The sequence below is a fragment of the Gadus macrocephalus genome, chromosome 16, assembly GCF_031168955.1.
Source record: "Gadus macrocephalus chromosome 16, ASM3116895v1".
NCBI classification, from domain to species: domain Eukaryota; kingdom Metazoa; phylum Chordata; class Actinopteri; order Gadiformes; family Gadidae; genus Gadus; species Gadus macrocephalus.
The window spans coordinates 25,391,286-25,535,464 of record NC_082397.1 but is presented as its reverse complement, the minus strand read 5'-3'; the positions used below and the strand labels follow the sequence as shown (position 1 = coordinate 25,535,464).

Sequence of the window (144,179 nt, the reverse complement as noted above, 5' to 3'; positions counted from 1 at the left end):
ACAGTATGGGATGTGTTGATCGACCCGCATGGTGAGGACATAGAGGTGATGACACACTGTCTGACGGAGTACCTCAACTTCTGCGCAGACGTGGTCTCCCCTGTCAGGACTGTCCGCTGCTACCCTAATAACAAGCCATGGGTAACGCGGGAAGTCAAGGCTGTCCTCAACAAGAAGAAGGCTGCCTTCAGGAGCAGGGACAGGGAGGCCATGAAGGCAGCACAGAAGGAGGTGAAACACTGTGTGAGGGAAGCTAAGGACAGCTATAGGAGAAAGGTGGAGCAGAAGCTGAGGGAGAACAACATGAGGGAGGTCTGGGAAGGTGTGAGGACCATCACAGGTCACAACACAAAGACCAGAGCTACAGGGGGGACAATGCAGACAACGGAGAGGGCGAACGAGCTGAATGACTTCTTCAACAGGTTCAACCAGCCCTCCCCCCCCCACCACCACCACCATCACCACCACCCCCACCCTCACCACAGCCATCTCTCCTTCTTCCCTCTACACACCTCCCCCCAGACACCACAACATCCCCCTCCTCCCCCCCCACCTCAACACAATCCCCGCCTCACATCACCATAGACCAGGTCAGAGGACAGCTGAGGAAGCTCCAGCCCAGGAAAGCAGCAGGACCAGACAAAGTGTGTCCGAGACTGCTGAAGACCTGCGCTGCAGAACTGGGAGAGCCGCTACAACGGATCTTCAACCTTAGCCTGCGGCTAGGGAGAGTGCCCACGATCTGGAAGACATCCTGCATCGTTCCGGTTCCGAAGAAGAACAGGACCAGCGAGCTGAATGACTTTCGACCGGTGGCACTCACTTCACACCTGATGAAGACGTTGGAGCGGCTCATCCTCAACCTCCTCAGACCCCAGGTACAACACGCCCAGGACCGCCTGCAGTTCGCGTACCAGCCAGATGTTGGTGTGGAGGATGCCATCCTCTACATGCTACACCGAGTCCACTCCCATCTGGATAAGGGAAGCGGCACAGTGAGGATTCTCTTCTTGGACTTCTCCAGTGCCTTTAACACCATCCAGCCCCCTATGCTTCACGACAAACTGAACAGGATGGGAGTGGAACCCTATCTGGTGAACTGGATTGATGATTACCTCACTGACAGGCCACAATACGTCAGGCTGAAGGACATCACGTCTGACACTGTGGTCAGCAGCACTGGAGCCCCCCAGGGTACAGTGCTGGCCCCTCTTCTCTTCACCCTGTACACCTCAGACTTTTGCTACAACTCTGAGCTGTGTCATCTACAGAAGTACGCCGATGACACAGCCATCGTTGGGTGTATTAGGGGTGACAGAGAGGAGGAGTATCGGAGTCTGGTGGGGGACTTTGCTCTCTGGTGCCACACTAACCGGCTACAGCTCAACACCTCTAAGACAAAAGAGCTGGTCATTGACTTTGGAAGATCCAGACCAAGTCCGAGACCCGTCCTGCTAGACGGAGCTGAGGTGGAGGCTGTGAATTCCTACAAATACCTCGGGGTCTGGCTGGATAACAAACTGGACTGGAAAACACACACCAGCTACCTGTATGGGAAGACACAAAGCAGGTTGTACTTCCTGAGGAGATTGCGGTCATTCAACATCTGCAGCAAATTGCTGTGGATGTTTTATCAGTCTGTGGTTGCCAGCGTCCTCTTCTACACTGTGGTGTGCTGGGGAGGCAGCATAAACTAGAGGGACACCTCCAGACTGGATAAACTCATCAGGCGGGCTGGCTCTGTGGTCGGCATGAAGCTGGAACCACTGGTGACGGTGGCAGAGAGGAGGACACTGGACAAACTGCTGGACATTATTGACAATGCCAGCCACCCCTTGCACACTGTCATCAGCAACCAGAGGAGCCTGTTCAGTGGAAGGCTGCTCCTTCCCAAAGTTAGGACCAATAGACTAAAGAACTCCTTTGTCCCTCATGCCATCACACTATACAACTCCTCACTCGGAGGGAAGTAGGAGGAAATAGAATAGTAGTAATAGAGTAAAGAGGAGAGATATAACCTATTCCACTGCTTAATTTGAACTGCTAATTTATTTAATTTAATTTAACTGTCAGCCACCCCTTGCTCACCGTCATTTCATATATGATATGATATTTATCCACAATGCCGAATGTGTATGTGTGTATGTATGTATATATATGTGTATGTATATATGTATATGTATATGTGTATATATGTATATGTGTGTGCATGTGTATATGTATATATATATATACCTTGGGTGTCTTGAAAGGTGCCTCTAAATTAAATTAAATGTATTATTATTATTATATATATGTTTACATTTATTTATTTATATATATTTATTTATTTATATTAATCCTCTATACAGTTCTCTACATTTATCTTTTATTTTACTTGAATCCTGTTTTACTTATATTATTATCTCTACTTTCTATATTAGCTAAGAGTTTATTGTTTACTGTTTACTGTTTTTTGTTTACTTTTTATAGTTAGGTAGTTAGTTAAGAGTTTATTGTTTATCTTATATTATTATTATAATTATTGTTTACTGTTTACTTTTTATAGTTATCTAAGAGTGTATTGTTTATCTTAAATTGTATATAATTTAATATTGTGTTTCTTTCTGTAAACTACTGGACAATCAATTTCCTTGAGGGAGTCATCCCAAAAGGATCAATAAAGCCTAATCTAATCTAATCTAATCTAGTTCACAACCCCATAGTGATACCCAAGAAGTTTCAGGATATTCTGATGTGTAGTTTTAAATTAATTACTTAATTAGTTTCAAAATAAAAGCCCACTAGATATTGAAATATGAGAATTATTACATATAGTTTGAAACTACACATCAGAATATCCTGAAACTTCTTGGGTGACACTATGGGGTCGTAAACTGTGACCCTGAAGTGGAATGAGTCTGGAATAACAGGGCGTTTCCTTCTAATGTCTCAATAGACATTAAAAGGACCGACAGATATCTAGTGGGCTTTTAATTTAAAACTACACATCAGAATATCCTGAAACTTCTTGGGTGACACTTTGGGGTCTTAAACTGTGACCCTGACGTGGAATGAGTCTGGAATAACAGGGAGTTTCCTTTTAAATTTAATCCAAATTCACATCTAAATCATATCTAATGTCTCATATTTCAATATCTAGTGGACTTTTAATTTGAAACAACACATCTGAATGTCCTGAAACTGTTTGGGAGACACTATGGGGTCGTGAACTATGCCCCTCAAGTGGAATGAGTCTGGAATAACAGGGCGTTTCCTTTTAAATGTAATCCAAAATAATATGTAATATGTCTCATATTTCAATATCTAGTGGGCTTTTAGTTTGAAACTAAACATCAGAATATCCTGAAACCTCTTGGGAGACACTATGGGGTCGTGAACTATGACCCTCAAGTGGAATGAGTCTGGAATAACAGGGCGTTTCATCTTAAATTTAATCCAAATTCATATGTAATAAGTCTCATATTTCAATTTCCAGTGGGCTTTTAATTTGAAATTACGCATCAGAATATCCTGAAACTTCTTGGGTGACACTATGGGGTCGTGAACTATGACCCTGATGTGGAATGAGTCTGGAATAACAGGGCGTTTCCTTTTAAATTTAATCCAAAATCATATCTAATATGTCTCATATTTCAATATCTAGTGGGCTTTTAATTTGAAACTACACATCAGAATGTCCTGAAACTGTTTGGGAGACACTATGGGGTCGTGAACTATGACCCTCAAGTGGAATGAGTCTGGAATAACAGGGCGTTTCCTTTTAAATGTAATCCAAAATAATATGTAATATGTCTCATATTTCAATTTCTAGTGGGCTTTTAATTTGAAATTATACATCAGAATATCCTGAAACTTCTTGGGTGACACTATGGGGTCGTGACCTATGACCCTGACGTGGAATGAGTCTGGGATAACAGGGAGTTTCCTTTTAAATCTCCAATAAACTATTGGTATAAGCTTACATTTGTCAATTAGTTGGGCTTTTATTTTGCAAGTAAATATCACAACGTCCGTACATTTCCTTTGATAGTATTTGCTTTTAATGACTGTCTTTCGGTATGTACCAGACAAATGCTTTCATTTTGAAACTAGTTCTGACGCGCTGAGGCGCTATTACCGTAATGGCTGTTACGTATTTTAAGAACCTGAGCTACCCACACATGCCCCTTTCACACCGCCGCAAAATCGGAGCCGGTTCCAGGCCAGTTCGGAGCTAGGGCCAGTGTTTTGGTTTCACACCGCCAAAGAACCGGCTCTGGCCCCTAAAAACCGGTTCAACTCCAGCCCCACTTTTGAGCTGGGCTAGAACTAGAACCGCTTTTACGCCGGGGGCAGGGTGCAGAGTTTTCCGTACCTTCATAAACAGGAAGACCAACGAAGACCAGCATTTTTTAAAACACCGTAGTAAACAATGGACGTGAATCCGTGTATGGTTCGTTCTTTGAATATTCCGATTTAAAACAGTCCTTTTTTGTTTTTTCTGATTTTGTTTTAAATCGGAATATTCAAAGAACGAACCATACACGGATTGAATCGAAGACGAAATTGTTGTTGTTGTGTTTGAAACTGGCGCGAGGGTTCTTCTTCTAATGGCACGGCCACACCAACCGCGTTAGTTAGATTTCGCGTTGGATAATGCGAGTAACGAGCCTAACCTGACGCTTGATCATTGTGTGGTGGTTCAACGCGTCAACGCGCCAACGCAGCTAGATGAGTCCATGTCCATGCAAGTGAACGGAGCGTTCCCTCTTCGTCATAACTATTAAACCAAACATCCTTCACATTCACAGAGCGAACATTATGAAAGTCAAATGCACATTTCTCGCTAAAAATGTTTCCATAAACGCATTTAATGGCGTAACTATGTTACTATTTTTCCACCCAGAATAAAGAAAGATGTCGGCAGTATGCTTCTGTCCAAGCTCACTACTAAAGCGGAGACGTTTGCAGTGACGTCATGACGTTGCTCACGCCGGCTCCATGGCTGGCTCTGGCCGGTGTGAAACCAACTGGTTCTTAACTGGGATAAGGTTGGAACCTGTTTGGAACTGGCTCTAGCACCAGCCCGGAACTGGCTCTTGGTTCTTTTTGGTGTGAAAGCAGCAACATAGACCCTAGGAAGCAGGACCAAACATATAAGCCGTAAATACTATACATAGCCACAAGGGGAGCATGACCTTACTGAAGGCTGCAATAGCTGCTCCATCCACAGAAGGCAGCACCACAGACAAGTGAGGAAGCCGAGGGTAATACGTCACACCGGCTCCTCCCACTCCTTCCAGGCCATGCGGATCCTACCATAACAGACGGTTTGAGCCAGAGCTCGTCAGAATCTTCTCGGCAGCTTACAGACATAGGGTTAATGTTTATGATCAGCTAGGAGACGCTCAGCACGTGCAAGACACGATAACTTCCACCTCCTTTTGCTCCGTAGTTTACCATACCGAAATACTTTATAACAAATAAAGTCTCTTAAAAGCTATCCTGGATTGGAACACTTTCTTGGAAGAACTCAGCAAATTTGGTGACCCTGACGTTCTTGGGAAGTTCCGGGACCGAGACTCGAAGCACGCGGCCATCGGGACGCAATTCAAGCTATTTGCAGGCGCCACTGAAAGGTAAACAGAACCTGTTGTCAATGACTAAACTCTGTAATAGTTAGAATAGAAACATTTAGGTGAATAGCTTGTACTGCCTCCGTCTGGTTGCGGAGCTCCGTGGTCTAGGCCCTCGGATAGAAATTGATAACAGCCGGTTAGTTGGACGGCCTCGGATACGCTAACAGATTAAATTAAATAATTATATTCAAGGAGCAAAGGGCTAGGAGTGTGTTTTTATGGGTTTGTAGATAGATTGTATCCACTCCCGTCTAGATCTAATGTTTGTACCGCGTGGGAGACGTATTACCTGCGGTTTAATTGTTAAATGGTGAATGTACTGAAGTTAAGCCGGTACACACCATAGGTATTATTTATAACCGACCACATACGTTTAAACCGTCACAGAGCGGGGAGGAAAGGTCAGGTATTAACGTTAATCTATCTTAGTTGCATATTATACCGGTGGCTTGGCCTTTGTTTGCCCTGGAGTTCGAATGGGATTGGTTCCTCCCGGCACGGTTCATGTGAAAATCACAGTGTGCAATTTTGTATAGTATAAGACGCATCCGTAGAGGCAAACTTGCGCAGTTTTAACCCAACTGCTTTGCATGCTTCGCTAACCTCATTCTTCTTACAGAGATCCAATACAGTGCGTTTGACCAATACTATCTGGGTCAAATTGCGACGCACATGCTTGTTCCGCGGATATTGGGTGAGACACGTGGTGTGGGGTTTAAAGAGACGGCGCGTCTTGATGACGTGGGTTTCTTTTGGGTTTCTCTCTCTCTCTCTCTCTCTCTCTGAAAAGGTGATAGACGCATTTAGTTATTCCCTTTTGTTCATCCCACCGGTTCCATCTTGTGGTTTGATTTCCTCTGATTCTACTCTGCTAGTCGGTAGAGGCCATCTTGTCTTTTGTTAAGACTGCATGGTCTCTGACCTGGGACAATAGCAACATCTCTCTCTCTCTTGTGGCCTGGGTGCGCAGTCCGGTAGGGCGGTAGTAGCCAGTTTTTTATCTGGAACAACTGCAACAAGATACCTAAAGCGGGTGTTGCTCTTTCTCTCCCACCCCCTAAAAAAAAAAACTCCTTTGTTATCCCCACCCTTTTGTCCCTGTCTCCACGGATCCGGTCGTAAAACTCCCCCCTCCCCAACCTTTTGTCCCTGTCTCCACAGATCCGGTCGTAAACCCCCCCCCCCACCCTTTCGTCCCTGTCTCCACAGATCCTGTCGTAAACCCCCCCTCCCCACCCTTTTCATCTCTCTCCGCAGGCCCTGGCGTGCGACCCCCCCCCCCCCCCCCCTTGACCCTTCGCCACCTTATCTCCTCCCTCTCCGCAGGTCCTGTCGCGGAACCCCGTCCCCATCCCATTAAGTACTTGTTTATTGACGGATACACTCGCAGCGTGGCGTGCGGATAGTGTGTACTTTGTCATTTAAGTGTTGGCCATAGGTAATAGGTTATCACAGCTTTCTGTCATACAGATAGAACTCGAGGAGTTTATTTATCGATAGATAAGTTTGTGAATTCCAAAACCGTCATATTCTGAGTACTTCGCAGCCCCTGTGCCGCGACCCCCTCCCCCACATCAAAGCCTCCCCCTGCAGGCCAACCCCAGTACCTGCCTCAACGCTCCCCCTGCTGGCCAACCCCGATCTACCTCTACGCCTCCCCCTGCTGGCCAACCCCGATCTACCTCTACGCCTCCCCCTGCTGGCCAACGCCGGCATCTACCTCAACGCCTCCCCCTGCTGGCCAACGACGGCGCCCATCCCAGTCTACCTCGACACACCCCCCCTGCTGGTTTGCAGCGACGCCTATCCCGATCTACCTCAACGCCTCCCCCTGCTGGCCGAAACAACGCCTGCCTCACTCCTGCCGCAACACCTCGTACCTACTCTCCAGACAGCGGCCCCCAACTGCTCACCCACGCCTAGCCCCAGCAGACGCACCTTTCCAGACGTCATGGCCTCGCTGGATGTGCAACCTCGCCTAACGGAGGCGAGACCTGATCCAGACACCCCGGCCCAGATGAGGGCGGCAGTAGCCAGGTATTTGGCAGCCAACGCCCTGAAAGACAAGGCGTTGTCCACTGAACAACAACGAGTATGGGCTGCGCGAGAGGAGAAATACAGAAAGGAGTGGGAACAGGTTGGAGTTTGGGCTGTTGGGGTAAAGGTCACCACCGGCCTTACCACAGCGGCCTGGGAGTACACCCTGAAGGAGAGCGAGTGGGCTGCGACGAGACACGCAAACGCGAAGAAGGTACGGGAAAAGGATTCAGTCGACTACAGGAAGAAGAGGGAGAAGTACACCTACGCTCTACTCAACGCCTACAATGTGGCAATCAACATGGAAGCAGGGAAGAGGGAAGGGCGACCAGCCGATCTTTCCCGCCAAGAAAAAACAATATTGAGAGGGCTGTCTGCACCACCTCACGTCGAGGAGCGTGCGGCCCCACTCACCCTGGACGGAGCGGACGTTGAGGGCAAAGGGATGTGGAGGGGAAAACACCAGCCTCCGCAACAACACCTACCCCAGCCTCGAAGAAAACCCGCCTTTCCCAAACATTACAAGGGCTCCACCACCATACGGCTGCTATGACCATCCGGCGCCTCGAAAATCAAAGGACCCCACCCTCCAATTCCCAATACTCCACATAGAAAAGGGGCCTGTAGATATCTCGTACGACGATCAACCCCCGACGTCGTTCGCAGGAGGACGTCAGGATTACGGTGGCGTTGAGTACGACTCGACGAAGGGGCCGATGGACGGGACCGACCGCGTGATAAAAGGGAGGAGCGGCCCGGGTGCCATAATTGGTCGAGAAGCGGACCACCCTCTGGGCGCAACGAACGTCGACAACTGCAACCCGAACCAGCAGTCCTACCAAGGAGCCACTCAACCCTATCCGACTCAACAGCAACAGCTACAACCAAACCCCCAGCTCTACTCAGCCCAGCAGCAGCAGCAGCTACTACCGAACCCCCAACCCTACTCAACCCAGCAACAACAACAAGGCATCCCCCAACCCTACTCAACGCAGCAGCAGCTCCTACCGAACCCCCAGCTCTACTCAGCCCAGCAGCAGCAGCAGCAGCAGCAGCTGCAGCTACAACCCAAACCCCAACCCTACTCAACGCAGCAGCAGCGGCAGCAGCTACTACCGAACCCCCAGCTCTACTCAGCGCAGCAGCAGCAGCAGCTACTACCGAATCCCCAACTCTACTCAGCCCAGCAGCAGCAACTGCAACACAACCCTCAACCCGACTCAACCCAGCAGCAGCAGCAGCTACAACCCAACCCCCAACCCTACTCAGCCCAGCAGCAGCAGCTACAACCCAACCCCCAACCCTTCTCAGCCCAGCAGCAGCAGCAACTACAACACAACCCTCAACCTGACTCAACCCAGCAACAACAGCAGCAGCAGCTACAACCCAACCCCCAACCCTACTCAGCCCAGCAGCAGCAGCTACAACCCAACCCCCAACCCTACTCAGCTCAGCAGCAGCAACTACAACACAACCCTCAACCCGACTCAACCCAGCAGCAGCAGCAGCTACAACCCAACCCCCAACCCTACTCAGCCCAGCAGCAGCAGCTACAACCCAACCCCCAACCCTACTCAGCTCAGCAGCAGCAGCAGCTACAACCCAACCCCCAACTCTACTCAGCCCAGCAGCAGCAGCAGCTACAACACAACCCCCAACCCGACTCAACCCCGCTCTACGCTCCCCAACAGCAGCTACAATACAATCCACAACAACCGCAACACCAGGGAATTCATCAACCCATCCAGCATCTACAAGGAAATCAAACCTGTTCCAACCAAGGACAACACGGACAAGGACACCAGGGGAACCCGAACTCCCCTAACATTCAAGGACAAGGGCTAGACAACAGTGAAAACCCACAGTACGTGCAAGGGAACCCTGTAAAGAATGATACAAGTACGGGGGCCATACAGAAGACGCACGGCACTCCCACGGGAGCCACCAAATCGGGATCAAGGCAAGAGCAACAAACATCAGCCTCCCAACCCGGACCCAGCCAAAGCCGCAGCAGAGACCGCACGACCAAGACGGAACGCCACACTATGAAGACCAGGACGAAGGAACCCAATCCGAACCGGTCCGGCGACGAATGCTCGGACGACGACGGCGCCAACTTGCAAGCACCCCTGATGACGGACGCATGGGAGAGAGAAATATATTCACCATGGGGACACCGAGAAAGGATGGCCCTGGGCTACTGCTTGCCTTTGATCACGGCGGGAGCTGCGGCCTGGATCAGGACGTTCGAGGAGGAGACATTAGGTGATGTCCTGGCCATAGGAGATATAAGGGCCATCATCGGCAGGGCCCACGGCTCCGACAAAACTATAGAACTGGAAAGGATGACCCGTACTACTCAACTGCCTGACAAAACACCCTTCGACAGATACCGGAATACCTTCAAAAAACAATACCCACCAGACATCAGTGCAGTGGGAATCGAAGGCCTGACCAACAAACCCGAAGAGTCCGTCTATGCTTACGTGAGAAGAGCCGAAATACTCTGGGCGGACAAAAATGACTGCCACCCGTACGAAACCAACCTGGCAAACAACACCTTCCGAAAGGCGGTCTTGAGTGGGCTACCGCCCGTGCCCCAGAAGGGGCTGAAGGCGGTGGTTGGACTGTGCGTCAAACCGAAGGCAGAGTGGATGGAACACCTCATTCACCACTTCAATCTTAGCAAGGAGAAGAAAGCACTCAACGAAGAAGGGCTTGAGGATTTATTGAAACAGATGTTGAGGGTAAACATAAAGAAGGACGTGGAGGAGACCCGGCTGCTCAAGAGAGCCGAAGAACCCGGATCCCATGGCCATGATGTCCCTAATGCCACATCAACAAGAAACATTCCCTCAGGTGACCCCACTACCCGAGTGGCTACGACAGGGCGGCCACCCCACCGCATACGCTGCATACGTGGCCGCCGCCATGCAAAAATCAGGTCAACAGAGACAGAACCATCCATTCAGAGGAGGAGGACCAGGAAGAGGAAAAGAAAGGCTGATACGTCAGTTTCCATGCATGCATTGCAACCAAATGGGACACTGGATCAAGGACTGCCCCAATTACCACTCCGACGTGGCCCAATCTAGGTTCCTGTCACAACAACAAAATCAGCAGAGTGGCCTCAAGGATCTGCCCGCAGCAGGCAACTCCATGTTAGCCTTACAACAATAGGGATGCCCAGAGGACGAGCGGGCGAGAACGGAACTAGGCCTCGGGCTACCTACTGTGGACGCATACGTAGGTGGACACAGATGCACGTTTCTAGTGGACTCGGGAGCATCCGTATCAACAATCGGAAGTCTCGCGGGAAAAACATCCCCACTCTCTCGCCGCTCTCTAAAAACCATGGGATTCTCTGGGAAACCCATGGAACGACCGTTCACAACCCTACTCGACTTCGACATACTAGAACAGAAAGGATTTCATTCATTCCTATGCGCCCCAAAATGCCCTGTCAATCTATTAGGAAGGGACCTAATGGGTTCCCTACAAATCACTCTTGCCTGCAACTTGGGAGGCATCACCCTGTACCACCCCGCCAAACCTGCCCCAGATGAAGCACACATGTTCATGTTAATAGACGACCCAAAGCCAGAAGCTCATGACGACACCACCATCTACTGGCAGGAACTGACGGGAACAGCACAGACAACTCCAGGACTGGAAAGCACATATCGGGATTGGGAAATGTGGATCCAGGAAATCGGGGAGTACAATGAACTGTTGGACCCATTACACTGCACGCTCAACATCACACACGAGCAGGACCTGACCTACGATGAACCATGGTACAACCAGAAGGATGGACAGCTGGAGGACCTACGATGTGGAGATATATACCTGGGACCCGAAGGAGTGGCGGCAGGAGTCGACCTCACGGAAGAACAACTATCTTGGTCCCAGCTGGAACCAGAGAGTGTCCCTCATGTCTCCCTCTTGGTCAGCGCGGACCACCAACCCAAACAACTCGGACCAATGGTAAAAAAGAGCACAGGCGGTCCGTGAATGGCAATCCACAGACAACAAATATCTGTCTAGGAGCCCGGATGCAGAATTCTGGAGAATATCCTCGCGAACCACAAACAAGGCGATCGGCCGAAGAGTGGACGGACATCGGATGGTGATCGACGACGACAACACCAGGAGCGACGACCCAGAAGACCCAGAAGTGACCACCATGCTTTCACGCATTAAGGAGACGGTGTAGGCAAATGGACCGTATGATGTGGGACACACCCCGCAGCACGACATTGTGGTGAACGTGAAGAACCCTCATCGCCCAGATTGGCGACATCAATACAGGATAAAGCCAGAGGCGGAGGAGGGAATCAACGACACCATAACGGGCCTGCTGGAAGCAGGTGTGCTGGAGAAGACCACCTCAGAATGGAACACACCGATACTGCCAGTGGGAAAAGCCGATGGGCTGACCTGGAGGATGGTGCATGACCTGTGGGCCATCAACATTCGGACCATAGCCCCCCCGGAGAAGGTCCCTAACCCATACGTGGCCCTAAATCCTGTGAGCTCTGAACATCGATGGTTCACGGTGGTGGATCTCGCCAATGCATTCTTCTGCATCCCTTTGGCCACTGAGTCAAGACAATTCTTCGCTTTCACATATAGAGGACAACAATACACGTACACAAGGATGCCACAAGGTTTCCGAAGCACCCCCACCATCTTCAACACCTGCCTCAAGGAGGACCTTGCAGGACTGGATCTCCCTTCAGGCACGGTCCTGATACAATACGTGGACGACCTCCTCGTGGCAGCTGAGACAAAGGAAGCTTGCCTACAGGCGACTGAAAACTTGCTGCAAACAATAGCACAAAAAGGATACAAACTCAAGAAAACAAAACTACAACTGGTGAAAGAAGAGATTACTTTCTTGGGGAAAGTAATAGGAGGGAATAGAAGAGAGATCGGCAAAGGACACAGAAGCGCGATCAGAACCTATCCAAAGCCAATCACAGTCCGACAAATGCTAGCATTCCTAGGACTGACAGGATATAGCCGGACCTACATCCCTGATTACACCGGCGAAACAACTACACTGCGACATCTCATCACCAAAGCAGGACACAGGAATCTGAAAGCCCCATTGGAATGTACCCCTGAAGCAGAAGAAGCATTCACCAGGCTAAAACAAAGCATGTATCGTTCCGCGGCCCTGGCCGCCCCAGACTACAAAGAACCCTTTCACCTGGATGTGTCAGTAAGAGACTGTGTGGTCAACGGAATCCTATGGCAGAAACAACGAGGACAACGGAAAGTCCTAGCCTACCACAGCTCTGCTCTGGAACCTCCAGAAAAAGGACTCACTGAGTGTGGAAAAGCTATATGCGCCATCGCCAAAAGCCTGGACAAGACGGCCTACATAGTAATGACACACCCAGTTGTGGTCCACACTATCCATACCTATACCTGGATAGTTCAGACTACACAATCACCACAGCAACCAGGAACGCAAAACTCCAGAGAATATTGGGGAAACCCATGGTCACCTTCACCACCCAAGGAGCCAACATGACGGACACCATGCCTGGACCCAACGATGGAGAACCTCACATATGCTCAGAAGAAATAAAGAAGGCAGTGAAGATTCGACCAGGACTGAGAGCGGAACCCCTTCAGCCAGTGGACGTGACCTTGTACACCGATGGATGCTGCTACAGAGCCGCCAATGGAGAAAACCTGGCCTCATGGGCTGTAGTGGAACAAACCAAACAAGGAATATGCAGCACTCTGGCTAGTGGCATATTAGAACAGCCCGCTTCAGCACAAAGAGCCGAACTGTATGCTATGTGTGAAGGTCTACAGATAGCCAAGGGGCGAACACTAAATCTCTACACCGATTCCAATTATGCATACGAGCTAGCCCAACTAAACGGACAACAAATGATAAACAGACAGATGATCACCAGTGCTAATACCAAAGCAAAACACACAGACCTAATCTTGCTGTTAGCCAAAACAGCCCAACTACCTCGAGAAGTAGCCATCATGCACTGCCGAGGACATCAGAAAACACAAACAGCGGAGGCAAGGGGAAACCACGCGGCGGATGAAGCAGCTAAGAAGGCAGGCGGATACGTCCCAGTAGAACATCTAAAGGAAGGAGGATACACCCCGGTGGTACACCAGATGATGGTCAATGAAGAAACAGCCCTGGACCCAGATGAACAGATGGTCAAAGAAATGCAAGGAGGAGCAGGACCTTATGAGAAATCGGCGTGGAGAGGAAAACGGGTCAGGGAGAGCCCGGATGGAATATACTACTCCTCCAATGGAAAGCCGGTTGTCTCCTCCAAGGCCCTGCTGTTCCTCCAACACCAGGTCATGTCTCGTTAAAGTACTGTCGAGGGGTAGAAAGTATCTTTGAGCTAGATTTTTGTCAGATACTGCCCTGTGGGACCAGGACGGACCGGGTCTACTTGGCAGAAAAGTACATGTGCGTAGGTACCAGACCAGACGGAAGCTACCAAAGAGGTTATGCCTGCCAGGCGTGGTCTCAGGCGTCGTGGCTTACCCATCCTGGGTACAAGGAGGGCTATTATTCCCTGACGTCCAGCTACAAGGTACTCCAAAAGGGTATCTCCCTTACCAGAAGAACATATGGATATAAGGAAATCTGGACCAGTGATGGTCTAGCAGTCAAGGGAGAGTCGATATTCATAACGTTAAGGGCAGATTTAATCGTTCCCGAAAACAGATCGCATAAGACTGTTAAGTATTTTAAGAAGCTGCATTAACCTCACATAGCCACAAGGGGAGCAAGACCTTATTGAAGGCTGCTCCCTCCACAGAAGGCAGCACCTTTAGATAGGTGAAGAAGCCGAAGCAATTACGTCACCCCGGCCACGCCCACTGCATAGGCCACGCCCACTTGACGTCCTCTATCGGAGGACGTCAAGTGAACAGGCCGGAGATCAATAGGTAGACGGCGGAGAGCCACCGGGCCTAAGCCCGGGGGCTTGAAGTAGATCACGGTATTTTCCTCTCCACGCGTTAGATACAATTCCCTCCCATTGCTTCATAGTCTCAGTTACCATACCGAAACATGCCTACTTTATATCAAATAAAGTGAGTTAAAAGCAACCCGGGATTGGACAACTTTCTTCAAGAATATGCAATATTTTGGTGACCCGCGACGTCCCGGCGGGCGCGACGCTTAAACAACTTCAACAGGCCACACACGTCTGAGGTAAATAGAACTCATTGTCTTAAAGATTAAATCTGAAATAGGATTGGTTATAAGAACATTTAGGTGTAAGTTTGTTTTAGCCACCGTCCGATCGTGCTGCTCCGGAGGCCTAGCATAACAACACGTGTAGATCAACGGTTACAAGGAACTCTGAAGGCCCTCCCTCTCCCCTTCTTTACACTTGAGTTGTTTTGAGTGCTTGTCGTTAACAATCGTTCTTGGTACTGGTTGAGAGGTAAACCTCCACTATCGGTCTCTGTATAGATCGGGCCAAAATAGTATATTAACAATAGTTATCTTTCACTTCTCCGCTGAGGCCGGCACGGTCTGTGTTCCTAAGCAGTAGCTCCATAGCGGACGTTCGGAGTGAATACTATATTATCTGCCGATCCGCTAAATGCCACCCTAAACTGCATGCTTACATTTTACATTCAAGTCTGTTGGTATTTTGTTATTAAAGACAATGAATTATTAAGGTAAAAGACCCCCTGACCCCCTACACTCGTGAAGTCCCCACCGCCCCCCCTCCAGGCCCCCTATACACGAGTACCCCCCCCACCCCACCCCTCTAACGCCTCCCTCCCCTTGAAACCTTTTCATCTCCCTCTTAAGATCCCATCCAACACCCCCCTCTCCCCTCCCTCCGATCCCCCCCACCACTGCCATCCCCCCATCCAGCTCAAGAATCCCCTTAATTGTCTGCCCCCACCAGGCGAGACCAAGCTTGCCTTGCAACAATAGGGTAACCCATTGAACAGCCGTTCAAAACCCCTCTTAACTTTAACATTCGTACTGGAACAGAGGGATCTCATACATTTCTATGCACCCCCCACGCCACATCAACTTGATAGACAAAGACCTATTGATTTCCCTGCAGATCACACAGAACTGCAACTTAAAGAGGACACACCTAGTCTGTACCTTCAAACGCTCTCTTCCCCTCACTTCCTTATTCATATTGCTGTAAGAAGAAGGCCACTCGCCTTTCTATTGTTAGTTAAATTGAAGTTATTTTCTTATTGTTCTTTCTTCCCCTTGCTCCCTCAACCCTAGACACCTGGTCATGTGTTGAAACCAGAATGTAAATTTAGTATATGTGTTTGTATATTTGGGGGTCTGTGTGTCTGGGTGCTGAAATACAGGGAGCCAGTCCCTAGTTGATATCGGCAAAACACGCAAATGTTGATTGGTGCATAGGAATCAAGGTGGTGCAGGATAAGAATGTTTTTATAATCTTAAATGTATACACTCCATATGAATGTCACAAAAATGAAGATGAGTACTTGAATAAGCTTGCTTTTATTGGGTCTTATATAAGGGAAAGTGAGTATACATCCATATTTGTCTTGGGGAGCAGACTATGAGGGCGAACTCTATGGCGAAAAAGTTACAAATGAATAATGTATATGAGTTCTGGAAGGAGGTGAAGGTGGTAAACAACAGCAAGATGCCACTGCCTTCTAGCATTGATGGCATTACTGAACCTGAAAACATTGCAGAGCTATGGAGGAGACACTATGAGAACATTTTTAACTGTGTGAAGAGTGATGTGTTTAACATAGGTGAAATACCTCACAGTGATGGTGTAGTCATCAGGCCAGATGAAGTATCTTATGCTATTGAGAAACTTAAAATAAACAAAGCCTGTGGGCAGGATAAAATAACAGCAGAACATCTGAAATACTCTAGCCAAAGTATTTCAGTGTTACTTGCTCTATGCTTTTCTGGGTTAATGAAGCATGGCATACTCCCAGGATCCATGTTATCTGTCTTGTTGATACCTGTAGTTAAAAATAAGACTGGTCAATTAACTAGTATTGATAACTATAGGCCTATTGCACTTGCAAGTATACTGTCCAAGGTACTAGAAGGGATCCTTATGGATAGGCTTGCAGATTATATAGCATCAACAGATAACCAGTTTGGCTTTAAGAGTAAGCATGGAACTGATCTGTGTATTTATGCACTTAAAGAAATTGTCCATAGGTACAGATCACGAAATAGCACAGTCTTTATGTGTTTCCTGGATGCGTCAAAAGCCTTTGACCGTATCAATCATGGGAAACTGTTTGCTAAACTACTTGAGCGAGGGGTCCCCTCTTATATAATTAGGATACTGCAGTTCTGGTACTCTCACCAAACTATGCAAGTTAGGTGGGGGATGAGTATATCTACACCCTTCTATGTCTCCAATGGAGTGCGGCAGGGCGGAATTCTGTCCCCGCTACTATTCAATCTGTACATGGATCATCTATCTGAAGAGCTAAAGGAGTGTAGAACTGGCTGTTTGGTGGGGGATAGCCTCATTAATCATATGCTTTACGCTGATGATTTGGTGGTACTGTCTCCCTCCAGTGCTGGCCTGCAGCAGCTTCTTAGAATATGCTCTCAATATGGCTTAATGTATGATATCAAATTTAACTCAATGAAGAGTGTGGTACTGATTGCTAGAACCAAGGAGGATAGGAGGCTTGTCTTTCCTTCTTTCTCACTGGCAGGTGAACCGCTAGTGGTTGTAAAGAAGGTTAAATATCTGGGACATGTGATAAGAGATGACCTCTGTGATGATGATGATGTGCAGCGTCAGTGTGGTATACTGTATGGGCAGGCAAACATGCTGGGGCGCAAATTCCACATGTGTACTACTGATGTTAAAATATCGCTCTTCAAAGCGTATTGCACTCCAATGTATACTGCCCACCTGTGGTGTAATTACAGTAAAGCGAAAATGAAAAAACTTCATGTGGCATATAATGATGCTCTGAGAATTTTGCTTAAAATTCCCAGGGGGGGTAGTGCCAGTGAAATGTCCGTGACAAACAATGTGCCCACTTTCAATGCTGTTCTGAGAAATTTTATGTATAGATTCATGGGCAGATTGACTGGGTCTATGAACACGATTATTGTGTCTCTAATTGATATCTCTCAGAGTGACACAAGGTACACATCTTGCTACTGGAAACATTGGACCCGAAGCTTGTATGTGTTTTAATTTTAATTATGTGTGTATTATAATTGATAATGCCTCATTTGCATTCCTTCTTAAATGTTTTATATTGTTTTATATATATGTGTGTATGTGTGTGTGTGTGTGTGTGTGTGTGTGTGTGTGTGTGTGTGTGTGTGTGTGTGTGTGTGTGTGTGTGTGTGTGTGTATTTATATGCGTATATATATATGTGTATGTATATGTAGTGTGCTGTCTATATGGACATTCTGTGTCTTGAATAAAGTTATAATAATAATAATATTCTCTCTCTCTCTCTTCAGGAAATAGCAGTATATGCAGTAACAAATGCCTAACACTCAGACATTATGTTTTTCAAGGTTGCTGGGCCCTTCTGTCTGTTTTCATGCGTTTTGTGTATCAAAACAGGAGTGCAATAGACACGGGTTGTGTCATGCACATTGATATTAGAGAACCAGGATGGTTCAAATAGACACGGGGTTCAACTGCTAAAATAATATGTTTAATTAATAAATGATGCACATGGTTTTAACCGGTGCACAAGGCGGGAGTTAGCTCAACTGCTGTAGTTCAATTACAATAACATTTGTTTCAACCGATAACTTCTGAATTTTTCTTTTAGGTTCAGTTTTTGTTTTGTTTATAGAATATCACCATATATTTAATACCCAGATGTGCATAATTGTTGTACGTTTGGATGACTCTTTATTCTACCTAGTTTAGACGGTTTTGATTGACCTAGCTCAAGATTCACCAGGTGTCAGACGTAGGATTGTGGCACTCCTTGGGAGCCCCCGAGCCACACGTCGACTGCACCAGGTGTCAAGACGTAGGATTGTGGCACTCCTTGGGAGCCTCCGAGCCACGCGTTAATCGACTAGTCGTTCCTGCAGTGTTCTGAGGTGGTGACGGTGGAGCTCAATGGGAGGCTCCGGGAGAGTTAACAAGCACGGGCTCACACGGGGAGTGGTGACGGTGGGGCTCATGGGGAGGCCCCGGGAGAGTTGTCAATCACGGGCTCACACGGGGAGAAGTCAAGTAAGTCAGTAAGTCAGAAGGTTGAATTAATGTATCGATTTGATGTTGACCAACAAAAAACTAGATAATTATAATAATAAATACTGTTCATGTAATGGTATAGTTAGGTCTGGGACCTGCGTAGCTAAAAAAACTGTTTTGGAAATAGTAATGAACGTGTCCGAGACATGTATAGCTATAAAATACGTAAAGATAAAACTGGGTTTTACTTTACTTCACTTTGCTAAGACATATGTACGTTTGATGTGGTATGCAAAAGGTGGCGCAATCGGATGTTGTGCAGAGAATAAGGGGTATGCACGTTTGATGTGGTATGCGATGTACATAGGAGTGAATCATAGTGTGGACAACATCAAATGCGAGCAATAGGTGGAATAAATGAAGATTAGGTCATCCAATATACATAGTTAGTGTAGGACAATCGGGTAGTATGATGAAGGTAACTGTTATTATGAGATACGGTTAACACAGAAGTGATATTGAACATGCAAATTGTAACATTGTTATTTCCCTTTTACATCTTTTTGGTTATAGATAAGAAATGGATTAGCGATACATCTGCTGGGAAGGAAACCTATATGCTAGGGTTCTCAATTTGAGCCAGAAGTAGTGGGCTCACCTTTCAAATGCCACTGCTGCTGTAACGCTTTGATACAACGTCAGCGTTTCATAATATGATATTTTTTTAATTCTGATAAGTTGCGACACATAGGTATACTGACTCATGTATCGTTTACAGTTTAATGCATTTGAGAACAGTGTGGTGGTCTCAAGACGGCTGCATAGACCCACCAATATCGACCTTTGGTTTTGTGTACTGGTTTTCATTTCTCTTCACAATAGATTGGTTTAAATACAGATTATTAAGGAAAGGAACTTCAACTTGGTTGCACTACGGCGTTGTTAGGTTTGGTTGTCATTCAATGCGCATGGCTGAAGCAGTGCGCAAGGAGGGAGTGTGTAGTGTGAAATTAAATCAAAGTAGATACTGTAAAACAATTAAAATTAGAATTAAAGGAAATATGTTTTTGAACAACTAACTGCTGTACATGAGTTTGTATTTCTACAATAGAAACAAAAGTTCCAGAACCAGATGCAGACACACCCGGAGCCGACAAACTACCACCGCCGAGCAAGGACTAACAGTCACATGAGGAGATCAAATAACAGCAGGATTTGAATCGGTTCTGTTTTGGTTGTCCACCATTAGAAAAATATTGTTTGTATAAATAACATATCATAATCAGCAACAGTTCGTAAAGTTTTCCACGAATAAGGTTAAAGGAATATATAAGGTATGGATATGTTATTGACAGAGCAAGGAGGGGTGTATGCGATGAAAGGCACAACACTTTTATCCCCAATAACACAGCTCCGGATAGGTAGGTGACCAGGGCGCTGGCATAATTACAATCCCTCAGGTTAGAATTGGCAGAGAACTCCGGCATTAATGACCCTTTCACAGGATGGATGGAGAATATGTTTGGGAGGTGGAAAGGCATGATCCAGTAAGTGCCCGTCGCGGGAATAAATGCAGAGACCGTGTTAATTGTCACCGGCTGCCGTTGTATTCCCTGCACACGAGGGCTACTGCATCTGCTGGTCACCACAGCAGTGGGCGCTACAGAAGCGCCAAGTGCCATTCAGGCTCACATGGGGATCAGATATGATCCGATGAAAGTGAACGATACATCACCTGAGGGGCCCGACCCTATCCAGCTGTAATATGTAGAATAGTCAACACCTATAGACGGGTTTCTGTGCAACGTCATCGCAGATGTGCGCGCGCAGCCAGGGGGCAGAAAGTGGGACATTTGTCATTTGTTTACCAGCGGAGTCAGCGGAGAACGAAAATGACAAGGAGCTGTTGTGCTGTAAACTGCACGAATCGGCAAAAGGATGGATGGAAACTGTTTAATATCCCGAGAGGATCTCATCCTTTTGCCAAGAGAAGAAGAAGATTGTGGCTCCAGGCCATTAAAAGGGCGGATTGGCCGTCCCGAAGGTCCTAAAGGCGGCGAGAGTCTGTGCAGCGCCCACTTCGTTTCTGGTATGTTTGTCTTTTCCAACATGAGCTGGATAATGAGTAGGACTGCGTGTGATTTTACCATACTTAATGAGGATATATTAGTGTAATTTACTGACTAACTGGCCAACAAATTTGTCCGTCTTCTACTGAGTTTGTAAAGTTTAACGTTGGCTCGCGGTCGTAACCTATAAGTTTAGCTTTTGTTGTTACTGTAAGTACCAACATTAGCTGCATGGCTGGTGTAGGTTTCTTGGTTCAGGCTGAAAGTCATACAAGAAAGTGTCTTCACAGTTCACACAGCTAATGTTACAGTGTACGATTTTCTTTAACTCTGAACCCGTAACTTAAATGCTTGTGCTATTGGTGCTCATTATGACTGAGCTCGTAAATTAGCAAATAGGTTAAAAAATGTGAAAATAAACAATAAGCATAGCTAATCTCATTCTGTTTCTCAGGGTCACCGTCCATGGATTGTGATAGTCCAGATTTTGTTCCATCCGTTTTTTCACACAGCAGCAACTGAGACATCTCGGGAAAGGTGGCAAGGTCAGTGTCATGTATTTGAAATTTTCTAATTTCTTGGTAGCTTGTTAATTATCTGAGCAAATAAGATATTCTTGTGTGTCTTTCTTTATTATGTTATTGTATTATCTCTTAATGTGTTGATTATTTTGGGTTTTTAACTTAACTCTACTCTGTTTGTCCTAGATATGAAAGAAAGAGAATAAGAGATGAAGATAAGGCCCCTGCTACCTGCCCCACAAGCCAGCCTGAAGCAGATACTGCAGATTCTTCTGAAGGTATGCACAAGTCATACTATTAAGTGTGTGTTTGTGTTGGTTGGTTGGTTGATTGGTTGGTTGGTGGTCAGGTGAGTAGAGTGACAGAGAACCAGACAGATAGTCTGTGTGTTGTGTGTGTGTGTGTGTCTGTGTATGAAAGCTGATGTGTTGCACATGAGTTAATTTATCTCCTTTTTGTGTTGTAGATGAATGTAAGTTTGTGTCCAGAAAAGAGATGCACCAACTCAACCTGCAGTACAACCAGCTCCGTGATGATTATGAAGCTCTGAAAAGAGAACTGTATGCCACACAGGAAGAAAATAAACATCTGAAGGAGCAACTGAAGCAGTCCAAGTTTGGGTTTGATTCCATAAAAGACACAAATGCTAAAATATTTTTTTTTACTGGTTTACAATCATTACAAATGGTTATGTGGCTGCTGGATATTGTAAAAAGAAGCACACTTGTGCTTAAGGGTGGGTTAAGTTGGGAGAACCACCTCCTTTTGGTTCTAATGAAAGTAAGACTTGGACTCACCAACAGAGACCTTGCCTACAGATTTGGGCTTCCATTCTCAACTGTATCAAAAATACTAAGAGACTGGATACCCATGTTGTCCTCAATAGTGAAACCTTTGATAATGTGGCCTAGTAAGGATGCAGTGAGAGCAAACATGCCAAAGTGTTTTAAACCCAAATTTAGGAATTGTCGATGTAGACTGTACTGAAATCTTTATAGAAAGAACACACAATCTTAAAGCAAGGGCTGAAACCTGGTCAAATTATAAGCACCAAAACACAATGAAATATCTAATAGGAATCACACCAGCAGGAGCTATATCTTTTTTGTCTAGTGGGTGGGGAGGTCGTGCCTCTGACAAGGTAATAACTTTAGATTCTGCCTTTTTGGGTAAACTTGAGCATGGTGACGAGATCCTTGCTGATAGAGGTTTCCTTGTTGGAGAGGATTTGGCCAGTGTAGGAGCAACATTAAGAATACCAAGTTTCACGAAGGGGAAATCTCAGTTGCCAGGTTCTTGTGTTGACACTTCACGTCAGTTGTAAAGAGTCCGCATACATGTGGAACGAGTTATTGGTCAGCTTAAAACCTTTAAGATACTGAACACTGTCATACCCATCAGCCAAGTCGATATGCTAGATGACATTTTGACCATATGTGCTGGTCTTACGAACCTTAGGGGGGCTGTGGTGGCCCGGCGATAACTGTGTTCAGAGTCAAGGAGGTGTACATTATTTTCCATGATTGTGTCAGGCTTTTAAGGGCTAATGAGGGCAATGGTGGTCACTTACTACTTGCTCTCACTGTCTCTCTCACTTACTCATCACTCTCTTTCTCTCTGACTATAAAATTAATAACAGTTATGAATAACTAAATTTGATCAGACAGGATCATTCAGAGTACAAAAAGGTTGAGAACCACGCACGCAGAACTATTTCATTTATTTATGATAATGGAGAAACTGCGTTTAAAGCTGACATGGCAAATATTGAACATGAACTGAATGTTGTAAATGCAATATATTGAAGGCAATGCAATTAAAATTAAATGTACATCTCAACAATGAATGAGTGTACATAATTAATACTATATGAACTCATTTAACATTTATACCTGGACATTTTTTTTTTTTCTAGCTTTCAACTACGTTTTGAGTATTATCATTGTCTGCCGAACTCAAACTGCACTTCTTTCTGGCGATGAACAATATATATCAGTGCTGTTTGTGATTTTACGTAAATGTACATTCAGAAAAAAATAAATGAACACTTAAAGAGTCAGATGTGTTGTTTGTTTGTTGTTGTGTTGACAGTAATGAAGTCAGTTAGATTTTGTCAGGTGGTGTACCTATCCATCTTTGCTCATTACATCAGTTTTTTCTTAAATGCTGTTGTCCAGCATCCAGTATTTACCATTGTTGGATGTATCTATTTGCATCCACATTTCCATTTTTTGGAGTATCTGGTAATGTTCACACATGGATAGTGAAAGTGTTGGCAGCAGTCTGTGCACTTGATCATTTTGCCAAAGCTTGGCTTTTTGCAGTAGACATTTGATCTCTTCTGCCAGGTCAGGGTCTTTGCAGCGGCAGACAAGTTCTGGGAGGAGGTGGTCCATGAAGAAAGATTCAGCCTTGGGAAGAGTTTCTTGTAGAAAGGGCTCATCTCTCCGTAGCCGGAAAATGATGCTGCTTGTCTTCGTCCACACCATGAAGTCACACATGTCCATTTGAGAAACATACATTTGTAACTGGATCTGTGAGTAATATGGGTGGGTGGGTCGCAAGTCATAGTTTCCATCAAGGCAAAAGGATGCATCAGTCTCTGACCCCTCTAGTCCCTCCCTGTACTTGTATGGACACTTTATCTCTAGCAGGCCTGTTCCACAGCAGTCACAGGAGAATACCCCATCAGGAGAAGCAGCCAGGTACGGCTCATCTGCTCTCACTGTTAGACCCACTGCTTTTACATTAAAGTTCATGTGTATTTTCTTCATTTCTGTTTCATAATTTTTACGTGCTGTGTCCTCCATTTGCTTTCCCCACATGACAGCGGGTACAGTAAGATCTGTGGCATCGTATTGCATGTAAAGTAGCCTCGCCGTAAACATTTTTACTTTAACTTTGTTAGCGTTAACTAACATTATGATCGTGCTGCTGATATTGGAAACATCTAAAACAACCGTCAAAACCTGGTAAGTTGAGTGAAATTCACGGACATTTCAGTAAGTGTTTTTATGATTTGTGATGCAATGAAAAACAAAGCGATTTTTCAGTAAAATGACATTTTATTGCAACTGTGTCAGGGAGAACTTACAAGCAATACGGCATCTACATTGATATCAGTTCACTCCGAAGCAGGCTTTTGCCCCCTGGTTGCGCGCGCACATAGTATTGTTTGTACACAAGAAACCCGTCTATACTATTCTAGTAGAAGCACCTGTGTCTAAAATAATCAATATCCTGGATTTACTTGAATAACTAATTATTGAACCACCAAGACGGGTTGTGTTTGTTATTATATAGTATTGTTTGGTTGCGAGTGCAACCCGTTATTTCTGTATCGCTGCATTGATAATGGTACTGTTGATCTTCTTTGAGACGGTTGTTTACAGGCCACCTGTTGCTGACACGACGACGATGGAGAACCTGTTTGGAGGCTCCCATGATGTAAAAGTAACCTCTCTGTGAGCTGAGCCCTTGACAAGGAGGGACGAGTCTTGGGTTCATGAATTACAGGCCCTGACGGCGACAGAAGAAACAATGGCTGCGATAATAACAACGTCCAAAAAACCACCCCCATGCAACAGCGCACCAATACACGAAGATCACCTGAACCATCCAAATCCATGCTAGCCTATCAATAATCTTGATTTTTTTAAATTTTATTATGACTACTAATTTTTTACTTTACTTTTGCACATGTTGAAAATTGTATGACCTTGTAGCACATAACCAAAAAGTATTAGCTTAGGATTTCTATGGATACTTTTGTTTGTGTGTTGTTTGACCATATGATTGTATGATAACAAGATATATGTTCATTGTTGTATTGTTAATAATGACCTGTATTTCCTATGAGACCCACCAAGGTGAATGCCGTTTCAGTATTATGGGGACGCGTAGTGGTTTTTCTCTATTAATGGAGTTGTTCCCACTCGGTTGGTGGTGTTGATGATTTATCCTACTTTGACTATGATTTCGGTGTGGTAAATGGTGTTTATGATTTAAAATATTATTGCATGGTCATCTGAGATGACCAAGGAGGGATTGTTAAGTATTTTAAGAAGCTGCATTACCCTCACATAGCCACAAGGGGAGCAAGACCTTATTGAAGGCTGCTCCCTCCACAGAAGGCAGCACCTTTAGATAGGTGAAGAAGCCGAAGCCATTACGTCACCCCGGCCACGCCCACTGCATAGGCCACGCCCACTTGACGTCCTCTATCGGAGGACGTCAAGTGAACAGGCCGGAGATCAATAGGTAGACGGCGGAGAGCCACCGGGCCTAAGCCCGGGGGCTTGAAGTAGATCACGGTATTTTCCTCTCCACGCGTTAGATACAATTCCCTCCCATTGCTTCATAGTCTCAGTTACCATACCCAAACATGCCTACTTTATAACAAATAAAGTGAGTTAAAAGCAACCCAGGATTGGACAACTTTCTTCAAGAATATGCAATAAGACAGACAAAGGCCTGATCTTTGTAGTGTTAAGGGCGGATACTTGGGGGGAGGACCTAAAGATAGTTATCCTTCTATCAGGATATGCATGCGGGCCCAATAACATTCCACCTAAAGGGACGTATGATTTCTTAGAAGCGCCACATCTCTCACCCACCCCGGTAGTGCACCCAAACGAAGGGGCGCACAAAGAATATTGGGAGGTAAAGACAGGTGAGCTTAATCAGAACATGTGGTTAAAATGGATGAACTACACGGCCCGGGCCCAGGGCAAGACCAACTGCATTATCTGTGCTGCAGGCCGCCCCACCTTGACCACAGCCCCCGCTAGAATCACCCCCCAAAATTCACCGCAAGGTTTTGTTTGTCTATTGGAATTGTTCGTTGACGGCCACATCCCAGGGTGCTCAATTACAATAAAATCCCAACTACATATCATGTATCCTCAGACCCCGATTAGAGCTATACCCCCCAGATTTGAAGTTGATTTAACTCCGGACTATCATTGTATCACAGGAAGGGGAACAGGGAGGAAGGTAGGATCATTTCCTCCTGAGTCTTGTAACACCACTAGGGAAATAGAATTGTTGTCCAATATGACCCATGCCCGTAGTGATACATGGTAGTTCTGTGGAGGACAGATCCTCAGGGGAGTTCTCCCCTTTGAATTCTCAGGAACATGCGCAATCATACAATTAATAATGCCCATCTACATTTTACCCGATAGCAAGACTGTGATGGATCTCACATTATCCAGGAGTGGTGGTCTCCCGGATTTGACCCGTCGGAAACGGGAGTATGCACCAGTCCCGGGTAGTTTTGATAAAAACATATACATAGGAGTACCCCAAGGGGTCCCTAACGAACATAAAGCCCGGAATCAGATAGCGGCAGGATTTGAAACGGTTCTATTTTGGTGGTCTACTATTAATAAAAATGTTGACTGGATAAATTACATATACTATAATCAACAACGGTTTGTTAATTTTACAGAAGAGGCAGTCAAAGGACTGTCCGAACAATTGGATGCCACCTCCCGGATGACCTATCAGAATAGGCTAGCCTTAGATATGTTATTAGCAGAACGAGGAGGGGTGTGCGGAATGATAGGGACAACATGTTGTACTTTTATCCCCAATAACACAGCTCCGGATGGGTCAGTGGCCAGGGCGTTGGCCGGACTGCAATCCCTCAGGTTAGAGTTGGCCAAGAACTCCGGTATTAGTGACCCAATAGCTGGATGGGTGGAGAACCTGTTTGGTAGGTGGAAAGGCATGATCCAGTCAGTACTCATCGCGGGAATAATGGCAGTAGCCGTGTTAATTGTGGTCGGCTGCTGTTGCACGAGGGCTACTGCATCGGCTGATCACCACAGCAGTGGGCGCAGCTATTGCAGCCTTCAGTAAGGTCCTGCTCCCCTTGTGGCTATGTATAGTATTTACGGCTTATATGTTTGGTCCTGCTGAAGTGCCAGGTGGCATTCATGCTTACGTGGGAATCAGATATAATCCGGTGAACTGGGACGAGATACCACCTGAGGGGCCCGACCCTATCCAGCTACAATATATAGAATAATCAACACCATTTGTAGCACCTGTATCTAAGATAATCAATATCCCGTATCTACTTCAATAACTAATTATTAAACAACCAAGACGGGTTGTGTTTGTTATTGTATAGTATTGTTCGGTTGCGAGTGCAACCTGTTGTTTCTGTATCACTGCATTGATAATGGGGCGGTTGATCTTCTTTTAGACCAGTGGTTTTCAAACTGTGGGGCGCGCCAGAGTTCTTCAGGGGGTGCGCGACGTGAGAAAAAAATAAACCCGAAAAAAACCCTGAAAGTCGATGATTCAAATCATCAGTCGTACTTCAACTGTAGAAGTAACATAACCATAGGCGTCGATTACGGGGGGACGGGGGGGACATGTCCCCCCCACTATTTGAAATACGAATTTTGTCCCCACCAGTTTTAAAAATGTGCAAACCAATTGCGACTGAAAAAATCCCCACATACTCAACCGAAATCGTCGAGTCTAAAATCATGCGATAGGCGCGCTCGAAGACACCATTTATTAGATAGGCCTACCTAATAAACCGTTGGAACTAGTCTCGCAAAGCCAGACCAAACTACAGCAAGTAGAATGTGGAACACACGTTGGAACACACACGACCGGAACCCATAGCAACGCCGGTAAACAAACCCCGACTCCCGAGAAGCCCAATCCCTATGAGCTCCCCGCGCTACGGCCATCCGGAGGCACACAGAGTTTTTGGCCGTGATATTATATATACAATTATATCATATTATATTATATTATATACTATTATATATAGAGCTCCGAGAGTCGCAAACGGCAACAATCACTTTCTCCTCCATGCTGCAGTACACCCCGGACTGCACTGCGCTGAGTTTGACGGTTGAACGCTGATTGGCTGTTACGTTACACATGTCACTCAGTGGCCACGCTGTTGAACGCTGATTGGCTGTCAGCACGTGAAATTCGTGTCAAAGTTGAAATTTGTCGCGCCACAAATCCTCGTGAACGCGCTCGCCTGTGCACGGCGCGACTAATCAAAAAGACAAAACAAAAATTCGCCCGATACGCGTCTATACACATATAGATACACTTTGTATGGGATCTTGTCGTCCCGTTGCGTGTGAACGCACTGGAGAAGTTTCAAGACAGACAGCCAAAATTGACATTTTTATTCAGAAAATAGCTGGTCCTTTTGCTTCCTATAAAAAGCATGTTTGTGACACTGGATATCGATATGGATACGTTATCTAGCCTGCATGTGGAGGGCCACATAAGGTAAGAAATTGGTTTAGTAAACTTTGCTGCTGGTTCTGTTTGCTCGTGAATCGTGATGACCTGGCCAAAGGTTTCCCACGGTCCCAAGCGATTGTGATCTGATTCTGGTTGGTTCTCCAGTTAGTATGCATTGTATATATAGATTGCAGCTAGTAGCAGCTACACACGGTGCGATTGCTATGCCAATGTGGTTATAGTTGGTTTTGTCTGATTGAGATATGTGACGACTTGGAGCCTGGTAGGCCTATCCTGACATAAATATGTTCTCGCATAACCTGTGTGATTATCCTAAACTGAAGGGGATTTTATTTGCGGACAATTTTCTTATGATGTTGTAACGAGTGAAGTCTACATTGGTCCTTCGCAAGTGTTTACTGGTGGTCAGGATTTGGCAGATGCAATTCTCCTCTGGGTGCTTGTATTTTTATTTTTTTAATGCAGCATAACATGCTACCAGCAGCCCTTGCTCGTCTTCAAAAGGCTGATGCTCAGTACCTCGTTTCATTTCGTACCCCCTTTACAGTCTGGCATTGTTTGTCTGGTAAACTTTGTTGATGTCAAGATAAGTGTTAAATTGCCAACACTGTTCTTTGTCCTGTGTGCACTAGTATTAGGCCTACATATCCCGAGCCAATACCCTGGTGTTTCCAACGCCGTTTTGCAAAACAAGCCAAAACACAAACTGTGGTTTTCAACTTTTATTGTTCGAATAGGATCTTCATAGGGCTGGCCCGAATGCCATTTTTCAGGCTTCGAATACTTCGGTTTTTCGGAGCGAATATTCGAATACTCGTTCCAGAAAAAAAACACCATCAAAAACAACATTAATAATCCTTATATACTCCCTCGAACCGATTTTGACAGTATCTGCATATTTTGTTGAAGATTTAATAGCTTTTGACCGTTAATTAGTAGGCCTAAGTAGGTTGAAGGTCCTTCGTTTTTCCCCGTGAAAGCGAACAGCTGTTGAGTTCCAAATCAGCTGTTCTCTGCCATCTCAGCCCTTACGGGAGCTTTTCAATTAATCCTGGAACGTGCATCTTTTCAGGGAATTTGTACAATAAATCCATAACAAATACCGAATATTGATTGTCTTATGTGTCCATATTATATCCATTATATTGACCGGGTATTCCCAAGACGCTCACGCTCTGCAGCAAGCCAGTCACAGTTGATTGGCGCGGCGCTGTACAGCGAACGTAAACAAACAACTAAGCTAAGGTTTTAAGTATTACTTTTCCTCCAGAGATCCCGCTAATGATGTGTTATGAAGTAAAGGGAAACAAGATATATATTCTTCCTCCACCTCTCTCGCTTCTCTGCTTGGTGTCGCTGACGCTTATAGTTTGCCTCCCTCGCTCTGGTAAAGTCACGTACGTGGAAAAAAATAAAATAACGAAGCTCCGAAATACTGATTTAAGCTTCAAATACTAATTTTCCGAACCGGTATTCGAATATTCGAATAATTTCAACACCTGACAATACACTGTAGAGCATATTGTAATGCAGCGTTGACTGGATGAATAGCTTACATAAGGGTACCCAGCACTTTTCAGACCACACTCAAGCTTATGGTTATTGTCCCCACCAGTGGCGGTTCCTTCATAGGGGCGATTTGTGCGACGCACTACCCAACACAGATTTTTTTTTTTTTTTTTGTATCTAGTTGTTATCGGAGATTAATCGAGATTTAAAACACTTAGACTAATTTAAGAGAGAGTGCAAAAGAAATCGAGGGGTCCGGAGCAAGAATTGACAAAAGACTTTATCGTGCAGAAAAACAACAACGACAACAGCCTGAGTGGGTCTGCAGAGTCACTGCTTGAACTTCGGTCCCAGCCTTACTTTATACACATACAGGAATTTCTTTGCAACAATGGAGGTTCCCTTTGACCCAATGGGGTTTCCGCCCTGCCAATCTTCGTCTCAGCGTGTTATCAACCGTGCCCTGGTCTGAGGTCCGCATAGATTATCCTTGTTAGCCAAGATGACCCAAGGCTGAGAGGCGGAGGTCAACATGACTTGACCCCGCAGTTCCCAGGACATTCCTGTGCTCCAACCATCTGTTCTGAACTCAGACTCTGCAAGCATCATGTGTTTTCCACCATTTAAAATATAAAGCCTATTAATAATCATGGTTTACCATAGAATATACTCACTAATTTCTACCACACATCCCCCCTTTATGGTCTGATAAGATCATAACAAAAACATAACAGTCGTTTGGGTCATATTCCACACTACATATGATCATCGTTAAAAATCCTTTAAACATGTTCAGGAGTCTCAACCTGGTTGAAGGCAAAAAAAGATCCATCAAATGTCTAACATGTCTAACTAGAATTCACACATAACACAGTATTTTCAGCATGCATTGAAAATTAGCATTTCAGAATATATGACATAAAAATATGAAACTCAAAAAATGATATTTAAAAAAAAAAGTAAATAATAGAAATTAAAAACTAAAATTGTCTACAAGCTTGCATGGATTTGGATAGCTCTGATTTATCGTCATGTACTGGTATACTATATAACGTGGGGGTTTGGGCACCGTAGTTGCTTCTATTGCAGCCACCATGCCTGGAACCCATTAGTCCAATGTCCATTTGTTCACACGGTCTGAAATGGTTGTGGTTCACATAAAGAGGTCACCAGTTAAGAGAATAGGACCTCCTTCTGATGTCCGATTCTCACATTCCGGTCTCCTTTCTAGTGTCACTCCAATCTATCTCCCCATAGAGCATCCTCTCCCACTCCCCCGACTCCTCTATGCCAGACACCATGAGGGCCATCTCTTTAGAAAGCCTGGATGCTATTACGGATCTGACTATGGGAATGCAGCAGCAGAAGATCAGACCCATTGCTGTTAGTACTATTAGGAGCACTACACCTATCTTTGCGAACATCATTCCCCACATGCAAAACCTTGTTTCAAGCCATCCAAACATTCCCTGATCATGGCCTGCGTTTTCCTTTAACTCTTTTCTTAAACGTTTTAAATTGTTCATCGCAAGTGTAAATGATCCATCTGGGGCAGTATTATTTGGAATGAAGGTACAACACATTTCACCTATAAGATCACAAACTCCCCCCCTTTCTGCTAAAAGCCAATCTAAAGCCTGTCTGTTCAGCCATGCCACAGCTTTAAGAAGTATATATTCTCTCATATTTAATTTATGCTTTCTGTTATAACCCCATGTTTTCCTGACGTTACTGTTAAACATCATTTCATTGGATTAAATTGGATATGTACTTCGCACCGATTTTTCCTATGCACATGTTCATAATTCTGACCGAAGGTTAATGCACATAACGGTTGGTTATCCAACATAACAGTGAACACAAATTCATTAACTCGATTCTGCGGTGGTATCTGAGCATATAAGACAATTTTCCCTTTCTTGTTGAATATTCCTGAGTGAGCTGGGGCCGGGTTGTCCTGTGTTTCTCTCTGGCTTCCTTCAGTACCAGCCCCTAATTCCTGGCCCTTCCAGGTTTGTGTTGTCCCCGTTTTCAGCATCATCATGTTGCTGTATCTCTTGGCTCGACTGGATCTGGGCCTGGGGCAGCTGGTCAGCCCCACGTGTGTCTGCGTCTGGCTCCTCCTCCTCACGCGCGTCTCTGGCTTTAGGTTGAGCAGCTTTTGTGCAGTGGTTGAGATGATACCACGTGGCACTTCCTTCCACTTGGATGGCTGTTGGTGTTGCGTTGGTGACTTTGTATGGTCCTTCTCTCCTGGGTTCGTTTGTTCCACTTTCTCCTGAAGACTCTGAGATACACGTGGTCACCTGGCTCCACCCCCCTTGGTGGCTCCTTCTCCAACTCTGGAACTCTGTCTTTCTCCTGTTGAAAAATAAGCCTGTGTATGCCAGTTAGTTGTCCCATATAGCGTCTTAATTCAGTTTCCAATTGTTCCAATGGAGGTCCTTTGTGAGGCCCTCGAATGACAGGCGAAGGCATGGGTCGACCCGTAAGCATTTCATGCGGGGTTAGATGCATCGTTCTGTTAGTTTTCATGCGATAACTCATTAGTGTCAGTCGTAGTGCATTAGTCCTTTAAGTTAGTACTCTAATTCAATTTTGTTAATCTTTGTCTTAAGCGTCCGATTCCTCTCTCCACCATACCTTGTGGTTTGAGGAATGTAGACACAGCCTAATCTTTGTTTGACATGCAGATGTTAAATCACTTGTTTGAGTGTTTTCTGAATAAACGCTGCCCTATTGCCTGAACTAATTTGTGACGGAATTCCAAACCTTGGCATGACTTCTCTAGTCAGAACCTTAATTACCGTAACCGCACTTTGGTCTTCTGATGGGACTGCTTCTACCCATCTGTTGAACACTGTTTTTTCAAATATTTCACACTCATTTAGCTGGATGTTAATCATTGTTTGCAAGTATGGTGAAGAAAAACCTTGTTTTCAAATTTTTTCCTAATTCTCCTCAATACCTCCCCCCTTGCGCAATGGTCAAAGCCATGCGCATTAAATGATAAACAAATCTAATAACGCTGTTGGTGCAACCAACGTCGAAAGTCTAACCGTAAGCATCAGCAAACTGAAACCAATCTTTTGGGAAGGGAAATCGAAACCAGTATGTCCAAATCCTAAACCCCATATGGGTGGGTTTACCATCAGCCGCCTGAAACCACGCTGTTCCAAAGTCATGCACTAAACCGAAAAAACGTACATGCATTAGTGGCCTTCTATACCACAAAGGAAAAATAAAATAAAATAAAAACGCGACATGCCCCGTTCCAAGACCACTTCTGCTGCCATAGCTGACATATCTGACTCCTGTTCCCCCTCCACCTTTCATCAGCCGGCTTTTCCTATGATGGTTGCAGTCCGTCACTCCATGATCAAGTGAGCCAGTGCTCACAGTGACTCTGCCAAGTAATCGTGACTGTGCCTGATTTAGGTTGTCCCGGGCTTCAAGGTGGGATCTTACCCGTCGTTGGCTAACCAGCCTTCCATACTGGCTTATTGCAGGATGCCGTACCTGGGATACGATCACCCCCACCTATATGGTGGTATAGATCGCAAAGTGGAGGGATGGAGACAGAGTCATCAGCCGCATCTGCCTTACTGTACGTCCACACCAGGAGCGACCAAAGCGTCCAAGACGCTTTGGTCGCTCACAAAGTTTTGCTGCAAATTTTTCTGTTCGCTTTGGTCGCTCAAGTCGCTCATGACGTACAATTCAATTATGCAGACGCATTTAAAGGAGCCGTATGCGTTTAGTAGGCCCTACAGACAGCCATATCAAATAGTGAACTCTCCCATACACCTTGGCCATATTGCCGAGACGGTTTTGCTTGTTCGATAAAGTGCTTCGACAACAAGTAGGACAGTGATTCCCCCCAATATAAAAAAAAATCCTAAAATGTAGGCTAATTACAACCGAGAACAAAAAACCCTGCGTGCTGTAGTAGTTGAAATATGTTTCACTGATCTGGATCTGCAAATCATGATCTGCACTCATTCGTCGCATTCAAAACAAATAGACATTAGCGCACATGGCTAATTTGCATACGTGCACAGGACTGGTTGGCTCCGCAAGGCAAATAATGGAACATATCTATCTATCTAGGTCTTTCTGTCTATCTATCTATCAACGCGTGTCTAGTTTTAATGTGATGTATTGTGTGTATGTCCAGTCAGACTTGTTCTGTGTGGTCTTGTAGGCTACTGTCCTGTGTGGGCCGAACCACCTAAATGGATTCCCGACGAGTCGTTTGGTATTAATAAAGACTTGACTAGGCTATCTATCTAGACTATTTAATTAACAATTATTCACCTCAGGCTCCGTGAATAGTGGGGAATAGAGGGATAAAAGACAAGAGATATATCCCTTGTCATTTATCCCTCGTCTTGTCGATTAGTTTGTTTATGTGACGATTTCAAAAACTTTTTTGGTTTTGTTTAAAGCATGCTACACGCGATTGGTTGGTTAGATTGGTGGCATGTAGAGCAAATTAAAATGAGTCCCGCTTAAATACGAACGTTCTAGATGTAGCCTATAAATACTCCCGCTTATCATCACTTGATATCCAAACCACTATGGCGTTTCGATCTCTGAACTGAAAAAGGGTGGGTTCGTACAACACCGGGTGCCCAGTTACAGCCGCGATTAATACTTCAGCCGACATTTTGTTCAGTGAGTGAATAAAGGTAGGTAGGAACCAAAGTGCCTGCCGATGTTCCCTGGGATCCACGCAAGCGAAGAGCGTCTACATTCCGATTGGCTGTCAGTGTTTGGCCGCTGAAGCGAATAATAGTCATTTGCATAAAGTTAAAAAGTTTTCAACTTCTTTTTGACGCTCTGGTCGCTCAACTTTGGCCGCTGGTAGCGTTGGTCGCTTTGGTCGCTTTGGTCGCTCTTGCCCATAGAAAGTGAATGACTTCCGGCGATTTGGTCGCTCAATTCGCGTCTGGTGTGGACGGACAGTTATGCAGCCATATGTGTGCGTAATGAATACAAATCAGGGCGACTATAAAACAAAAGATAATTTATCAGAGTTAAAATTATTAAAGTGTTGCAGCAGTATTAGTGGCATTTGAAGGTAAACCCACTACTTCCGAATCCAATTTGACAACATAGCACGTATGACTCCTTCCCAGCAGATGTGGCGTCAACCCACCTACTGTCCTTTACGAGGGAGATGTGAAAGAAAACAAAAATCACAATATTAAAACTTGCATTTTCAATATTGGGCGACTCACTTTTGTCTTAACCGTTACTCAAAATCACAATTCTCTTCATAATCCTACCCGATTGCCCTACACTATCTATTTAAATTGGACGACCTAATTAAACCTTTTATTCTACCTATTGCTTGCATTTAATGTTCTCCATATTCTGATTCACTACTATACCAAACCCAAACCCTCTATGTTGATCTTAACTAGTTTATTCAACACTGAATTGATACATTGTTTCTATTTACTAATTAACCATATTGTTTTATCTGAAGTGTGCTTGTGTATCCCCTTGTGTACTCCATCACTCGGAGTAGGAGAGGATTCTCCCCTACCTCGGCAGCCCTGACACACACACGAGAACAGGCTCACATGCGCATCCTTTCTTATTTTATTTTACTTATTTATTTTGAATGACATGTCATTGTGGATAACCTTAATTAGAAATTTGGATAACGTTTTATCATACTTATTTGGTCTAATTTTTAAGTATTGCCGATTGTTTTTTCTAAATTATAAGATCACTTTTAATAAATGTGTCTATTACTTAACATAATTTCTAAAGGAAATATTTTATTTGTGTTGTTATCTTGGCACCTAGACCTCGTCAGGTCCAAGCACCAAAATAACATCCACCTATCCACGCAGAGTCCATGGGTTGGGTCTGCTCCTCCTTTGATGAGTCACTTTACCCTGGCGCCATTGAACCCATTGACTCCTGTGGAGTGTGGTGTGCAGACAATTTTTAACGCTAATTGCTCATGTTTTGGAGTCTAAATAATTATTCCTAAATCCTGTAATCACCATGTAACTTGCTCAGGGACACAGCAACACTCAGCTAGGAGAGATGGGGATCGAACCAGCAACCCTTTGGTTACTAGACAACTGCTCTACCTCCTGAGCTAAGCGACCCCAGCCACCTCTCCGCTGATTTATTACCTCCGGGTCGGTCCGCATCCGCCCTTTTTGCTTTCTATACATTCCTCTCCCTTCTCCAAACACCTTCTCTCTCTGATTCAACCCGTTGTCTCACCAGTGCTCTGTGTACCAAGATGTAATGATATATACCACATGATGTTCCGACGCGATGGAGAGTTTCCAAGAACCACAGAATCACCAATCCCAGCGGTGGTTCTAGGTTTTTTCTAAAACAGTGGACATGGGTTACATACAGGAACCAATTACAGAGTACATCCAAACGCAGAAATAATCTATTAGGCACAATGCAAATTCAATCTCTTTCTCTCTGTTGTCTCTCTGTCCAGCCCCCACCTGCGGGTTTTTCCTTACTTACGTTCCTTCTCTCTAACTCTCTTTACCTCTCTTTATCTACTTCCTTTGCTTTCACAAATCTCCATAACCATTTTCACTTTCAGTAATCCTTTCCTTTCCTTTCTGGTTTATTCGTTTTTTGGACACTCTCCAAAACTAGATGTATTAATCTTAAAAAGGCCATCGAAAGATATGAATCTCCCCAAAGAAAATTCTAACCGGAAAGCCTTCTCCAATCTCATCGTCACTTCTCGTTGCCAAACTACACACTCTTCCTCTTCTCTGTCTCACTCTTCACAAATCACTTCATCTGTCCCCTCTAACTAAACTCAATGCTAACTCTTTCTCACTCACTCACTCACTCACTCACTCACTCACTCACTCACTCACTCACTCACTCACTCACTCACTCACTCACTCACTCACTCACTCACTCACTCACTCACTCACTCACTCACTCACTCACTCACTCACTCACTCACTCACATATACAACTTAAAATAAGAATTCACCGATTCTCATCCTTGGAGCTGTCATAGGCATTAACTGCGTGTGTTCCGAGAATCCTAAGGTTTTGGTGAATTTACCTGCCATGGGGAGGTGAGAGGCATAATTTGGACCTACGCATGTGTAAGTGGCTCCAGTGTGGGCCATCATTGGCGTGCCTCTATAATTGATCAGAACCTGCAGTATTGGTTCCTCATCAGCTTGTTTTGTGATTGCTACAAGCTGACCCTCCCCCTGTGGATTCTCTGGGCACCCCTAGTATCCCTGACCCATATAGCGACCTGCCTGTCCCTGGTCGCTGTTACCCTGCGTTTGCTGTGGTGGAAAAGGGTTAGTTAAACAATCCTTCTTAGAATGTCCTTCCTGGTTGCACCCATAACATATTAAAGGACCTCTGCGTTGTCCTTGGGATCCTGGTTGTTGATTGTTTCTAAACTGTCCTTGGGGCCCCTTGTACTGATTCTGTCTATTTTTATTTGTGGGGTTCCCATAATTATGGATGTGTACATGTGTAACAGGTAGAGTAGGTGACAGTTGGCTCTGAGGCTGTTGTACTGGGAGAGAAAATGCCAATCGTGGATATTGGTTTTGAAGTGCGCCCTGCTGGGCGGCTTGCGAAATTACAGCAGCTGGTTCTAAAACACCTGCCTGTCTCTTCTTATCTCTTTCCTTCCTTGTGAGATCTTCCAGCTGAAGCTGATATAGCTTCCTCTGGACCTCTTTGCTTTGTTCCTGTATTCTTTGTTTCAAGATTCAAGATTCAAAAAGCTTTATTGTCTAGTATGTTGCCATACTAGAAAATTGTCTTTTGACTGAAGGCTTGGAGGTGTGTGTGTGTGTGTGTGTGTGTGTGTGTGTGTGTGTGTGTGTGTGTGTGTGTGTGTGTGTGTGTGTGTGTGTGTGTGTGTGTGTGTGTGTGTGTGTGTGTGTGTGTGTGTGTGTGTGTGTTATTTGTGTGAGTTCTTTGAGGAATGAGTGTTCTGTGTGTGTATAGCTATGAGGATGAATGATTTTTTGTAGATAGCTTTCCTGGCCAAAGGCATTCTGAATCTTCTGCCAGAAGGAAGTAGATCAAAACAAGGATGGAGTGGGTGGGAGGGATCTAAGAGGATGGAGTTGGTCTTCCTTCCCACTGCCTGGATATACAGATCCTCCAGCGCTTTCTGGTGTATTCCTATTAGCTTGCTTGCTTGCTTAGTTAATCTATTAAGTCTGCTTTTGCTTGCGTTTGTGAGGAAGCCGTACCAGGATGTAATGTTGCAAGTGATGATGGATTCCACCAGAGATTGGTAGGCAGTTGACAAAATGTCTTTACTGACATTGAAGGTGTCTAGTTTCCTCAGGAGATACATACGTTGTTGTCCCTTCTTGTAAACCCCATCTGCATGCTGGCTAAAGGACAGACGTTGGTCGATTTCTGTGCCAAGGTATTTGAACTTCACCACCTGTTCAACCACTTGTCCTTCCAGGGTCAAAGGTGAGGAAAGTGGATGTGGGGTGTTGGATGCCCTCCTCCTATGGCAACACAGTTCTTTGGTTTTGCTGATGTTCAACTGCAGTGAGCTTTCTTTGAACCACAGGGCCATTTCAGTGATATATTGGGTGTACTTGGACAGGGTGCTTTGATCTGTCAGTTTGGCCACCAAGGCCAGATCATCTGCATATTTAAATAGCTTGAATCCACTGATGTTGCATGTGATCTCATTGGTGTATATTGAGAACAAGATGGGAGACAAGACACAACCCTGTGGGACTCCAGTGTTAAGGATGATGTTGGACGATGTTACACCCTGGACCTTTACATGCTGGGGTCTGTCCTTTAAAAACTCCTTGATCCAAAGTGTCAGTGCTGGGTTGACCTGAAGCTGCTGAAGGCGATGCAGGAGTGTGTTGATGTTAACTGTATTAAATGCTGACGAGAAGTCCATGAATAAGACCCTGACCAAGGAGTTCTGGGAGTCCAGGTGCTTTGTGATGGTATCCAGTAGATGTAATGTAGCGTCCTCCACACCTCGTTTTGGCTTGTAGGCAAACTGCAGTGGATCCAGATTCTCACCGATGGTGGTGGTGAGCTCTCCTGCAACAACTCTCTCCATGCATTTGCACAGGATAGAGGTGAGTGCCACTGGTCTGAAGTCGTTCAGAGCTTTAGCCCGGGGCTTTTTGGGAACAGGGATGATGGTGGTCTCCTTCCACGCCCACAAAACTGGCATCTAGGAAGAGCTGAAACATTTCCGTCATTACACTGCCCAGCTGACTTGCACACTCCTTCAGTATTCTGCCCTTCAGCCCATCTGGTCCAGGAGCTTTGGAGGAATGGAGATGGGAAAAGATGGATATAACCCGCTTCTCTTCTATGCAGATAGATTCTGGGGGGTATAGGAGAGTGACCATTTCCTCCATAGAGTCAGTGTTGTTGAATCTGGCATAGAAGGTGTTGAGTTCTTCAGCAAAGGCAGCAGGGTCTGGGCATTGTACTGCAGCAGTGTTCTTATTCCTGCCCATCATGGTGTTTAGGCTCCTCCATGCATGCCTTATATCTCCACTGATGAACTTCTCCTCCATTTTGTTTTTGTAGTTGAGCTTGGCCAGCTTGGTCTTCTGCTTTAGCTCCTTTTTCAGCTCTTTAACTCTCTGCTGGTCACCCTGGATGAATGCAAAGTTTTTTAAATTGAGACAGTTCTTAAGGTCTTTGGTTATCCATGGCTTATTGTTTGCAAAGATCTTAATTTGTTTGGTGGGAATAACACTATCAGCACAGAATGTGACGTAAGAGCATATGGTATCGTACAACAGGTTAAGGTCACCATTGCATTCCCTGAAGAATTCTTCCCAATCTGTCAGCTCAAAACATCCTTTCAGTCTTTGAATGGAGTCTACCTCCCATGCCATGATGGTTTGGGCCTGTACTTTTTGGGTCTTCAATTTTTGTCTGTACTTAGGCAGTAGTAGTATTACATTATGATCTGAGGACCCAAGGGCAGGGCAGGGCTTGGATACATATGCACCCGGGATGTTTCCAAAACATAAATCTAGCGTTCTATTCAGCCGTGTTGGCGTTGTTACATACTGTTCTAACTGTGGGAGAAGTGCGGTGACGTCACATGTGTTGAAATCTCCCATCAGAAACACGGGCTGGTCAGATGCCCTGGAGACGGCATTGTCATAACATTCTAAAATGCGCTCTGCTGCCAGCGCGTTGTCAGGGCCAGGGACATAAACAAGAATTACTGTTATTAATTGAAATTCACGGGGAAGATAGTGGGGACGAAATGACACAGACAAGATTTCGTAGTGTCGTGAGCAGTGCATCTCACGAACTGTGAAGTTCGTTGCCCATCTGTCATTTACAACCATGCAAAGACCACCTCTGACTGATTTCCCCGTTACTTCTTTGTCCCGGTCAAAGCGTATGAATGTAAAGCCATCCAAGCACACTGTAATGTCCTCAGTTAACCACGTTTCAGTGAAACAGAATAAACTTGTACTCCGATAATCTGAATCAAGTTTAACAAGTGCCGCAAGTTCATCCATCTTATTACGTAGCGATCGCACATTTGCCAGAGTGAAAGCAGGTAGTGGTAGTTTACTTCCCCGTCTCCTGATCCTGTTCCTGATCTCTCCTCTCGATCCTCTTTTCCTCCTTCTCTTCTTTATAAGCCGGTGTGTTGGTATGAGATCCAGCTGTTCTGGTGACAAATCAACTGTTTTGCAAGCATATCGCAGCTCCAGAAGGTCCGCTCTGGTGTAGAGAGACGCCGAGATCGTTTAATGGCCTGTGGCATGTGCCACCGCGACCACTGACATACCATGGCATATGCCGTTCTGGAACGGTAACTGCCGTTCTGAAACGGTAACTGCCGTCGCGACCACAGACATACCATGGCATATGCCGTTCTGGAACGGTAACTGCCATTCTGAAACGGTAACTACCGTTCTGAAACGGTAACTGCCGTCGCGACCACTGACATACCATGGCATATGCCGTTCTGGAACGGTAACTGCCGTTCTGGAACGGTAACTGCCGTTCTGGAACGGTAACTGCCGTTCTGAAACGGTAACTACCGTTCTGAAACGGTAATGCCATGGCATATGCCTTTCTGGAACGGTAACTACCGTTCTGAAACGGTAACTGCCGTTCAGGTGGAACGGTAACTGCAGTTCCCAACAATGGTATGTGACACCAGCATAACTCCTCTGTATAATTTCAAGACAGGTATTGCCATAAATGTAAAGGTATATATTTGGTATTTATTGACACAATATCACAACATAACACCGTAAATAAAGGGATTTACACGTTTCTCTCGTCCGTGCTGTTGTTATGATATTTCCGATCTGTTTGTTGTTGCTTTTGTAATGACAGATGCTTTTGAAAACAGCCGGACTTGCTCCGGTGACGGTAGTTATAGCCTAGCCTTCTAGGTGGCCATAGAGCTATAGTCTATTGCTTTGTTCCAATATCCATACTATCCGCAGTCATTATACTTTATTTTAGTATGACTTCTTTTTTATATAGTTTGAGTACGTAGTGCGTTGCAATTAAGATCAGGGCGAAAGGAAGTGTAGTGAAAGGACCCGGATGGTATACTCAAAACGGTCAAACCGATGAGTGTGGAATCGTGGATTGTACACCTTTCGTGCTCCACGGCAGCGATCTTAGCTACGTAGCTGAAGAGGCGGAGCCAGGCTGAGCCAACGTCGGCGCATTTTCTTTAATAGGTCCATGCATTTTCCATGTATCCTGCATTAATGGAGTCATTTTGTTGTTTTAATAGCTTTATAACTACTATGTGTAAAGTGTTCACCGTTCAAAGCGAGATGTTTATTGCGGTTGCGATCGTAGTTTCCGTTAGGGGTGGCACTGTAGGCTATGGCTAGACAGTCATCCATTTTTCCACTCGTGTTTTATCAAGATGTTCTAGTAGCGTAGCCTATAATAAAGCCTACTGTATGACTGCTTCAGCTCATAACTATTCAATAGGCCAAATATTAAGTTTTGCATTTGTTGTTATTGGTGTTTAACCAAATAATTTAAGCAGGCCTATAGGTTCCTATCATTTAACCCTGATCCAGTGTCATAAACCTTTCTATATCGACATGATCCAGTGGTATCATGGCATACAGGCCAAAAGTTTTTCCGCTGGCAAGCCAATTATGTTAATCGGAAGTTCCATTTCCTACTGGAACCACCGTTTTTCCGCTGGCATGCCACTCATGTAAAATGGTATTACCAGTTTCTACTGGCACCTACCGTTTTTCCGCTGGCATGCCACTCATGGAAAATGGTAATTACCAGTTTCTACTGGCACCTACCGTTTTTCCGCTGGCATGCCACTCATGGAAAATGGTAATTACCAGTTTCTACTGGCACCTACCGTTTTTCCGATGGCATGCCACTCATGGAAAATGGTAATTACCAGTTTCTACTGGCACCTACCGTTTGCCAGTAGATATTCCTTTCCTGTGGTATTTGCCCGTTCATACACACATACCACTCATGATTCACAGCTACACAATCATTCTTATAAAAACGGTAGGTGCCAGTAGAAACTGGTAATTACCATTTTCCATGAGTGGCATGCCATCGGAAAAACGGTAGGTGCCAGTAGAAACTGGTAATTACCATTTTCCATGAGTGGCATGCCAGCGGAAAAACGGTAGGTGCCAGTAGAAACTGGTAATTACCATTTTCCATGAGTGGCATGCCAGCGGAAAAACGGTAGGTGCCAGTAGAAACTGGTAATTACCATTTTCCATGAGTGGCATGCCAGCGGAAAAACGGTAGGTGCCAGTAGAAACTGGTAATACCATTTTACATGAGTGGCATGCCAGCGGAAAAACGGTGGCCTGTATGCCATGATACCACTGGATCATGTCGATATAGAAAGGTTTATGACACTGGATCAGGGTTAAATGATAGGAACCTATAGGCCTGCTTAAATTATTTGGTTAAACACCAATAACAACAAATGCAAAACTTAATATTTGGCCTATTGAATAGTTATGAGCTGAAGCAGTCATACAGTATAGGCTTTATTATAGTCTACGCTACTAGAACATCTTGATAAAACACGAGTGGAAAATGGATGACTGTCTAGCCATAGCCTACAGTGCCACCCCTATAGGGACCTGGCTCTGGTGCACTAACCGGAAACTACGATCGCAACCGCAATAAACATCTCACTTTGAACGGTGAACTCTTTACACATAGTAGTTATAAAGCTATTAAAACAACAAAATGACTCCATTAATGCAGGATACGTGGAAAATGCATGGACCTATTAAAGAAAATGCGCCAACGTTGGCTCAGCCTGGCTCCGCCTCTTCAGCTACGTAGCTATTAGATCGCTGCCGTGGAGCACGAAAGGTGTACATCAATCCACACTCATCGGTTTGACCGTTTGAGTATACCATCCGGGTCCTTTCACTACACTTCCTTTCGCCCTGATCTTAATTGCAACGCACTACGTACTCAAACTATATAAAAAAAGAAGTCATACTAAAATAAAGTATAATGACTGCGGATAGTATGGATATTGGAACAAAGCAATAGACTAGCTCTATGGCCACCTAGAAGGCTAGGCTATAACTACCGTCACCGGAGCAAGTCCGGCTGTTTTCAAAAGCATCTGTCATTACAAAAGCAACAACAAAACAGATCGGAAATATCCTAACAACAGCACGGACGAGAGAAACGTGTAAATCCCTTTATTTACGGCGTTATGTTGTGATATTGTGTCAATAAATACCAAATATATATACCTTTACATTTATGGCAATACCTGTCTTGAAATTATACGGAGGAGTTATGCTGGTGTCACATACCATTGTTGGGAACTGCAGTTACCGTTCCACCTGAACGGCAGTTACCGTTTCAGAACGGTAGTTACCGTTCCAGAAAGGCATATGCCATGGCATTACCGTTTCAGAACGGTAGTTACCGTTTCAGAACGGTAGTTACCGTTTCAGAACGGCAGTTACCGTTCCAGAACGGCATATGCCATGGTATGTCAGTGGTCGCGACGGCAGTTACCGTTTCAGAACGGTAGTTACCGTTTCAGAACGGCAGTTACCGTTTCAGAACGGCAGTTACCGTTCCAGAACGGCATATGCCATGGTATGTCAGTGGTCGCGGTGGCACATGCCACAGGCCAATAAACGATCTCGGCCCTACTGCTGGTGTAGGTGCGTCTCGATGCCATTTGATGCGCGGTGACCCCAGCAGAGAAACTATCTTCATATTCCGTTGTGGATTGATGTTTTAAATCAAACGATGCAGAACTCTCACTATCCATACTTCACAAATGTATTGCACCAGTCTAACTGGACAAAACTTGAAAAAAAATTCGCTATATAATGTTTAAAAAAGCCTTCAATCACGAGTCGCTCAAAAGAGGAGCGCCCCGCGTCGTTGCCACAACAACATTTATTCTGACGATATTCATCCACTGCATGAACTAAATGGCCATTAAAATTTCTATGAGATCCTGATGTAGACAGTCCAACCACATCCTCTAGCTTGGCTTTGATTTGGCTGGGAAGTGTCTCTATCACAGAGTTTCTAAACATGACAGAGAACACCGGATGGATCTCAGGATCCTCATCCGTCTCCATGCGCCATCTGTCTACTTGGGCCTGCAGGTAGGATGCAGGGTTCTCTGTGTCACCAATGGGGAGAACTCTCATGTCTTTAGGATCCATGTGGACCGGGAACTCCCTCCTGAGTGTGGCCCACAACGCCCCTCTGTAATGATCAAGTGTAGTCTCATCATACTTTCCATCCAGTATATTCAACCCTCCATTCCTCAGTACAAACTCCATCTTGGATAACCCCAATACTCTTGCCAACAGAGCTTTCAGGTCACCCACTGCAATTAGCTTTCCCACTGTGAGTTCCTCAAATGTTCTAATCCATTTAGACGCCCCGTTAATTATGTTAGGGAGTTTAGAAATGACTCCCTCCAAGTCCTGTGAACCCCACGGTTGATAGTGGACCTGTTGTCCTTTGACTAAAATAGGAAAAATTCCTGGGACGGTGTCGGGTGCCTTTTTTCCTCTTTGTGATTTCCTTAGTTTCTCATTTAACTCGAGTGGTGTGGGGCTTAGTACTGATATACTGCAGCCAGGCTCCTCTGTCGCTGGGCTCTCACTATACCCCTCCCCCTTGAGTTTAGTACTCTTTTTTGTTTGCCTTTTCTGAGACTTCGTCCTCGTCTTTGTGTTTTTTCCTCTCCTTTTCTTTCTAGGAAAAGGCCCTTCGCAAATTCGCTCATTACCATCTTTCACATCTTTATTACTGTGCTCATCACCACTTGTCTCATCTTCGTCCTCATCCTCACTCTTACTATAACTAGTGTCAGCATTGTTACACTCTTCCCTTGTGATTATTTTTCTGGCCACTCGTTGTAATGCGCGCCACCTCTCTCCCTCCTTTTCGAACAAAGCTAGCACTAACCTTTCCCTGTCTTTCTTCGCTAAGGCCGTTTTTCCACTTCTGTTATCTATGTAATTCCTTATTACTACCTCCATGTCCCGATATATTATTGGATCAAAAGTCCCTCCCATGGGCCATATAGTACCTGCTGCTTCTGTCCTTTCTTCCCAATTCTCAGAGATCTTTTTCATCTCACCTTTGAGCAATAGACGGTCTCTACTCAAAATCTCTACCGCTGTTGGTGCCATTTTTAATTATTACTTTATTACTTTATTTATCTATTCTGAAGTACACTATTTATTAATAAAATTTATTTGAGTTTATTCTACTAGTTATTTTCTATACTTTACTATCTCTAAGCTACAAATGTGAACTCTTCCCAAGCGCTCGTCTCCCTCCCGAAGGTTGGAATGTGGCCCCCACCCTTCACTGTTATCTTTAAGGCTGGCCTGCAGGCTCCTGCTCGTCCCCTGTGTGTTTGCTCGTGCACGTGCAGTTAGAGTCAGCGCGAGGAAGTTTAAGTCAAAGAAGATTTACACATTTCTTCAGTACTTCAACAAATTAACTATTCTCTATCCGTCTAATTTATTTATGATTATCAACTACTTCAAAACCAATTAACTATTCTCTGTCCGCCTAATTTATTTATGACAGAATCAACAACAAATGAACCGGGTCGTAAAAACCTCCGAGGTAACTTAATCCTAACACGACTTAAATACAGACAATAAACCGATTCATAACATTTTTAATATTATATTGAAAAATGTCCGAATTGTTTGTAATTAATTACAAAATAAAAGGTTGACCGAGTGTAGAAACTGGCCTTTTGGTTAACACATGAACGGTCGGATGTATAATCAACCAACCAGAATTTCAAACAAGTACTTATCGCTTCGCAGCGCCAAGGTCAGAATTATAAATGAACTATTTCAGTTTATCCAAGAGCTGCATCTCAATTGGTCCACGATCAGCACATTCAACTCATTCACATGGTACTCCAAACAACAAGCCTATTCTTCCAAAACAATGGCTGAATACATAGACACTCGACCAGATCAAAAACAGACAAGAAACTTCTCAAAATACCAACTCAAACGGTACCCCAACCAAGAACCTTATCTATTCAAAAGTGTGAGAAGTCTGCTTTCTCAAAAAAAATGCCAAAATCGGAACTAGAAATTCACCATCAATTGTTGCATGATTTACAGTTCAACCGCTCCAAGATTAGAATTGAGAATTCACCAGTCGACATTCCAAGGAAACCTCTCTAAAATAAAAATGAATTCATAGACGGCAATGAATTCCAACCCAGCTCTTTTGGGATACTTTTAAACATCCAACAGGCACTTTTATCGACCTGCGGACCTGTACTGTCCTATTGGATCTTTCCCACTAATTCGATCCTCTAGAATACAGCCACAGGACTTTATAATAGGTCTATTTGACCAAAACCTCAAAACTAAAAATAACAACAACTCGTTTACTCGTTTCAAAATAGGGAACCACAAAGCGTCTTGGTCATTTAGAACCACAGCGCCTAGGGCATACGTGCGCGCGCACGTCAATCTCTTCCGGAGCTCCCGTCTCTCTCACTCGCTCGTTTATCTATAATTTTAGTTTGTTTGATCAAAGAGACACTTTACCTGCTGCTCGGCGTTCAGACGGGGCAAGAACAGATCAAACGACTCTATCCTATATATGGCAAGACAACTTACCCTTGAGCTCTGGTCGTATGATCCGTTCGCGTCCCGCCCTCTGGCCCGGCAGCTGACGAGTCCCTATTTCATCCTGTTCGTGACGCCAATATATCGGAGATTAATCGAGATTTAAAACACTTAGACTAATTTAAGAGAGAGTGCAAAAGAAATCGAGGGGTCCGGAGCAAGAATTGACAAAAGACTTTATCGTGCAGAAAAACAACAACGACAACAGCCTGAGTGGGTCTGCAGAGTCACTGCTTGAACTTCGGTCCCAGCCTTACTTTATACACATACAGGAATTTCTTTGCAACAATGGAGGTTCCCTTTGACCCAATGGGGTTTCCGCCCTGCCAATCTTCGTCTCAGCGTGTTATCAACCGTACCCTGGTCTGAGGTCCGCATAGATTATCCTTGTTAGCCAAGATGACCGAAGGCTGAGAGGCGGAGGTCAACATGACTTGACCCCGCAGTTCCCAGGACATTCCTGTGCTCCTACCATCTGCTCTGAACTCAGACTCTGCAAGCGTCATGTGTTTTCCACCATTTAAAATATAAAGCCTATTAATAATCATGGTTTACCATAGAATATACTCACTAATTTCTACCACATTGTTAGGGCGGGTGATTAATCTGCTGTATGCAAACTGGTTGTATATGTCATTGTCCAATCAGATTAAGGTCGCGCCTGGTGTTGCCACGCCCATTTGGGGCGATTTCTGTCAAGCCCAAATTTGCACCAGAACTCTCTCATTGACATTCATGGTACGTCCGTTTTTTTCAAAAATCATGCTCCCAATACATTTTCTATGAGGGTTTATGTGCTCGCACAAACGACGTGCTTACGTCATCTGTCTGTTGCTAACCCGCGGGAACATGAACATTCTACGAAGAAGATGGCGAGTGTGAAGTGCAATACTGTAGTGTCTCTGAGAGAAGTGCCCTTTAGTCGTCGTACTAATGCGGAGAAGGAAGCGATAAAACAGCTAGGACCCTCTAGACCTGATTTAAACATCAAGCAAGTGTCAACGAAAGGGGAGAAGGCCTACACACGATCTTTTAAAAATAACTGGTACCACAGAAAAACCTGGCTAGCCGGCTGTGATGTAGCCAATGCTCTTTTTTGCTACCCCTGCCTTCTCTTCCACCCAGAAAACAACACGGCAGACGGTACAGCGTGGACAATAAAAGGGGTAACGGATATGCAACATCTGTCTGACTAAGTTAAAAAGCACGAGAAGGCAAAAAAACACATGGACAGCTGTCTGAAGTTTTCAGCTTTAGGGAGAGTGAACATTGCTACACAGCTGGATGAGGGGTATCGGCTAGCAGTGCTTCGTCACAACGATGAGGTGAGCAAGAACCGCCACATACTCAATCGGCTCATCCAGTGTGTGAAGTTTTGCGGCATATTTGAGCTAGCTTTGCGAGGCAGAGACGAAACCGAGGGCTCCGCCAACCCTGGTATTTTTCGGGGCCTTGTCGATTTTGTGGCACAGTTGGATGAGGTGTTTGATGAGCACCTGAAAACGGCAAGTGTCTTCAAGGGCACATCCAAGACGATTCAAAACGAACTGCTGGGGTGTATGCTGGGTGTGGTGAAGGAACGGATTGTCGAGGAGGTGAAGGCTGCGAAGTTTGTAGCCATCCAGGCTGACGAGACCACCGATGTCAGCACGCAGACTCAGCTGGTTCTTGTTCTCCGATACATCGACGGCAAGTATGCAGTGCATGAACGTTTTTTTGAGTTTCTTCCCCTCACCGAGTCAACGGCGACCTCTATAGCGAATGTGATCCTGGAGCGACTGAACAGTCTGTTTTCCGACGACGAGAGAGAGAAACTAATCGCTCAAGCGTATGATGGTGCCAGTGTGATGAGGGGAGAGAAGGCTGGTGTGCAGCAAAAGGTGCGTGAACACTTCAAAAATGCACATTATGTGCATTGTTACGCACACCAACTGAACCTGATCATGCAGCAAGCCACATCCAATATAAGCAAAGTGAAGGTTTTTTTCTCTGAGCTGAGTGGGATTTCGAGTTTTTTTTCCCGTTCACCCAAGAGGACCAGCATTCTCGATCAGGTCGTCGCCCGGAGACTGCCGAGGGCTTCAGCTACAAGATGGAATTTCAACAGCAGGATCGTCAACACTGTCAGTGAGAATCGAGCCGACCTCATTGAATGTTTCGAAACCATCAAGACATCATTTGACCAACCAACAGTGAGAGAGGCATCTGGGTTCATCCGAATGCTGCAAGATGAAGACTTCGTTTTTTTCTTGAGCGTTTTTCACAACATCATGCCCCATGTCGACATCCTGTACCAGCAACTCCAGCAGAAGGACATCGATGCAGTACTCATCCAGCGGGCCCTCCAGAGGTTCACAAGCAGTGTGCAGGCCATAAGGTACGATTATAAGAATATATTGATAACTATGTTGTACCAATAATGATTAATTAAATTATGCCAATAATGATTAATTAAATGTAGCCTCTGTGGTGTAGTCTAGTTTGTTGAAATGACTGCACTAGCTTAAAATCCTTTGCAAAACTAAAGAAAAGTTGTGAACTAAAGAGTTCTGTGTGTGTTTTTATGTTGTTAAGGCGAGACACTGCAGGTGAATAGGGTAAAAATCTTAAATAATAGGTATCACCATGAAACTTTCTCAGTTGATTACTCATGTTTCGATGAGAAAAAAATGTATTACATTTTTTTTGTATTTTGATGTTTGAATATGCAAATGAGGTATTATCTAATTAAATATGCGCTCATTTGCATAATGTTTGAAAGAAATTTTCGATTTTCGCCATGTTTTTGAGGACATAATGTTATAATATTCAGGCTAGGAATAACATATTTACAAATCCCTCTGTTAATGTCTTCATAATATAGTTGTGTACAAGACTGGAAAGTTTGGTGTATATAGGTTGAACTGAAGTGGAGATTTATTCCTTGGAGTATGAGAAAAAACTCATTTTGAGAAAATCGCATTTAAAGATTTACATTGTAAAATTCCACACATTTCTGTTAGAAAAGCATTCCTTGCAAGCAAAACAACTAGTCAGGCCCATAGTAATAACAATATGCAACATCCCAAGTACATGAAAATTGATAATTTATTAACAAAACAGGTCTACCAACTGTAGACAACCACACACACACACAGATTTTCCACCAGAACGGCAACTCTGCAACCAGAAATGCAACAACACTTTACACAAAATGTACAAAAAACAGCCACCCTAGTGTTAACAGCCTAGCTGTCCATGCCTGCACCGTATGTTGGCCCCTCACCCCTCTCTTGTTGGTGCCTAACTACCTTTTTAGCTGTGCTAAGAGTCTTTCTACGACGTTTAACACTCTCTGATTGTATGGTGTCAGCTTTAGCAATTCTCAACATGTCAGTTTCCTTAATTGTGGTGATGGTGACAACAGTGCTTTCAAGCCATAGCTTTTCCATCACAGCAAGCATGGCAGAGGCCCCCTCATTAAAAGTTGAGATGGCCATGCTTGCTGCTGCCTCCACTCTACTCCTCCCAACAAACACTGTTTTGGGACAGCGAGCCCATATGACGGAGTTGAGGCACTCATTTGCATTTTGAGTGCCACCATGCTGCATGCGCTGCAGCAGGCTGTCGCTCGACATGCGGTGGTACACGGGGAGAAGCTTCTGGCCCACATCCTTGGACAAAAAGTTCCCTGCATGGGTACTGTGGCTCTCAGGTGTTTCCCCATTTTCCTCAGCTCTCCTGTGCCAACACCAGGATGGGTTGCACCTGTTGTGCAATGGGACCTCATCAGTGGACATGACGTGGAGGAGATCAGCCCATATTTCGTTTTTCATGCTGTCAATGGATCCCTGGTTGTTTAAAATTGCCCCCCTGTAATAATTCTGTAGAGTTTTACATTTTTTGGCCGTTAATTTTCCCAGACCCTTCCCCCCCAATTTGCGTTCAGCACTTAATTTTCTAAGGGCTGTGCCCATGCGCTTATGAGCGTGGTTTATGCATTCCAACTTGTCAACCTCATGCTCTGGGTATGGGTTGAGGGACACCACCCCCCTGAATGCTGCGCTATCCCCACCTGACAGCATCTGGGTGTACCTCAACTGGTGACGACTTATGGACCTGGCCCACATCCTCTTCGCTGCCTCCTGCTCCATAGCCTTGCTAGAGCCCTGAAAGTTCTTTGCACAGTCGTGCTTTTCCCTCCAGCTCTCAATCTCCTCCTCTGTAATCTTTCCCTCATGCCTGGCAGTTTCTTTGAGGGCACATCCGTGGCAATATGAGGATAGGACCTCAAAGTCTATCACTAGACCAGTGAAAATGTCTATGCACACCCCTATGCCATAGTGTGAGGTGAAGCCCCTTTTCTGCCAGGTGCCATCAAAAGATACACTGATGTTGATTATTGCATCTTCATCCTCCCTCAGCAACTCTGCCACATCTGGATTTAAATCAGCGTAGGCCTGCCTGACTTGCTCCCTGGTCCTGTGCAAGGACTCCAGTCCTCTCTCAATTTCCGCTGCTATAATGAAATGTAATTTGTATCAAGAACTGTTCATTTGGTTTGGTTTTATTGATACAGGTCACATTTCTTTCACTTGTGGCAAAAACCTTTTTTTTGTTTTTTGGATAGGACCAGGGATTAGGTCAAGAACAGTCACTGGGGCAGTTTGTTAGATAAGCTGAAAGTGATACATTGAATGAAAGGAATAAACGTCAGCTGTCCCTAATTTTACACTATGCAAATTGTGTGATTGCTTAGCAAGTAGCCTACTTTTATCCAAGCAGACAGACCCATTACTCTGTGCCTGTGTGTGTATGTGCGCACGTGCGTGAGAGCGCCCTTCTCCCCCCTAACTCCCTCCCTGTGTGCAACTATGGGCCTAGGTTTGCCCAGTGAACTAATGTTGTCATAAGGTAAAGCTATCAGATGGAAAATAATTCACTTCAATGTCCTGCCATGTACTAATTTGATTAGAAGGTTTATATTCTTTGTTTTTGCCACTGAATCGAAATCTTAACTGTAAAAGTAAAACTGACCAACACAACATAATGAATGAGATGACTGTTTATTCTATTCTTATAAATCCATCCTTATTCCAACCATAGAAAACAAATACTGTTACAGAAATGTCATAAAATTATGTCACAACAGGGCTGGACTGGGGAAATTTTTCAGGCCGGGCATTTTTAACCAAGAGCAGGCCACCACCAGGTATTGACGGGGAAAAATGTAAGCGCGCTGTGTGACAGCGTGGGTTTTTTCCCCAACTGCTTTTGACATGCGTACCCCTTAAGCCTTTTTGTCACACCATGAGTACCCCTTCACTCATGCAATGACTATGCTGCACACATTCGTTAATTTATCCACATACCCCCTGCAGTTTGCTTGCGCACCTCAGGTGGTATATGTACCATATACCCCTTGTTGGGAATCACTGCCTTAAACGATCAATATGCACTAGGAGACACAAACATTTTAACACTATGAGAAGCATTATGAAAAGTTCTCCCAAAATACTGTTAGGCTTATCAAAAGTATGATCTATTGACCGTAGGTCACATTACTTTTTAGATGTCATTTCTTTCAACCTTGTTACTTAAATTTAAGTAAAGGAATTATATTAAAAAATATTAATTAATTCATTTTAGTTAATATAATTATAATAAATGTAATACTGTAGGCTAAACTATGAATAATATATCATTACTTGTGTGATACAATGCATTATTAAAGCAAGAAATGACTGGATGACTCAGGGAAGCCGTCATACCACACACCAGCAGACGCCACCGCATCACAGACGGTGCAAAACAGCAAGCTTTTACTTCGTAAGGCAGACGCACGACAGTCACACAAACAGAATGAAGAATAAAGAAACAACCTGGCGGCAGCAGCGTTGTAACTAGCCATGCACACAATTACAAAACGTAATTGGCCTGCCCCTCACCTCATTGGCCCAGGCTTCAATCAATCATGATAAAGGGCAGATCTGCCAGTTTAACTTGCATTAACTTGAATTGACGTTAATGTGGCCTGCATTGAAGTTAACGTGGCCTGCTACGTTAGACGCGAGTTTGGCATGAATAAAAAAATAAATAAAAGGCTTCAGGCCACCGGGCATATGCCCGCCATGCCCTATGCCCAGTCCAGCGGTGTGTCACAAGGTGCTAACCACTATGCTCATTAGGCTATCTCTGTCATTAGAAATTCTACAAACTGCTTAAACTTTTCTGACACAATCCTGTATCCATACCTGTCACTCTTTTATCATGCCTCTGATAAGTTCTAAGATGAAGGGCAGGGATCCCCAACACCTTGCTGATCTTTTTCAGCGCTGCATAGCCCATCCCTAGCTCATGTGCCAACAGGACCATTCGCACATTCACGTCAAACGCGACATCACTTCTGGTCTCCTCCTGAAGTCGCGTCGACGTGTACACGCTTGTACGGTACGGATCCCCTTTACAAAGACAGCACTCTAGCGATAGATTACTGCAGAATCCATAATTCTGGGGATCTATGTGGATTTCAAGCCCTGACCCAGCACAATTTGGACAGAGCAAATCTTGTATCAGGTCATTTAAGCGGCCGACATGCACAAGCAGCCACTGCTGTGTGGCACCGGTTTGCGCTTCATCTATCTGAATATCACCCCCCAGGTTTCCCATTGAAAGCTTCCGTTCAGACGCAGACACGGCACAGGGCAATTCATTACTTATATCACCTATTTTACTTTCTCTAGCGATCGACAACTGTTTACGTCTTTTTCTCGATGACATTGTTGCTTGCGTTGCTTTTCATTCATTCCAAAAATATCCCGCGGAAAGCTAATCAAGGAAGTGTCAAACCATACCACGTGATGCGTCTGAACGAATCACGTTATCAGAAACCATCGCAAACCAATGAAATTGCGTCCTCAGGTTTAAAGCCCCATTCTTACTAACATCATTAGTTACTGATGGAAAGGAAATGTCATTATTTGGATGACACTGCGTTGTGTGGAAGATACAGAGCTTTTTAGCAATACCAAACATGACAAGCATCAGAAAACAGCTGATATACTGCACGTTACGTTAGAATGCTAACTTTCCGGGAAACCTCTGAGAATTCTAACGTCGCGAACAGACAAAATGTGAATAAATATACACATTAATGTATAATTAGGATATTTTCTTTATGCTAGTATGAAAGATTACATGTTCAGGGAGTGAACTATCTCAAAATCTCAAAATTGACCACTGCTGAAAAAAACGATGTTTTTGCCTGCCGTGTCTCGCCTTAAAAGGATACAGTGAAATAATGGTGTTTCAAATGGATAAACAGCCTGTAGCATGTAGACTACACAACAGCAAATGGCCCAACTAACAAAAAATGTTGTGTATTTTCTCAGGGGCTCCCCCTCACTTCAGCAGGTCCAGGGAGAACCAGCTGCCAAACGATCAAGGACAGCGTTGGGAGAGGAAGAAAAGCAGAGGATGGCTAAAGAGATCTGTGACACCATCTTGGCTCACTGCAAGGAGCGGTTTTCCTTCACCGACCACCTAGTTAGTGCCACCTTACTGCAAGGAGATCTGTTTGGAAGGTACTGCCATTCATTTCCAACCGAAGCGCTGCATGCCACTGTGAAGGCATACCCCATGCTGGATCAAGCAAAGCTGCACACAGAGCTCTCCCTCATCTACGAAAACCCAGAGTTTAAGGGATGTTGTGGTGCACTGGCACTTTACCAGCTGCTCATGTCCTACAACCTACAGGACACGTTCTCAGAGACTGTTGCTCTGTTGAACATCATTATCACCACACCCATGACCACCTCTGAAGCAGAGAGATGCTTCTCAACTTTGAAGAGGATAAAGACCTTTCTTCGCAACTCCATGCGCCAGGAACGTCTTAACGCCCTGGCCATGCTTTCAATGGAACGGAAACTTGTCCTTAGCATGCCTGACTTCAATGAGCGAGTCATTGACTGCTTTGCTGCATTAAAAGAGAGACGCAGCAAATTCCAGTACAAGTGATTCTCTCTCTCTCTCTCTCTCTCTCTCTCTCTCTCTCTCTCTCTGTCTCTGTCTCTGTCTCTGTCTCTCTCTGTGTAACAATATCAAGCTCTTTTCACCTGTTGTGTATTTTGTATTAAACAAAGCAGTGTTAAGGTTGCTTTTTTCAAAAAGTGTGAGGTTAGTGAGTCATGTTTTCTTTTAGAGTAGCTTATCACATGTACCTCATTTAGTTTCCCTTCAAATGCCTCCTCAGTTTCTTTGCCAGTGCTCAGTCTTGGGATTGTCTCCTGCAGATCACTTGACTTGTAAATTGATGTTTCTCTTGTACTCTGTTGTCTTTTTGGACTCTGAATGTTTACACCTTGCTAAGACTGTGACTTTTTTTTTATTTTTGAGAAGAAGCTTACTTGTGGATGTTGGATATTCTTTGATATTTTTCCATTGGATCTTCTGTGTTGGATTTTTGTATTGTGACTTTTTACTGCTACCTACTGAGCATTTTGAACTGTGGCTAAATATTTTGGACATCCTTCTTTTTGTATCTTGCTGGTCTACCATCGTGCCTTTGTTCAAGCACCTTTTTGACTCAGTAAAACATTTGAACTTAACTTCCCTTGTCTGCCTCTCTGCAATTTAGTCTCTCCTTTGGTCTTTTGGTAAACTGTCAGCCTGCTTAATTGATATCTGATACCTGAATTTATATGCACTAACAAGTTAGGGAAATGGTCTTGCTACCTAGACAAATATACCTCAGTCCTATGGACTTTTATGGTACTTATGGACATAACGGGGGAAATTGCACCACCTGAAAAAAATGTCAGGAGCCGCCACTGGTCCCCACCACTTCTAAAAACAAACTGACGCCCTTGAACATAACTAAATCAATTTTCAACCGTTTATCTTCATGCAAACCATTTAACAAATCTACACACTTGTATCTTCAATAATATCTGAACAGAATTTCGATATCATTTAAAATGTCTTCAGAATCACAGTTTTAGTTTCATACCGCTTCGTTTTCAGCTGTTTTCATTGAAGACGCCTGGCCATTCTGATACACCTACTTCTAGACATCGTAACTCATTCCTTTTTCAACCGTTTACCATCGTTCAAACCATTAAACAAATCTACACACTTGTATCTTCAATACTATCCAAACGGAATTTTGATAGCATTTATACTTTTTTCAGAATCACAGTTTTAGTTTCAAACCGGCATCGTTTTCAGTTAATTTAGGTCACCATAGCAACGCTGGTAAACAAACCCCGCCGAATAGTCGAATCTCTGGACTGAAAAGGCAGATCTGATTCGACTCAGAAAATTCAGAGTCGGGGACAGCCCTAGAAAATAATATTGCTGGCTAACTTTAGCAAAATGGATCGGTTTTTAGTATCTAAAGCTACAGTGAGTAAGGAGACAGAGTCTGGGGCAAGCAAAAAAAGAAGAAGTATGACCATGAATATTTAAACTTGGGATTTTCATGGACTTGATCTGAAGATGCTCCGCTGCCAAAGTGTGATGTTTGCAAAGAGGTGCTAGCTAATGACGGTATGAGACCATGTTGACTCCGGCGTCATATTGAGACCAAGCACCCAAGTCTGGTGACCAAGCCCCGGCGGTCACAGAAGAAAGTAATCCAGGGGGGGGGGGGCTCAGCTGAAATTTCTTCTCTGAGGGGGGGCTCACTCTCTCACACTTTGAAAACCCCTGGCTTAAAACAAACCCATCTGTAAAGATCAGTGAATGCATAGAAATCAATGACAAGTGGTGTAGATGGTTTTCCCTCTGTGCAAGGTCATTAGCCCAAGTCCTACAAATAAATAACGACTGTAATAGCAGATGTTGAAGTTGTTAAATCGTTAACTAACCATTTGTATGGAACAATCGGTTAAGGTGAGTTAAAGGCATATTGTACGGGATCCAGTGATATGCACTTTTTAATATGTTTTTGAAATTGGTTAGTACATCCTGACAGCAATAAATAACTTATGGGCAATGAAAAAGAAGCGAAAAATTGACTAATTCTGTATCTGCTATAAACCTGTTAAAATGCTTACCAATCGGAGACACTGCCCGAATCTAAAGAACCAATCACAAGCCTGCGCGTTCTCTCCCCTCTGTGTACGAGCCTGAGCCGGCCTGAGCGGGTTCACGGAGGGCAAAGAAAGCGTTGTTGTCATATGCCGCTTTTCCACCGCACATGTAGCTCGACTCGACACGACTCGACACGACACGACTCGACACGGTAGCAGCACGGGTGCTTTTCCACCGCAAATAGTACCTCCTGGACGTGGGCGGGGTCGGCTGCGCGAAAGGGCCGTGACGTATTTGTGTACGCGAGAAGTGGAACATGTTGGCTGCGGCGCTGCTATGGATGTTACCAGCATGTCGCTCTCGTGACTTCGTCACACTCTCTGGCCAATCAGTCGCCGGCCGTCTGCCGACGTCACCTTTTAGCATCGGCTCAGCTCGCTTGGAACCTAGAGCGAGTAGGTACTAGAAAAAGCAGCCACTTCAGGTACCAGATACCATGGTACCGCGGTGGAAACGCAAAAAATGCGAGCTGAGTCGAGTCGTGTCGAGTCGTGTCGAGCTGGTACCATGCAGTGGAAAAGCGGCAATAGTAGTTCATGACAGTGGACTAGACCTAGTGAGCCTACAACGTTTACACAATGGAAGAGAAACAACAGAAGTTACCACTGCCACCGTTACTTGCCCCGGTTCATCCTTTTAAAAAGGCAAGAAAAAGAAAGACAGAAACTGAAAAGGCAGCAACAAAAAAAAAGTTGGAGAATGCTCGAGGAAAAACGAGGATAAATATTGGATTCGCTTTTCAGCGATGGCGACAGCTGAGGGAGTTGAATGGCCTGAAAAGTGACGCAATGGTTGCCGTTGAAGTAAGCCGTAAGCAGCAGCAGCGCTCGTGCACGGCTCTGTGTCGAGGGGTGGGGGCAGGGAGTCCTGGAGGGTGGGGGCGGAGTTAAACGGAACTCCGAAGAGAAGCTCATTTCAAATCATGCTAGCTCTCTCACATCGTACAGTATAGCTTTAAGTGCTTGAGTCTCGACACTTTAGAGAATGTCTAGTGCGCAACTTGAATAAGCCATGTGCGATATTACCCGGGCTCCAGCGCAACTTTCCTTACCAGGTGAAGCCTCAGGTAGCCTAGGACCATTCATACAGGAGCAAGCAAGAACGTTACCTTTTTCTGTCCTTGGGAAACGAAAAGACGGACAATCCGTTTCCACTGTAAGTGCAGTTTATCATTGCACATTTACGAGGCATTTCTTTTTTAAACTATCTTTATTTTCGAAAAATAGACAATGACAGATTAAATGATATTGAGCGGGATATTGACTGTATTATTTAAGGTGGTCATACCGTACCTACCATGTATATAACACATTGAACATAAGAAATGGAAGAAATTCCATTTATGCCCATGTACTTTCACCATACATACTATCTAAAAAATAAAAGGGCCTGCAGGAAAATATAAATACAGTACGCAAAAATTGAGTTAACACGTTTCTGATTGCTCTTCAGCTTCAGATGCCGTCAAGAGGGGTCAGGGCTCCAGACTAACTTTTTCCTTGGGTGCACTGGTGCGCCTACATTTTTTATTTGGGTGCACCAGCACGTATTTATGGTGCACCCAAGTTTTGAGTTGTTGAGGGGGGGGGGCGTTGGACCGTGCCTTCCTTGCGCTGAGTTGTTGAGGGGGGGGGGGGGGGGGGGGGGGGGGGGTGGGCAGCTGCAACGGCTGCACCGGTTGCACCGTCGATATTTACGCCATTGATTAATAATATCTTGACCATTAAATAAATGCCTTAAATCAGGGGTTTTCAAAGTGTGAGAGAGTGAGCCCCCCCTCAGAGAAAGAAATTCAGCTGAGCCCCCCCCCCCAATTTTTTCTAAATACCTGTGTTTTGAAAGCTATTTTAATTATTTTACACATTTCAAACATCTCCGATCATAATTTTAAAACATTTGGAACATATTTTTGAAACATTTGAAACATATTTTTTAAACATATTTTTTAAATATATTGCTGAAACATTACATATTTTTGCGTACAAATACATTTGAACATCTTAATCTGTGTAAACTGCCAGTTTACACAGATTCATTCAGGGTCCCCGACACAGAATTTTCTGAGTCGAATCAGATCTGCCTTTTCAGTCCAGAGATTCGACTATTCGGCAGGGTTTGTTTACCAGCGTTGCTATGGTGACCTGAAATTATTATAAGCAACTGAAAACGACGCCGGTTTGAAACTAAATCTGTGATTCTGAAAAAAGTATAAATGCTATTAAAATTCCGTTTCGATAGTATTGAAGGTACAAGTGAGTAGATTTGTTTAATGGTTTGAACGATGGTAAACGGTTGAAAAAGGAATGAGTTACGATGTCTAGAAGTAGGTGTATCAGAATGGGCTGACGTCTTCAATGAAAACAGCTGAAAACGAAGCGGTATGAAACTAAAACTGTGATTCTGAAGACATTTTAAATGATATCGAAATTCTGTTTAGATATTATTGAAGATACAAGTGTGTAGATTTGTCAAATGGTTTGCACAAAGATAATCGGTTGAAATTGATTTAGTTATGTTCAGTGCTTAATTTGAGGGGGAGCAAGGGGGAGCGCGCTCCGGAAGCTCTGACGTGCGCTCCGCCAGCTGGATCTGGAGTGTGTGTGTGTGTGTGTGTGTGTGTGTGTGTGTGTGTGTGTGTGTGTGTGTGTGTGTGTGTGTGTGTGTGTGTGTGTGTGTGTGTGTGTGTGTGTGTGTGTGTGTGTGTGTGTGTGTGTGTGTGTGTGTGTGTGTGTGTGTGTGTGTGTGTGTGTGTGTGTGTGTGTGTGTGTGTGTGTGTGTGTGTGTGTGTCTATTTGTTAACGTGGCCAAGTTGTCATGCCAGATTGTTGTTCTAACTAGGCCTACTATAATCTATGAGGTAGCCTATCTATTTGTTTTCATCTTTTGATGCGACGGAGATCCATTTTCAAAGACTTGGTGTATTTTGTTTGTGTTGAGAATACAATGACTCAATGACGCACCTGCGAGTGCATGACATTATTCCTCAACTGTTAGTAAACAACGGTAAACTTTATAACGTGTGGCTGTGTGTCTCTCCAACCTAACATATGTTTACTATTTTTTCTGGGATACATCCCCATTCACGAGGCTTTAGTAGGCTAATTTCTTGCGATGTTGACTAAATAAGTGTGGGTTGTTCGAAAGCGCCCACCAGAGCCCCCGCCCAAGCGCCCACCAGAGCCCCCCCCCCCCCCCCCCCCCCCCCCCCCCACCCCCGCCGCTTTTTTTCTACTCGTCCTCAGCGCTCCGGGAGCTCCCACTTGACAAATTAAGCACTGGTTATGTTACTTCTACAGTTGAAGTACGACTGATGATTTGAATCAACGTCTTTCAGGTTTTTTTCGGGTTTATTTTTTTCTCACGTCGCGCCCCCCCTGAAGAACTCTGGCGCCCCCAGGGGGGGCGCGCCCCACAGTTTGAAACCACTGCTTTAAATAAATGCAGAATCTGTATCCCTCATAAAGAATATCGTCAGACAATGCCAAGGGATCGGTTCTGTCCCGAAAAACCCCTCTGTCTCCGGAGAGATGCCTGTACGATAAGTGCGCCGAGGTCCATGGGAACACCCACAAATGGTGACGCCATTATCGGAGGAGGGGCTAGGAAGCTGCGCACGCCGATATAAGTAGCCGATCTCCGGGTAGACTCGCTGAAAAGCTGCTCTCCGACCAGGTTTGGTGCTGAGCGTAAGTCCCATGGTGAGACAGCGACACTTGAGAGATCGACTATCATGGTACAGCTAACCCAGGCTGTCAGCTCAACATACCTCGCTAACCCTCTAATCGAGCTTCGTAGTACAGGCCCCTGGATTGGGCTTCGCGGATTTGTTTACCGGCGTTGCTATTGTTACCGGTCTTGCGTGTTCCAACGGTTTATTAGGTATCTAATAAATCGCTGTCTAATCAATAATTCATTCACTGCCTCTTCCGTGGTTATTACAATATTATGAATAGACTGCTCTGTAAATAAATAAAATTATACCAGATACATTTTCAGTCGCACCGGTGCGCCCAAATAAAATATTTGGTCGCACTACCCCGAATTCTAGGCGCATGTGCGCCCAAATTAGGCGCACTCTGGAGCCCTGAGAGGGGTCTCTGGTCGTAATCAGTCGCAAGTCCGTCCTGACCAATCAGCATCATTAGCAGAATGCTAGCGTGTATGGCCAACAACGGCCCAAACTGTAAGAAATCGAAAGGACATAAGTACTCACTCATTTTACTTTTGAACCATAATCTATATTGAACTTGCGGAATCTACAATAAAAATTCCGATATTTCAACGACAAGCAGGTGAAAGAGGCATAATTAGCCGTTTAGCCCCATAGACTCCCATTCAATCTGGACTCGCCCGCGATCACCCCCAGTGGATGTCTCATGGAACTACAACCAAAATCGGTACAATGGGGCGTATAAACCCTTTTACTGTTTGTATACAATGATGACGTAGAACGCATGCGCGCGCAGTCTGGCAACAGAAGTATGGCAGAGATCAACAGCTTGTCAAGCTATGCGAGGGAATTATAAACACAAGATCACAAATTTTACTTCAACAAGTTGACTTTGACAAATGGTGTCCGACTTCCACATCCGTGTACTATTAATGAGTGGGTTGAAGACGTCAGCAAGTGGCCGAATATACAGTGGCCAGATATATATATACTTATTACACGGGTCTTTTCAACGTTCCGTTCACTTGCATGTGCACTTCACAACTTCCGGCGGTGAATTATTTTTATAAGCCCCTTCATGGCGAACAGGACACCTCCGCTGCGCGTCGGTGTCCTGTTCGCCCTGTCGGGGCTTATTTTCTCGATAATGACCGGCGTTCTATACATTATCCCTTACGTATTTAATAGAGAAACCGAGCTTGTAAACCAGAGAAATTGCGAGCCTATAAGTCACTGGATGATGCTTATGAATACGTTGTCTGTGGTCATGTACAGAACGTCAAATACCATGACATAGACTCTGAGTTTTATGTGGTGAAATCAGAATTTTGTATTATGTCCTTGTAGCAGGATGGGCCTTTAATTAGTGCTGCAGTACCGGCCTATCACTGTTGGGTGCGCTGCCTATAAAGGTGGGTGGTTGTGCACTGGGAGCACTCTTGCCTGGGAGCTCCTGGCTACCCCGCCTCCTGTTGTCACCGAAACCTGATTGCCTCACCTGATCGCCTTTTAGTTGGATCGTGCAGCTCGCCGTTGTTTGGTATGTAGTGGTTGTGTGCATCTGTGTACCTTCTAAACTTTGCACAAGTCCTCAACATTGGCTTCCATCCCTCAGGCAGTTCATTGGCCGGGTCTTCCCTCTCCCGTATCGACCCCAGTTGTAGGGCGTGTGAGTGTTTCCTCCTCTACCTGTTGCAGCGGGGAGCGATCAGCTGTAAATCGAGTTGCACTTGTAATGGTGTTGCTCGGTACAAGTGATCCCCTTCCTCTTTGATGTTCATTCAACTCCTGACGGTATGTGGATAAGATGACGCTAACCCAAGTTATTACAGTTGTTGTTCAGCCTCTAGAACAAATGTATTTTTCTATGGCAGGGTTGACGTGTGTGTGGGCGGTTTCTGCCAGCACGTCCCCCCCCCCCCCTCTTCACGCTGCTGTTGGCCGGCTGCCGTTTTGCCCACTGTTTATATAGCCAACACATCCATTCTACTCTGCATCTCCTGCTGTGCTGTACCTGCCACCGAGTATGGTGATTGCTGCCTCATCCTCAGTCTCATTGTCTTAAGTTATTCATTTAACCGACTTCTAACTGATCTTGTTGATGATATTATTTGTGTTTTGTGGGTTGCTTTGCATGTTTGTTTTGGTTTGATTCGTTTTCTTGGTTATTTTGGTTTGGTTTAATTGCTTTACTTATTCATTTGGATTTATCAGTTTGGATAAATCTCCTTTACTTTTGATTTAAACTCCATTTAGTTATTTGTTCTTTCCTTTTTGTGTATTTTGTGTGTGTGTGTGTGTGTGTGTTCGCTTTAGTGTGTTTGTGTGAACATATTTTATTGAGAAGTCATGTTTAAAGATTATATATATTAATTAAAAGGAATTGAATTTGTATGCTGACACAGTCTCAAGCTTTCATTAGTGAACGAACTTGTGTGCATTAACTTAAGTTAATCTAACTCTCCAGGTGAAATTCCTGGGGTGGCGTTGTTGGCAACTTGTCACTAGTTCTTTAACCGAACTTTATCTCATTGTTTCCCCGACCGCCGAATGCCACATCCTCATTCCAGTCAACACGTTTAATCGCCTGCAGCCACAGACGCCGCCGGTTGCTCTTAAATGGTTGTGATCCTGTCGGAATCCTATACAACTTTAGTCCGCCGGTGGAATATCGATTCTGACAACCATATACGCAACAACCAGACATTTTGATGCTGGAAACCTTTTTTGATCCACTTTTAAACTCTTGCTAGTCAGTTGCTACCTCGTGTGTGAGTCAGAACGACTGGGAAACAATACCACTTCTGTTGCCGGCATGCGCACGCAACTATTTGATGACGTTGGCTGTAAAAGGGTCTCTCTGACGATAGTCATGTTGATGTTGCCGTCGGAAAACGAGAGACGGCAATTTATTTAAAAAATAGGCGAATACGATGGAGGAAGCCGGTCTCGTGCAAATGTAGTTACCCCCTATAAGAAGTGAATCATCATCAACATGCATTCTTCAGTACAAACTGCTTCTGTTACGAGAGTAGCGTGTGTGTGTGTGTGTGTGTCTTCAGCGAGTGAGTGGACGAGCGAGGAGAGCGAGCGGTTGCGCGGGTCAGTTTAGTGAATGAATGAGTCCGGTTGTGTCTTTGCAAAAGACGTGTACTGTTAAGTTAGTGGAACTACGAATAAAGTACCCAGCCTGTCAATAATCGGTGGCCGCTTTATTCCGACCTATAAGCAGACCCACTGCCGGTCAAAGTGAAGGGTGTTTTCCCCCGAGAGAACATCGGCTCTGGAGGGAACGTCTCTCCTGTGCTCCTCGACTACGGTCTGGAAGCCGACAGCAGGAAGCGTGTAACACTTCAATTTCACCAAGGCTGAATTAAAAGTAGGCCTACATGTCTTTCTAAATGTTGGTCATCATCAACGAGGTTGTAAAGTAGTTAGGGATGTCACGTAGAATATCGAATAATGAATGTGACTATATTTATTACACGGCTCTTCTCAATGCTGTTGAACGCTCCGTGGACTTGCATGGGCCTTTACAACTTCCGGTGGTGAATAGCGTCCTCGGTTTCTAAGCGACGTCAACGTCTTTGGCTGACTATTTCTCTGCTGTTAAACACTACGAATGCTGGTAACGAATAAATTGTAAAAAGACACACTGTGTGAAGTTATATTTTTCACGTGTCTAGTTCACCGTCATGGAGGCTGTGTTCAGTAAAATAAATAATAAATAGCGATCCGTTTTTGGCGCATGTAGGTCAATCTGCCTAAGCCCACGTTGAATTTTGATGTTGAATGTTGATGGCGCAGTTGTTGAAATAAACAGATTGATTTCAAGCAAATCATAAAAGCCTCTCCCTGTGTCATTGTGTGTGCGTGTATCCGAGGTGCGTGCGTGCAGGGGTTCTTGATTGACCAATTTTCGAATATAATTCGAATACTTCTCAGCGAATATCGAGTAGTATTTTTGCCAGAAATCCCCATCCCTAAAATTAGTAACTTCGGGCACATCTGTCAAAATAAATGTTTTTTTACGATCTTTATTCATTCATTGCGCCGCGGCCGAACTGACAACGATATTCTCTGAAATTATGAATCTTAAAGGCACCCAGTGCAACTTTCGAGGCTTAAAAATAAACATTCAATTTCTAGTCTTTTTTTCACGTAGTAAGTTTCAATAACTCCATACCATTACATACCGACATTTAAGCAGCAAAGATGAGACTTCGTTGTGTGGTGAGAACTGATACAAAATCGATAACAACAACAATGCCGCCATTTTCTTTATTTTTTGTAACCTACAATAAATAAAGCAGGCTTCCAGTCAATGGAAAAATGGCTTCTCCCCACCGGCGATTGTTGTTGTTTACGATTTTCTATCAGTTCTCACCACACAACGACGTCTCATCTTTGCTCCTTGAATGTCGATATGTAATGGTATGGAGTTATTGAAACTTACTACGTGTAAAAAAGACTAGAAATTGAATGTTTATTTTTCATTGAATTTTTACACAAAGTTGCACTGGGTGCCTTTAAAGACGGCGTCAGGTTCTCAGACTCTCTGGTACTTCAGTAACACCTAAAGACTCGTAGTGAGGGTTATCTCGGTCATGGTGGAGAAGGAATTGGGGTAAAGGAACTTTGGCTTTGACTCTATGAAGTCCATATTGAAACACGACGTAGAGGAGAAAGGGATGGTTGCTGTATGCAGGACAGCTGTAAGTTCACTTCGGGTCTATTTCGGGTCCATTTCTCCGTCCTCTCGGTCGTATGCGGACTCCTCCGGCTGGACTCCTCCCGCTGCTCCGCCGCCGGAGGAGTCCGCATATACGACCGCATACTCCCAAGTGCCCCTGACTGCAGCCCGCAGATCGAGGAGGAGCTAAATGTGGGCGGGCTTAAACGTTTAACCCCGCCCACATTTAAGGAAAGTTCCGCGCAGGATCATGGAAATACGTTCTCCTGCTTTCTGCAGAAAGCGGGAGAACGTATTTCCGTCTGAGTCCATGATACTGCGCGCTTTTCTGCCTAGAGCAGGGGTTTTCAAAGTGTGAGAGAGTGAGCCCCCCCTCAGAGAAAAAAATTCAGCTGAGCCCCCCCCCCCCCCAATTTTTTTCTAAATACCTGTGTTTTGAAAGCTATTTTAATTATTTTACACATTTCAAACATCTCCGATCATAATTTTAAAACATTTGGAACATATTTTTGAAACATTTGAAACATATTTTTTAAACATATTTTTTAAATATATTGCTGAAACATTACATCTTTTTGCGTTTTTAAACAACTTTATCTAAGCATGTTTTAGCTTAACCTTTTTTAAATACATTTGAACATCTTAATCTGTGTAAACTGCCAGTTTACACAGATTCATTCAGGGTCCCCGACACAGAATTTTCTGAGTCGAATCAGATCTGCCTTTTCAGTCCAGAGATTCGACTATTCGGCGGGGTTTGTTTACCAGCGTTGCTATGGTGACCTAAATTATTATAAGCAACTGAAAACGACGCCGGTTTGAAACTAAATCTGTGATTCTGAAAAAAGTATAAATGCTATTAAAATTCTGTTTCGATAGTATTGAAGGTACAAGTGAGTAGATTTGTTTAATGGTTTGAACGATGGTAAACGGTTGAAAAAGGAATGAGTTACGATGTCTAGAAGTAGGTGTATCAGAATGGGCTGACGTCTTCAATGAAAACAGCTGAAAACGAAGCGGTATGAAACTAAAACTGTGATTCTGAAGACATTTTAAATGATATCGAAATTCTGTTTAGATATTATTGAAGATACAAGTGTGTAGATTTGTCAAATGGTTTGCACGAAGATAATCGGTTGAAAATTGATTATGTTACTTCTACAGTTGAAGTACGACTGATGATTTGAATCAACGTCTTTCAGGTTTTTTTTCGGGTTTATTTTTTTCTCACGTCGCGCCCCCCCTGAAGAACTCTGGCGCCCCCCAGGGGGGGCGCGCCCCACAGTTTGAAAACCACTGGCCTAGAGGTAAGTTGCCGCTCTCTGTTCATTTACATTGCTTGCTATGGGCCAGAAAAATACCTTGATACTTGCCTTTGTCAAACATTTATGGAAGCTTTTTTTTTTCTTCCTTACAGATCAAAATTTCTTGCCTTGGGTGAAAATTAAAATCAATGATGCAAAGTCTTCTGTCTTTGGTTTATTTGAATTAGCTAATATAATTGAGTGTACGAAATAATATGTGTCTATACTAAAAAAGACATTTGAAATGACAAGTTAAAAGTAGGAATGTCTCAGTCTATCAAATGCATGAACCTTTTTCCATATTACCGGTAAGTCATTACCATTACCGCTGTGCTGTGCTGTATTGAGAATGTGCTGCCGGATCTCCGCCACCAGATGGCGCCCGAGAGGGTAAAACCATGATACTGAGTCCATGATGCTGCGCGGAATTTTCCTTAAATGTGGGCGGGGTTAAACGTTTAAGCCCGCCCACATTTAGCTCCTCCTCGATCTGCGAGCTGCAGTCAGGGGTTACTCCATACGACCGGAACAATGGAGCGTCAGAGAAATGACATGGACCCGAAGTGAAGTGCCAGCTGTCTACTGAAAACATCCTTCTCGAATGCTGTGGCGGCCTGAGTTTGTTGTTGCTAGTGGCGTAAAGAGGTCAACCGGTGGCTCTATTACCACTAGTTGAAATGGGCACAGCGCCACCTATCGTACCGGGGAAAGAAATGCTTCGGCCAATGAATCGATTTTCTCACCGCCATGTATACTCAGACAATTGCAGTTGTCCGATTGAGGAGCATAATCGAACTATGGCCTTAATCTGATTAAGCTGTGCATGTAAACGTACTGAGTGTCTCTCGGTCATATGTAATATAGCCCGCTACTTTACAGGGTAAAATCACGCATAAAAACACTAAAATAAGTAAAATACTGCTATGTTGTTGAGGAGTCCGTCGCTTGCTCGCCTTAGCCGGCGCCACCACCATGACAACCCAGCCAGTCACGTCAGCGCTAAAGTCTCCTGTGAGCTCAGTTCGTGGCTCGTTCAAGGGGTTCTTCTTCTACTTATTTTTAGTTGCGACTTGCAACCAGAGAAGAAGAAGCCTCATACGCGCGCACAAAAAATTGTATAGTTTTTTTTTACAATTATTTACATTTCATTGTGAACTCCCCACAGACCTCACGGGGGCCGGTTAGAAATGGCCAAAGGGCCGGAAGTGGCCCGGGGGCCGTTCAATGCCCAGGTCTGATCTATGCGCAGGATGGCGTCCTCCTATAGCGGTCTTGATCATGATCGCTTTTTGCGTGCCATGTTACTGCAACCTCTCACCGGCGCAGATTAATTTGGTCGTCCCCTTCGAGACTCATTTTCCTTCGTCAACAGATTAGAAATGGTCTTGAACCCTCATATCCGGCCGCTCTGGCACCAGGCATGGGGGGCAAAGGAGGGCGCCCTTAGGACCCGGATGTCCCGCACCACTGAGTCTTTGAGGGCTCACTCAAGACCACTCCGCCCATTGGTACTTGGTGAGACAGTATTCCTCCAGAATCAGCAGGGCCCGAGTCCACTCAAGTGGGACGGTCAGGGGTCATGGTGGAGTCGCTGGGTCACGATCTGTATCGGGTTAGGGTTGACGGTTCGGGGCGCCTGATTTTGGGCAACCGGCGATTCCTTCGCGGTAACACTCCAGCCACCCCTTATGCCTGACAGCAGCCAGCTGCCCTGTTGCCGCCACCCGGGACCTTGGACTACCAGCCCGTGCCTGTCCACCCCGGGCTAGTGATGCCCCAGGGTGTCGTTCCACAGGCAGCAGATGGACCCCGTGACACGGCTTTGGACACCTCCCCGCCGGAGACCCCTGGTGAGACATTCTCTGGTCTCGGGGCACGGGATGTTCCTACAGACGTCGACCCAGATGCATCGCTTCCAGCGTCGCCGTCCCATCTTGAACAGCCGTGCTGCGCGAGGAGGCCACCCAGACGCTAAGTGCCCGAGACGGGCCATTGGATACAGGACTGAGTCCGTTAACCTATTCCCATTCATAGCTTTCCGGACTGGGGGGGATGCAGAGTTTACCACAGGCCACTAGGGGATAGTATTGGATTAAAGACCGCTGACCGGCTCAGTTAGGCGTGGACCTTAATGGAGCATTTCACCGGTGGAGGCATGAATATGTATTGAAATTGGGTCCTATATGTAGTCGAATAATAAAATAAAATTCTAATTTGGTGCCGTCTTTACCGAGAAAAGGCAGAAAGTGACTTTTTGGCTCTTGTGGATTGAAGACAACAACTCCCACCATGCACCATGATGCACAGCTTCAATGGCGACTCCCGCTGATCTAGATCTCCGCCTATCGGACACCTCGCTGTTCCATCTACCAAGCTGATACCGCAAGACTGCTTGAAAATCATTTCACACAACATTTCTAGTGAAGAGTATTAGTTGGTGAACTCAGTGAATTAGTCCTTGTTTGTATTTCTTTCGAAATGGTGAAATTTTGCATGGTGCCATCTTCTTTGTCAGATCCTGTACCTTCCGCCATTGTATTTCAGTTTTATCAACAGCCTCTGTTAGCTTAGCTTCAGACACTGCGGATGTTAGTTTCTGCTGGTGAAGTCCCACCCACTGGCATTGCTCTAATAGGTCTGTAGCGTCAGTGCTTGTAGTCTTAGGCCGTTTCTCAATTCGCGTTATTTTCTGTACTTGTGTGCTTGCGTTCTTGTGAAACCTCATCAGTCGTAGCCCAAGTACTGTTCCAATTCAAAGTACGCATCAGGCCAAGTACTGTCGTAAAACCCTGAAGTGTTCTTGATGCGTTCTTAAATTGGCCGAAATATCGAGCCTGCATCGATGGTGACTTGTGTGGACTTGGGACCGTTAAATATCCCAGGATGCATTTCGCATTCCTGTTTTAAAATATCAGTGTGTCAGCTATAAAATAGGCTATATAGGTACATTTTAAAAGTACCATATAACAAAGATGGAGGCCTATTCAACATATTTACATACTATTATTTTAAAATGAAAGAGGGGTTTTGTTTTACATAATTTGTTTATATTGTATAAGTCGCTGATGGAGGAAACCCATCGCAACGGAAATCCCGCTCGGATCCATCTGTGTGTGTGTGTGTTTCTATTCTCGCTCGTTCGTAATTCTTATATCAATAGGATATATAGGAAAATTGAGAAACGGCAATCTCATACTATCTTTTTCAAGCCACTGATTGTTTATATGTAGGGTACAGCTGGCTTGCCGTGTGAATACGCATAACTTTTAATTTATATTCATTCAAAATACTATTATAAAACTAAAGAGGCTGGTGTTTTGTTTCATATAATTTGTTTATATTGTTCAGTAGTTATATGCCTACATGAGGCCGTAGCACAGTTAACAGACGAGCTGAGCTGGTGACGTCATCGAGTCCGCTGCTGTTCCAATTGCAGGTGCGTACTCCCGTCCATGGAAGTGTTTACTTGAAGTCCGGACTTGCCAAGTACGACATTCCAAGTCCACGAGTCCGTAGTTCGCGTACTTGGAATAGAGGAACGGCCTTACAGAATCCTCCCCTCTTACACTTCCTATTTACTTCTACGCAAAAATCGTCATATTGCGTCATCTTAAACAGGAAGTGTTGGAGATCGATACGGATCTCTCCAGTCTCTCCAGAAAATAAGGTAATGATGCACGACCATTCAAAAATATGTGTGGGTTTCTAACGATACAAAGCTTAATGGAAATGGGTGAAGTTTCCCTTTAAATAAGAAATTTGACATTGAGGAGTGTATTTCTTTAATAGTGGTGGTACTAGCTGCACAGACGATATGTGTTATGAAAGGTATGGTATTGATTGATGTTTGTTGAAAGAATTATAATAATCACGCCATTTTTTTCTGGCCTAACGTTATTAAAAGTAGTCCAATTGGGTGGGAAAAATCGTCCAATCTGGCAACGCTGCCTGCACGTCCTCGCGCTGTAATCTCAGCGTAAATTAAAGAGACCAACTGAAAACAAGCCGACATGGCCTCTGTGATTTTGATAAAAGTATAAAGGTAATCGAAATGTGTGTTGATTTGTTAAATCTTTGAACGAAGGTTTAACAAATCAAATCCTTGACGGGGCTCCTCCATTGTAAGAAAGAACAATAGTTGAGCGCTGCGTACAGCAACAATAGTTTTTGCGCTGCATGCAGCACTCACCTAAATATGAATTCAGAGCAGAGTAGAAAGTTCACCAACTGGTTGGTGAACCAGTTGGTTGGTCTAAATATCAATATATATGAATATTAAAATATCTTGGGTCATTCATCTTTATGACTAAATCGAATCATTGCTTCATGGTTGTAAAAGGCTGTTGGCCTGCTCACATGTGATAATAAGTGTTTGTGGTCTACCGTAGGGGGCGCGGTTGGCCTGCTGACATGTGACCATGCAGGAAGTAGCATCCCGACACACAACAACAAGAGCACAGCGCTCACAATACTACTGCCGATCCGGGAGGTTGTAAAGCATTACCAGGTATCTATAACTAGTATGTAGGTGTCGTTTTGTAGATTTTTAATACTGTATCATATGACGGATGTCCGTTATAGTAAGTGGCACTGTTTAGGACATCGTTGTGTCCTTGAGTGTCGAAATGTCCCTGAGCAAGACTCCTCAGCCTCACTGCTCCCGACGAGCTGGCTGTCGCCCTGTCTGGTTGACACCGCCGTCGCTGTGTGAATGAGTTGGTGAATGTGTTAATGCTAAAGCTGAATCATGTGTTAAATCCTGCATCTGCAGACTGTGCATCTGCCCCCTAACTGACTATTGGTCCAATTTGTTAACTGTTCCTCTTTGCCATCAGTGTATTCGATGATGGAGGACAACGAGGAACATAACCCAGTTACGACTACATCAAATGAAAACGACGCAAAGCAAAGCTTCAGGTGGGAACAGGTCGCCGTTTGTGGTGGGAATTTGCACCAAGTCAATCGTTTCTGTAGAAACTGTTTAAGAATAAAGAGTCATCCGAACATCCGAAGTAATAAACATACAATAACGTATAACAAACGTACAACAAACATACAATAATCATAAAGCAAACATACAATAATCATTCAACAAACCTGACAATAATCCAAGGTGGTCCTTTTAAGCTCCGCTTGTGTAAGCTCTGTCGCTTATTCGTTGCACTGTCTTGCCACCCTACCTGTTCCTAGTATAATCTAACGTTAACCTTTGACCTGGGGTAAACCGGTCTCAAGGGAGCAGGGATCCCCTTATGCATTATTCTGCTTGATGGGAACACAGGCAACTCTGTCTTGGGTAAACATTACCTGATATGCTTATTGACAATTGCAATGTGAAGTGTCATCTGTCCCAGATACAATATCTATTAAAGAAATGGCCATCCTGGCGGTCAGGGAAAAGGCACACACAACAAATGGCAGTTAGAGAAACAGAATGGGAAAATACAATTTTCCCAATACACGTTCTCTCGAGTTTATATACTAGAGAGGAATTTCTGGCTTCGACCAGGTTCAGGTGAGGAACATCTCGCTGTGGTCAGGTTCAGATGAGGAACATCTGGCTGTGATCAGGTTCAGGTGAGGAACATCTAGCTGTGATCAGATTCAGATGATCAGAGAACAGAGCAGTGTCTGCAATGTGCCCGCATCGTGTCAGGGTCTTTACTTTAAGCCTTTCACATTCACTTAGAGATTAGTTTAAGGAGGGTAACTGTATGAGAGAGAGAGAGAGAGAGAGAGAGAGAGAGAGAGAGAGAGAGAGAGAGAGAGAGAGAGAGAGAGAGAGAGAGAGAGAGAGAGAGAGAGAGAGAGAGAGAGAGAGAGAGAGAGAGAGAGAGAGAGAGAGAGAGAGAGAGAGAGAGAGAGAGAGGTATTTCACAATATCTATTTCGAGCAAGACAGATATTATCATATCAAATGATTACAGATATTTCACATGGCCTTTGTTGTCTGAAGATTAAACACAGCCCCATTTAATTGCCCCCTAATTCAGCAACAAGGTCATTTGCTCCATTGGAAACATCCAAGAATTAGGGCTGTAGACGGGGTATTGTTAGTCAACAGGAGTGCATTGTTGTTTTAACTGCAAAGCTTTGAGGTTCTGATTCCTCGCACACGTCTTCGATTCCTCTCACACTTTCACTCGCCAAAGAACCCTTCCAACAAGTCTTATCCGTCCCCCCCGCCCTCCCTATCGAAGCTCTGGTCATGGAGGAGACAACCGCATGTTTGGAACCATGGCAAACGCATCGGCTCCAGCAGCCTCGCCAGTGTCTTCTCCCGGTCCACCGCTAGAAAGCTGTTGCTGCGGCAACGGCTCCACCAGCTGATGACTTGGTCATAAGCTGGTGTCCAAATGGCTGGCATGCCACGGATGGACCGCTTCAGGTGGACATGGATGTTCACAACCAAGCCCTTTTAACCCCCTTTGGATAGTTCACTGTGTGGCTCTGTGTGTTGTTGTGGAGTGGCAGAGACAGACCTGATGAAGACCACTGCATCGGGGAGCTTTAGCTGTTTCCTCATCCCACTTATTGCTACTGTTCAGTAATAGCTGATGCTGCAGCTCTGAAATGACCATCTTTACCATTCTCTACCAGCATTTAGAAATCGCTATAAAGAAACAATAGTAGTTATAAACAGCTTATTGCTGTTTTCTTTCTGATTCTTCAAAGTCATGGAGGACCAGAGTCAAAGAAACTCCTTGTTATTCAAAAAATCAATTTTATAGTTTAAAGCGTATCCTGATGCAGGGATGACTGGTCTCTTTATGAGCTTCCGGCTGTAGCCACACACCAGCCTCAGCTCAGCACCCCTCTGTCTACTGTTTAGTGGATCAACAAGCTGAGTGTCACAGTGTAGCCTTATCTGTTAGAATGACAGTAAAAATAGCCATCTTTTCTCAGAGAGAGTAAAGGAAGGCATCGGTCTCTCTGTCCCTGCCTGCAGGCTCCATATGGTCACATGGAACGTGGCCACGGCGGACCCCGTGGACGACCTGGCCTCGCTGCTCCAGCTTGGCTCCCCCAGGAGCCCAGATCTCTACGTGATCGGGTATGGGGCTAGAAAAATGGGCTAGGAATGATCGGCCTACTGTAGTCTGATGTGGAAGTAAACGATGTGCTGTGTGTGTAGTCTCCAGGAGGTGTACTCTGGTCCTGTGCGGTTGGTGGCTGACCTGGCGTTTGATGACGGGTGGAGCCGTCAGTTCATGACCACGCTGGCTCCCCTGGGGTACCTCAAGGTAACCGGCAGGGGTCCTCTTCCTGCACCCCTACCCCTGCCTCCTGAGCCTCCAATACACCTGACTGCTGTACTTCCATGTTCTGTGTGTCTGTCTATCACACAAGTATCACTTCTTGAGCATGTTTCTCCACCACCATAAAGAGGGGGGTGTTGTGCTCCTCAGGTGTCGTCCATCAGAATGCAGGGTCTGCTCATACTGGTCTTCTCCAAACTGGACCATGTCCCCTTCATCAGAGACATCCAGTCCACATTCACCCGCACTGGCATCTTTGGCTACTGGGTGAATAAATATAATACGTAAATGAACATTGCGATTATTGTTATTGGCTAGCATGCCTAGTGAGGAAATGCTATCATAATGATCCTTTTTTTTGTTTTGCAATTTTGTTCCAACCTGCTTAAAGTGTTGGACAACAGGATATCAAATTGTCAAATAACCAGAACATATCCCAAATATGAAAGGTCAAAGACAGCTCATAAAATTGGATTCAAGGGCTTGGATTCAGAGGGGGTTTCTGACCACAATCAGAATCCCCCTCTCACTGTTTTCTGTAGTTTGTACCTCCTTAAAGTCAGAAAGGCTGTCAAAAGGTACTTTCACCATAACAGGGGCTTGTTCCCGTGAGTGTGCAGTAATGGAAACCCGCTTGGCTGTGTAGCCAGGAGGGAGAATACAAGCCATCCAATTATCACTGGGAGGAAGAGAGGGAAATCAATACTGAAACTGCAATGCATTTTATATTTTCTGATTTAATGCTAACCGATTGAAACCTGGCTAATAATCCACGATCATGACTGCATGAATAAAACAGAACTTTATTCTTATTACTTCCGTCCTCTCAGGGTAACAAAGGGGGAGTGTCTGTACGGCTGTCCTTCTACGGCCACAGTCTGTGTTTCCTCAACTGTCACCTGGCGGCCCACATGCAGAACGCCACAGAGCGCCTGGACGAGTTTGAGCACATCCTGGACACGCAGACCTTCGAGTCCCCCCAGGCACCATCCATCCTGGACCACAGGTTAGCAGGGAGATGGAGTTGTCTAAGTGTTCTTTTTGCTGTAATCAATTGCTGTTGTTGCATACAAAACAAGTAAATGAGTTATTTGTTGTAATTTTTCCCATTTATTAGATTCGTTTTTTGTATTCCTTTCATCCCTCATACTAATTCATTAACTCCGGATAGTTTGTATTAATGAATTTAAAGGATTATGTTCTCCTCTCTGTGGAGAGGGGAGGGGATGACCACAGACTGTCTAATATCAGTGTGTTGCTGAGAGAGAGGATCGATGTGTTCTTCAGTAGCCGGGTTCACATGGACAATTCTGATCCGATTAGAAGTAGAACAGCTCAATCGGAATGAAAAATGATCATATACGCCTCGATCGGAATACAATTCTCTGATCGGATCAGACTTTCAATCGGATTAGAAGAAGTGGCGTAGTCCGCTATAATCAAGATTTATACACTTATTCCGATTGATTTGGGATGGGTGCGGCGACTTTTTAACTTGGAGAGATTGCATCAGCAACTGCAGTAGTTCGCTATTGTTCCGCTAGTACTTTTATGCACCCCGAACGGATTCACAATCATTCATTCAGCACTGCTGCCCATCTTGTATAGCACCATGGCAACTCTCATTGCCAACAGAATTGCCTTTCGTACAGTTTCCTCCTCTGGCAATATATTTTTCATTGGCTCGCATAATTTAACGAACGATCATCCTAGCATTTTCTCGCCATTCCTGGTCACTGAATTCATTTATTACACGGCTCTTCTCAATGCTGTAGACTGCTCCATTCACTTGCATGGGCCTTCCCAACGTTCAGCTGTCTTATTTTTGTATAACTGACCGTTGCTAGGCATATTTGACCGCTGTCAAGGAAAGTGAATTTTTTGCCTCAGATTCACGTCTTCCGTAACACTCCGCAAGTAGTCCGGTAATTTATCAACCCCAGCGTATTCGGTTGCTAAGCGAAGTCAACTTATTTGGCGAACAATTTCTCTGCTGATCATCACTACGAATGGTAACAATTAAATTGTAAAAAGACACACTGTGTGAAGTTATATTTTCGTTTTGGCAAGTAGCGGTGTATAAGCGGGATAATGCATAGAACGCCAGTCATTATCAAAAATAAGTTTATTTTCCCGATAATGACCGGCGTTCTATACATTATCCCTTACTTATTACACGGGTCTTCTCAATACCGTGGAATGCTCTGTTCACTTGAATGGGCCCTTCATAACTTCCGGCGGTGAATTACATTTCATAATTCACCGTTGCTAAGTACCGTAATTTTCGGACTATAAGCCGTGCCTTTTTTCCCATTTTGCGATTCTGCGGCTTATATAACGGTGCGGCTAATCTTTGAATTTTATAGCTAACGGCCACTAGGGGACCTCCTAAATCTATGGATTTTTAAGCGGCGGGCTCCAGTGCGGCTTATATATGTAAACATCATTCAATTTAGCTGCTGTGGCTTATACTCCGGTGCGCCTTATAGTGCGGAAAATACGGTATTATTGACCGCTGTCAAGGAAAGTGGATTTTTTTGCCGTCTTTCGTATCACTCCGCAAGTAATCCGGTAACTTATCAACCCCAGCGTACTCGGTTGCTAAGCGACATCAACGTTTTTGGCAGACCACTTCTCTGCTGATCAACACTACGAATGCTGGTAGCAAATAAATTGTAAAAAGACACACTGTGTGAAGTATCTTTTAGTTTGGCAAGTAGCCGTGTAAGGCCTCAAAAAAAAAATTGGGTTTGGTTCCGTTTTTTTTTTAGGCCTAATAAGCAGGATAATGTATAGAACGTCCCCGGTCATTATCGAAAAATAAGCCCCTTCATGTCAAAGCAAGACACCTCCGCTTCGCGTCGGTGTCCGGTTTGCCCTGTCTGGGCTTATTTTCCCGATAATGACCTGCACTCTTTACAATATCCCTTACATAATTCACTGTTGCTAAGCATAATTGACCGCTGTCAAGGAGAGTGGATTTTTTGCCTCTGATTCACCTCTTTCGTATCACTCCGCAAGTAGTCCGGTAACTTATCAACCCCTGCGTATTCGGTTGCTATGCGACGTAAACGTCTTTTGTGTACTATTTCTCTGCTGATGAACACTAAGAATGGTAACAAATAAATTGTAAAAGACACACTGTGTGAAGTTATTTCTTCGTTTTGGCAAGTAGCCATGTAAAAAGCGGGATAATGCATAGAAAGCCGGTGATTATCGAAAATAATCCCCCTTCAGGGCGAAGCAAGACCCCTCCGCTTCGCGTCTGTGTCTGGTTTGCCCCCGGCTTATTTTCCTGATAATGACCGGCGATCTATGCATTATCCCTTACGTAACACCACTCTCTCCCAACAGTCTTCGCTGCGCACTCTCATCCAAATACGTACTGTTTGCGGCGGAGGAGGGGGTAAATATAAAGACCGGACAAGATCCTGACGTCGCTGTGCTGTACTCCTTCTTCTTAATTGAAGGAGCAGGCAGAGAAAAGCTCTCTCCTGCTGGGCTTTCATTAAAAGCCTAAACATAAAAAGGCCAAATACTGATAAGACGTCCATTATGTGTCACCAGTGCAGATGTGACAAATCCTGATGTGTGCGCGAGAGAAATTCATACGTATTGCTTACCAATTTTGTAAATGCCATATATACAGTACATTCGGACAGGATAAACTCTATTCCGATTAGAAATCTAATCTGACCAGAATTTTTCATTTAAACGTGGCTAGTGTATGTGAGGGACACACCCTAGCTTGGTGCTCGGCATGACTAATTTATCGAAGTAGTGAATTCGAGTAAGCTTTTCAAATCAATGCAAAAGGTCCATACTTGATGACTGTTTTCGCATGTTTCCCCAGAAGTTAGGGGATTAAGGAGTAGGAAGACGTTGGCAAATTTTTACTGCACTGTTACCGCAATTCAAACTCAGAATTACTCTGGGTCCGACTTCTGTTGGAAACGTTTGGGATATTGTTGGAATACAACACAACTGGAAATGTGACATATTATACCTTCTGTAAAGTGCAGTCTTCAGATTTCTACGCATCAGAGGGTTGTTGAGCAACAGCCAAACACAGACAGTGTGGACCGATAGGAGGCGTTAGGGTAACAAGGCCTTTGATGAAATGCAATGACCGGTTCCCCTGGTTCCACACAGGCTGGTATTCTGGTTTGGGGATCTCAACTTCCGCATCCAGGACCATGGCATGCACTTTGTGCGCTCCTGTATTGAGAACCAAACCTACCAGCTGCTCTGGAGCAAGGAACAGGTAAGAACAAATTCCGTTCAGTGTTTCCTTGCTGCAATGGTGCTAATGGCGTTTTGATTAGGGTATTGTGTGTGTGTGTAGTTGACCATGATGAAGAAGAAGGAGCCAATCCTGCAGGAGTTTGAGGAAGGCCCTTTGGACTTCCAGCCCACTTACAAGTTTGACCGTAACTCTCACGTCTACGATAGCAGGTACAATCTGTACTCTCTCATTCATAGCAGGTACAATCTGTACTCTCTCATTCATAGCAGGTACAATCTGTACTCTCTCATTCTCTCTCTCTCATTCTCTCTCTCTCTCTCTCTAATAACTATACTCCTTTCTTTAACTTCACAGGCCATACAGGACATTAGTGATGCGCGAGAGGGTGTTTTTTTAACACCCGCCCCAACCCGACCCAAAACATTTTCCAAACCGCCCCGCCCGACCCGTGGGGAATTCTGAAGCGGCCCAGCCGACCCTCCCAATTTGACCCGCAAAAAAATAAAAATAATAATAACAACAAATAAAATAAAAAGCCTGGGGCTGAGGCTTATGCCTAATTTAACACGTAACTAAATGAGAAGGATTTGCGCTAAATTCGCATTATTGTGAAACTTCAACGGCAGGTCTACATCAAACAACAACGACAGCTTTACGCAATTATTTATTGAAGAACTGTTAACAAATGCGTGGAAGACATAGCCTATGTCTATCTATGATGTTCCCACAAACAGACACATAGCGCAGGCAATGCACACGCACTAACTCTCAAAACTATCAAAGGCAATGTAGCCGAGTCCTCCTAGAAGTTTTGGCGGTGCAAACAAAAGCTACGGATGGCATGTTGGGATAAACTAACCGGAGCTGTATCTTAAACTATACCATTCTAAAAGGTAACATAATTTTACAAAATATAAAGTATAGAATAAAATGTGAGGTGGACACCCAGGTTATGTAGCCTAACTCAGACGACTAGCAGGAGTGGGAGCTTTGAGTGCAATAACTTTGTGACAGTGGGATGTATGCAAATGATAAGTTCTGTAGGCTAACGCAAAATTGCGATTTCACCTATGTATTCCAAAAGTTCCGGGTTGCGGGTTTTGGCTTTTTTGACCCGCCCCACCCGAACCCGCGATACTTAGAGAAAACTGCTACCCAACCCACCCGGCCCGCGGGTGCCCGCGGGTAATTGGGTAACCTGCGCATCACTACAGGACATGGTTTGCAGTAGTATGATCTCTAAAGATGTATTTACCCTCATGTTTTAACCCCTACCTGTTCTAAACAGCTTAAAACACACTATATGCACTACCTTTCTATTAACAACTTGTATAGTGTGCCGCAATGTGACACACTATACAATGAAACTAAAGCGTTTCATATGATGAAAGGGTTTATCAATATCTATGCTTTCATTGTCCACTCATAAATAATGAGTTCTGATGCCACTGAAGATGCATAATAAATGTTCTGCTGAACATTTATTTTGCAAGATTATTTTTGTCAGATTTGTGGTATTTGCACAGCAAGCTCAAACTGTCTAATGCTTATTCGGATATTTAAACCACGTCATGCCATCCTAACACTAGAGTTTTTAATATTGATTTTCCCAACATATATAATCTAATGTTGTTTCCAGTGTTGCCAGCTTTGGCCAGATTTGGTTTTCCAGATTTCCGAAGATTTGTTTTGACAGATACATACATATATCATATTACTTACAAAGATCCATCAGCAAATCATTGGACAATGCAAACATAAAGAAGACACTACTTAAAATAAGAGAAAGCAGAAACCTTCAGCCAATAATAAGTAATGAGTTTTTTCATCCTGTTAATTGCCTTCTGTACTCTCTTCTTGTTTTTTGGTAGTTGTTCTAGTTACCTTTTTTGGTAAAGAGATCCATCCTGTAACGTATGAAAGCAAATCACTGCCCAAAAGGGTTACATTTTTAACGGTATCGAAATGTAAACTCAGTCTCGATGCTCAGGCCTTTACTAGGAATGGCCTTCTTCTGCAGGTCGAAATGCTATGGTTTGAATTTTCAGGTTGGTATTTTGCCCACTTGAATTTGAGTAATAAATATAGTATTTTGAATACCAGCAAAGTCCATTTTTTTATATTTCAATTTCAAAAAGGTGAATTCAAAACTCAGAAATTCAGAGGGCCTTGTTTTCAAAGTATAATATTTGAACGTAGATTTGTCCATGGTCTAAGTGGTAAGACACAGATCCTTAGCTGTCTTGTCTTGTCAGATAGTTGGGTTTGCTTCTGATGTACACTACTCAGTGATCTGCAAACTTGATTGTAATCTGTTCTGTAAGAGAATCCATGAGAGGTTAGGGTAGGTTAGGTACGGATAATCTGAAACACATTTGTGCATATTGGACAATGGAAAGTTAATCAGGCTGCTTTGTTTGAAGCAAGTTGGATTTATTTTTGGTCTTTGAAGTTGTTCTCCTGGCGCCCCACTGAGGTATACGCTGAGTGAAGGATTACTGACCAGTAGGTCCAAACACCATCCATTTGGTTTAGGAACTATTCAGCACTCATTAGATCTTACCAACTCGGCCCCGGTCGTGAGTTCAGTACTCATCAGTTAGCTCTTGATATGTTAATGCTGCACTAGACGTAGTTGCATCATCTGCATCCTTAACCACTAATGCTTTTTCAAATACTGATGGGAGATCATTTTTAGTTATAGAATAAAGGAGAGGTCCTCAGCCACTTCCCTGAGGAACCCCACATTTTAGCGCTTTGCAAAAAAAAAAAGCTGTTAACGAAACCCCTCTGCATTCTCTTGGACAGATAACTCTCCATCCAGTACAAAGCAGTACATTTAAACCTTTAGAAGCATCCTTAAGAACATCAAATGCAGCACTGAAATATAATACCACTCCCACCAGCCTCCTGCCATCCTTGTGTTGAGCCAACTATCATCATTTGAGCTAATGCTGTGGAATGCCCTTCTCTCTATGCATGATGGTAGCCCGTAATCAAACCATTACCTCAAACATAATCTTGGATCACTTACTCCGTGCTTGGAGACGGCAGGATGTCCATTGAGACCATCAAAGACCTATAAGGGACATCATATGAAGAGTGTTGTGGACGGCACTTCAAAAGCGTGCAGTAACATTAGGCTACTTGTTTATTTTTAATTCTTACTCACAATTAGTTTAGTTAACATGTTTGTAACAATGTAGCTCAATATCAGTAGCGTGCGGTGCCCCTTCATTTCGGTGGGGCAGAAACTACTGGCGTATGACCACACCCACAATTTATATATATTTTTTACATATACGTATATTACGAGCTACATTAAAACATGTTAACTAAACTAATTGTGAGTAAGAATTAAAAATAAACTAATAGCCTAATGTTACTGCACGCTTTTGAAGTGCCATCCGCAACACGTCATATATGATGTCCCTTATAGGGAAGTTATTTCTTCCATATTTTATTCTAACAACAGGCTTAGCGAGTGCATTGCAAATACATGAAAAGTAGAAATACAAGTCATCAATCAAGCAGACCTTCGATTTGGAACTTGGCCCGACGATGTGTGCAAATCTCTCAATAACAACACTTTTGAAATCAGATATTTCTCAATAACAGCTGTTTAAATCAGGTATGAAATCAGGAATGCAATTTGAATACCTGCTGAAATAAATAAATAAATAGTCTTCAATGCCGAAAGATACAGGCGGAGTAATTCTATTTTAAACAACAACAGTCCTAGAATATGACCATGGGGCAGATTACTTTACGACCATATGGGCGTCTTATAGCGCTGATTGCAATTCTTATTGCAGCCTGCAGGGTTATGCGAGAAACATACGGAGGGACGCGGTCGTTGAGCTCCGCCGCCCCACATTGCATGACACGTTAAACTCAACTAGAATCGCCACCATCAATGTGATGTCAACAGACCAAAAACAGTCGCAAAGCCTACAGAAACTATAGATAGTTAATGTGACAATCACATTATTAAAAATAAACTTGGAGCAATGATTTACTGAGGAACTATTTTTTTTGGGAGCATGCTTTTGCAGGGAGTTCGGCGCCCCACCTGCCCATATGGACGGCACGCGGCTGCTCAAAATATACATGTTAAAAATATATATAAATTGTGGGTGTGGTCATACGCCAGTAGTTTCTGCCCCACCGAAATGAAGGGGCACGGCACGCTACTGTACAGTACCTTAAGAAGATAGAAGAGACTTGAAAAACTGAAATGATGTCGCATACTCACCTTGCTAGTACACAACTCTATGGTAATGTTCAATATATCTCACAGAACAGGCAAAAAGAAAAGACACTGGACAAAAACAATTCCAATTTTGCTTGTCATTTAAAAGTGCTTGAATGAGATACTTTACTAGGTGAGTGAGGCATACACATTTAGTTTATCTTTTGTAAATCATATTATCACATGATTGATAATTCCCTTAGACATGACATTAATGCACACAATGAAAACACTACTTAGTACTACTGTGTTGAGAACCAGTTTACCCCTTCAAATTCAAAAGCTCAAACTAAACGTGTGTTTTAGATCCAAAAATAGTGTTGGAGTATACAGACTAGTATCAAGTGTTTATTTTTCTATATCCATAGATCTACTCCATGGTAGTTGTAGGAGCCTAAATGCCTATTTGCTTTATTTAAGTTCATATTTTACAATGACGTTTGGTTTTTCATAAGTGAAATAATAAAATAGTTAATTGCGTTAATTTTTCGAATAGATAGAATTTTATTTTGCAATTCACTTGCAATATTTTTGGTGTATGCGCACATTTAGTTACTTTATTTTGAAGTGTGACAGGAACTTAATAGTTTTAACTACCGGTGACAGACTGTCAGGATAACAAGCGTGGAGCCACACAGTTTTGTGCTCTTTCTCTCTCTCATTCTCTTGCCTCCAATCATAACCTCATTGTGGAAAAGGATTTTTTGTATTTTGCGTTGCACAAGTTAACCCTTTAAACATCACGTCGTGTTCCGGTGGATTATTTTTGTGGATATTGGATGAGGTATGCGTCGTAGGGAAAAAGGAGCGTCAAGCTGAAGCTTCACATTAGACCTATTGATCCTACAGTAGTAGTTCTATAGACATAGATCCGTTCCATGGAAGTAGTTCTCAGACCTACTCCATGGAAGTAGTTCTATAGATATAGATCTACTCCATGGTAGTAGTTCTATATTCATATATCTACTCCATGGTAATAGTTCTATAGACATGGATCTGCTCCATGGTATTAGTTCTATATCCATTGATCAACTCCATGCTAGTTGTTCTATATCCATGGATCTACTCCATGGTAGTGGTCCTATATCAATGGATATACTCCATGGTAGTGTAATGTTGTTACCCCTTCCCCTTTCTAACAAAGATCCAAAAATTTGATCATATTACACCAATTCTGAAATCGTTACATTGGCTTCCTGTAGGTCAGAGAATTGATTTTAAAATCATGTTGCTAACCTATAAATCCCTACATGGTTTAGGCCCAAAATATTTAACTGATATGCTTCCACTACATCAGCCTTCTAGACCACTAAGATCCTCTGAGACCAATCTGTTAATTATCCCCAGAGTAAACACAAAACATGGGAAAGCAGGATTTAGTTACTATGCAACAAATAGCTGGAATAAACTCCCAGAGGATTTAAGACTTGCCCCAACTCTGAGCACCTTTAAAACAAGACTGAAGACTTTTATGTTTGCTATAGCTTTCTGCTAAAATCTTAAATACATTGCACTTTCTAAAAAGCTTTTTAACTTTGCCTCTATTTTCTATTTTAATACTAAAATGCATTTTTCTATTTTACCCATTTCTTTGCATATGTTTTTCTTTTACTTATCTATTATTTTATTTTATTGTATGACAATGTTTATATGTGAAGCACTTTGAGTCTGCCTTGTGTATGAAAAGTGCTATATAAATAAAGTTGCCTTGCCTTGCCTTGCCTTGCCTTCCTCGTTCTATAATACACTCTTCTACTCATTCTCCTCCTGCTCTAGCGGCAAGAAGCGCAAGCCAGCCTGGACCGACAGGATCTTGTGGAGGCTCCGGCCCCAAGGGGGCAAGGACCAGGACCTGGAGCTCCCTCTGAAGATCAGACAGGAGTCGTACAACAGTGACATGACGTACAGCATCAGCGACCACAAGCCGGTGGTGGGCCTCTTCACCCTGGAGGTGAGCTGGGGGAGGCCCCAATGGGTGGTGCAGTGTTTGCATCAATGAACCCACTTTCTGTATTCTCTACGTGGATTTATTTTATTTTGATTGATACCACACACTTATATTTTATTAGATTGTTGAGACCGCAGGTTATTGGTTGACATTGTCTCCGTCCAGATCTAAATCGGCCATGGTTTTAATTCAACTGGCTTAGTTGGTGGACACACCTTAAAGGTAAAATATTATGATGCTTTTCCAACAAGTAAACATAGTATATGATTTCGAGAAAACATGTTTTTGAAGCTGATTGCTGGAAATAGCTTTTAGGTTATGAAGATTCGCTATTCCCCTCTGTTTCAGTCCCTTCAGAATGTGCTGTTTCTGGTGTCTGTAGCTTTAATACAAATGAGCTGCTGCCCATTGCATACAAATAAGCTTTCACGGTGAACCGCAGCATGGAGAAGAAGTGATTATTGCCGATTGTGGACTCCCGGAGCTCTATATCTATATCTATAATAATAATAATAATAATAATAATAAATAAAGTTGTATTCATTTATTAATAATAATAATATATAGGGATCTATATAATATGATATTTAATCTCTAATATCACGGCCAAAAGCTATGTGCGCCTCCGGATTCAAGATTCAAAAAGATTCAAAGATTCAAAAAGCTTTATTGTCTAGTATGTTGCCATACTAGAAAATTGTCTTTTGACTGAAGGTGTGTGTGTGTGTGTGTGTGTGTGTGTGTGTGTGTGTGTGTGTGTGTGTGTGTGTGTGTGTGTGTGTGTGTGTGTGTGTGTGTGTGTGTGTGTGTGTGTGTGTGTGTGTGTGTGTTCTTTGAGTGTGTGTGTATAGCTATGGGGATGAATGATTTTTTGTAGATAGCTTTCCTGGCCAAAGGCATTCTGAATCTTCTGCCAGAAGGAAGTAGATCAAAACAAGGATGGAGTGGGTGGGAGGGATCTAAGAGGATGGAGTTGGTCTTCCTTCCCACTGCCTGGATATACAGATCCTCCAGAGCTTTCTGGTGTATTCCTATTAGCTTGCTTGCTTGCTTAGTTAATCTATTAAGTCTGCTTTTGCTTGCGTTTGTGAGGAAGCCGTACCAGGATGTAATGTTGCAAGTGATGATGGATTCCACCAGAGATTGGTAGGCAGTTGACAAAATGTCTTTACTGACATTGAAGGTGTCTAGTTTCCTCAGGAGATACATACGTTGTTGTCCCTTCTTGTAAACCCCATCTGCATGCTGGCTAAAGGACAGACGTTGGTCGATCTCTGTGCCAAGGTATTTGAACTTCACCACCTGTTCAACCACTTGTCCTTCCAGGGTCAAAGGTGAGGAAAGTGGATGTGGGGTGTTAGATGCCCTCCTCCTATGGCAACACAGTTCTTTGGTTTTGCTGATGTTCAACTGCAGTGAGCTTTCTTTGAACCACAGGGCCATTTCAGTGATATATTGGGTGTACTTGGACAGGGTGCTTTGATCTGTCAGTTTGGCCACCAAGGCCAGATCATCTGCATATTTAAATAGCTTGAATCCACTGATGTTGCATGTGATCTCATTGGTGTATATTGAGAACAAGATGGGAGACAAGACACAACCCTGTGGGACTCCAGTGTTAAGGATGATGTTGGACGATGTTACACCCTGGACCTTTACATGCTGGGGTCTGTCCTTTAAAAACTCCTTGATCCAAAGTGTCAGTGCTGGGTTGACCTGAAGCTGCTGAAGGCGATGCAGGAGTGTGTTGATGTTAACTGTATTAAATGCTGACGAGAAGTCCATGAATAAGATCCTGACCAAGGAGTTCTGGGAGTCCAGGTGCTTTGTGATGGTATCCAGTAGATGTAATGTAGCGTCCTCCACACCTCGTTTTGGCTTGTAGGCAAACTGCAGTGGATCCAGATTCTCACCGATGGTGGTGGTGAGCTCTCCTGCAACAACTCTCTCCATGCATTTGCACAGGATAGAGGTGAGTGCCACTGGTCTGAAGTCGTTCAGAGCTTTAGCCCGGGGCTTTTTGGGAACAGGGAGGATGGTGGTCTCCTTCCACGCCCTGGGAACAAAACTGGCATCTAGGAAGAGCTGAAACATTTCCATCATTATACCGCCCAGCTGACTTGCACACTCCTTCAGTATTCTGCCCTTCAGCCCATCTGGTCCAGGAGCTTTGGAGGAATGGAGATGGGAAAAGATGGATATAACCCGCTTCTCTTCTATGCAGATAGATTCTGGGGGGTATAGGAGAGTGACAATTTCCTCCATAGAGTCAATGTTGTTGAATCTGGCATAGAAGGTGTTGAGTTCTTCAGCAAAGGCAGCAGGGTCTGGGCATTGTACTGCAGCAGTGTTCTTATTCCTGCCCATCATGGTGTTTAGGCTCCTCCATGCATGCCTTATATCTCCAATGATGAACTTCTCCTCCATTTTGTTTTTGTAGTTGAGCTTGGCCAGCTTGGTCTTCTGCTTTAGCTCCTTTTTCAGCTCTTTAACTCTCTGCTGGTCACCCTGGATGAATGCAAACTTTTTTAAATTGAGACAGTTCTTAAGGTCTTTGGTTATCCATGGCTTATTGTTTGCAAAGATCTTAATTTGTTTGGTGGGAATAACACTATCAGCACAGAATGTGACGTAAGAGCATATGGTATCGTACAACAGGTTAAGGTCACCATTGCATTCCCTGAAGAATTCTTCCCAATCTGCCAGCTCAAAACATCCTTTCAGTCTTTGAATGGAGTCTACCTCCCATGCCATGATGGTTTGGGCCTGTACTTTTTGGGTCTTCAATTTTTGTCTGTACTTAGGCAGTAGTAGTATTACATTATGATCTGAGGACCCAAGGGCAGGGCAGGGCTTGGATACATATGCACCCGGGATGTTTCCATAACATAAATCTAGCATTCTATTCAGCCGTGTTGGCGTTGTTACATACTGTTCTAACTGTGGGAGAAGTGCGGTGACGTCACAGGTGTTGAAATCTCCCATCAGAAACACGGGCTGGTCAGATGCCCTGGAGACGGCATTGTCATAACATTCTAAAATGCGCTCTGCTGCCAGCACGTTGTCAGGGCCAGGGACATAAACAAGAATTACTGTTATTAATTGAAATTCACTGGGAAGATAGCGGGGACGAAATGACACAGACAAGATTTCGTAGTGTCATGAGCAGTGCATCTCACGAACTGTGAAGTTCGTTGCCCATCTGTCATTTACAACCATGCAAAGACCACCTCCGACTGATTTCCCCGTTACTTCTTTGTCCCGGTCAAAGCGTATGAATGTAAAGCCATCCAAGCACACTGTAATGTCCTCAGCTAACCACGTTTCAGTGAAACAGAATAAACTTGTACTCCGATAATCTGAATCAAGCTTAACAAGTGCCGCAAGTTCATCCATCTTATTACGTAGCGATCGCACATTTGACAGAGTGAAAGCAGGTTGTGGTAGCTTACTTCCCCGTCTCCTGATCCTGTTCCTGATCCCTCCTCTCGATCCTCTTTTCTTTTCTCTTTTATTTTATTTTCTCTTTTCGGATGATATTATGAATCATAAAGAACGAGTCTGACGTCTCTGGTACTTCCACAACAAGTAAAGACTCGTAGTGGGGGTTATGTCGGCCATAGTTGAAAATAATTGGCGGAAAGGAACCTTGACTTTGACTCTCTGAAGTCCAGATTGAACCGAGACAGGGAGGCGAAATGGATTGTACTCCTGGAGCTCCAACAGGGGAGCTCCAGCGGCGGAGCAGGGAGCAGGGGAGCAAGGGAGTCTGCCGGACTTCCTGCCAGGCAGAAACATGGCAAACTGATGAATTAGACATCTATTTTTGAAATCTGTGAACATCTCCGCTCAGCGCTCGTCCGTTGGTCCACAAAATAGTATTTATGCTCTGATTGGACGGGGAAATGGGTGGTAATATTCAAATGTGCCTGATTCCTACGTAAGAGTCTGCGCCGAAACTGACTCGCTCACCAACTGTAGGCAGGGTACTTTCAGAAATGCCTATGTCACTCACAAAAGCATGTACAAACTTATTTCAAAGTGTATATGCGTGTGGCAGCACCAGAGACTCAAAACAACACCCAAAATCCCAGGAAAAGTGTTGTTTTCATAATATGTCCCCTTTAAGAAATTGAGCATCTGGCGATCAAAGGAAGACCATTTTATTCTACACATTGTTCAGCAGCTCAATAGCTGTACTTTTGGTTTTGTCAGACCCGTAGAAGCGCATACGAACTGCCAACAAAGAATGTGTTTGGCTGTTTTTAATCACTGAAGTTGAATCAATGAGCTTTTCCCATACAAAATACTAGCTCTGACAGTGCATAATATGATAGATAAATAAAGATATATGATGAAAAATCAGTCAAGTGGAGTCATTATAAAGTGCAATTGCAGTAAAAAAAAGTGTCCTTTTTGCAGCTTAGCTGCCGTAGCCTCCTACTAAAAACGCTATTTTGTTTACAAACTAGATTGGGTAAGGGATGCATGTGTTATATAATAATGTTCAACAGTTTCTGTATCATCCTTTTCCCCATCACCACTTCCAGGGGCTCAACAGCAGTCCCAAGCCCAGAGCCAGCCTTCTTAAGCAGCTTGTGAATCTTTTTAGTCATAAGCCCTGATGCTGCTGCCCCAACAGATGGCTGCAAAGTAAATGGCACCTGGCATAACAGTCTGATAAAACATGAATAACATTTTGCTAAACACATTAAAAAGGCCCCAAGCAGTTGAATCTGCTCTGACCCTACTTGTGGACAGCCTCTGTGTGGTGCTTCCAGTCAAGTTTATTGTTCATATGCACACCCAAGTATTTATAGCTCTCTACCACCTGCACCTTATCCCAAAGGATAGAGATGGTGCTTAGCTCAGGCCTGGCCCTCCTATAGTACACCACTTCCTTGCCCATGAGCAGTGGCCTGTAAACATAGAATCCAAACTGGTGGATTTGTTTGTTTGTGGGCACTTTTTGGGAACCTTACCGGCCAGGGCGGTTCGTATGCTCTGTCTTATGTAGGACAAAACAAATTTACCGCTATGGGAGCTGCTCAACACACATCCCGATGTGCCATAGGCCCATCACCATGAACAAACATCATGGCTGAATTACACCTACACACAGACAATGTCAACAATTAACCTGCCGTCTCAACAAACAGGACCAATCCTTTCTAGGATTTAATTTTTTTACACATTACACACAAATCTGCAAGCTTATTTTTTTATTGGCTCTGGCATATGCGTCCCGTGCAGACATATCTCCATTAGACTGGTCGCGGGTCTAATCCCAACCGATATTATTGTCATGTTAAATCGGGGGTTTGATACGATGAAGTGTCCTATAGGAGCGATTTCATAAACAACCAAGATGGATGTGACGGATGTATCAAACTTTTCGAGGTTCAAGGTTCAAGGTGGTTTATTGTCATATGCGCAACAATTACAGAAGCAGTTACTGGCAATGAAATTCTTGAGTCTCAGGCTCCTTCAACAGTGCAATATAAAAAAGTTAAAGATAAGTCTATCCAATTGATTCTAAATTCCTTTTGGTCTGTGACTGATGACCACACCCCTTCACAATGAGCTGGGATTTCCCAGACTAATACACATTGGAGAATTTGTCTGTCAACGTCAGGCTACATTCAACCTTCATTGGAAGACACACTTTGTAATCAGTATTCCCATTTTCTAATTCATAACTTATTCTAAATTCAAAATGTGTATTGACTGGAACTTCCTGCATATTTAACCCATTGTAAGGAAATGTCAAAGGTAATTCCCTGATCAGGAGTGTCCCTCTGTCCCTAGCTGAAAAAGCGACAGCAGACCCCTCTGGTGCAGCTGTATCCAGAGGGCGACTGGAGCGCCGACATGGACGCCATGGTGGTCTATTCCACACTGCAGGACTTCCCCTCCAGCCACTGGGACTGGGTCGGACTCTTCAAGGTGCCCTAGCGACGGTCTCCATCATGGACCCGGCTTGACTCTTGAAGGGCGAGTTCCAATAGTTTGTGTGTAGTGCATTGTCTCATATAACGATTATTTTCCATCCGTTCCCAAGGTTGGGTTCTCGTGCGTCTCGGACTACATCACCTACGCCTGGGTGAAGGACGACGAGGTGGCCTCCAGCGAGGAGCTGGTGCGGGTACGTGAGACCCAATGAGCCCTGTTCAGTAACGCGGGGCGGCATGTGGCTCAGGAGCCAGAGCGGATTGACTGGTCACCAAAAGGTTGCTACTGTGAAGTTCTTTGAGTGGCCACGGCTTAGAAAAGCGCTATATAAATGCAGTCCTCCAAAGGGGATTCTGGATCAGAGTCTGCTGAAGAAACACCATTGATATCATGAGATGCCCGATTGATGAACCAGGTTGTTTTATTTGGCTGAAATTAGTGAAATTGGTTTTCATTTGCTTTGTCATAAAGTTGCAAAACCCAGATGTTGCACTCCCTTGAATTCTGGTAGGTAGAACTTAAATGGACCTACATTGTCGGAACACTAGCTAATGCTTGTTAACTGTCTTACTTAGCAGCTAGGATATGTATTACATTTAGGGCATTTACCAGACGCTTTTATCCAAAGCGACTTACAATTTGTAAGAAATTGTAAGACAAAAGTACATTTGTCATAAGAAGTGCATCAATATATCGCTGTCTGTACAGAAAGGATGTTCATAGAACCAAGTGCAAGTACAGCAATCGCCAGGCTAACCAATTCCCTGTGTTACAGCAATGATAGCAGCTACTGCAGTTGCTACACAGTTAACTACTATAATACAATACAATACAATACAACAAAATACAATACAGTGTACAATGGTGGCCAGAAGGGGGAGGGTGGCTATGCAGTTTCGAGGTATGTATGGTCATGTTGCTGTTTGCCATGTTGCTGTATGGCCATGTTGCTGTTTGGTAGCACCATTTGGATGCTCTCCCACGTGTAAAGGGAAAATATGTTGGCCCAGAACAGACAATGCTTACCAGCTATAACTGACGGGTTAGGTGAGTGAATGTATGGATCACATTTTTCTGAACATCAAAACTTCATGTAGAAGTCTCCTCCCCTCTCATTCACTCCCTGAACCGGTTCTGTGTGACCCTGTAGGTTTATGTCAGCAAGTGGGAGATCCCGGTGTTGGGAGGAGAGTGTGTGCTGTGCTACTTCAGCAGTGCTCTGCATTGCATCATCGGAATCAGTCAGCCGTTCAAGGTGCAGTAAAACATTAATTAAACGCTAATGACTGCTTTTAATAGGCCTGTCCTACTGTATGTAAACATATTATAGATGCCAGGTCCAGCTTACACCTCTTTCTTCTTCTCTTTACTCGTCCTTGGTTTCTGCTGAAGCTTTACTAAATAAATATTTGTTATTTAAGAAGGTCATAATGTATTCAAGATTATGCTGGTGTGTTCCTGGCCTTGGAGACGGTTCTCTAATGACTCAAAAGAGAGTCATCCGTTTTGTTTTCAACAATGTATTCCATTTAGCAAGACAAGTGTGTTACTGGTTTGGTAAGTAAGCCTCTCCTGGCCAACCTTCTGTGTGGCGCCAATGCTTACGGTGGTCAGACCCATTAAAGGTTCCCTCTGTGTCATTGGTTCAGGTCCAAATGTCCCAGGTGGCTGTGGAAGAAGGCCTGGTGGCCGAGACCGGGCTGCCGAGGCCTTAGCACCACGACGGGCCCACGGAAGATGGGAGCCACACACGCCACGCTGCAGTCTGAAAAATACTTCTTGAGGGCGGTCTCAGACTGGTGTCAACTCATCGCAGAACTAGATTTAAATGTACACCTTAAATCTTTGTTGATCTGCATGGGAGGAGAAGGGTTCTGTGAGTCTGGTGTATGTTCCCGTAGTTGCATCTATAGTGTAAGATTGCAGGACATTATGAATGTCCTGCACTGTTCAAAGTGCATCTAGAGAGCCTTACTGAAACATTGTTTTATCAATTTTTTAAGGATTTGTATAAGCATCCCTTTAATCAGGATACACACAGGGTCCGTCACATGTTTTATTCTTTATCGAGTGGTTATGCTATAGTTCAGGTCCAAATGTCCCAGGTGGCTATTGACTCCTTTCATTACCAAACCAGTACATTTATTAACATGCTGCAGAGATGGATCCTGAAGGGGAGGGATCAGGCCATGTTTAACTGTCAGTATTTCATATTTATTCACATTGTAAGAAAGTAAGCAAAGGACATCTCATTCAGGCACAGTTGATCGTCCCTGTCAATCTTTTCAAATTTCCAAGAAGGTGGTTGACATTGAGGTCAGTTTTTAATGAGTAGAGAGGAGGTTGACTTGAAGGCAACCTCACCTCACACCAGGTAAAGTGTTGACAGATGGGAAGGGATCAATGCTCTTGTTATGCTATGGTTGAACTTGTTTGTCATCCATGTTGAGTTGTTCTTAACAGATAATGTTCTTGGTTGAGTGAATAGAGCTCACTCTCTTTGTTCGATGCCAGAGCTGGACCTACTTGGGTTGGCAAAGGTTTCAGTTTCTTTTATTATCACAAACATAATGTCTATGATCTTCAGGAGGCATAATGTTTGTAATGAGTTTCATAAAACAGTGATTATTCTACATGCATTGACAGATATTTTAATATCTCGATGGACACACCATCCCAGTCTTGAAGTTTTCGAGAGAAACAAAATGAACTAGCCAGGATCGTTTCACAAGGCTAGCGGTCTGGTATAGTACATAGCTCATTGGTGTTCAAATCCCTTTGACTGAAGTGACTTCAGTGCAATCATCAGATTAAATGTCATCAGACTTAACTGAAGATCTTGCATGAAATGCCTCCCAACATTTTTGTCACTGTTTATATTTATAAGATAGCTAGTGCATTCAAGACAATCTGGAGGTTTAGGTATGCCTGGGTTACTGTGTACCCAGCCTGGGTTACTGTGTACCCAGCCTGGGTTACTGTGTACCCAGCCTGGGTTACTGTGTATCCAGATTGGGTTACTGTGTACCCAGCCTGGGTTCTGTGTATCCAGCCCGGGTTACTGTAACCAGATTGGGCTCTGTGTACAAATCATGGGTTCTGTGTATCCAGCCCGGGTTACTGTAACCAGCCAGGGTTATGTGTACCCAGTCTGCATACTGTGTACTCAGCCTGGGTTATATGTACCCAGCCATTCTGCTCCTTGGCTCAATGGTTTTTCCTCCCTTAGGAATAAAAGGTTGTGCTCCCAGAATATAAAATGAAAGGAATATTGCATTGTTCTATGATTGTAACTGAGAAGTAATTTTATGATGGAGACCAACTATCTACTGTAAATGATTAAGCGGGAAGTATATATCATTAAATCGGGTTCAGCAAGTGCCTAAAAAAAGTTTTATAATTTTATAACCATCACATGTTTGCTTTGAGCAAATCTGTATTTTATTTAAAATATATGCAGACATTTATCCTTTTGGATTTGTTTGAGTAAACTACTATTGTCACTTTAGCTTTCTTCAGTTCCCCTCACATGTACCTTATGATTGGTCAACGTGTTTATCGTAGAGGAGTTGGATAATAATAATAATAATAATACATTTAATTTAGATGTATTTGTTTTACATTTACATTTAACGGATGTACTGTGTACACTGTAAGGAAATCAAAGCTGTATTTTTTTTTTGCAAAACAAATAAATACTTATCAGTAGAATCCTTGGCAGTATGTTTATTTAAAGGTTGGGTATGGAATTCGCTTTTCTGGCCATTTTTGCAAAATTACTTGAAATCCTTATCATAACCCGCTTACAGCCACTGAGTTAGAAGTACTGACATGAAAATTAAACAAGTCAATCATCTGTGGAACGGGCAGGGCTCGAAAAACTCCAGCCAATCATTTCCATTGCCACCGAGTTGCATTGGACAGTAAGTACGTCAATCAAACGGTCGTACTGCACTCCCCCGCGCCCCGCGCGCGACCCCTTCGTGCAGTACTCGTGACCCAGAGCAAGCTCCTGTTTGTTGTTATCCTGCGGTAGCTACTGGAACTAGTTAATCCACATTTGGACCTAGCAGTAGAAGACAATTTCCATGGCAGACAAGACGCCACCATCCCCACCACCACCACCACCAGCAAAGAGAAGGAAAACTCTTTTTCAGAGAGTAATTGATAATAAAAACGCTGAAAGAGAAAAACTGAAATCAAGAATAATCCTAGGCGCTGCTTTCGAACGTTGGCGGCAACTGAAGGACGAGAAGGGTCTAAAAACCGATGCTTGTGTGGCGGTTGACCTAGTTTCAAAGTTTATACCGTTTATACTCGGTAATACCGGTGTTGAGACGAGTGTATTAGGTACTCGGTGTGAAAATGTCCACACCGCGGAAACCCTAGTGAAAACCAGGACTTCCAATACAATTATATGAAACAAACATACATTTTCTAAAAATAGTAATGATTTATGTGACCGTTTAATGTTTATAACATCTCGTGCAATCATAGCCGCGGGAACGTATTCTCAGCAGGGGGTGCTGAAAAAAAAAAAACTCAGCCTGCACTAGACTCGCAACTCGTTACATTGATAAAAAAAGATATAGCTATAGCAGCGCAGCTCAATTACACCAGTGCATGCGGGCACAGTTGAAAATCGATCGTTGTGTTCACTTCCTTCACACCATGGTTCACATCCAGCTGCTCACAGAACAAGTTTAGCGCACCACCGCTACCCTCACACTTTTTCATATAACATTTTTTCAGCACTAGGTCATATGAGCATTAAAGGTCCCATGACATGAAAATCTCACTTTGGGAGGTTTTCTAACATAAATATGAGTTCCCCTAGCCTGCCTATGGTCCCCCAGTGGCTAAAACTTGCGTTTGGTGTAAAACGAGCACTAGCTGTTCTGCTCGCCTTTGAAAAAACGGAGGCTCAAGCGCGCTGATTTGGAATGTCTGTGCTCATGACGTCATCAGGAATCTCAGCTCCTCCCCTTACTCTGCCTGGCCCGCCCAGAGACGTTGGCCCGCCAATGAGACTCGACCGTGCGAGCGCCACATGTGTGTGTGTGTGTGTGTGAATACACACACTGTAACGCAAGTGTTTCTTGTCGGTTCTTTGACGTGTCTTGTATTTCCACAACGAGACTGTCGTGGGGGTTATCTGAGCCATGGTTGAGAAGGAATTGGGGGAAAGGAACTTTGGTTTGACTCGCTGAAGTACATGAACTGCGACATGCCGCCGGTTGCCGCGAGGCACCATCGCCCGGCAGCAGGCAGCGCGCGGTTCAGTCGACTTCTAGTCTGGCTGAACGGAAGTGGACAGCGTCTATAGAGTGGCGAAGTCACGCCCCTTCCGGTAGGGCTCATGGGACCTATTAGATCGAAAAATATGAATGGGTGTCAATGGAGAGAAAATAATTATTTTCTGGTCCCGGTCTTTATATGCCCTGGATTACACATATGTTATTTGTGGATTTAAAGGATAATTTTTCATGCAAAGAGTTCGACCGTTTATTGTGCAATTGTTCAGATAAAGGCTGCAGAGAAAACACAACGAGAAAGACTACACGGCTCGTATATGACGTCACGCTCCCTGTGACTGGCGTGGAGAAGACCGACAATCTTCCCATCGGCATAACTGAAACTCTGCACGTGCCCCGATTTATAATGGTTTTCACCTCTTTCGATGCTTTTATCCTCCCCTTGGAAAAAGCGGTGAAGTGGGGCAGAGAGATCGCTATCTCTGTGCCGAGTTCCAAGGGCGGGTGTGGTGACGTATATCATATGCGTCGAGAGCAGCGAAGAGCTGTAGTTCACAAAGCGGCCTCACATAAAACCTAAAATTATCAAACTTCTTCACGAACATTTTTATTTTTCTTTGCATTAAAAATTATCCTTTAAATCCACAAACAACATATGTGTAATCCAGGGCATATAAAGACTGGGACCAGAAAATAATTATTTTCTCTCCATTGACACCCATTCATATTTTTCGATCTCATAGGTCCCATGAGCCCTACCGGAAGGGGCGTGACTTCGCCACTCTATTGCCTAGCGTCGGATTTGGCCGCGACTCCTCCCCTTCCGGTTGCTCCCCCTCAAACTCGGAAACTAGGCAGTGTGGCGAGTTTTGAAGAGGACTTTGAAGGCGCTGTAAAGTTGGCATGTTTGGCTCTTTCCGTTGAAAATTGCAAAGAACTGCAAAAGATTTGCTTGCAGCATTTGCTGAGGAAGAAAGATGTTCTATTTTGCATGGACACCGCTGCTGCTTCCCGGGCTTAGCCCCGCCCTAGACGATTGTGATTGGTTTAAAGAAATAAAAACAGGCCCGCCCAGTTTCCCCACTGATAGACGGCTCGAGGTAGCGTGGCTCCAGACCATTCTACTTGCTGTAGTTTGGTCTGGCTTTGCGAGACTAGTCGACTTCAGGTTGATGTGAAAGTGGAAGAACCAGAGACGTCGCAGAACCCGACAAAGTCGTTTGTGATTCATAATATCGTCTGGAGGCGCACACAATATGTTATATGATATAGATATCTATGTATTATATGATATTATTTAGATATAGAGCTCCAGGACTGTAACGCAAGTGTTGTAGGCCTACACTTCCTTGTTATTTGGATAACCGTTCTGCTGTTGGTGTGATGGCGCATAACACGTCGGACTCTCGTCTCTGGTATTTCTACAACGAGACTCGTATTGGGGGTTATCTCAGCCAAGGTTGAGAATGAATTGGGGGGAAGGAACTTTGGCTTTGACTCCCTCAAGAACATGAACCACGACAAGGAGGAGAAAGGGATCTTTGCCGGGCAGCGCTTATGCACCTCCGCCTCCGGCGGTGGTCCCTCAGCGGGGCTCAAGCGGGAGACATTCGCCGCCAACAATCCCTTTCTCCTCCATGTCGTGGTTCATGTTCTTGAGGGAGTCAAAGCCAAAGTTCCTTCCCCCCAATTCATTCTCAACCTTGGCTGAGATAATACGAGAGTCCGACGTGTTATGCGCCATCACACCAACGGCAGAACGGTTATCCAAATAACAAGGAAGTGCGTTAACACTTCCGTTACAGTCCTGGAGCTCTATATCTAAATAATATCATATAATACATAGATATCTATATCAGATATAACATATTGTGTGCGCCTCCAGACGATATTATGAATCACAAACGACTTTGTCGGGTTCTGCGACGTCTCTGGTTCTTCCACTTTCACATCAACCTGAAGTCGACTGAACCGCCTGCTGCCGGCTGCCCGCTGCCGGGCGATGGTGCCTCGCGGCAACCGGCGGCATGTCGCAGTTCATGTACTTCAGCGAGTCAAACCAAAGTTCCTTTCCCCCAATTCCTTCTCAACCATGGCTCAGATAACCCCCACGACAGTCTCGTTGTGGAAATACAAGACACGTCAAAGAACCGACAAGAAACACTTGCGTTACAGTGTGTGTATTCACATTGATGTGGACGTTGAAGAACCAGGAACGTCGGAGAACCCAACGCGGTCGTTTGAGATTCATAATATCGGCTCACACAGCTTTTGGCCGTGATAATATATCTTATATGATATAGATATCTGTGTAGGCTATATGATAATATTTAGATATAGAGCTCCAGGACTCCCGTGTGTTCTAGAATATTTACAGAACACGGCTAAAGGCTGTGTGCGCCTCGCCATTGCGATACATCCACTGTAAACAGAGCGCATGGTGGCTGCAAGCTGCTCAGGGCCACACCCCCACCCTCCTCCTTGACACGCCCACCGAAACAGCGCATTTGGGGGAAGCTCAATGTGCGACTGGCTCGGAGTGGCTGTAACTCTGCACCACGGCTGAATTTAGGGAACGTCTTTGAATACTGTGTTAGTTGCCCACTAATACCTACATTAAAGAATACATAAAATAGCATGTCATGGGACCTTTAAATAAATGCTGCGTCTCAAAATGCCTTGGACAGCAGCGAGGATGACTCGCTTTGCCACGGGCCGAAACAGTTCGGAGCGACCACAGCCAGAGCGAACACAGCGGGGCAGAGGAGTGTCAGGAGTAGTCTTTGGTGTACACATCAGTAGGCCTACGGCATATTTGCACTACTGTTTAGTGGCAATGCAATGTTTTATTCTATGCCTTTTTATTTTCGTATATTATTTCAATTAATACAATTTATTTATTCATAAAAACAAGATCTGGTCTTCAAATCTTTTTTCCAAATATAGGTCGTCTTACAATGGGGTTTGTGTTTATATTCGGACCAATACGGTACAGCGGGCGCTCACATGACGTTAAGCATTTCCTGGTGCATAATGTGACGCTTCAGAACCTAAAATCCCGTTTCTCCCCGTTGACACAACAACACATAACCGGCGTTTTCAGAAATCTCCACTTTGGCCGGAGTTTTTAGAAATGATCGTTTTCTGTGATAAGACAGGGCCTCGGACAGGGGGTGTTGCAGCACCCCCAGCACCCCTACTTCCCGCTGTACTGGGTGCAACTTACAGCTGAATGTAGTGCCATGTTGTTAAACGAAAACCTACGCTAGCCTGGCTCGCTCTGGCGCATCTCTGTTCGCGCTCGTGCATGATTGCGCGTCCAGGTACTTGGAATGGGTGGAGTAGTCAGAGTCAGCGTTGTAGGACCATTTGAGTTGTGTATTTTCAAAATCTGCTGGCGTTTCGCAAATCCCATACCCAACCTTTAAATGTCCGCACATCAGACCAGGGGTCTCATTTATAAAACTGCGTGGGATCGTTACAAAAAGTGTACGTACGCCCAAAAGCCAAGTTTTGCGTGCGCCAAAAAATATTCCGATTTATAAAACCCTGCGTACGCACACCGTACGCAATCTTTTCTTTATAAATCACAGAGTGCCTACAAGTGTGCGCAGCTGAATCAGCTTCACGTTCCGCCCTGTACACGCCCCTTTTTAACCATAAATGGTCAATGCAAATGACCTCATGAATTCGATCTGCATATAAAACAGACTCCGTGAAAAAAGCGAAATTTCACGGAGGTTGAAGTGGATACACTTGTGGGTGAGATGGAGGCCCCAAAAGTAGTTTTGTTCGGCGGACACGGGATAAAAGGTACATATTTTTATGTAGGCCTACCAATAAATCGTTATGGTCCCTAAAGACCTTCTCCCTCCGAATCCTGCCATTTGCATGGTCCGCCAGAAGTGCCATATGGTGCAGCATTACCACGGCGCTCACCTCTGTATTTATAGGGTTACGGTAATAAGACTGACCGAGAACACCTTGGATAATCAGTTTGTAATCACCCACGTAAAATGTTCTTGAACATAACCCCTTTTTAATGCCTGACTTGTCATGAAAAGCATCAAGAGTAACGGACAACGATTGTGGTGAGGAGTGTGGCTTGTTTTTCCACACTTGGGATTTAATTGACATTTGATTATGTGTTTACAGTGTCACATAAAAATATTATGTTATTGACACATGTTGGACAGATGCTTTATTCCATGCAGTCGCGCCGTCAGTGGACAGTAGGCCTATATGACGGGATTAAATATAGAACATTTATTTTTATTTCTATTCTAAGGAGATGTTTCTGGAGTTATAACTGAGAAATAACGCAGTTGACTTAAATTATTATGATTACATAGATTTAACGCATGATACGGGTTGAAATTAAATTTATGAAGGGCGATGATAAAACATAATCGTTCTTCTCACTCTACAATTCTTCGGTCTGACTTCAGTTCACCACCACACCATCTGTGTCGCAAATTCTCCTTTTCCTCCAAACCATGCGTACGCATGGGTCAGAGTTTGCTTAGGGCTGCGCACATTTTCCCGTCAAGTTGGTTTTTTATAGATCACAACCTTGGCGTGGAAAGTCACGTACGCCAATTTCAGCCCCGTTTTGTGCGTACGCAACGGTTATAAATGAGACCCCTGGGTGTTTGTGTGGTCGTCCTGGCAACCACTTGTTGACGCTCCGGGATCTCTAATCGCAGACACAGTGCAAGAGAAACATTCACCCGGCGTCTGAGTGAAGAAACCTCCAACAGTAAACCATAAGGTATAAGGACAAACCGGAACATGGATGTTTAATGTAATTTTGGAAATGTATCACTTCTTATGTGGGGTTCGTTAAAATTGTATTTTCATATTTTTCCTGATCTTCTCAATCATCTGCCTGGATGTTATTGTCCTATTAACGCAGTCATATTCAGTAAAACGCTGTTCTAACCACTGCAGCGGGCTGATGTCTCGCCTGGAGGAGCCCTTGCGGTGGCGGCGGCTCGGCGGACCGGACCCCGAGGTCGTGGAGGCTCTGCGGCGCGGCTCCGAGCAGCTCACGGCGGACAGCAGGAGGCTACTGACCGAGGCCGACAAGACATCCAGACGGGTGCAGCAAGGCGCTAAACAGAGACTAGGTAAATAATGAGGCGGCAGGCCTTTCAATAATATATTGAACACATTAGAAAGGGAAGTGTTTCTAAACCCAGGCTTCCTTGCCTTATGTTTTCAGGTCTCTCAAGTTTTGAACTGAGTTCAGAGTGAGATTTTAGCGGGATGTAAGCATTACTGCTTACATTTGCTTACAAATGTGTCCACAGACATGGTCAGGGGCGGACTGGGACAAAAAATCGGCCCGGGCATTTTGAACCAGACCGGCCCACTAAATTCGATAACACACCTTTTCAGTCTTTTTGGTCTCTCGAATGTCTACACCAACCAGGCTTTTAGCTAGCAGGGCGTCTGCCCTATAGTCTACTAAAAAATAAGAAGAAATGGGACGCCCTACTTTTAGGCAGGACGGCCTAAAGACGCCCTATTTTTCTCCCGTTTTACCTGTTAACTTGGCTGAATGTGATCAAAGTTCACCGTTTCAGTCGCTTCAGTGCCCTAGCGAAGTCTAGAATCATACATATGCCCTGCCAATTAGAAAATAGCATTGCTGTATTCCCGCTACAACAACGTTACATCATGATTCCAACGAAACATTGATTCACGGGCTCGCATAAGCTACAGAAGACAGCTGTCTCACCGCACGTCACTGAACCTACTACTTTATGAGTTCAACAAGAGTTTGTGTGTTAAGGTGGTGGTCTTAGTTAATCTAAATTCAATACAATACAATATACATCATACACTTTAAAGTTGTGTAGAAAGTTGTTTCTTTTTGTTAAAGTTGTTACTTGAATTTTGTACCTTGTTGATAGTTTCAGTTACACTCACTGTTATTATGTATTAAATTACTAAACATATAAATAAATCAGTGTAATTGTAATATTACCTAAAAACTATCAAGTGCTGTACAAAAAATCCTAGCTAAAAGCCTGACTCCAACTGTGCAACTATTTTCCACATACCTTAAGCCATGCAATGAGTTAAAATCAATCAGTGAGAGTGGACGCATTATACACTTCCAAAAGGTGTTATTTATTAACAAAAAAAGTATACTCCACGTCCATCACAGTAATGGGTAGAGTTCATCCGACTGGGTGTGTACCTGCGTTTAATAGAAGACAAAGACGAAAAATAGAAGACAAAGACAAAGAATAGAGAAGAGAATAAATGATGGATCAGATGTTACTCTACTGTATCAAGAGTAGTACCCACTAAATTGTGAACTTACCCAGTCAAAAGGGAGCCTACTACTCATCCCACAAACATAGGGTTGGCATTTGGCGTTAGAAGCTATTCTCTAGCACAGGGGTTTTCAACTGGTTTTGTCCCAGCGACCACCATTAGACAATTTTTTCAATTTAACTTCAAAAGTACACGGAGGCTATGCTTAACTGCAAATGCTTGTCAACTTCACGCACGGGACTGTACATTCTGAATAATGCATGGCATGACGTTAGGGCGCAATGCATTAACATTAGCACTTCACAGCCTACCATAGACTGGATATGTGCAAGGCTAAATTATGACAGTGTGAATCTCATTTATAATATTAAACTATTGAATGTGATTTACCGAAAAATACCCCTGGACGGAGTATAGGGCTATCATAATTCGGTATCTGGACCGCGCACCAATAGGCTAACGGGCTAGCCCACCACTCAAACACACAACATTAGAGTGTAGGCTAACGGCTGGCTGTTTCAGAGTAGAGTAGGCTGAGGGCTAGCAACAGCTACAGACTTGTCTTGTATTTACAATGCAAACGAACTTGGCCATAGAACATAGGTCCTAAGTCAAACATATTTTAGAGACGTTTTAATTCATGATCAGTAAGCTTACCGTAGGTCGTTGTATCGTATCGCCACCAGCATCACTGTCATCCACGGGAGCTGAGGATGGCCCTGCCGTGGCAAACATTTCTGATATTTTGCCACATTTGGCAGCATTGGCTTGAAGAGCAAGCCTCTTCTTGTCTCGCAGTTTCTCTGCACCCCCTTTTCTCTTTCTCTCCATTTTGGACTGGAGGATTCTCACGAAACGTGCGTTTCTGTGCACCGACCAAGCTAAAGGTAGAAGGTGTTTTGTGATATGATTGGAAGACCCCCTAGTCAGTACAGAAGACAGCCAATGGGCCGCAGACTAGTGTGCGCGTGTCAAGAATGTCAAGGCCATGGGCCACGCTGAGTTTGTTTACCGTCCTAATGCATTATGTAGGCAGGTCCAAATCGAAAGGGGTTGGTGTTGGGTCAGCCCAGGGGATGTGATTGGGCCAGCCCAGTGTCAATAGGGCCGCTGATGAACTACTTTCGTGGGCCAGCCGGTCAGACCATTATATGAAAAAAAAAATAATAATAATCGGGACTATCGCCCCATATTGCACCTCGGCCCACCGGGCAAACGCCCGGTATGCCCGACGGCCAGTCCGCCCCTGGACATGGTGACTAATGTATGATAGTAAGCATTATTGGCCCTTAACACTAATATTCAGAAACAACACTCCCTCAAAAGGCTATTGTTTTAAGCAACACCAGAAGAGGCATATACTTTCCCCTGAACTTTTAAACGTTGCAAACCTGCAAAAACATAAGTATATATTAATGTGGCATTCATTTAATGCTTAAAATATATCTGTTGCATTCAGTAGGCCAATGCTGTGGTAAAGTGTGTAAAGTATGACCAAGTGTTTCTTTCTTTTCAATAGATAGAACTTTATCAATCCCCTGTAGGAGAAATTTGTAAATGTTTGTCCCTATAAAACAATAATGGTAAACATTTTTTTTACAAAACATGACGGTAATTAAGTAAGTCAAGCCGTCCAATCTGAAGGCTCTTAAGATAAAATAAGATAGTCCTTTATTAATCCCCCTTGGGAGAAATTCACAGGTGACCAGCAGTACAGTGGGAAAAGAGAAGAGCGAAAAAACAGTATATATACAATACATTTACTAATTGAAAATAAAATTATAGTACAAAACTATTTTAATAAGATAAAGTTAAGATAAAACAAACCTACTATATACATGTAACTCTCCGTTTGTAGGTGACCTGTGTGTTAAGTAAATAAATAAGTACGATGAAATATGAGGTATAATATAAATATAAGTATAAATATAAATATAAATGTGCCAAATGTGCAGGGACCCTGAAGTAATCGAAAAATTTAGTAAATAAATAACAAATAACAAGGTTAACAATAGGTGCAGTTCTTAGGTGTGCGGTTTAGTCCTTAAACAGGTCTGGATAAAGGAGCTGTTGGGACTTTGGGGACGTTGGGAGCGGGGGGTTGAGGTGTTATAAAGTCTGATAGCTGATGGGATGAAAGAGCCCCCCAAGCGCTTTGAAGCACGTGGCTGAGAGAGTCTGTGGCTGAATGTGCTCCTGAGTTGCCTCAGCTCAGCGTAGTGAGGGTGAGAGGGATTGTCCATGATCGCCTGCAGCTTCCCCCTCATCCTCCTCTCTGTCACAGCCTCCACACAGTCCAGCTTCATCCCCACCACAGAGCTCGCCTTCCTCACCAGCTTATTCATCTTGCTGGCACCACCGCTCCCGATGCCTCCTCCCCAGCACACTACAGCAAAGAAGGTGGCACTGGCTACCACAGACTGGTAGAACATCTGTAGTAGCCTAGTGCACACCTTGAAAGACCTGAGCCTCCTCAGGAAGAACAGCCTACTCTGTCCCTTCCTGTAGAGGGCCTCAGTGTTGTCTGACCAGTCTAATTTATTGTTCAGGTGCACCCCAAGGAACTTGTTGGTGTCCACCATCTCCACCTCCTCCCCGTTTATGGAAACAGGTATTGGGGTGCTCTTTCTGCGCCGGAAGTCCACCACCAGCTCCTTGGTTTTCCCGGTGTTGAGCTGAAGGTGGTTCCCGTCACACCATCCCACAAAGTTCTCAACTAGTTCCCTATACTCTTCCTCCCTATTGTCTGTGATGCATCCAACAATGGAGGAGTCATCAGAGAACTTCTGCAGATGGCATGCTCGGGAGTTGTAGCAGAAATCCGTGGTGTAGAGGGAGAACAAAAACGGTGAAAGTACAGTTCCCTGGGGTGTGCCGGTGTTGCTGGTCACCACGTCTGACAAGCAGTGTCGCAGCCTGACATACTGCGGCCTGTCCGTGAGGTAGTTTGAAATCCATGCCACCATGTCAGGATCCACCTTCATCACTTGGAGCTTCTCCACCAGCCGGACTGGCTGGACGGTGTCGAAAGCACTGGAGAAGTCGAAGAACATGATCCTAACCATGCTCTGCGGCCTCTCCAAGTGTGTGTAAGCTCTGTGAAGCAGGCAGATGATGGCGTCCTCCACGCCGATGTCGGTCTGGTACGCAAACTGCAGTGGGTCCAGGCAGTCACGCACCAAGGGCCTGAGGTGCTCCAGGACCATCCTCTCGAAGATTTTCATGACGTGTGACGTTAGAGCCACAGGTCTGAAGTCTTTTGGAGCGCTGGGTCGTCCCTTCTTCGGGACAGGGACTACGCAGGATGTCTTCCAGAGTGTTGGCACCTTTTTCAACCTCAGGGAGAGGCCGAAAAGATGCGTGAACACTCCTGCCAGCTGCTCTGCACAAATCTTGAAAATTTCTTCTTAACCACTCCCCCTTTCTCACTTCCACCAATGCAAAGCGAACAGAACTGAGTAGGGGAGGGCGTAGCCTAACTAGTTTATGAACGACCAAGGGAAACGCAGCGCAAATTCAATGTGAACATGTATGAGGCTTTAATAAAATCCGATTTTTTTAGAGTGTCTCCAAAATAGGGCAAGTCCGGGCAAAAGAGGACGTCTGGTTACCCTATGTACGGGAAACCCAATTGATTCCTACCTGTTCCACTGTTAAATAGCGGCCCAAATTGGTAGGCGCTATCCTGGTAATTTCTCTGCGTGTGGCGTGAGAGCGTGTGCATGGGTTGAATTGCGTGTGTCTCACGCCGAATGCGTGAGACTTGAGAGCCCTGTGTTTTTGACTCGTGACTAATAATTGTGGGTCACAGTTCCCTGAGGTCAGGTCTGTTGTAAGTTCAGCTGCTGGCTAAAGGAAACGATAGTTATGATATTATAACTCTAGTTCTATGATTGTAGGCGTAGCCGTCTAGGCTTCGCCTTATGGGCTTGTCCCGGCTCGCGCGCACTGAAAATTTCAGCTATGCACCAATCACTGTGGGTACCGCCCACATGTATATAAAGCGGCGCATACCGCCGCTCATCCTCCACGTTATTCTTTCAGCATTTGGAGGGTACAGCAGGTGGGAAACTAGACGGCTACGCCTACAATCATAGAACTAGAGTTATAATATCATAACTATCGTTCTATTTCATGTAGGCTACGCCTTATGGGCTAAGGCGAAGCTGCGAGCGGAGCCCAATCGATGTACTCCTGCTGGACCCCAGTCAAAAAACTTAAGTAACCAGGGCACATAAGACTCCAAAAAGCAGAGGATGTGCAAAACACAACAGCTTAATAAAAAACGAATTCCTCCTAGATCAAGCAAGGCGATGATCAAGAGAAAAAAGTGAGTCTGTAAAGACTCCGGCTCCAATCCGTGCTTCATGGAATCCATGAAAAGTGAAGAGAAAAACCTGAGTAATACGGTTTCCATTAGGTCCGCTACCACCGGGGGCGGAGCTCTGGAGTTCGACTCTCCAATAAGGGGCTTCTCTCGTCAGTTTCTTATTTGAAAAAACGGCGGGAGTGATATATTGGCAGACAAAACCAACTCGTCAATTGGCGAGCCAATAGGAACCCCTCTAGTCCGTTTTTCATTTGAAAAACGGCGGGAGAGCGCCGCGAGACATGAGGTCCGCCCCGAAGTTCTGGGCGCCCGCGATATGCAGGGCTCTCAGACTGAGGAGATACTGATGAGCCCAAAGCCAGAGCTCAACCGCCTTTTGGTGGAGAGCAGAGGAGCGCACTCCCCCCTGTCTGTTTATGTACGCTGCCGCCGACACGCTGTCTGTCCTGATCAGAACGTGGCGGCCACGTACAGGGTGAAAGAAATGCAACAGCACTTTCCTCACAGCGGCGAGTTCCAGCACATTTATGTGAGCTGTAGGGGGCGTGCGCCACTCGCCTCCCACCGAGTGAGAGAGGCACGTTCCTCCCCAACCCGTCAACGAGGCGTCCGTGAAGACCACTATGTAGGACGTCACTCTGCCTAGGGGGACACCCCTGAGAAGGGCGGGGGGGTTTCCCCAATATTCCTGGTCTGGTGACACCGAACGGGGTACGAGGAGCACCCTGGGCTTGTGTCGCATGGGGTCCAACCGTTGGCGAGCAAACCACAGCTGGAGTCTGCGCATAAAGAGCAGACCCAGGGGAACCACGGGATGGGCGGCTGCCATCAGCCCTAACTGGTGCATGGTGACAGTGCGGTCACGTTTCTGTGAACGCGAAACCGGGAGAGTGCCAACAGGATGGCGTCTTGCCGAGGAGGCGAGAGCATCGCTGTCATAGTGGCAGAGTCTAGGCGAAGCCCCAAGTAGACTATCTGCCGGCCGGAGAGCGGGGAGCTCTTTTCCTAGTTGATGGCAAAACCCAGGAAAGAGAGATGGTTTATCACCGTCATGGTGTCCCTTCTCGCAGCTTCCTCTGAGTTGCTCAGAATAAGTAGGTTGTCGAGGTAGAAGAGAACCGTCTTTCCCTGACGCCTGAGCGGTCCCAACGCCGTCTCCACACACTTTGAGAAGGTGCGCGGGGCCAGGGAGTAGCCGAATGGCAGGCACTGGTACTCGTACGCCCCTCCCATAAAGGCAAAACGGAGGAACTTCCTGTGCGCCTGCCAAACAGGGATCCAGGGATGTGAACCAGTCGCCCTCTCTCACACATCGGAGCAGCGCTCTGATAGTGAGCATTCTGAATTTCCTCACGGCAACGAATCTGTTGAACACGCGAAGATCCAGAATAGGTCTCTTCTCCCCTGACTTCTTGGAAACCAGGAAGTAGCGGGAGTAAAACCCTAGGTGTGACTCGTGGGGGGGAACGGCAGTGATGGCCCCCTTCTCCAAGAGACGGGCCACCTCTGCTGCCAAAGCCGTGCTTGCTGCTGGGTCCCGTAGCCTGGTCTCCACCAAACCCATCAAGGGTGGGGGACGGCGCTTGAACTGTATGGGATGGCCCCATCTCAACGTGTTGTCCAACCACGATGGTAGAACGCACCGCTCTTGCCAACACGCATAACGGTCGGAGAGAGGGCGAGCTGACAGCTGAGGAACGCTGTCCAGGAATAACCCGTATTCCTCGGCCCCTACCGCCTCCAAACTGTGTGAACCAAGGGTGGCATCCCATGAAAGAGAGGAGGCTCAGCGAGCGTGGTAGACGTTACAGAGCTAGTCGCTGTACAAACAGCGAGCTGTCTAGACGCCGCGCTCGTGTCCGCTGAACAGGCAGCGAGCCGTCTAGCCGCTGCACTCATGCCCACGCGTTGTCCACTGGCTGTAACCACAGCGCGCAGACCCGTCTTCTCACCTTCCACAGACTGTAGAAGGGAGGTAGAGGGGATAATGTGGGGAACTAGGAGACTGGTACAAGTGTCCGTATCTACGGGCTTGTGTAATGAGTCTCCAGTCTGCCCACGAAGCTCAAAGGGACGCCGCTTCTTAGAAGCAGGTGAACCAGAGGTTATGTAAACACGAATTACTTAATTCCTTTTGCTTAACATGAATGACGTTGATGGTTTTAAGGCACTGTGGTGACTTTTTATCACTAAAAGTGTTTTAGTGATAAATGGATTGATCAATGACTCTCACGTTCCTCTGCTTGCGATCATTGCGATTCACCATTTATTGATCCATTTATTCAAAAGATCCAAAGACAAAGAACGGGTGCATTACGGTATCATTTTTATAATATTGTTAATAAACATTTCAGTTGCGTTAGTATTACATTTTTTATTTGCTTGTTTAGCTGTGTATGGCAGTTAACAATGTTGGTGTATTACTATTATTTATGTGGGTAGGCTACTCCAACCTCATTGCTGATCGATACGTTACCATTTATTTGTATATAAATTATTGATTGCATTTTTAGTAAATAATTGGAAGGAATGTGTTTCTTAAGCAATAACATTGAACTGTGTTTCTGTAGGCTTACATAGATTTACGTTGTTCATTATGTTGTTGGTGATATTTGTTAGATGGAGCAATCTTTCATATTTATGAAGTTAACTACTTCCATGCAGGGTTTGAGTTATGATTCCATCTTTGTGGGGGTCTCTTGAAGTTGTTGGGGGGTGGGGGGGGGGAAGACCGTAACGGCCTTGCGCTCAGTTGTTGACAGGGGAGGGGGGGGGGACGGTACCGGCCTTGCGCTGGTTTGTTGAAGGGGGGGTGCTAAATAACAAGAATATTTCTGCATCCGGTACGTCATGAACTAGGGTGTGGCTAGGCTCCCGTGATGCGGCTTCATGTTGCCCTGCGCCATTGAGCAGTTTACATAGGAATGAATGGGCGCCATTTTGGAATCCGGTGTCTGTTCTATAATATGTCCATGGTTACAATATGTGTTTATGGATACTTTGTGCTTGTCAAATGTAAATATTTATTTATTAACACGATTCAGAGCAGCGTTTACGAGATATCCAGTACCTACGGGAAGAGCTGGAGCGGAGGCTAGAGGAAGTCCTTGAGGAGACTGAAGCTCTGGTGGCCTTCAGAACGCGGGTGGAGAGAGCCCTGGAGGCGTGCTCGGACCCTCTGAGGGCAACCCTGCTCTGCCTGGAGGAGAGGTGACTACATGAGAGGGAGGAATGCAGGCTCCAAAATGGACAGTTAGAATTGTGTCTTAATTACCAGCCAGAAGGGAAAAAGCAACAACAACAAAAAAAAGCTATTGTTCTTAAAAAAGTCCCCAGGGTTACATTTAGAATGTGACCCCCAGAAGCAGGCGTGCCGCCGTGGAGCAGGGGCCTGACGAGGTGGAGAGAGAGCTGCTGCAGGAGATGGAGGTGTTCCAGGGGGTGGCTGCCTTGTTGCAGCGCATGCTGGAGCAGATTGTTGAACAGATACGGTACGAGGTCTCATCAAGAGAGGAACTCTTGAGAGGAACTGAATTCAAACCTTAGAAAAATCCCTCCCTCTGGGGAGCTGCAGTCTCCTGTTTCTGCTGAGCTCAAATGTTGGTGATGTCACTTGAGACAAAATATTTATCAATAGATTGTGGCGCTTTACTTCATGCGGTCACTTGGGTGAGCTATCAGCATCGGTCAGTAGGTTACCAGTAGCTTCATGTTTATTAAATAACTTTGGCAAATAGTCTGAAAAATTGTGTGTCTGTGTGCGTGTGTCTGTTTGTGTGTGTTTTTGAGACAGACTGAACCGCTCGGCCAAGTACCACCTGGAGAAGGATCTGAAGGACAAGTTTCAGGCCCAGAGCATCGATGACTTGTGCATATTGATGACCAACAACTCCTTCAACCCCGACAAAAGGCCCACAGTCCTCCCGCTCACCCATCCACCCAGGTGAAATATGCTCTGTACTTTGTGGGTTCAAGTTCAGAGAAGATATCAAGAGGGCACAAGTTGGCGGGCTACTCAACTATTGGTTATTGATAGGTCTGTGGGGTACTGCAGGAAGGGGGAGTGGTATAGGATACATCAGTACCTCAAACTGTCATGTGGGTTCTATTTCGCGCTCTTACTGCTGCAATGGCTGATTTGTTTGTTGGTTAAAAGACAATACAAGGCCGATGGACAATCTTATACTTTAAAGTCTGTTTACTTTGCACCCTCCCTGTTTTCTCAGGGTCTTTATCTCGGCCTGCACTTATATTCATAGAGGCATTAGGATAATCTCACGGCTCATTAGGACGACAAGCAAATGCATAAAGTGTACTAACACATCTCCATGTAAAACAGTTTTGATCTAGAGTTGCTCCACTTACTAATCTCTCTGTCTCTGTCCCTCTCTCTCTGTCTCTTTCTTCCTCTGTCTCTCTGTCTGTCTGTCTCTGTCTCTCTATCTGGCTCTGTCTCTCTGTCTCTGTCGCTTTCACTTTGTTTGTCTCTCTCTGTCTGGCTCCCTGTCTCTGTCTCTCTGGCTCCCTGTCTCTGTCTGTCTCTCTCTCTGTACCTTTCTCTGTCCATCTGTCTGTCTTATCCGTCTGTCAATCCAGCATGGCGGTGAGTCCGGATGAGTGGGAGGGGCTCTCGGTCGTCAACATTAGCCGTGCGGAGCAGGAGAAGGCTAACTCTGCGTCGCTGCGAGCCCTGGTGTCCTCCCTCCTGGATCAGACTGCCTGCGACATGCGCAGCCGGCTGCGGGCCACCGCCTTGGCTTTCCAGCGCAAGATCCAGGAGACCAAGACGGCCAAGGCTCAGATGGAGGAGCATCTGGCCAGGGTATGAGGATCAGGGCAGTGCCTGTGTCAAGGGTCTATTACACCAGACGACACAGGCATGGTCCTGTGATGATTTGAGAGTTGCAAAAAGAGAGAGCAGGAATGAGCAGAGAAAGAAAGCAAGATTTTGAAGGTTACCTTCTCTGCTCCCTCCCTTCTTATGTCTCTTCCCCATTGAGAAACAATACATTCACACACATGTCGTGGAACTATGATAATGCAGTGTGTAGGCATGGGATTGGCAAACGAGATGTGAGGAACCAATAGGAGGAGAGGACCTGATCACTCACGGTCATCCAGAACAGATATTCTCTCACAGATTTGGAATCATTTGGACTCAACAACTTACAATCGAATTGTAGCTCTTCAATTTTGCCCAAAGCAACTTTAAACATTGTTTTTCCTTTCTTGAAATTAATTCCTTGAAATAAAACTTCTATGCTGTCTCTCCAATTAGGTGAAATGGACTCTGTTTGGATCAGCCCAAATGTGTAGTGCACTACCATGTGTCCTATATAGTGCACTACCATGTTTCCTAGTGCACTACCATGTGCCTTGTATAGTGCACGACCATGTGTCTCAGTGCACTACCATGTACCCTATATAGTGCACTACCATGTGTCCCAGTGCAATACCATGTGTCCTATATGGTGCACCACCATGTGTCCCAGTGCAATACCATGTGTCCTATATGGTGCACCACCATGTGTCCCAGTGCACTACCATGTGTTCTATATGGTGCTCCACCATGTGTCCTAGTGCACTACCATGTGTCCTATGTGGTGCACTACCATGTTTAATATATAGATAGATAGACAACGTTATTGCCATGTCAACACAGTTGATTGGAATTTGTCTTAGTGCCACACAGGTTAAAAAAAGGCAATACACACACAGGAACATACTAGCCTGGTCCTACCAGACTCGCCTCCGCAGCCAAGGTGTGTGTGCCAACGCATTCGGGACGGGAGGTTCGGGACGGCTCCGGTGGATCTGTTCGCATGCAGGGAGAACACACACTGTTGGTGGTGGTTCTCTCCCAACCCTCGGGATCTTCCCCCGTTAGGGGTAGACTCAGTCATTTCATTTATACACAGTCTGGACCTACTCAATTGACAAACGTCAGCTCACTTGAAGGCGGGTGTCTGTTGAAGTTTAAAACTATTGGATCTGCCCAATGCCACTCTGGATCTGCCATAACCAATCGCTAACGTTTGGCCGGGAATCACGTTGCGCGCAGGTTGTAAGCAAACTAAACACCGTGCGTGAAAATGTCTGTCAACGAGAGCTGACTTTAACGTCATTGATCTCAGCCACTCCCTCTGTTCGCTGATTGGACACAGAAAATGTTGACGGAGAAAACCAACTAACATACCGCAGACCCAGACTGAAGGGAAATTCAAATTGAGCGGAAGTACTTAGTTTAGCCTGGGGCTAAAAGCCCCAGGCTAGGAACCAGTACATAAATGACAATGACACAGACAATCATGAGGTTGGAGTAGCCTACCCACATAATTAATTATAATACACCAACATTGTTAACTGCCATACACAGCTAAACAAGCAAATTAAAAATTAAATACTAACGCAACTGAAATGTTTATCAGGCAATTAACAATATTATAAAAATTATACCGTAATGCACCCGTTCTTTGTATAAATGGATCAATAAATGGTGAATAGCAATGATCGCATGCAGAGGAACTTGAGAGTCATTGAGCAGCAGCTGAACCAGTCTAAAAATCCATTTATCACTAAAACAGTTTCAGTGATAAAAAGTCACCACAGTGCCTAAAAACCATCTACGTCATTCATGTTTAGTAAAAGGAAAAACCTCGGAAATGAGAAGTTAACGGAGCCGTGCACTAGGCCCTCTCAAATGCCAGGCCGAAACAACATTTCACTACGACTCCTTTCAGCTGCCCACCCCTCCTTCTCCAGCAAAAAATAATAACATAAAACGGCTTATAAAACGATTGAGGTAGCGTTTTGAAAAGAGAAAACTAACATTTTTTTAGTACATGGCATAAAGATAATTATGAGCCTTTGATTGATATCCAGAATTTTTTTGCGGAGACACATTCTTGTTCCCCACTTGTATTGGAGTGAACGGAGATATCTACTTCTGGGCCCCATGAATCGAGGGACCCGTCCACAGCCCGCTTAAACAGCTGCAATACCAGGCTTGGCCGCTGAGCACTGATGGATTGCGTAAGTATGCACTGTTCGCGGGGGGCGAACAGTGTTTTTTTTTTTGCAGGGTGGTAGCGGGAAGCTCGTGAATATTCATGAGGGAACTCATCCCTGATTGGCTGGGACTTGGCGGGACTTGTTGGCTGGGACTTGGCTCGCTGGGACTTTGTCAGAGGGCTTGTGTGAAAATCACGAACGCAAATGAATTAAACGTTGCTATAAATCAACACGAATAATGTGACACATGATACCCACCTACTACACGGCAACTCTATAGCTACCTTTCTGTAAGTACAAACGTTAGCTCACTCGTCTAAAAGCCCCTGTGAAACTGTTATGTGTCACAGGGGCTACTGTAGTAAATCCTTTTTGTATTTATTATATTTTATAACGTTATGTATAGCGCATCGCAGTGCTTTCGGCAGCTGGTGATTGTTTCCAAGTTTTTTTTTTCTAATTGTTTATCCATGTCTTGATATTTCATCAAGATTCCATTCTGTTCTGTTTCTAGAAGTGGTGAGCATAATGGCAGGATTTATTAAAGCTTGCAACATTTGCCAGACCCATGTCAACTTTGAGGAGATGGAGCTGCTGGAGGTTAGGTGTAGATGGATAAGAATAAACCGTATGATTTCTGATATTTGTTCATAGTGGTTCTGCCACACCCCACAACCAATTACATTATAGAAAGAAGTGCCATAAAATCTGTTGTTCTATCCATAGAATATTTTCTCGTAGGGCTACATGAATTTTAATATTGATTTTCACCTATCAATCCACCTACTACACGGCAACTCTATAGCTACCTTTCTGTAAGTGCCAAAACAAACGTTAGCGCGTAATGCTAACTCGTCTAAAAACAACTACTGTATTATGTGTCACACTATTGATACAATGATTTGTGTTGATTTATAACAACGTTTCATTTATTTGCGTTCGTGATTTTCACAAGCCCTCTGTTTTCACAAGCCCTCTGACAAAGTACCAGCGAGCCAAGTCCCAGCCAATGAGGGATGAGTTCCCTCATGAATATTTACAAGCTTCCCGCTACCACCCTGCAAAAAATAAACTCGCACCTGGGGGCTCTGATCGGCACTGTGAATTGCTGTGAGAAAGGGTGATGACGTGACGTCACATACGCGACATGTAGTCTTTCTCATTGTGGTTTCTCTACAGCCTTTAACTGAACAATTGCATAATAAACTGTTATACTCTTCACATGAAAAAATATCATTTAAATCCACAAATAACATATGTGTAAAACGGGGCATATAAAGACTGGGACCAGAAAATAATTACTTTCTCTGCATTGAAACCCATTCATATTTTACGATCTCATAGGTCCCAAGGGGGTCTACCGGAAGGGGCAGGACTGCACCTCTCTATTTGTTCTTCACATCTCGTCCGCCAATCCCATGCCTACGCTTTACAACTCTCAAATTGTACCTACAGCAGCCTCAGCTCTTGGTTATATCAACACTTGAATCACAAAAACATCTTATTGGACAAGAGTACAATTTCTTAGGCGTGTTTCCTCAACAGCCACATAGCAGCAACAAAACAAGATAAAGTAAATGAGAAGTAAAAATAAAGATCTGTAGTAAATGACTTAAAATGGGTTAATAACAGCAAAAAATAGTTTAATCATAGGATTACAAGGAGGATAACAATAACAAATAGTGATAATAATTAATGGGGTATGGTAAAGTGTAAGTGTTAAGTGTTCAAACGGTCTAGGAGAGTGTGCAGCTCTAATTCTGCCCCCATCCCCCGGCACCTGACCCAGGTCCAGAGTGAGGTGAGCAGCCAGAAGAGGAACCGGGAGGCCCTGGGAGTGGCGATGGCTGAGAAGGAGCTCCCGCTGAGCGTGGCCCAGGCCCGGCTCTCTGCTCGCGCTAAGAGACCCGGCACCGAGCTGTGCCAAGACCCTGCACAGATCCTGCTGCTGGCGGAGGTTCAGGAACTCACTGCTCACATCCACAGGTAGGTGGAGCACCGTACTACTGGATGACAAAGTTAACAAAGCGAACCCTAACCCAGTTAAAGTGGTAGTGAAAATAAAACCTTGGCTTATTTGATCGTTAACATCGCAATCTATTACTAAAATAAGACCCTCATTTAGGCTACGTTTACATGATGACGGTCTGAACAGAAGACGCAAAAGTGGCGTCGCGTCTTCACTTTTTATTCCGCGTTTAGACGTGCGTTTTCGGGAGGAAATCTGCGTGCATACGGTGACGCAAAAGTGTGTGTAATTCGATTGGGTATGCATGCTAGGTGGTGCTGTGATACACTATTAGACAACACCGCCATGTCTGAGCGCATGCGTAGAATCTTCCTTCTTCTCTTATCTTCGCCGCAAAAACCAAAACATAGTTACAGATCCTTCTCTGTTCAGTAATACTATCTGTACATATCCTGTACATTTCGTGGAAAGACTCCTGTAAGTTTATTAGAGCTGCCAGAGCAGCTTGACGCTCCGACGCATGGAAATAATCCAACATGTTTGTTTATTTCCCTGTACTGGCGCATGTATGTGACGTAAACGTGACGTCAGTGTTGTTTTCGTCAGGCAAGACGAAAACGAAAATGACGTCGTCAGACCCCTTTTTTCCATGACGAAAATGAGACTAAGACGAACGTCACCAAAGCCATATAAAGACTAAAATGTGACGAAAAATGTAGACATTTTCGTCAGACGAGAACTAGACGAGACTAAATTGTTAGTGAGTGGACGAACAAAAGTTTCAAAACATGCTTTTTTCCCGCCAACTATAATATGCGGAAAAGAAATGGAGAAATGGAGCCAGCTGCTTGTCCTAACAGTCACGCCCCCATCACACACTAAAAGCCTCGCTCGCGCGCAGCTGCGCCTGCACGCACACGGCACACACGAGTGTGCCGTGTGCGACGAGTGCGACAGTCCGACGAGTTTTCGTCGGACTAAAACTAGACTAAAACCTTTTGAGTTTTCGTCAGACTAAAACTAGACTAAAACTTTCAAAGATAGAAATGACTAAAATGGGACTAAAACTAAGAAGCATTTCGTCAAAAAGACTAAGACTAAAACTAAATCTAAAATGCCTGCCAAAAACAACACTGCGTGACGTGAGCAGAGTGTTGAGTCTTGGCAGTGTAGACGGAAACGCTACGGTGGAGCGTATTCAAAACCACTCTCGAGGGTGGTTTCAGAATTTTGCGTTTTTAAGCCCCAAAAACGCTGTCACGTTTATACATAGCAGGGTATTTATAGAAACAAATATTTCCCCCCCTCCGTTTCCAAAAATAACATTGTGCACACAACATCGTTTTCAAAAAAGTTGTCGTTTACATCAACCCGCATAAATACGCCGTCGAGCGCCATTATAACTATGCCAAACCTATGGGTGGCAGTGTAGGGAGAAGGATAAAGCCATGCAAGCCAATCAGAATCCTCAGGATCAACAACAATGAATAAAACAAGCTTCTTCCTGTAACGCCTCGTGCCCACTACCTCCGTCCGTTGACTGATCCCCATTGACTTTGAATGGGGACGGACGCGCAATGCATTGTGGATCCGTCCGTTCCGTTGGAGCCTTCGGCTCCGTCAAAAAGTTGAAGAATGTTCAACTTTTTCGGCAGCGACGGATCCGTCATCCAATCAGATCGCGTATGCAAATTTAAGCACTGTGACGCGACTCGGGCTCTGACGATACTGGAAAGCGGGTCATCTTGCATCGCAACAAGCAGGAAGAAGCGGGAAGAACCCGGCGAAGCGATTTGATTGGCTGATGTATGCCTCTGCAAAGACTAATCCCCCATCCGTCAGCCACGCCTTCCCACGTCCGTTGACTGACGGTGCAGTGGGCATGTAGGGTAACAAACAAACTGTAAACATAGGGCGCTCATATGACGTTAAGCATTTCCTGGCGCATAATGTGACGCTTCAGAACCTAAAACCCTGTTTCTCCCCGTTGACACGACAGCACATAACCGGCGTTTTCAGAAATCTCCAACTTTGGCCGGAGTTTTTTAGAAATGATCGTTTTCTGTGATAAAAACTGTGTTTTCGTGTAAATGAGAGGCAAAACCGCGTGTAAATATCTGCGTTTTCCTTCGTGTAAACGGGGCCACAGTCTAAACGAAAGGCACTTCCTTTTTTACTTCCATCTTGTCGTTTTTACCCGCAAGCGTCCTCGTGTAAACCGGGCCTTAGAGAAAGCAGGAGTTAAATCCTCAGGCTGAGGCCCCGTTTACACGAGGACGCTGATGTTTACATCTGATGTTTGCATCTGACAGTAGGTTGTACTTCCCAGACACTTATAATTTGTCCCATTTCATGTACAAAATGAATATTTATAACTCACTCATTTATGCATAACAACTGTACCAGCTTAAAGACCAACACCAACTTTAAAGAACAGTTGGTATTGGTCGTTACCTTGAGGATAACAACCGGCCCCTCCTCCTAAAACTTGTCCACAGCAGTGATGGGAAGATGCCTTTGGCTCCTGCAGCGGCAGACACAGGCTGCTAATTTATCCCAAATGTCCTCCCAGCCTGACATGCAGGCCTCCTTGCACAAATGCCTGGGGCCTGTCCCTAACCCTAACCTGCTCATTAAGGACCTGGGTCACCTCACATTTGTAGCAAGGATAAGAGCTCACTTCTACTCTGACTTTGAGTCTAGCTTACATTTTTCTTAATTAACTGACTAGGTTGCTGACAGTTAACCGTTCTCTTGTCTCCCTCCACCCCCCAGAATGCGCACGGCAGCCTCCCAGTCTGACGCCGCGCAGCAGAGCCTTATCTGCTGCCAGCTGGAGCTGGAGCACAACGTGGAGGTGAAGGCCAGGTCTCTGTACGTGGACGAGGTGCTCTGCGGCGGGCACCGCCAGCCTACCATCATACAAGACTTCTAATGGGGCGTTCCCTTCACAACCAGTGAACCATAGCTGATGGAAGTATTGGGTTGTTAAGGGGAATGCAGTAGAGAGTTGATTGTTGTGAGAGCTATGTGACATCCTGGAAACGATTACCAATAAAAATGAAATGGCATCCAACTATTTCTCTTTTTTTATTTTCCTATCACAAAATGATTGCTAGAGGCAATTTTCAATTTCTGTCAAAGACTATGTCTATAGAATCATTGGTGCCACCTCGTGGACACCTGTACGTTCTGCATGAAGTTCAGGCCTTTTCCCTAACCTTTGACAGTACCCATATTACACCAGAATGCCTGAGAAGAGGTTCTGTTCTTCTGAGACAACATGCTTCGGAGGCAGTGGTCCATGTCAGTGCTTTTTAAGTACCGTAGTTTTGTAACTGTTATGAGTGTTATAGCGATGTTGTATATCAATGCACCACACACCGTAGCGTTATGCTATAGGTGTCCGGGAAGCCTTACCCTCAATCGGACGCGTGCATTAAAAACATTGTTCCTCAGACTGAGCTTCACAATCCACACACACCGGGGTGTTAACAGATCAGAAAATCTAATCTTAACATCAGATCAGAATATCAGATCAGAACATCAGATCGTAACATCAGATCAGAGAATCAGACCAGAACAGCAGATCAGAACATCAGACCAGAAGGCTTTCCGTCTCAACAACCCCGAAGTCCTGAGGTTTTCCAAGTCTACAAACTAATAACAATGCCATCATTATTACTTAAGGACATGAGTATCTCCCGCATAAACATTCACCAAAATTAAACTGTATCAAACTAAACAGGCGGGTGTGAGAGCTTTGGTGCTGTGGGACCAATGAAATAGTGTAGGGCAAGGGGAGTGTTAAGCCCACAAGCACAGACGATTTACTAAAGAACATGTGTGATTTACTTAAAACATAACTTATTATTATTATATATTATTATAAAAAAATGTACTCCCATGTCAGCTCACAGGCTTCCTACAAGCAGGCCTTATAACAGACCAGACAATTATTGGAGTATTAATGTATTTACAAGGTATTTATTAAAAATTAGTGTCTGTGAATATTAATATGAAGATTCCTTTCTTGGGCCCCAAAACGGGTATATATAATGGAATATTTCAGTCTGTCTCAATTAGTTTTTCTTAAACATGCGCCCAGGATTTCTGGGCTGGCAGATAGCCTTATATAAAGTTATGTTTCAGTCAACAAAATTCATGCAGTTTGACATACTTCAGCACTTTGTGTTTCATGTTTCAATTGAGTCGTCCAATCGATGTGTGGCCTTCCTTCACTTTGTCTGTAAAGCCCTCTTGATAACTTTTTATATGTTTCGGACATTGCCTTGAGCACTTCTTTGTCGAAAAACTTTCTTGTTATTCTTACTCTTTTGAACACAATCCAAATGGAAGGATTCACTTCTTGTGATTTACCAAACTGATTCGTAGTCAAATAACACGTTTTATTTTAAGATTGTGTTGCAATGAGATGCCCGTGTTGTGAACCTTGTTTGACCATTCTGATATTCACTGACGTTTTGCAATCAATCAGTTGTTCCTCGGCTGGTCGTAATTGTAATCTAAAAATGGTTGTGGCCTTACATTGCAATAAAAAAAACAAGGCAACTGTGTCTCCTCACTCATTTTAAGGGTCAAATTAGGGATGCTGCTTAAAGTTTTTCTCAGTCGCTTTGGTACATTTCTCAGATCAGAATTGAAATTTGCAAAACAGTAAGTGCATTTCTCAAAACAATTCGTACAAATAGCAAAACACCATGGATTTCATGCAAAAGCCAGTCTCTTGCTCAAAATCCTTAGTTTGTTTCTCAAAAGTAAATATATGTATAAATGAACATGTCAGTGCCATCACAATGACAATTCCTTGTGTCATTGTGTACGGATAAGACAGTCAAATTGCTTAGTCATGTCAATTATTGTAAATTGTAAATTACACCTTAGTGTATGTGGGAGATTGATTGCAGGAGACTGGACAAGATTCACATTTACGGTTTGACTGTTAGTACTGTAATTTGTTGACAGACCATGTCATCCCAGACATAAAACAGTCAGACACCCTTACAACCTTCAAGTCACAACTCAAAACTCACCTGTTCAAACTCGCACACAACGTCTAACGTGATTGTTTGTTTGTTTTGTTTTGTCTTGTTTTTGTTTTATTTATTTTTTATTTATTATGTTTATTTATTTTTTCCACAATTTCTTGTTTTTTTTTTAAACGATTTACGATTTATGACTATATGCTCTGTAAGGTGACCTTGGGTGTCTTGAAAGGCGCCTCTAAATTAAATGTATTATTTATTTATTATTATTGCTAGAACTGGAACATAGTGGGACGACCCCCTGCACCCCTTAAGGCTCTTTGATGCCACTACAGAGCTACTACTTGGGGAAGGTGATCATAGTCACAGTATTGATCACACCTGGGTTAATGGGCGGGGTATTTAAGCAGGTTGGGTCTCCCTCTCATTAGGCACTCTTTTCGGTTGTTGCAGGTACTAGGTATACTTTCACTTGGGCACGTTGCTTTGTTCTTTGTCTTTAACTCTTTCCCCTCATCCTCACTCTTATTAGTTATAGTCTCATTTCTAAACATACAGACGCATTCACTGCATCCACTCATCCACAACCATATCTCGCACTTAAACATATACCCCTAGACACGTTACTCCTTGTTTGTTTGTTTGCTTTGCTAAATAAATTGCATTTTGCTTTAAAACTCAATTCTGTTGTTGTCCCTTTAATTATGTGATGGTGAAGTGTTTCACCGTAACATAATTTTTCACCTGTCGGTGAAAAATCCGGAATCCATAGACTTTTGTGAGTTCAGGTGAGAACGTCAATTGTTTGTGTTGGCTATAGTTTTGTGCAGTCTCTGGCAAGGAAGAGTGCTCCAGCTGGGCTTGCCTTTCCTTCGGAGCACTGTTTATTGTTTTGGTTTGTTGTTTTTGAGAAAATCCTGGTCCGAAGTTTTTAACTTCTGTCAGGGGCACGCTTCGCACAGTGGTAAAACATTGTAGCGAGTTCAGCGTTAACCAGTCGCTCCAAGGCCGGCACTTCTCAGAAGAGTTAGCCAGGACAGTTAGCTTCTTTGGGCTAGGTATTCAGGGCGCCAGTGGACTGCGTATGAAGACACACTTTTCAGTGGGAATTAGCGCCGACAATCAATGGATGATTTCACCTGGATGCATGGGAGTATTTTGGTTAGTGGCTTGCGGATGTGGTTAGTGTTTGTTTTGTTAGATTATAACTTGGTTTGCTACTGTTAGCGTTCACTGTGCAAGTTGTTTAACTTGTAGCGGAATACCGCATTGTTTGTGGAACGTCCACTGGTCTGTTGTTAATAGTAACTTGGCCATTTTGGAACCAGCTTAGGTTGGAGTGAGTTTGTTTGAACTAGCACATGTTGCCCATGGTGTGTGAAGAACACTAGTAGTCTGTGCAAGTATTTTGTTAGTTTGTGCCTCATTTTTGTTGGTTTAATTGTGTACCCCTCTGCTGTTTTTGGAAATTGAAGGTAGCCTGTGTTACTGTAGCGCCCATTAATTAATGGGTGCCTTAGCACAAAGCTACAGGTTTTTGAGCAGGGTTGAATAATTGTCTTGTGTTGTGAATTGGATGTTGACTGGGTTAAGATGGCATCCCCTGAAGCTTTTATTGCTAGTCCATCAGAGGAGTTGTCTGGCCTTACCAAACTGCAACTCTGTGAATTGGCTACACAGTATGAATTACTGATAACCGCGTAGGAGAAAAATTTAAAGGAGACCTTGTTCTTGGCTGTAAAATATCAGTTGCAAAGGAAAGGAGTGTTGAAGACCGATGCTCCTGTTTCTGTGGACAGTGATAAGTTGCAGCTTGAGAAATTGCTTGTTGAAAAGGAGGCTCGCGCTTTTAGGGATAAAGAGCTGGAGCAGAGGAGAACCTTGGAGCTCCGCAAGCTTGAGCATGACCTTGAGTTAAAAAGGATGGAGCATGAGACCCATGAACGTGAAAGAGAGCATGCTTTGGCAATGAAGAGGCTTGAACTTGAGTTAGGCCAACGGCCTCAAGCCTCTCCTGCCAGTCCGTCTGTAGGTGGTTTTGATGTGAGTAGGAACATGCGTCTGGTTCCACCATTCTCTGAGAAAGAGGTGGATAGATATTTCACTCATTTCGAGAGGGTAGCAACCACCCTCAGTTGGCCCAGAGAGATGTGGCCATTGTTACTTCAGTGTGTGTTTACTGGGAAGGCCCAGGAGGTGTTGTCCGCTCTAAGTATCGACCAAGCTAAACAGTATGATGTAGTGAGAGACAGCATATTGCATGCCTACGAGCTGGTTCCTGAGGCTTATCGGCAGAAATTCAGAAATACTAGAAAACTAGAGCAGCGTACTTTTGTTGAGTTTGCATTTGAGAAAGAACGCCTGTTTGATAGGTGGTGCACTGCACAGAATGTTCAAACCAGGGAAGACCTAAGACAGCTTGTTCTCTTGGAGGACTTCAAGAACTGTCTCCCTGAATCTGTCGCTATGTACCTGAATGAACAGGAGGTGCAAAAGTTGGACAAGGCTGCTGTTCTTGCAGATAAATTTGTACTTACACACAAGCGTGTATCTAGTAGTGGCTGGGTAAGCCATCAGAACCAAACACGACACCCTCCTAGGAGTCAGCAACAGTCTGGTGGTGGAAATGGTGCTTCGCGCTCATCCCCACCTGTTAGCTTTAGCCGTCCTCCTACTAACAACGCAGAGGTCACTTGCTACTATTGCAAGAAGATGGGCCATCTGAAAAATGATTGTGTAGAACTTCGTAAGAAGAACCAGAACGCCAAGAGTTTTGGCCTGGTGGCTTCTTGTGGAAGTGTCCTGTCTTCTTTGAAGAATACCTCGAGTGTTGGGCATGTGGTTGCTTGTAAAGGAGATAAGTGCAAAGTTGACGCGGAGTACACTCCTTTTGTCACCAAAGGCTTTGTGTCTTTGGTGGATGGGGAAAGTAGTGTGCCAGTAGGCATACTAAGAGACACTGGGGCAGCTCAGTCATTTATGCTGTCCAGTGTGTTGCCTTTGTCTGACAGTACTTTCACCGGAACACATGTTCTAGTCAGGGGTTTTGAAATGACTCCTGTTCAGGTGCCGTTGCATAGAGTCCATCTCTCTTCCAAACTGGTCAAAGGTGATGTGGTGGTGGGAGTTCGACAATCTCTCCCTGTACCAGGTATTTCATTTATCTTGGGCAATGACCTGGCTGGTGGGAAGGTTTGGGGTAACACCGAGGCCGTCTCACCACCTGTTGTTGCTGATTTTGTGCCTGAAGTACCACCAAGGCCTGATCAGTGCTCACGGCGGCATCCTGATGTGTTTCCTAGCTGTGCGGTTACTCGTGCCATGCTGAAACGTGGCCTTGCTTCTGATTTGGTTTCTCTAGAGGACACTTTTCTTACTAAACCTGAGGTTGCAGGTAGTACTTCCTCACAGTCACCTGTAGGGGAGCTAGAGACTACCACTGCTAACTCAGACGACTCTACTGGAGGTGGTGGTAACTCTGATGAAGAGATTGAGTCTGCAAAAGTGGTCCCTCCCTTGGGAGTGATTAATGGTGAGTCTGCAGTCACCATTTTGACTTCGAGTGAGCTTGAGCGCTGTTCTTTGCCTGATTTGTTCAAAGTGTCACGTGAGGATTTGATAAGAACAGTTGGTGGACTCTTCTCTCAAATCTCTCTTTGTTTTGGCATCTCATCAGAAACCGGAGGATGAGTCCAACTATTATGTACAGGATGGTTTGTTGTGTAGGAAATATGTGTTCCAACAAGAGACTTTTTCCAACTCCTTTGTACAGATAGTTGTTCCTTGTAAATTCAGGAAAGCTGTGCTAGACCTCGCTCACAATGAGGTAGCTGGACACACTGGGGTGCGGAAAACGTATGACAGGATTATGCGTCGGTTTTTTTGGCCTAAGTTAAGGAAGGATGTTTCCTCGTATATAAAAGCATGTCATGTGTGCCAACTGACCGGAAAACCGAACCAAAAGATTCCTGTCATCCCATTGCAGCCCATCCCTGCGGTGTCTAATCCTTTTGAACACCTCATAATTGATTGTGTTGGTCCATTGCCTCGCTCTAAGGCTGGACATCTTTACCTGTTGACGGTGATGTGTCAATCTACACGCTACCCTGCAGCGTATCCACTTAGGTCAATTACGACTAAGTCTGTGTTGAAGGCTCTTACTAATTTCATGTCCACTTTTGGGATTCCAAAAGTCCTTCAAAGTGACCGAGGGTCTAATTTCATGTCAAAGCAGTTTACTAGGGCATTACGCCAACTTAAAGCGAAACATAATATCTCCAGTGCATACCATCCGCAGAGTCAGGGTGCTCTCGAACGTTTTCATCAGACCCTCAAGTCTCTCTTAAGATCTTATTTTGTAGAACTTGGGTCTGATTGGGAAGAGGGTCTCCCTTGGCTACTCCTAGCAATTAGGGAGGTTGTTCAGGAGAGCACGGGCTTCAGCCCTAATGAACTGGTATTTGGACATGATGTGAGAGGGCCAACCGCTTTTTTAGCTGATGAGTGGTGCACTGCGGAGGCACCTGTTAACGTGTTGGACTATGTAAGCGGATTCCGCTATCGTTTGTATGAAGCTAGAGCCGCTGCTGGACGTAAACTGGGTAAAGCTCAGTCTAAGATGCAACGTCTTTACAACCGCAGGGCGAAACATCGTAGTTTTAACCTTGGGGATAAGGTTTTAGCTTTGTTGCCGCTTTTGAGTAGTCCCTTTCAGGCTAAATTCAGTGGCCCGTACGAAATTGTGAAATGTTTCAATGATCACAATTATGTTCTTAGTACGCCAGATCGGAGGAAAAAGGTGCAGGTTTGCCATATTAATCTTTTGAAACCTTACTTTTCTTCTTTGTCAGTTGCACCTGTTGGGTTAATTGCTACCACGCCTCTAGGGGTCTCTAGTGACCCAGACCATGTGTTTTCCTTAGGGGATAACAATTCGGAAAGTCTTGATTCTGTCATTGAGGAGTCCAGTGAGGGTGTGAGACCTCCATCACAGGCGATCGTAGAGGGTCGCCTGCGAAATTCTGAGTTCCTGGCAGAATTACCTTCACATCTTTCCCATCTGAATGATGTGGAGAAAGCCGATATGATTGGTCTAGGAAATGTCAGGAAGCTTTTGAGAATGTTAAGCTTTTGCTTGCTTCTTCCCCTGTGCTGTCAGCCCCAAACTTTGACTGTCCTTTCAGTGTAGCTGTTGATGCCAGTGGGAGTGGCGCTGGTGCAGTTTTGTTACAGTTGGGATCCGATGGTGTCGAGCACCCCGTGGATATTATTCTAAAAAGTTTAATCGTCATCAGCAAGTTTACTCCACAGTGGAGAGAGAAGCACTTGCTTTAATTCTTGCTGTTCAACATTTTGAGGTCTACTTGGGCTCATCTTCGAGTCCAATAGACGTTTTTACTGACCACAACCCGCTGGTGTTCATTGATCGTATGCGGAACCAGAACGCATTATGCGCTGGAGCTTAATTCTACAGCAATACCCGCTGAAAATCCAACACATCAGGGGCAAAGACAACATTGTGGCAGATGCGTTGTCCCGTTGTTGAAATTACTTGTTTTGTTTTTCTTCTATCTCTACCTTGTGACTGTCGAGTTCCGGGGTTTCACTGTTTTTCCTAGTCCTAGGGCCCAGGATCTAGGAAGAGACAGTGTTATAAAGACCAACTCTTCATTGGTCTTTATTTCTGTTTGGTTATTTGAGGTTTAGACAAACCTCTTTTTAGTGGGGGAGGTGTGACGACCCCCTGCACCCCTTAAGGCTCTTTGATGCCACTACAGGGCTACTACTTGGGGAAGGTGATCATAGTCACAGTATTGATCACACCTGGGTTAATGGGCGGGGTATTTAAGCAGGTTGGGTCTCTCTCTCATTAGGCACTCTTTTCGGTTGTTGCAGGTACTAGGTATACTTTCACTTGGGCACGTTGCTTTGTTCTTTGTCTTTAACTCTTTCCCCTCATCCTCACTCTTATTAGTTATAGTCTCATTTCTAAACATACAGACGCATTCACTGCATCCACTCATCCACAACCATATCTCGCACTTAAACATATACCCCTAGACACGTTACTCCTTGTTTGTTTGTTTGCTTTGCTAAATAAATTGCATTTTGCTTTAAAACTCAATTCTGTTGTTGTCCCTTTAATTATGTGATGGTGAAGTGTTTCACCGTAACAATAGGAAAATCTTGTTAGGGTAAACTGTACATGCATTGCTGTAGGAATTACAGTGCAGTCTTCCTACACCTCCTGATGTTCCTGTCTGTTGGGCCACAAATTCTCATTCTCACGCAGCCTTACCCCTCTTCCTCTTCTTCTCTCTGGCTGTTGACCCTGTCCAGTTCCTTGTCCTTCCAATGTCAGACAATGTAACAATTTGTTGTGCTCCAGCTATATAAATACTTGCCAGCTCATGGTTCAGGAGATGCACCTTTGAGCTTTTTCAGTAAACTGGTTGATCGTTGGTTGATCTAACACTTCGCACATTTCCCTTCTTTAGAGAGGGTCAAGATTCACCTGGTAGCAATTTACCAATTCAGGACAGATTTAGAAAAAAAGTCTAATGAAAATGTATAGAAATATGCTTGACATATTATGACAAATTGTTCAACCATTTTGCATGGAAAGACTTATGCAATGAACTAATGCCTACATGTTGTGGGGGTGAGACTATTCAATAGAGACCCATTGCAATACATTTTGATCAACATGACATAAGCAATTGATAATGTAGGAAAGAGCAGAGAATTGTACATAATCATTTGCATGAATGTACCAAAGAATTTGCAACTTGTTCAAAGAAATTAGACACTGCTTTTTTGACGTGCACAAGTGACACAACGATGTGAAGATTGAACAGGTAGTTTTGAGAATTTCAATTCTGATCTGAGAAATGTACTAAAGCGACTGAGAAAAACTGTAATGCAACAGCAATGCTAGATACTGGATCCTGGTCAATAATGTTCCATGGGTGTGCTTTATATTTCAATAACGTGGCACCTCTGCCAATTAACAGTTCCAAAACGCACTACAAAAAATGTATTACTATTTTAACTGATGAATTCCAGACAAAAAACATAACTTTATAGATGAAAGTAAATACAATGGAATGATTGCTGGTGGCTGTCTATGAGAAGGTGGTCATCACCACCCCCATGCACATTGTCTTCATACATTCACTTACAGCCACATACAAACATACATTGTTTAAGTTTTAATTTAACCATTTTTAATATCTTACCTTTTAATCCTTTTTTTACCTTTTAATATCTTGACAGATCAATTTGAAGTGGGGTAGGTTAATAACTATAGAAATGTTTTACAGAATAATGTAAGCATATATTTGGAAGACAACTTTCTGTTCAAATGATAAAAATGCAATAGTAGCTTAGATATAAATTATCAATCAATCAGGTGTCCTCTTTCTTACAAATGCTTGCATCAGGTATTGGTTGAGGTCCGCCGGACATCTTTGAAGGCCCTCCATTGGAGTCCAGTGAACATTGCACAGTGCATCTTCATTTCATGAAGAGATGGATTCTACATTTAGGCTGAAAGAGAACAATGGGGGAAGAAGGGGAGAAAATGTAGGTCACAAACTTAACAGGTTCCCCTTTGATACTTCTAGTCTATGCAATAACTCATCTGGAACCAATATTAAAAATATGTTTCATTACACAAACAAACCTGACATATCTTTTACCTTCGCTATAACAAACATTGAATCAACACAACCTCGATTTAGTTTTAAGCAAAATGAATGAACCAGATTCATTCAGTGATTATAGGAAGAACGACGCACCTTAATGAAATAAGCGTGGAGATTAAAAAAAGTAAAAGAGACCATTGTGTCCTCATATCATAAACCTAACTAAAGCAAGACATTGTGCCCAGCTTTAATTCATTTAGCTGCGACCTACTGCCTGTAATGACATTGCACTGGGTGAATGCGGTTATTTCTGCATACAGTGTATTTAAACTGAATAAATATGCTTTATGTTTCTATTAGGCAAAACAATGTTATCTGGGGATGAACGTGGTTGATGACTACCTTATAGCTTAGGTTAAGTGTAAATATAAAATACACACACACACACACACACACACACACACACACACACACACACACACACAACCATATATCTGTATATAGATAAAGAGAGATAAAGTATACGTATCATTATGTTTCTGAGACATGCTGAACCAAGTTGTTTAAATAGACCTACCTTTCATTTTTCATTACATTTCCTTAAAAGTAATTCACAAAGCCGCTGAGACCTACTCATACTAAGGATAAATCACTAAGAGTGAATTAAGATTAACGCCCCCTTACGTCAATTCTCGTGCACGAGTTTAGAAGCGGTCAGTATGGTGATTGGTTGTTGAGTGCCGGCGGTCTCGTTGAAACTCACCCGCAACTTCACACAAACGAGCCCACTAAATCAACGAAAAATAAGGAAATAGCCTAGGCTACGAATGAAGTCTTATAAAATAGTTATGGACAGTGCAGTTAGCAGAATACACGCATGATGACACGTTTGTGCAGATAATGATGTTATATGCACGTTAAAGAGAGAGAGAAAGCAAACAATAATAACACGTTAATTGCATTATATCAAGGAGGTCATTAAAAGCACCCAGCAAACTATAATCCAATGAGCATATTTCCAGCACTTAAACACCTTAAATATCAGCCCGTACTGCTGTTCAAGTCCTCCTATCATGATGAATGAAAGCGAAGACAAAGACGTGAAACGCAAGCGAAAGCCCATACAATAAATAATCTTACAATAAATGATTATATGTAATTATAAGTAAGAGTAGTTCTATTATTTTTTTGTTAAAACAATTTATTCCTATTATTATTTTAAATAAATAATGATGATTTAACTGATGTATTACTAATAATACATGATACAAATAATGATGGTTTAAGTGATTTATATTTATATATTCAATAATTAAGTTACATTTGTAACATTGCCCTCGCGTGTTTTAACCATCCTTGATTGTTGAGATATTCCTCCATCGTCGGCATTGCAAAGTTGCATTATCCCTGTTGCTAAACAAGTGTTATTTGCTAATTCAACCACAAGTTTGATACCCTCACGATTTAGCCTCTATCTCTTTATCAAGATTCCAAAGCATTTCGTCTTGCTGCAGCCATTTTCCGATACTTTGTGAATAGGTCTTACTGAGTTAGGAGTCCTCTCGAGGACTGTTAAGCTCTCCTAGACTTAGGTGCTACTTTTAGGCCTAAAATACCTCGTGAATTGCTCTTAAAATAGGAGCTCTTACAATTTAAAACTGACAAGCCCATTATTTTTAGGAGTTACTCCTAAATTCGCCACTCATGACCTGCTTTAGCCCTGATTCTAGTTTGAATAAATGCGCATGCTTTCTACTTTTCATCATTAACGCTTCAAAACCAGACTGTTATTCATGTAAGATGACTCAAAAGTAGTGAAGAATAAATATAACCTTTGACCTTCATGAGGTGTTTTTACCTCATGCCAGCGAAGCGTAACCCGTGGGAGGAGCAGCTGACAGTATGAGCAGGGCAGGAGCCCGTCTCCCTCCTCTTCCTCGATCAAGGCGGATGTGAGGGCACAGCCCAGCTGGGTCATTGGGGGTGTGGCCATGAGTCAATTATCTCAAACTAGGATTATTTAACACTTAATGAGCACTGTATGTAAAACCATTGCTATTCAATTATCAATGTTGAATATTGGTTCCCAACCTGGGGGTGAGGTTTTATTTTCTGTCCGACCTCCAAAGATGATACCATTTCCCTCCCACTCACCCCCATTATTTACTTCTGTCATTTGACTTCGACTTTAACTTATTAAATGTAATTAAATATAATAATGGATCTACAAAACATTTATGATACCGTACATACCTTGTGTTCCTCCAGATCTTCAGCTGGGAAGAAGCCCAGACAGCTAATACAAATCACTGAAAACAGATTTATAGGAGAGATTAAAGACCCTTATCAACACTGTCTGGCAATTGGTTTGCTTTAGATCAATCCCTCTCTGGATTAAACTCATGATATCATCTCTTCATAATCTCTTATTGGCTGACCCTTTGCTTACAGACAATGAATTAACAGGGGAGCTGGCAGCCCATTGACGTCCACTAAGGTCCCAGGACCAACCAAAACTTAAAAGCATGTTTTAAAGGCGGGGGTTTGATTCTCCTTTGAAAAGGAGCCAAACAAAAATAATAACTGATCCCCCTTTCGTCCAACACAGGAATGCCTTCATTCTTTTGCAATTGGAAGAGTTCCATTTCCACTCACCATCCGTCTTCCCGGGCGTCATGGCGTTGGTCGGAGGAGGACGAGGATGACGAATGGAAGAAGGTGGGCCAGCGGTGGCGGCGGGGCCAGCGGTGGCGGCGGGGCCAGCGGTGGCGGCGGGGCCAGCGGTGGCGGCGGGGCCAGCGGTGGCGGCGGGGCCAGCGGTGGCAGCGGGGCCAGCGGCGGCGGGGCAGGCGAGGGTGTGCTGGGCCAGGTTCCTCAGCAGGACATAGCGGTGGCAGGTGTTACAGTGCTCGGTGCGGCTGCCGCACACCAGCTGGTGCTCCTCAAGCCTCCTGACCGGCAGCTCCAGCTCACAGAAGTCACAGCACAGCAGCCGCGCAGTACACTCCTCGACCTGGGGAAATTCACACCTAGAGGAGGTCATTCACCGTCCTGTGGACCTAACTATGTCCTTCACTATGTACCTCACTATGTACCTCAATATGGACCTCGCTATAGACCTCACTATGGACCTCGCTATGGACCTCGCTATGGACCTCGCTATAGACCTCACTATGGACCTCGCTATGGACCTCGCTATAGACCTCATTATGGACCTCACTATGGACCTCACTATAGACCACACAATGGACCTCACTATAGACCTCACTATGGACCTCCCTATGGACCGTTCTATAGACCTCCTTATGGACCTCACTATGGATCTCAATATGGACCGTCCTATGGACCTCACTATGAACCGTCCTATGGACCTCACTATGGACCTCACTATGGACCTCACTATGGACCGTCCTATGTCCTCACTATGAACCTCACTATGGACATCAATATGACCCTCACTACGGACCTCACTATGGACCTCACTATGGACCTCATAATGGGCCTCACTATGGACCTCGCTATGGACCTCAATATGGACCTCACTATGAACCTCACAATAGACCTCATTAGGGACCTCACTATGGACCTCACCATGGACCGTCCTATGTCCTCACTATGGACCGTCCTATGTCCTCACTATGGACCGTCCTATGGTCCTCACTATGGGCCTCACTTTAGACGGCTAAAACAAAGCTTCTGCCCCTGGTGGCTAAAGTCTTGCACATATTTAGGAATTGACAATAAAGTTGCCTTAGAACTTTTAACTTTTTAAAGGCGGCATTACAGGAAGGTGATACAATAAGTTGAATTAATTATTTAAATAGTTGCTTCACAAAACAACATGCATAAATATAATATTCATAGGATGGATAAAAATCCCACCGTTTAGAAAATCTGAAAATGTTTTTGCATTATATCATTATTACAACAACCTACTGACAATATCCCTGTGCAGAGCCAACATTAGACCACACCTTTGTGCTTCCCAACTAGAAACTACATTAACCAATGTTGTCTATTTCACTTTGGTAACAAAATAGATTAAAGGAATCAGATTGTCATGTTCATATTAAATAATAACATATGTAGGGCTAAGTAAATACTTGCCTTGTGATCCACCAGAGAGCGACACTCCATTTGTTGGTCGCACCCAGGACATTTGATCTATGGTTACCAACATAGTTATTAAAGGAATATCCTGATATCTGTAAATTGTCGTTTGCCTGTCTTTTCCGGATTCAGAAGAGTTGTTCAATTCCAAACTCATCTTTGTCCGTCGAGAGGTTCGCTGAGTAAGCATGTGCTTTCCGCTAGCTGCCTTCCATTGACTTGCAGAGTTGAAGCAGCCTAGCTCCATGTCATGTGAAAGGAATAATTCATTACTTTCCAGAAAAAGATTTCCGATGTGATCCCAATAGTAGCTTATTCAGAGCTAGTGCCAGTAACAACACAAGATTATCGTTTGTCTCCAAACCCACAGGTCATTCTACCGGTGATTACTGCATCTTCTGGCCCTCGCTCTTCTGGCTGGATGTTGTATCTGAGAGTAACAGCTTCACAGGAATGTTAGTTCATGTGAACAACTCTGCAAGTTGATGGAAGTGGCTGACGGAAAGCAAATGCTAACCCAGCAAACCCCCCTTCTGGAGGGAATGCACAATGATGCATTTGAATTCCTCTGAATCTGGGTAAGACAGGCAAACGCGTATTTACAGATATACAGACTTTTGGCATGGATAGATTTTCTTTGTTCTAGCAACTGAATCCCCCACCCATTGGTCAAAATGTTATGGGATTCAGGGTCTGCTATTTAGAGTTGTATCTCTCTCAATAGCTCTGCTTGAGTGGTACTTTAGACTCTCCGCCTGAAGTTTCTCAGAGCCAATCAGCGACTGGTAGGCAGGATTGAATTTAATCTGATTACAGAATCCATGGGACTATAGCGTGCGATAGAAAAAAATACAGCGATCTATAGCTATAGCAATGTGTTGCACTCAACTCCACAATGACAAACGATTTGACCTATTGTAAATGTTAAAAGAAATGATCAGTGTATGGGAAACACTATCAACCGTGGATTGCAGCGTTCTCTGGGATGGATAAAAGAATGACATGGAAACATGAATCCCGTAAGAATAGTCTGTGTGGAAAACACTTGTATACACATGTGGACATGTGAAACAGAGTGCCATGTGTAGTATCAGATCAATAAATGTGATCTCTACTGGATTTCTGTTTCTACAGATGTTAGGGGTAGAGAGCGTAATGCGAGTGATATGCGACCTCACGTCTTGACCGTTACCTGGAATAACACTAGGATTGGTCTGGGTGTGAACGTTGTTGGAAAACTTTGAGATGATGTAGGGACACAACTCAAGAACATATGCAGGCTCAGCCTTTTTCAGAAATGTGTTTATGTATAATAATAATAATTCATTGAATTTATATAGCGCTTTTCTAGACACTCAAAGACTTACACTACATGTATATGTGTGTGTATATATATATATATATATATATATATAATATACATAATACTGCATCCATGGGCCACATACACTTTAATATACTGGGAAGTACTGGTAGGCTACTTCACAGCCACTTTATAATTTATAATTCATATCGTATACCGTTTGTTTTGTTTGCCCTGTTTGGCTTTACTTTAGCATGTCATTTAGCGCCTATTTTGTTTTCATTAGTACTTTGTATTTTACTGTATTGTATGTTATCCTGTGATTTCCACTACTGCTTGGCTGTTTAACAAATTATTCATAAAGTTGTCATCTTATGTGTTCTACATGTGAGTGCTTCTCAAGCATGTGCTGCTCCTGTCTCTCTCTGGAGAGGGTTCGGGTGAAGGGTTAGGGTTTTACCCAGTGGTGTAGTCTATGTGATACGCAGGTATACGCCGTATACCCACTAGGAACGCACCAGGATTTGCGTATACCCACTTAAAATGTGCACGGATACGTATCAATCGTCTTCTGACAGATCTTTCACTTCTGTGTTTATTTTTCGGAAATATCGGTTGGGTATAACTGCAATAAAATACTTTAAGCAGGGGAAGTTATCTCCTACATTCACCATTCATAAAATTCCCGCTCGCGCTCTGCCCTTTCTCTGTTACGAAGCGCGAAGCTGCCCCTGCATCTCTGCACGTTAGTTGGCGGGCCGAGCCCCTCCTTCTCGCGTGTGTGTGCGTGCGTGCGTGTGCGTGTGTGTGTGTGTCCAGTCCTCCCATATTAATGTGTAAACCACATAATAAGTAGTCAACAGAAGACAATGTTTTAATCCCACTTTATATCTCCTTGTTACTTTTAGATGAGAACCCCTGGCCAGCCTTTCAGACTGGGTGTCAGGCTAGGGAATTTAAAAACAGGCATCCTTGTTTAGAGTGGAGGGAAAAAAAGTTAGGTAAATGTCAGCCAACATACAGTTGGTATACACAATTGAAATTCATAATGTTAATCACTATGTAAATGAGAGTATAGCTAATTCATGGTCATTTTTAAGGTGCAGTAATTTCACACTTTTACACAATTCAATTACTGTATGGTATGTTAGATAACAACAGTAAGAGCTCAAATTAGAGCAATTGAAAGAGTGAAACATTAGTCTCCTGTCATCTCCTTCTCATGCACTGGTTAGCCATGGATGTAAACAGTTCATTAAATTATTTTGAGTAGATTTTGTCCTTGTTTAGCATGTGCTATTGCTACTATAGATATACAAAGGAAAACTTGTCATTTTTGTGTTCTATTTGTTCATACTGTTATTAAAACTGATAAACCTACTCAGCTTTCCATGATTGTTGATAATCGTTATGCAGCGGGTTGTAGACCCCTGCGTTGGTGAGTGTGGTGCGACACCCCGTAAGCGCGTACACGCACCGGTGGGACGGGTTTGTACGAGGCTGGGAGGGAATCATCACAGTATACCCACTACAATAAAATAGACTACACCACTGGTTTTACCTGTGAGTGTTCCTCCAGCCGGTGCTGCTCCAGCTGCTCTCTAGACACTGTCTCGCCGCAGTCAGGGCAGAGACACAAGAACCGACCGCAGTGGGACTCATGGAGGGCCAGGTTGTCCACAAGCACCTCCTTGCGGCTGGGGTAGAGGATCGGGATTCGAGTGGTTAGGCGCTTTTTGTGAAAACGCTGAACTGTTTTCTGGGTTTATTCACAATCTATATGTGCATACACTGAGGCACAAAACCCTAAAGTAACGTAGGCCTATATTTGACATAACCTACTCGTGCAGACGTTTTTATTAAATAACGTTTTAACGTCAGACATCCGAGAAGTATGCTGAAGCTGTCGAGCTCTGTATTAACATGATACCGTGAGGCTCCTGTTAAACTAAGGTAAAGAAAGGTAAGGTAATGTAACTTCTGCTGTCTCACCATGTGCGGCAGATGCTTGAGGATCCCTTGATGTCCATTACAAATAATGCAACAAACCAATATAGGAAAAAATAGGCCTGCTTTTGTAGTTTCTGTTGTTCGAGCAGTTTACTTTTAGTTTCACTAACATTCAGAAAGTGAAAGTGTGTGAGGTTACAGTTGTGGCGCAGTAGTTTACCAACAGGTGGCGCAGTGGTTATTTACTGGGTGGTGGCGCAGGGACTCTCTAAATCAGGGGTTTTCAAAGTGTGAGAGAGTGAGCCCCCCCTCAGAGAAAAAAATTCAGCTGAGCCCCCCCCCCCAATTTTTTTTTCTAAATACCTGTGTTTTGAAAGCTATTTTAATTATTTTAAACATTTCAAACATATTTCTGAAACATTACAACATCTTTTTGCGTTTTTAAACAACACAATTTAACAACTTTATCTAAGCATGTTTTAGCTTAACCTTTTTTAAATACATTTGAACATCTTAATCTGTGTAAACTGCCAGTTTACAGATTCATTCAGGGTCCCCGACTCTGAATTTTCTGAGTCTAATCAGATCTGCCTTTTCAGTCCAGAGATTCAACTTCCACATCACGACTCACTTCAATGGGTGCCCGGTCATTCAGCTGTTCAGCACCCAGGCTCTGGAACTCCCTCCCCCCACACATAAAACAGTCAGACACCATTACAACCTTCAAGTCACAACTCAAAACTCACCTGTTCAAACTCGCACACAACGTCTAACTGATCACTGTTTTGATTGTTTTTTTTTTGTTTTGTTTTGTCTTGTTTTTGTTTTATTTATTTCTTATTGCTTATGTTTATTTATTTATTTATTTATTTATCTGTTTCCACAATGTCTTCTTTTTTTTTTTTTTTTAAATTGTATGATGACTATATGCCCTGTAAGGTGACCTTGGGTGTTTTGAAAGGCGCCTCTAAATTAAATGTATTATTATTATTATTATTAACTATTCGGTGGGGTTTGTTTACCGGCGTTGCTATGGTGACTTAAATTATTATAAGCAACTGAAAACGACGCCGGTTTGAAACTAAAACTGTGATTCTGAAAAAAGTATAAATGCTATCAAAATTCCGTTTAGATAGTATTGAAGATACAAGTGTGTAGATTTGTTTAATGGTTTGAACGATGGTAAACGGTTGAAAAAGGAATGAGTTACGATGTCTAGAAGTAGGTGTATCAGAATGGGCTGACGTCTTCAATGAAAACAGCTGAAAACGAAGCGGTATGAAACTAAAACTGTGATTCTGAAGACATGTTAAATGATATCGAAATTCTGTTTAGATATTATTGAAGATACAAGTGTGTAGATTTGTTAAATGGTTTGCACGAAAATAAACGGTTGAAAATTGATTTAGTTAGGTTACTTCTACAGTTGAGGTACGACTGATGATTTGAATCATCGTCTTTCAGGGTTTTCTTCGGGTTTATTTTTTTCTCACGTCACGCCCCCCCTGAAGAACTCTGGCGCCCCCCAGGGGGGGCGCGCCCCACAGTTTGAAAACCACTGCTCTAAATCGACGCCACTTCGACCTGGGCGGGACTTTACGTCCTACGTCACTCGCTATGGGTGTGCATGTGTGCGCATAGCCGTCACTCGCGATGGGTGTGCATGTGAGAATGGTTTTGGCTTTAGTGTCTATGGGTTGGTAATAACGGTTCTGATGATTTTTCTGATGGAAAAGTGGTCTTTTATTTCCATAATCTTTGTTCAGTGAACGCATAAACCCGTTTGTTAGTTAGCAGTTAAACAAAATGCGATCTCTTTGTTTACAGTTACCAACGACCAACTGATGATTGGGGGTTCGATTCCCTAGTGATGCAAGGTTTTTTCTTTCATTTTGGACTGCACACACATCGCGAGTGACGGATACTCGAACAATGTACACACATCACTGTCTTTACAATTTCTAGGCAACCGAAGTTTAAAGATTGTCAAGTGGTTAACTCTTGAATCGCATGTACTAAGACCTGATGGGTTAGTGGTCAGAGAACAACTCATTAACGCGGGGATAAGGGGTTCGATTCCTTAATGAAGCTAGCTTTTTTCATTCATATTGGACTGGATGTTTGTATGCCATTTTGCGTAACTTGTAGTTTAAGATGAAGAAATGTTACTGGGGTTAAAGGCACCCAGTGTAACTTTCGAGGCTTAAAAATAAACATTCAATTTCTAGTCTTTTTTACACGTAGTAAGTTTCAATAACTCCATACCATTACATACCGACATTTAAGCAGCAAAGATGAGACGTCGTTGTGTGGTGAGAACTGATACAAAATCGATAACAATCGATAACATCAACAAGTCAGCAGTGTGGTACAGGGTGATCATTTCTGATATACAGTACAAAAGCTGAAACTATTAGCCAGGAGTGGGAAAGATGCAGACGCAGACGTGGGAAGCAACAAGACGCACCAACACACAGTTGCCTGTTGCAAAATGGTTCAGAGTTTAATAGAAATAGTTAGGGTTAGCTGGTATGGCGTTATCTGGTATGGCTATAGTCTAATGTTAGCTTAGTTCGTGTTGTTTCATCATGTTAATCGCTAGTAATAGTAAGTCATTTGTAGAAATATAGCCTATCATCACAGACTGTAGGAATGTCACCCACCCTCCATCGCGTACGACACTGACGCTCGTAATCTGTAGTGCAAGGGAGTTCGCGCACAGATCCCTGAGACAAACGGCTACGCGCACACATGCAAACCCATAGCGAGTGACGTAGGACGTAAAGTCCCGCCCAGGTCGAAGTGGCGTCGATTTAGAGAGTCCCAGGTGGCGCAGTGGTCCACCACTAGGTGGCGCCATTGGGAGTGGATCAGAGTTTGGGCCACGGAGTAATTGCAGTGAATTTAGAGCAATGCTACAAATACTACTATTACTACTTAAAAATTCTACACATGTCAATTACGTTTTTTAACGTGAAAACATCAAATATACACTTATTTAATTAATTAAATGTAATTATGTTAAGTGAGTTCTGGAGCAAGGGGCGCCACAAACGAGTGATGTATGAAGTTTGATGGTGAGGCCTCAGCTGAACAGTTTTCACACGCCGATAGCATCCACGACGATACACCGTCCCCTGGACCTTTGTAGGCTACTGAAGTTAAAGGGGTAGGCTACTTCGTAAACAGCCAGGCTGTTTCTTCTTTACGGTTGAATAGCCTACTGCCAAACTGCTGACATGACTGTAGAATTAGGTGGTTCTAACTTATAAATAAGCACGGAGAGAGGTTTCCAGCGTGTACTCTTGAAGCAGACTTTAGTCCAGTGCCTCGTTTACAACCCACCAAGCCTGATGGTGTGACCAGATGCCTCGGACACCAGCCTTCCGTCTCCCAGCATTCTTGCTGGGAGAAAAAAAAAAACTTGTTTTTATTAGTCTCAATCTTTTTAACTATGCACATTGCAAACAAAAAAATAAATTAAATGCAACAGTCTCATTTAAAGAAAATCGTTTTGGTGTGTATACACCTTCATTCGAATAGATGTAAATAAAATACAGCCATAATATAATTAAAACCAAAGTCTCTATTAACGTTTACATATTTTAACAGTTGCAGTACAGAGAGGAGTAATGCGTTAACCAAAACAGAAAATGCTGTTGCATGCCACATTTAGGCTGTTCTAATGTCAAATTAGAGTATGTGTTTGAACTGTGTGTGGAAAGATGTGTTTCATAGGCCTAGATAAATACATAGATATTATGTAGCCTATAGTTATATGCTACACGTGAACCTTCTAAGATGGCGCCATTTGATTGGTTCGCTATCTCGGGATATTTTTGCAATATCCCATGATTGACATCTCAAACTCTATATTGTTTTCATCGCAAAATGTCAGCTGATAACAACAAATAAACCTCCGGTCTCGTCAGCTATTCCCCACTATTCACTTCGCCTTTGGCGAATAACTGTTGACTAATAGCCTAGATAGATAAATAGCCAAGTCTTTATTAATACCAAACTACACGTCGGGTATTCATTTAGGACGGTGACTCGGCTCACACAGTATAGCCTACAAGACCACACATAACAAGGGAGACAACAAGTCTGACTGGACATACACAAAATACATCACATTAAAACTAGACCCATGCGTTGATAGATAGATAGATAGATAGATAGACGGATAGAGAGTATTAAATATGTTATATTATTTGTCTTGCGGAGCCAGCGAATCCTGTGCACGTATGCAAATTAGCCATGTGCGCCTAACAAGAAAGAGTCGCACACACGTGTCTGTTGTTTACTTCTAGACGTCGCGCCGCTATAGGCTACGTCATTGTCACGAGACAGCCTCACAAAGCAAATACGGCAAAATCCCAAATTATTTTACTGTCTATGGCAAAAATAAATCACGGTTTAGTAACGCAGTAACACAGGCTGCTTGCAGGAAAGTAAAAGTAATCGAATTACTATTTTTGCAATTGTATTTTTGCCCTTACTTAACTCGTTATTTGAAAAAAGTAATTGGATTACAGTAACGCCTTACTTCTAACACGTTACTGCCCATCACTGGTCGCCAACAGTGAGAATCACGGACTTGGCCAACGGGTATACTTTGGACCACTTGAATCCCAATTCACGGGTGAAAAAGAAGAGGCTCAACTTATGTTGACGTTGAAATTATTTAACTGCCCCCAGTAGTCTTTCTTAAATATGAAGTCGGCATTTTATTTTCTTACGGTGTATATTGTGTGCTTAATAACCAGCAGTAAATGAATTCATTTCGATTCAAATAATGTTCCTGGAATTGGAATCAATTATTATCAATTTTATTTTCTTCTCTTCTCTTCTTCTGCTTTAACGCATCTTAAATGCGTCCTCACGTAGAGTCTGTAAATTTCGTCGGTGGCATCTTGCTTCAATATATGGCTACAAATGGAGGGTTTCTAAAATCATGCCAATGGGCCTGATTTTATATGACGTCGGATATGACGTCACACCGGGTAAACAATATAAACATTCTTCCGGCAAAGTCATTTCAGCTGTTGCCGTCACAAAAATGCAGCGTATCTTCGCCACTTCGCTGGTGGGTTTTCCAAGGATATCATTTTGAAGATGTGCACAAGATTGTTGAGTCACACTCACCAACACCACAGTCCAGGCTGAGAAAGGGGTACAAGTTCTTTGTGGAGGAGTTCATACACAATTATCAAGGTAAGTGGTCTTACCTCGGCTAACCTAAGCATTTTAGCATTAGGTTAGCTGAGGATAGGTTCAGCTAGTTATTTGCTTACCCGGTTTTGTCCGATCTGCGACATATTATTAACCATATGTATATGCTCAGTGTCAAATGTAGTTGATGGAAAAGTGGTAGTGAGAGGTAGATGCAACCGCTCGATGAGGAGGAATGAGGAGCCCCACAGACTACATGTTTCTGCTGAGTTAGGGTCCGTTGGCCCAAGTCTGTTTGTTTTGATGTCTGGACTAACAATTGCAGTTGCAGTTGCACTTTTCCTCTTCTTCTGAAGTTCAGAGTACAGTAGCGTGCTTAAGACTTGGCCCACCTAGCTTGCTGTAATGTTGTGGCTGTACAGACCCATGTATTTTTCTTCCTCTTCATTAAGGCACAAGCCGTAAATAAAGGAAATTTGTTCAGTGCATTAAAAGGACAAATATCTAGGCTAGTTCATGTTATAACATTGCTAAAACAACAGATGTAATAGTGGCCCAAGAGTTTTGCACAGAACTGTACATGGCTTTTCTGCCGTTGCAGACTCCTTGCCAGTTTCCAATGGCCTTATATCAAGGTCCTACCTACTAAGTCCAGTAACCCAATTCTTATGGTGTTCACAGATCACCCTGGAGGCTGTTGGACAACTTGCTCTCTCAGAGCACAGCTGTAGCTGTGCTGCGGGCAAAGGCTTCTGTAGCCATGTAACCGCTCTGCTCTTCCAGACAGCCCATTATGTGCAGCTGGGCCTTCATGCGGTTCCACCTTCCCTGGCCTGTACCAGTCAACCACAGATGTGGCATTGACCTAGAACACAGGTGTGCTGTTGTGTCCTCTGTTCAAATCATACACTTCAGTATTTGTCTAGAGCAGTGGTCGCCAACACGTCGATCGCGATCGCCTGGTCGATCTTTGAGGCTTTCCATGTAGATCCCGAAAATAATAGAAAATAAATACCCAATATCCTATATTATGCATGATACATTTTCATAATACGTTTTGCAAGCACATCTCTCTCCCTCTCTGGAGGCCTACTATTTTTTTCAGCGTAGCAGTGCTGCATTTAACGGTGTCTGATTTAAGTGACCAATGAGATAAAACAAGGGGGGCGTGGGGCGCGAACGTCAATATTGGCCTGTTGCTACGATACGGCTCTCTGGTGACAGCTAGCATGGCGGTGGCTCCACGAAAGAAGACGAAAACGTACAACTTCCATTCAGAATGGGAAGAGGAGTTTATTTTTACTTTGGTGAAAGACAAGTGTGTGTGCATGTTATGCCACCAAACACAAGCCCTGTCCAAAAGAGGAAACCTGGAACGGCACCACAACACCAACCACTCGAAATTCAAAGACAGCTACCCCCCAAAAAGCGCAATCCGTGCAAGAAAAATTGAGGAGCTGAAATCGGGGTTGAAGGCCCAGCAATCGCTTTTCACAAAACCCGCTACGCAAAATAAGGCTGCTACTGAAGCATCCCTTCGCATTAGCCACCTGCTAGCTAAACACAAGAAACCTTTTACAGATGGAGATTTGATCAAAGAAGCGATGGCCATCACCGCAGAGACAGTTTTCAACGACTTCAAAAACAAAGACGACATTAGAACTGCACTTCGTGGTGTACAGCTTGGCCCTGCGACAGTGACAAGGAGGGTCGAATCACAGTCAGAGGACGTGGATCGACAAGTATTGAAAGACTTGTCCCGCTGTGAATATTTTTCTCTACAGTTCGATGAATCCCAGGATGTAATGAACACAGCCCAGCATGTTGTATTCATCAGAATGGCTTTCCAGGATTCTACAACCAATGAGGACTTTGCGGTAGGGTAGTGTTATGCAAGCCGACAGCTCCCCCTAGTGGGCTTGTGTGTGTATGGACTCGGGCAGTCAACACGTGCCAGTCTTGTTATGTGACAACACGTTCAATACATGCGACTAAGAGACACAGCCTGACTCCGTGTATTCTTCCATGCACATTCAGCTGCAACATGGTGTCAGAAGTGGTTTTGGAACCAAGAGTACATCCTACGTTGCCTGTTAATGTTACAGCGTGCGTTTATTGGTTTTGCTAGACGTAGTTAGAAGTTTCAGTTAGCCTGTTAGCGTTAGCGCCGCGTGGGGAAGATGGCTTCAAACATTCCGCCACCGGAGCCCATGAAGATGACGGGGGATCTTCACTGCCACTGGGCTAGCTTTCGTTCAGAGTTTGAGGATTATCTGCTTGCGACCGGGATCGACAAGGCAGAGAAGCTGGTGCAGGCAGCAACGCTCAGGAGGCTAATGGGGAAGGATTGCCACCATGTTTACAAGCACAATCTGGGACTCACGGAGGAAGAGCAGAAAGACGCAGGTGCGATACTCGACAAACTGGGGCAATACTTCACACCCAGCAAAAATGTGATCTTTGAGGGGTATGTTTTTGGACACCTTAAACAAGAGGATGGGGAGTCAGTGGATTCTTTTGTCACAAGACTGAGAGAGAAAGCTGCCACATGTGAATATGGAGCTTTAAGAGATGAGCTCATAAGGGACAGGCTTGTTCTGGGAATAACTGATGAGGGTGCCAGACGACGCATGCTAAAAGAAAAGGACCTTAAGTTGGAGGGGGCTATTGACATTGGCCGTGCAGTGGAGGTGTTGGACAATAAGTTAAAATCCATGTCACTTAGCAGCTCTGTGCCTGGGGAGAGCATCAATGTAGCATATGGACAGCGACCAGGACGGAGACCTACCGGCAGGCCATCCGAGTCCGCCAGCACATCAGCACAGCCACAGAGAGGCACAGGTGGATGCAAGTACTGTGGCACACCACACAGACGGGGACGAGACCTGTGCCCCTCATTTGGAAAGACATGTCGCTTGTGTGGCACTGCTAATCACTTTGCCAAAGTATGCATGAAAGGAGGCCAGCAAGCACGTCAGTTGAACGCTGTGGATGACCCGCCGCTGGGGGACCCGGAGGACTGCGACCGCGATGAGAGAGATGTGTACACGGCGGAGAGCTTGGGGGCTGTGAACACTCAAAGGAAAAAGTGGTTTGTAAACCTGCCACCCCACAGAGGGGTCCAGAGGTGCCAGCTTGACTCTGGAGCCACCTGCAACGTGATGAGCATGAAAGACAAGATGAGACTGGCACCTAGAGCTCCTCTTCAGAAAAGTCTCGCCAGACTGAGGCTTTACAACAGTGAGTGGATGAGCTCAATGGGCGTGTACAGCACACAGTGTGTCATCAGGGGCAAGACACACAGACTGGATTTTTAGGTCGTGTGCACCAGCCAGAAGCCTTTGCTTTCAGGGGAGACATGCGAGAGACTTGGCCTGATGCGTTTCACCAT

General features: G+C 44.2%; 3 protein-coding genes and 4 long non-coding RNA genes across 10 annotated transcripts; 4 read left to right on the top strand and 3 right to left on the bottom strand.

The window, feature by feature from the left end:
- Positions 1 to 4,527: 4,527 nt before the first annotated feature.
- LOC132474808 (uncharacterized) lies at positions 4,528 to 5,106 on the bottom strand. Its single transcript, XR_009529734.1, has 2 exons — positions 4,659 to 5,106; positions 4,528 to 4,583 (listed from the first exon to the last, which is right to left on the bottom strand). It is a non-coding gene; the product is annotated as an uncharacterized LOC132474808 (long non-coding RNA).
- A 15,522-nt stretch (positions 5,107 to 20,628) lies between these two features.
- LOC132474818 (uncharacterized) lies at positions 20,629 to 23,745 on the top strand. The gene is made up of 4 exons (XR_009529738.1): positions 20,629 to 20,928; positions 21,363 to 21,453; positions 21,616 to 21,707; positions 21,896 to 23,745. It is a non-coding gene; the product is annotated as an uncharacterized LOC132474818 (long non-coding RNA).
- A 47,712-nt stretch (positions 23,746 to 71,457) lies between these two features.
- Positions 71,458 to 92,829, top strand: inpp5ka (inositol polyphosphate-5-phosphatase Ka). Its single transcript, XM_060074396.1, has 13 exons — positions 71,458 to 71,596; positions 71,925 to 72,006; positions 74,038 to 74,142; positions 74,224 to 74,332; positions 74,498 to 74,614; positions 75,178 to 75,353; positions 78,500 to 78,611; positions 78,693 to 78,802; positions 84,622 to 84,796; positions 90,602 to 90,739; positions 90,855 to 90,938; positions 91,896 to 92,000; positions 92,395 to 92,829. Exons 2-13 carry the CDS (start codon positions 71,933 to 71,935, stop codon positions 92,458 to 92,460), a joined length of 1,371 nt encoding a protein of 456 aa, XP_059930379.1. The 5' UTR covers positions 71,458 to 71,596; positions 71,925 to 71,932; the 3' UTR covers positions 92,461 to 92,829.
- A 7,012-nt stretch (positions 92,830 to 99,841) lies between these two features.
- On the top strand, positions 99,842 to 118,674 carry tekt1 (tektin 1). The gene is made up of 8 exons (XM_060074520.1): positions 99,842 to 100,771; positions 100,951 to 101,129; positions 109,663 to 109,828; positions 109,981 to 110,109; positions 110,412 to 110,561; positions 111,215 to 111,440; positions 115,419 to 115,615; positions 118,374 to 118,674. Exons 2-8 carry the CDS (start codon positions 100,958 to 100,960, stop codon positions 118,531 to 118,533), a joined length of 1,200 nt encoding a protein of 399 aa, XP_059930503.1. The 5' UTR covers positions 99,842 to 100,771; positions 100,951 to 100,957; the 3' UTR covers positions 118,534 to 118,674.
- Positions 102,115 to 103,186, bottom strand: LOC132474092 (uncharacterized). The gene is made up of 2 exons (XR_009529571.1): positions 102,946 to 103,186; positions 102,115 to 102,208 (listed from the first exon to the last, which is right to left on the bottom strand). It is a non-coding gene; the product is annotated as an uncharacterized LOC132474092 (long non-coding RNA).
- Positions 115,500 to 135,808, bottom strand: xaf1 (XIAP associated factor 1). 4 transcript variants are annotated; one of them, XR_009529570.1, is made up of 8 exons: positions 135,656 to 135,808; positions 135,225 to 135,360; positions 132,358 to 132,414; positions 130,906 to 131,263; positions 130,504 to 130,559; positions 130,109 to 130,219; positions 128,032 to 128,152; positions 115,500 to 115,635 (listed from the first exon to the last, which is right to left on the bottom strand). XR_009529570.1 is itself a non-coding variant. In XM_060074522.1 (7 exons), the coding sequence occupies exons 1-7, from the start codon at positions 135,691 to 135,693 to the stop codon at positions 128,120 to 128,122; spliced, it is 789 nt and encodes a 262-aa protein (XP_059930505.1). In that variant the 5' UTR covers positions 135,694 to 135,808; the 3' UTR covers positions 127,884 to 128,119. The 4 variants fall into 4 exon arrangements, 3 of the variants coding, with proteins under 3 accessions (XP_059930505.1, XP_059930506.1, XP_059930507.1); XM_060074522.1 differs by lacking the exon at positions 115,500 to 115,635 and having other exon boundaries at positions 127,884 to 128,152; XM_060074523.1 differs by lacking the exons at positions 115,500 to 115,635; positions 132,358 to 132,414 and having other exon boundaries at positions 127,884 to 128,152.
- Positions 134,128 to 134,935, top strand: LOC132474094 (uncharacterized). The gene is made up of 2 exons (XR_009529573.1): positions 134,128 to 134,637; positions 134,687 to 134,935. It is a non-coding gene; the product is annotated as an uncharacterized LOC132474094 (long non-coding RNA).
- Positions 135,809 to 144,179: the final 8,371 nt, after the last annotated feature.

Bases quoted from the DNA above. Each gene is read 5' to 3' on its own strand.
- inpp5ka (XM_060074396.1), top strand. From the start codon at position 71,933: ATGATGGAGGACAACGAGGAACATAACCCAGTTACGACTACATCAAAT. The intron at 75,354-78,499 runs GTTAGCAGGGAG...GGTTCCACACAG, and splicing joins CCATCCATCCTGGACCACAG to GCTGGTATTCTGGTTTGGGG. The intron at 90,740-90,854 runs GTGCCCTAGCGA...TCCGTTCCCAAG, and splicing joins ACTGGGTCGGACTCTTCAAG to GTTGGGTTCTCGTGCGTCTC.
- tekt1 (XM_060074520.1), top strand. From the start codon at position 100,958: ATGTCTCGCCTGGAGGAGCCCTTGCGGTGGCGGCGGCTCGGCGGACCG. The intron at 110,562-111,214 runs GTGAAATATGCT...CTGTCAATCCAG, and splicing joins CCGCTCACCCATCCACCCAG to CATGGCGGTGAGTCCGGATG. The intron at 111,441-115,418 runs GTATGAGGATCA...CACCTGACCCAG, and splicing joins TGGAGGAGCATCTGGCCAGG to GTCCAGAGTGAGGTGAGCAG.
- xaf1 (XM_060074522.1), bottom strand. From the start codon at position 135,693: ATGGACATCAAGGGATCCTCAAGCATCTGCCGCACATG. The intron at 131,264-132,357 runs GCAAGTATTTAC...GAATTTCCCCAG, and splicing joins GCTCTCTGGTGGATCACAAG to GTCGAGGAGTGTACTGCGCG. The intron at 130,560-130,905 runs GTGAGTGGAAAT...ATCTGTTTTCAG, and splicing joins GACGCCCGGGAAGACGGATG to TGATTTGTATTAGCTGTCTG.